This window comes from Manacus candei, unplaced genomic scaffold (assembly GCF_025592945.1).
Source record: "Manacus candei isolate 608988 ecotype Guabito, Panama unplaced genomic scaffold, ASM2559294v1 h1tg000017l, whole genome shotgun sequence".
Classification (NCBI taxonomy): domain Eukaryota; kingdom Metazoa; phylum Chordata; class Aves; order Passeriformes; family Pipridae; genus Manacus; species Manacus candei.
In genome coordinates, this window is record NW_026138065.1 from 31,865,295 (window position 1) to 31,990,529 (window position 125,235).

A 125,235-nucleotide genomic window follows, 5' to 3' on the forward strand; every position below is an offset into this window, starting at 1 on the left:
TGCTGTTCTAAACAAGTCAGGCTAAATAAACAAACAGCAAGTCCTAGTAAGACTAACTCAAGGTAAAAGGGCAAGGCTTGTTAACAATCACTTAACCAGACTGTGAAGACTAAATTTGAGTGGGCTCGTTTGGATTTACACCAGTTCAGGCAGTGACCACACGTACAGCTCAGGCAGCAAATGGGAAGGAAAGGAAAGGAGTTAGACCCCTATCATTGAGCCCACAGGTGTCAAACTGATGGAAGCTGAGAGGGGAGACTCCTTCAGGAATCATAACTACCTACCTTGCAAAGGGACACCTGGGATAGCACGTTTCTTAACTGAGAGCAGCAGTGGCTCTACCTGGAATCTCCATAGGTCACACTCCTGACTCCACAACTCTTGCAGCCACCTGCCTGCAGTGTTTAGAGGCCAGGTATGGGGAGCTGACTCCTGGTTGTGCTACTTCAGCTGCTGACACTGTTCTTCCTCGCACACCTCTTCTGCCCCAGCAGTGTCAGCCCAGAACTTGATTCAGAAAGTCTGAACCCAGAAAAAAAATAAGCCTGTGCCTAAGAGAGATGACATCTCTCTCACTTTGCTCACTGATTAGTAATTTTTAACTGCTTCTACTCCCCCTTAAAACTTGCAGTTCAAGAACTGGAGAAAATAACTCTTCTCATTAGCAATAACAGTCATGTGGAAAAAAAACCCCAACTAGTCTCACTAATTACAGGCATTGTGTTCGCAGTCCATTTTCTCTTGATCACCACTTCTGTTTGGTTACTCCTTGTACTGCTGCTTCATCTTGCTCAGTGAGCAGGACAGCAGCACAAGGGGGTGCAGTAACCTCTTACTGCTCAACTACTTCTTTTTTTGCATAACCTTAGTGAAGCCTTTTCAGCTCTCTCACAGAGGATAATTAAGTATAATGAAGGATAATACTTGAAGTCCAGTGAGAGCAAGTCTTGTGTAATACTGCTCTTTACAGACATAGCATATCCTAAAAAAGGTGAACCAGCAGTACTTTTCCTATTAATACAGTCCTAAGGTAAATCAACTTTCCATGGAGCTCTCTCTGTCCCAAAATAAAAGCAAAGAAACAAATAAGCTGAATCTAACAAGCCCCTTAAACTGGTATTATTTCCCTGGTCATCTAAAGGAGTGAAGGAAGAAAAGATACCTCTGTGCTTAAGAAATGAAGTTAGAATAAGAGATGAGCTCAGCATCCCAAACCAGGGGGAAAAAAAAAAAAAAAAAAGAAAAAAAGACAATTTCAAACTGCTTTCTGTTCATCTTGTTTGCAACCAGACAAACCTCATTAGAGCTGAATTTCTGCAGAGCATCACAGTGACATTCAATGGACCACTTGCAAAGTATGCATTTCCTTCAAGTGCCCAGAACAAACTATCTGGACCAGGAGCTGGGGCCAGCTGTTTGTTAGAAAGCCAAGCTCCAGGCTAAACAAGCTTCCAAGCTTCCACACTTGCTCCAATTTGCCAATTAAACATACAAAACAAATAATGGGGAAGGGGAAGAAGGAGGGGGGGAACACACTGCTGCTTTGCCAGAAAATGTCAAAATAAGCCAGAGATAGGAGCCAGTAGAGCTACTTACACCACATTAGAACATGCAGAGCATTGCCTGCCTCCTGATCCTGAGAGTAATTTGTCATTGTACTGAAGCCCCATTGTGTTTGTTTCCTTTAAGGGAGCCAGAAGTCTCCCATGCCATCCCCCATCTTCGAGGAAATGTGGCCAGGCTGCCTATCAAGACATTTCAAGGGAAGGCCAATATCTGCACCTTGGGAAGCCAACGGTTTGTCTGTGTGGAAACCTAATGGACACAGTGTAATGTGGAACAGTCTGTCCCAGCAAAGGGCTGAACTACTAATCCTCTCTGGTATCGACTCCAAGCAGCAAATGCTCCTGCTCTGGAAGCACAGCAAGGTACAGCTCTCAACCAACCGAGCAAGCAGCAAGCACTGCAAAGGATGCCCTGGGATGTATCTCCAATTTTTAGTATCTGCCTTCCTCCTGCACCCAGAGGCAGGTACCTACACCCCAGGCAGACTGAAGATAGGCTTGTGTAAGACTTTCTATGTTAGACTCATCCTGACCTCCAGCTTTTTTTGTGCACCAAGAACACAGCAACTGGACACCACTTAAAAAAGAACAATACTGAAATCCTCACATTTTGTCCATCTCTCTGGCACTCTGGGGGATGTTTCTGGCTGGGAACTGTGACTAACACACATTGGGCATTCAAGAATCCCCACAATGATAGCTCAGGTCTCTGTGCAAGCTAATGTAACCTTAAGGAGAACTGACCAGTTCAGTATCTCAGCCAGAGCCAGCCTGAAACAAGGTTGCCCTCACAAACCCTCAGTCCCTGCTCCAGCTTCTAAAATATAACCTGTCTATCTTGACACAAGACTCCAGCAATGTGTGGGTTGTGTCTCTGCAGTATGACTTAAATTCCCCATGCTTTTACATGCAGATCTCAACTCTGTCTGCAACCTTGTCCTTCCTTTTCTAAATTCTCTCCCTTCTCAAGCATCCAAGCCTGAGGGGAAGGTTCCACTGTAGCTTGAGTTCAAGACTGTTTTGATCCCATCTTCATCTCTGTAATACAAGTCACATAATCCAGCCTCCTTTGCACTGTGATTAATGGTGGTACATGTGGACCAGTTTAAAGAGCCAGCACAGATGAAAATAACCCCCAACAAAGAGAGAAAATAGAAGTGATTAAGTTGCAGACAGATCAGTCTCCTGCATAGATTCACTGCACACAAATGGAAAAGGAGGGAAACATCATTGTGCCTGTGGAACCAGATGGGATGCATCGCAGAGTCCTGAGGGACTTGACGGATGGAGTTGTCAAGCCACTCTCCATGATATTTGAAAAGTTGTGACGAAGTCCCAAGTGACTGGAAAAGGGGAAACATTGTACTCATCTTTAAAAATGATAGAAAAAAGGACCCTGCCAGCCTCACCTCTGTGCCTGAGAAGATTATGGAACAGATCCACCTAAAAGCTATGCTAAGGCACAGGGAGGGAAGGGAGGTGATTTCGAACAGCTGGCAGAGCTTCACCAGGGGCAAGCCCTGCCTGATCAACCTAGTAGCCTTCTATGATGGAGTGACTACATCAGTGGACAAGGGAAGGATTGCAGATATCATTTATCTGGACTTCTGTAAAGCCTTTGACATGATCCCCCACAACATCCTTCTCTGTTAATTGGAGGGAGATGGATTTGATGAATGGACTGTCAGATGGATAAGAAAGTGGTTGGACAGTCTCATCCGGAGGGTTGTGGTCAACAGCTCAGAGTCCCAGTGAATATCAGTGACAAGAGGTATCTCTCAGGGGTCTGTATTGGGACCGGTGTTGTTTAATATCTTCATTAATGATGTAGATAAGGGATCAAGTGCCCTCTCAGCAAATTTGCAGATGACACCAAGCTGAGTGGTGTGGTTGACACACCTGAAGGATGGGATGCCATCCAGAAGGGCCTGGACAACTTTGAGAAGTGGATTCATGGGAATCTCACAAGGTTTAACAAGACCGAGTGCAAGATGCTGCACCTGGGTTAGGGCAACCTGGGATCAACAAAGGCTGGGCGACAAACAGATTGAGATCAGCCCTGCTGGGAAGGACTTGGGGGTGCTGGTGGATGACAGGGTGGACATGATCCCTCCATGTGCGCTGACAGCCCAGAAAGCCAAGTGTGTCCTGAGCTGCATCCAAAGCAGCATGGGCAGTAGGTGAGGGACATGATTCTGCCCCTCTGCTCCATTCTGGTGAGACCCCGCTTGCAGTGCTGCATCTAGGTCTGGGGTCCCCAACACAGGAAGGACATCAACCTGTTGGAGAGAGTCCAGAGTAAGCCACCAAGATGATTAGAGGGATGGAGCACCTCTGCTGTGAGAAAAGGCTGAGAGAATTGGATTGGTTCAGCCTGGAAAAGAGAAGGCTTAGGAGTGACCTAATTGCAGCCTTCCAGTGCCGAAAGGGAGCCTACAAGAAAGATAAAGAGGGACTTTCTAGAAGAGAATGGAGTGACAGGACAAAGGGGAATACCTTCAAACTGAGAATGGGTTTAGATTAGATATAAGGAAAAAATTCTTTACTTTGAGCATAGTGAGGCACTGGAACAGGTTGCCCCAGAGAAGTTATGGCTGCCCCATCCCTAGATGTGTTCAAGGACAGGCTGGATGGAGCTCTGAGCAACCTGGTCTAGTGGGAGGTGTCCCTGTACATGGCAGAGGGGTTGGAACAAGATGATCTTTAAGGTCCCTTCCAACCCAGGCCATTCTATGATTCTGTGATTCTATAACTCTATGATTCTATGACTCTATGATTCTATGATTCTATGAATCATTCCATGGGAAAGATGTAACAAAACAGTAGAACAGTCCCTGCAAGCAGTGGCCAGGTAAGAAGTGAACCTGATACTTGCTAAGCCCAGGAAGTATAACTCTACCAGATGATGGGTCATAGCTTAACAAGATGAGGAGATGGACAGAAGGAAAGGAGGAGAGTCCAAGGGTGAATCCACAAGCTGTGTGTACCTAAGGCCAGCTCTGGGCTCTGCACTACGCTGTAGCTCTGCAGTACAGACATACATATTCATTGATCTCAGAGATGACAAGAAAAACCATCATCAGTGACTCTGATTCATCTGTAATTTCCCTCTTTATCTCCAAATGTGCCCTGTGAAACTGCTTGGGAATCTTTCTTTGTATGAATTAGGAATTGTACATGCTTTGCTTCATTCATCTATTTCTTTAATTATCAGGTGCCCATCTTGTTCTTAGAAAGCTTCTGATTGTCCTTAAAATATAGTTCATATCCATTCTTTACTAAAAGAAAAGCAGCAATTCTTACAAAAGACAGGTTATTCCAACCCACCATCCTGTACTAGACTACAGCAATGAAAAAAATGTCATTGGCAATTTGGATTGTTGTTGAATATGCCAATAAGTGTGTTTTGTGCTCTAAAAGGGAAATCAGATAATTCCTTTGGCAAGACTGTACATTGCTTATTGTACATGGTCATTGCAAAACCTTCAGGTAAGATACACATAAAAAACAAATGTTTCCAGAGACTCTTGAGCCTTTCCTCTTGCCACCAGCATCCTCTTTTTTCCCACCCCAAAATCTCACAGCTTTACTTTATCCTTGACTGCAGAATCATCATAAAAAGTGAAAATTTGACATGAATTGTGGGAACAGTTCTTAAGTTAAGATTAAACAAATCTTAAATATATTTTGGTCATTTTTTAATATTTAAAGACTGCAACTACAAAATCAAAGTTTTGTGTTTCAGATACTTTTATGTATTGGTCTAACCAAAACCAGCTATGTATAAAAATACAGTTTTTCAAGTTAGGCCACTTCCATAAAGAGAACTATCCCCTTAAGCTACTGCTAAAAGGTCATTTGGCCTGCAGGGTCTTGCCCCCTTCCCTAGTACACTCCCACTGGCAGAATGGGAATGACCCAACAGCCCATAAACCTCTAAGCCCTTGAAATACCAAAGGCGCCCAAGTCAAAGAGTAAGAAAAGTCATTAATTTGGCATTCATTTCCCTTTTTAGATGTTTGGTGTTAGCTGTTTCTGGACCTGGATCCTGCAAAAACTCAAACACAGATTTAGCTTTGCACACTGCATGGGGTTCCATTTACTCCAACAACTGCAAACACTGGGAGGCCCAAGGACTTACAAACTGGAAATCAGGCTCCACTATCTCTTTTAAAAAGATCTAATCTATCTGGAAAGCCCCTTTGCATCAGGGGAATGGGGGGGCAAGAGTGGGGTGTTGGGGTTGTTAACTTATTACAGTTACATTACACCATGATTAGTCCACTGAAAGAAAACAACAGGAAGGAAAAAAAAGTAGCTCCTACTTCCTCTCCACTCCCAAGTTAGTTTATTATGTGTATTTGATGGCCCTTGATGAAGAGGCAGTAAGACCCTGAACCTGCAATGACCCCTGTTTCCACACAGAACATATGGACTTCAGTGCAGGGGTTTGCCTAAACAGGGCTCATTGTCAACTGAGACTCAAACATCCCTGAGCAAGCAGAAAAACTAAAGCGTATTTTAATATTCCCCTTTAAAAAAAAATAAAAAAATAAAAAGTCCAGCAGGTTTTCCCTATTCTGCTTCTATGAGACACTTCCTATCCTGTTGTTTTACAACCGAACACATCCCTGTAGGTGTCGGATGTTCGGCAGGGTCTGCACTATTCATGTGTAAGGCACCATTCTGAGGCACCTTGAGCTGTGTTATTCAGCACCTTCAACTCTTTCTGAACTCTGCTTGAGCTGAGGGCACTCAGCCCCTCTCTGGATGGGACATAAAACTAGTTTACTTTGATCTTAAGTGCTGGAATTGTTTGTGATTAAACCTAATTTCATTAAATCCTCGAATTTATCCATTTCCCTAATATTTGCAACTTCACTGAAAACAATACATGTTCAAATCACTAGCATCAAACATAGTGAAGATGAAGTTAATTTACAGAATCTAGCCTTTAAAATACAAGGATTTCACAACAAATCTGTTGCTATAGCAACAGAGTAAGCTTATGTGAACTTCAGGCATTCATATTCATAGAAACTCCTGAAGCAAGACTGACTGTTGGCCATAACATCCCTACTCTTGCCAAGTTTCAAATAGTGCATGAATTATGCCAAAAATAAATGGGTGTGACTAATACAAGCACACAGAACACCAAGGGAAAAAGAAACACCCAAGCTTTTGCCTCTGAGGGAACATTTGTTGATAGAAAAGATGGGCATTTGAGAGCATGCCTTTTCCTTCTCTCTATCTTCTTACTTTACTTGCACATCATAAAAGCTCCACATGCACATTTGCCTCCCACAAATTGTAGAACTGCTAATAATCACACATCTCTGCAGTCTACAGAACAAATCTTTTTTTAAAGACTTGCTCCCTTTGTACTCCCCTGGTATTTAAGGAGCACGTGTGCGCTGGGGGAGGAAAGTCAATCCGTTTTAACTCGTACCTTTCTCTGTCACAGAGCTGCAAGCAATTCTTTTTGCAGCCTCTGAAAAAAGCGTGTCCAGCGTCAGCCTGTGACAAGCTCTGTGACATTAAATCCATCTCTCTCACGTCCTCTCCTGCCCATCTCATCTCTGCACCCCAGCCCAGCCTGCCCACTCTCATTTACCGAGGTCAGATTTCTCCAAGGGCCAGACTGCGTTTAATGTGCTGTATCCAGATCCAGAAACTTCCTGCTAATTACTGTGGTCACACTTCCTAATCCAACAAGCATCAAACTGCACAGCAGTCTCTCAAGTGGAATAGGTCACCTGGCTATCTGCTGCAGGTCATTCAGTTGGCAAGTTTTTCTTGATGAAAGATGGTTGTGCAAGGTAGCTGTCCCAACACGAACAGCAATCTAGACTAATTACATGTGATACACCCACTCTGACTCATGAGATAGCACAGGAGCGAGGGAGGGAGGAAGGGGAAGAAGATGAAGAGAAAAAGGAAGAGTAAGCATACTAAGTTCTTTACTTATGTAAGGAACAGATGAAAGTTTCACACTTTCCACTCTTCCCTATGGAATAGAAAGGTTCTGCAAATTTTGGATTTCAAGAATTTATTCAAATCAAGATAAATTCTCTCTTCTTCTCTCTCTCTTCTTCTGCCTGCCTCAGTTCCTCTTCCTGGGCTGTACAGCAGCTCCATTTCCCATTGTAATTCAACCAAAATCAACACTTCCTTCTCAGTAACTTCTTTTGGGCCTGATGGACTCTATAAAGGCTGAATAACACATTCAAAGCAAACATGAAGGCCGTAGAAGCATCTCTCTGGCTGTCATTTCACCTCGTGTTCCCAGAGATGCCTTCACAGTTTTTCACTCTGCCCAAACCCTGATTTTTTTCTTAGTAATGGAATTAGCCCAAACACACATTGAGAGAAGAATGCAAAGACATGGGAGGACTCAGGAGACCAAGGCAGACCACCATTGAGCAGAGGTTGTGTAGTAGGAGAACACAAAGCCCTGTAAAACCGATCTTGAAATTCAGTGTAGGGATATAGAATAAGGATTTTTTTGAATGCTTCGCCTCAACATTCGGTCCACCTTTTCAGATCAAGAGTTAGGTCCTGAACCCATGATCTTTCCCAGTGTGTTTTTGACAGAATGGTGGCCTCCAACTAAGTGTGAACAGGATTTTAGCCAGGCCTCAAGATGATCACCTCAATTTCCCCATGAGTTTATTAGCATAGTTATTTTCATTTATCTTGAGAGTTAATTGAGTTCAAGTTATTTGAATAGTTTTCATTACAGAATCTGAAGAGAAACTACTTGAAAAAAGTTAGCCAGGTCAACAATTGAAAACAAGAATATACCATCTCCTGAGAACAAAAGAGTTAGGCCAATGGAATAGATTAAGTAAAACACAACCTGTTGCAACAAGGTTGCTTCAGGAATGATGACACTTGGCTGGGTTTCCCCGCATGTGGCCTGTTCTTGATGGAGGTTGTACTGATCTAGATACTAAGTTGTATTTATAGTTATCCCCTCCACCAAAATAAAAAAAATAAAAGGAAGTCACCTAAATGTTGCTTACTAGTTATAGTAGCTTCAATTAGAATGGCTCCAAGTGCTCAAGAATGAAGAGCTGTGAAATATTGTCTGTCCCTGTGATTAAGGATGATGAGAACACAATCTGCTGTTCCATTTTGACAATCCACTTGTGCGTGATAGAGAAGGCTGCTTTCAGTTTGCAGGAGTTAGGCCTGGGATCTGGCAGCTCTTGTAATGAAAACAACAGAAAAACAAGGGGGAGGGGAAGAAGGTGAGAAATCACAGAAGTTACTCATGGTCCACGGATTATTTAAGAACACCTGTGTTACCTGAACACTTGACCTTGCTTTGCCCTGGATTATTCATAATGCTGGCATCGAGTCACCACTTGCCAGGAAAACCGTACTGGGTTACTCACCATCACATGAGGTGGGTTTGCCTCCAAGCAGGGCAGATTCAACCAGCGCTAAAAAATTGCACGTATTCATAAGCCTTTGCCAATTGACTGCCTATTTCCCAGCCATAAGGGGTTTGGTAGTTTGCCCTCCAGCCTTGTTGCTAACAGCACTCAACCGAACAAAACAACATCTGTCCCAAGCGTGCTGGGGCACCAGCAGACACCACAAAGCCGGGAACAACCCTGAGGGCTTGCTCAGAGCTCTCAGAAAGGCTCACCTTGGCTAAAATAGGCCTTGGTTGAACTCCACTGCCTCATATCAGACTACAACAGCCAACAGTGTGGACTCACCCACTAGATTTTACACCACTAGTCACTGCTGGTTTACCCTTAATTTATGTTACAGGTTACTCAAATCTAACTCAACCCTGTCACCTCATTCTGTTGGCTATGGATTTTGTTGTCTTGTTTTACAACTACATTTTGGACTCACTTAATGGCTTCTTGAACTCTCAGGCAGCACTTTCACTCTGATTTGGTCACAGCATAGCACTGTGTCACATGAACATATTTTCCTCTTGGAGTTCTACTAAAGGACTCCTGGAGGATGCAAACGTGCTCTCCCTCAGGCTTTAAACCATCCATTCTTTCAGCACTCTAATGTCAGCACCCTGAGGCAATATGGACAGTCCCTGGAAAGGACTAGCAAGAAGATCTGAAACTTGCTTTCAGCTTTACCCATTTCAAATTTTTTGGTTCCCTCTACCCTTTGGCAGAAACACTAACTACTGGAAAGCAGAAGCAAATCCCTATAGCTTCATTTTAATAGTAGTCAAGGCTCTGTTGGCAGGCCAAGTAGTGGTCATTGCCTTTAAATATATTAATTCATCTTTTTAGAGAAACATGTGAGTCTTGGCAGAACAGGATTTGAGATTTCAGAGTGGCTGTCCTATAACAGTAGCTTACCTTATAGAATTGCAGGCATCACAGATGTGGGTCACCATGTTCAAACTGGTATTCTTAATATCAGTTCCCAGAACTGCCCAGGACCTGGAGCTTCACCTTTCTTCAACAGTTGTAATTAACTGACTTCAGAGGAAACCTTAGTTTTTGTCCCAGTCAATCTCTCTTTTCTTTTTCTGCCCTCTAGAATGGCTAAATTTATTTCTACCTGTTTGAACCTACTGCACTTCTTATTCTTCCAGAAAAACATTGGCTGTTTACAACCTGCAGTTTCTTGAAGGAAAAGAAAAGTTTCAGACCAAAAAAAAAAGCATATAAGTCAGATGGCAGCTGTTATAGCCTTCTATTGTTCTTCTGTGAACAATAGAAGGAGAGTCTCCACAAAAGTGCACAATATTCTGGGCATCCCTACCAAACCATCCACCATCTCCACAGCCGTGTCAGAGACAGCCTGTCTAAGCAAGCCAGGATCACTAGTCCAGCCTAACTGTCTCTAGAAGAGATAGGTTTGCTCTTGAGTGCCTCAAGGCTGAGGCAATATCCAAAGGTCCTTTGATACTTTTCTCCCAGGTAAATGCCCAAATACTTCTGGGAACCGAGGAGTTCTCTGAAAATTTGCAGTGTCAGCAGTATGAGTGACAAAGGCCATGCTATTTCTTAGGGCTTCCCATTTTCCATCTCACAGGATCGAAAAGAACAACTACTAAAATTAAATAAAGGCCACACTGACCTCATGATGAACTATTAAGGGGTCAGTGGAAAAGACTGCCACGACTTACGGATGTGAAACAGAACCTCTGATAAGAGTTTGTAGATGAGTCCTATACTCACCCTAAAGGACCTTAACTACATTTAGAAGACAGGAAAGAAACTACATTCCTGAGCATTATTTTAAATAACTCCAGTGCTTTAAATAAGTGCACTAAATATCTACTGAACTGTCAGATTTGGAATGACTCTGCTCTTGGTAAATGAAGGCTTCGGTTTTCCTGCTAGCAAGATGGAAATCTGGTGCATAGAGATGAAAAACATTTCTCTCATTAATCTCAATGGGTCTGCCTGGAGACCCAAATCTTAAGCACATGCTTATGTAGTTGATTGAACACAGAAAAGACTTAAGCACACATTTAAGTGTTTTGATGAGTGTTGCCATATGAATTTCAACATGGATTTACAGATCTGTAGCTTGACTGACAGACTCAACCCTTTCAAACATATATTATCTAATTAATTGCCTGAAGGGAAAGGCCTAGATATAGAACATTTGTCTTTTAGCACACAACTCACACAGCATTTCATGATGTCTTGACACTTATTAATTGCATTCAGTTTGAATATAAACACTGTCACATGATCCTTAATTGAGAATTGGCTGAAATACCATAAACAAAGGATTACAAGCAGAAAGTGGGGAGGATGTGTCTCAGGGGATGCCACGGGGAATTTTGGTTGTGTCCAGTCTTGTTTTTAAGCAATAACGAAAATAGAATTAAAAACAAGCCAGAGTCTGTAGATGGTAGAAAACAGATATGAGAAGAGCCAGAGAAATAGGATACTTAGAAATGTTTGAAATTTGGTTAACAGAAAGAAAGGAAGAGTTGTAATGGAATGGAACAGAGACAACATTCTCAACAACTCCTGTCTAAATAGTTAAAAAGCCTCCAAGGATTATCCAAAGTATACACAGAACAATAGTAGAGACAGTATCACAGTATCATACAGATAATAAAACTGGGATACTCTCTCCAGGGAGAAATGCAGAGGTAGAAAAGTTCTACTGTGTCTTCTAAAAAAAACTCTGGCAGCAGGAATGGCACCAATATAAATCCCCTTCCTGCCTCCCCTCTGCCTGCCAACATTCTTCCCTGAGGCTGTTCCAGCTTTGCCATCTTCCAAGTCTATGGACTACAGACTTCAGTTATCCCTGCTCCTGTTACAGGCTGGGACTTGTTACACAGGCAACATAAACTTATTTTCCTGGCTAGATCATGACATCTGGGAAATTCCTTCCTTGCTCAAGCAATCGGAGCCTGGGACCAGGATGTGACTGCCACCAAAAGGCAGTGGAAGATGTGGATGGCATGGGAGGACTCCAGGGTTTTAGAGTCTCCTACAAGCATGTATGACTTTGCATGTGTTCACAAGAACATGGAAGATCCTATGGGATTGAAGGACAAGAGCCTAAACTTGCAATAAAAACTAAAGAAGGACTGCAAACTTTGGCAACCGCTTTCTGGATAGAATACACTCTACCCTTCAGCTAAGACAAAGCAAAATGCTGGAGCCTGCATTGTGTGTTAGCAGAGCTGCATGAAGTTAGTCCAGACACATTTTTTCACATTAGTTTGGCACTTGCTAAAAGCCACTACAGTTGCATTTACAGCATATAATTTTTTCAGATGACCAGAAGGTATATTTTCATCTGCCTGTCAATTAATTCATTTATCATTTGGATCTTTCCCTTAAGTAAAAGCGTTCTCTTATAACTTTCATACCATTGTAAATTTTTGCCACATGGGGGAATCAAGTAAAATTCACCAGAGCTTTCAATCACTGTGAGATATATGTAGATAGAGAGAGAGAAAGAGATGAAGAAAGTGCAGCAACAGCATGATATTTCAGAGCAAAATCATTTGTTCTGCCTAACAATGAAGCTGCTATCTAGAAACAAGACTGATTATTCATAATACTACCCACTGCTATTACCAGAATGCTTTACAGCCTCCAATAAGCTTTTATCCAACATGTTTAACGTGTCAAAGTCAATTTGCCTTTCCAAGTGCATCTTTCCTAAGGTTGCTTTAGTATACAACCAGCCACCCAATTATTAAATTGAGTACACATTTGTTTGTATGTATTTAATGTTATCCCAGCTCTTGACAACTCTAAAAGAACACATGTCTTAGAAATAACTGAGCTTTCTTTAGAAAAAATCTGCCATGAAGATTTATGCTTTTTCTAGGCAGCTTAATGGTAAAAGGTTACTATTTAAAGTAGGAAGAAAGATTGTGTAATTGTATATCTTTGTAGTTACATATTGCAGTAAACAGTATAATTCATATAGCAAGACTATGAAAGGACAGGGATATCTCCCCTAATAAACACCCAGCAATGGCAAACTCCAGATAATTTGAGAGATAAGGGATACACCAAGGAGCACACAGCAGGCAAACTGAGCACACAGATTCAGCTCAGATCCATGAGGCCTCCTGACCCCTGCAACAACACCAGTCCCAAGCCAGCAAATGGAATCACTGACAGCTCAAGCAAAGCAACAGTACATAGACATATATCAGTACAGTCACAATCAGAGTTTTCAGCCCCACTGACACAGGGGCAGGCTGTCTCTGCCTGTGGTCCCACTTCTAGAGGCACCAGATCTATCAGCTAACTGCTCAAGGGCTGCTTAACAGCAACGCCACCACTTCTGGCATCAAGCTACTCCTGAAAGATATATAACTATTCTCACTCCTGCATCTGAGCCAACGCCCCTCATATCTCTGAACAGAGCAAGCTCAGTTTGCCCCAAAACCAGACAGCCACTCACAGAACCCTGACAACCTCCTGCAGAGTTTCATCTGCCCAAGAAGCAGCACAGCTTCTCCTGGAGTACCTGAGGGTGTAACATCCACTGCTTCCTCCTCACCCCTGAAACTGCCCACCACCAAGCACATCCTCATCAGCTCCCACACAGCCAGCAGTTAACAACACTTCACTGGTCCTTCAGAGAGCAGCTTCTGCTGCCTGCTAACCCCAGAATCCTGCTGAACATCAAATAAAGGGATAGATCTCCAGAACCCTCTTTCCCACAAGGGCTGTCCTACTCCACTCCAACCGAGTATCTTTTTATAGCCCAGTCTTCTCATGCTGCACAGGACTCCCAGGCTGACTGAGAGCCTCTTAATGCTCCTCTGCCTGTTAGAGGGTGGGAATGTTCCTCCCCACATGGCTTTACAAATATTCAACAACTTCACATAGTCTCTGCAAGACAAATTGTTTGTCCCCAGTCGGGGAAACAGAGGCAGCAGCTTCAGCATCATCCCTGCTGCCTGTCAGCACCAAACCTGTGCCTTCCTTACATTAGCACAGTAAGTCAGGGGGTAGCTGTGTAGGCCATAAGCAGATCAGCTCCTCACACACGAAAAGCTTGTCTGAAGTGCCCAGCACCAATGAGCTCTGAAGCCGATTTCCACACAGTACTAGCAGGGCTCCCTTTGGGATGAATCACCTTCACAGCCAAAAAAATTAAAGCCTGAGGAAAGCTTATTATCCATGAAATGCAGACTTACTGAAGAAAAAAAAATACAAACCCCCTGGCATTTTGAATTTAGCTTACCTTGGAGCATCCCTGCTAATTTAATGGAAAGACATCTAAGCATGCAAACACTGAAGTACAGGTTAAGAAAAGCCAGCTGAAACCTATGGCCCAGTTTTCTTCCTGCTCACATTTCTGAAACAAGCCCATTTGGGGGCTGGATGTTCCTCTGTTTTCATATCACCAAAAGCAGCAAACACTAAACTATTCCTGGAACATTCAGCTTTAAAGCACACGTATCCCTCCTTTACACTGTACATTACATGTACCTGACCCCACAAGAGAATAACAACATGCAATGGTTTTGTGTGCTCACTTGTGTTCTGCTGAATAAATATGGGAAATGCTGAAGATTTTCCCCTAAGTTACTTTGGAAAAGCTCCTGCAGTCATTCTTGTAGTCTACTGAGCATTTCCTCTAATAAATGAAACACCCAGAAAGATTGAGTTAGTGTCACAGAGACACATTGTTACAGTTGAGAATCATTTTCAGGCTTTGAATTCAGCTAAAAAGAGATGAATTAGCAAATGTAGGCTATGCATTATTATTTCCTTTTAAAGGAGGTCACAGCAGCACACTTGATGAATTCTAAATCCCTTACATGATATAAATAAATAGCCATGATAATTTTTAGTTATTATTTGGAGGTCAGTCAAGTCTTTTCAGTTTGAGATTTAAACAAAAGATATCACACTTTTTCCTATTTACAGTGCCTACCTTGGACAGCGCTGACAACAATTAAAATGGGGTAAAAAGGCTTCCCAAATACTTTGGTAGGTATGACCACTGAATTTTCATAACAATTTCAATTAATTAAGACAGGAAAACACCAGAATCATAACAACAGTGCTATTTTATTGGCAGGCTGTTGTGGGAAAGAGTATTCATCTGTTGGCCAGCAATAAAAATCAAAATAACAGCAAGTAGCCTTGGGGCTAGAATCTGCTCTTATTTACACCATCCAGGTAATTCCATCTATTGCAGTGGGACTTCTCCAGGCAGATATTGTGGCTGTGCAGCTGTTTAACACCTCGTGCAGAATAGAGCCCTCCAAGGAAAATTTGGCTCTGTGCATTTACGCTTTCTATCAGGCATGTACTCATATGGGGCTATAATGAAATGTTAAATAAATAAAGTAAAATAAAAATGGGGACTTCTGGATCAGGTTTTAACTCTGCTCTCCTATACAAGGTTCCAACTGAATTACTAAGTTAGTATTGTGCCTGGAAGGAGTAAAGAGCTCATTTCTCCATTACTAATTCCTATTATTCATAGAATCATAGAATCATAGAATCAACTGGGTTGGAAGGGACCTCCGAGATCATCAAGTCCAACCCTTGATCCACTATCACTGCAGTTACTAGACCATGGCACAAAGTGCCACATCTAGTTTCTTCTTATAAACTTCCAGGGATGGAGAATACACTACTTCCCTGGGCAGCCCATTCCAATGTCCGATTACCCTCTCTGTAAAGAAATTCTTTCTAATATCTAACCTAAACCTCCCCTGGCACAACTTGAAACCATGCCCTCTTGTCTTGCTGATAACTGCCTGGGAAAAGAGACCAACCCCTACCTGGCTACAACCTCCTTTCAGGTAGTTGTAGAGAGTGATGATTGTTAGCTGGAGTGAAAAATAAGGTGAATCAGAGTGAAGATGTCAGAAAAAAAAAAGATCAAATAACTTGAACAGGCAATAACAGTACATTGACTAGTTAAAGCAACTGGTAGTTCTTCATCCCAAAGAATGGTTGGCATAGGAAACAATTTTCAAGGCGAAACACAGGACACCACTCAGCAGAGCAAGAGAAGATACAGCCTTTAAGTGAATCCACCACTACAGCAACACTGAAGTAAGATATCCTGCTGGAAGGAGGAAGGTAGACTTTGCATTTTCACATGCCCTTATATTTCCTTATGCTTCTTGTTTCTCAGCAACTGTGGAAGAAGCATCAGTGGAGGATGAATGCAATGCTGGAAGTAAGTGAGTGAAATGGCTGGGGATCTGTCCCCTGCAAAGGGTCTTTCTGTCAGACTGCATGTGAAGATGATGTCTTTGGCTGAGGTCAGTGCACCAGGAAATGTCGGCTTGTTAAGATTTCTCACGTACCTGGAATAATACACCTGCTTAAGTTTGAAAGCAACAGATGCTTTGTACCTACACTACCCACTGAAGGCCAGGCAAACAAATATGTGTTTTGTGGGCACTGAAGTCGCAGAAAAGTCTTGGGTAAACCACTCAACAGAGAGAAAACAGTGTGTTCATTGCACAGTATGGATGACATTTTTCTTTACAAAACGCTGTGGGTTGATGGCAGGGTATTGGCCCAGAGAAGTTATCTATACTTGGTGACTAATTCACCTGTGCAAGATATTGCTCCTGCAGCTGATAACAGACTTAGACAGGAGTCCTGTCCCTGGAATAATTTCCCATCAATCTCAATCATTCTGAAAGGTTCAGCCACTAAAAGTTCCCAATGACTTGGCACACAAATGTACAGGTCTTGCCAATATTTTGTGATCCACTTACTGTAAACACACAGCTAATGAATGTTCATTCCCTTGATGATTCTTTTGGAAAGTGGAGACATGCCTAAGAGTGTTTACAAGGTATGTAGCCCTCCAAAATATTGATAAATATTCTGACACATCTTAAAACAGAGGCACCAATGCCTTCAGCCAAATGAATAATGCTAATCTTGTATAAAGACATGAGTTATCTCAGGAACCTCAATGTATTAATTTCATTATCACTGAACATTGCAGTTGTTAAATATTCTGACTCCATAGCTTGGAGAAGGACGGGAACAAGACTAATGCAGATGAAAATTGTTAGCTATCACAAAAACCTTTGCACAATTGTGATGGCAGTTTTGTGTCAGTCTGTGGATTACACACTTCTACCATCAGCAATGGACATTGCTAACCCATAATGTCCACTTAGAAGGATCTGAGACTGTGCAGCTCTTCCAGCAAACAGGATACAGCAACTCTGGGGGAAATGCTGACCTGCAAGTGAAATTGAGATGTGCTGTCCCCCTTTCCACTGAGCTAAGATAGAATTTGGCAACGCACTATCAACAGCCTACAGGAAAACTTGAATCCTACTTGCCTTCATGCCCAGAGGGACCGCTCTTCTTCTAAATAGCAAGGCACGAGGTAAAAATGGTTGTATAAATGCACTCCTGTGCAGACAGAGATGTGTACACTGAAACAGAAAGTTGAAAGATATGTTTTCACAACACTGTGCTAAGAACCACCAGGGGAAAAAGTATGTGATGAGTTTCGTTTCACTACAAATCCCTAAAGGCAGATGATGGGGCACCTTGAAGACAGTGAGAAATCAGCAATATGAAGTAACTTGCAGATGCTGTATCTGACACAGCACGTCTCCTATAAGGCTGTACTCACTGCCTGCCATCTTAGAAAGCTTTGGGGCATCAAGGAAGTTGAATGCAATCTTCCGGTCCTCGGTCCTTCCACAAGAGAGTGTGTCTTCCAAGGAAGGGAATAGGAAACGTGCCTCTGTGTGTGATCATGTTGCCATCTAGTGACCGCAGCCCAGAGACCGCTCAAGCCCTGACAGTCCTCCACAAGCACAGACAAAGCTGTGTGTGAAGCAACAGGGTCTTGTATAACTGAGACCTCGGGGGAAGTCTAAGCTGTTGCCAAGATATACAGGATTATTTCTCCCAAAGTTGGGCAGAAACAGCAAGTTCCTTGAGTAGGATGATAAGGAACTAAAAGTTCATAGAGGTTGTAGCTCTTTCAACATAATTTTCGTGCCACCCTTCAGCTCTAGGGCCAACAGGGCAGTTCTCTTTCCTGAATTCACACAGAGAGTTGGCAAGACCAGCTACAAGTCAGTCATGGCCAGCTGGCCTCTGCCATTCCTGTGAGGTTTGCTCAACTTTTCCTTTCAAGCACAAAGAAGAACAACACATCCCAGTAAGGCCTCCTCTGCTGCTGGTTGCACCTCGATTCAATGGCCTGATTTTCTGGGAGAGGGAGGAAAAGCAGTTATTTTCTACAGCCCAAAGGACCTAGGTACCCTGCATTCTTTTAAATGACTAAGATAGGAAAGCGAATAACATTTTGATATTCCACACATTGGACTTCTTAAATCCAACTTCCGCTACTCTTTAGGCATCTTTTACCAACCCTGGCCCAAGACATTCGATCTCCATTGAAGTTCTTTGAGTGTTTTTCAAATTTACAATTATGGTGTAAGTTACTTTTATTATTACAGTTCTTTTTTGGCAGTTTGAGAAGGCCAAATGTCTTTCATTAACATGTCCATTCACATGTATATAAGTGTGGGTGTGTATGTGTGTGTGTGAGCATTTGCATGTTTATAAATACATATATGCCCACAAACAGAGCACCTTCTCCGGGGTCCAATATCTTTTTTTTTCCCCTATATACACATTGATAGAAAGTCAATTGTGGAGAACTGGACAAAGATACACTTACATGTGACTTTCTGCAGTATCTCTTTTGAGTTTTTCACCCTGCCTAATCACCACACATTACCATACCAAAGTCTCTGGATCCTGAAAATTTCTTTTCCCAACAATATCAGGTTTTGTGGAATTATCCTTGTTTTTCTCTTTGTTGAAATGCAGCCTTCTGTTTCTGCCTTAACAGAGTCACACATCAATCTGGATTGGTACCATCTTGTTGGTTCTGTCTATAAACACACACACACAAAACCAAAACAAAAACAACTCAAATATTTTCTTATTATTATTCTCTGTATTATCCCTTTCCTTTGCTTTGGGATTTGAAAAGCCACTGATTTGTTTTTACTAAAATAGAAATAAATTTTAGGTCATGTATTTCCTGATCAAATACAGACAATGAAAGGCTACTTTCAGCACACTTTTCTCCTTCAACTGTTATAGAAGTCTCGGTGTGGTTTCCTGAGAGATATGATACACACAAGAATTGCTAGCAGATATTATTTACTGGCTCGAATTTATTAGAGATCAAAGAATGGGGAAAATAGGCCTCATCTTTCTTGTTCTTCTTGGCAGTGGAACTTTTAGATCACTCAGAACACCAAGAGGCAAGAGGAAAAGAAACAACATGAGGATATACAACTGCACTGGGGAGGAAATCCTGATCACACTGAAATATCTAAGGCATCTAAGGATGGCTTCCAAAAGCTGTCATAATAATTAAATGAATAAACCAAGTCAAATGCTGATTACCAAGCACCATGGCCCTTATCCTCAACAGCCAGAAATGAATCTTTATGTAGCAATAGCGTGAGGTAGCTGAAGATCATCCTGCCCTGTGACAACACTAGGATTTTGGGTGGGATAGTTTCTGCAGAAAATGGAGGACAGAATGCAGCCACACACATCCCTGTCTGGGAAGTAAGGGAATCACCTTCCTCAAAATGCACTCTGATGAAGCTGAGCTCTGTCACTCCTGTTAGATTTGCTCAACTTTTCTTGTTAAGCACAAAGAAGAAAAAAAATATGAAGCAGAATGAAGGATCCCAAGTGCAGGATTCCTATTTTTGCTCTATTATGCTGTATATGATTATCCATGTAGCCAATTAAATTTTCCCCATAGTAACTCACCAGTTGAGACTACAGACTGAAATTCTTTTCTATTCTTTCCTGTGGGAACTTACATTCCTCAAGCAATTCCTTACAGTCAGGTTTTCTTTCAGTCTTTAGCAAAGTGCTTCCTCTCCAGAAAGACCACCCATAGGAAAATAGGAAGTCCCACAGTTTCATATCCTTTAAGGAGCAGAATGTTGAGTTCCAGCCGCATACTTATCCAGTCACCAAGGAGTTAACGTGTTGAGCAGCCTACTTCATGTTCTGCAGCTATGTATGTACTGATTAGCAGTGGTTGGAATAAAAGACTACAGCCCAAGGAAGGCGGAGCATTCTCAGAAACAGCAGTCTGGCAAGGAGCTGTCAAGGGAATAGATCCAGAACCCCCAAGAAGAATGAGACGGGCTGACTGGGAACAATTAAGGAAAATCATTTTATTCTCTATAGAGGGGAGAATAGAGCATTTTTCTGGAGTTGTGGGGTCCCTGGAAATCCCTGTGGACACAAGATACAGAAGGGACTAAAAGACCAACAGATTGGTCCATTCATAATCTCTTGGAGAATAAAAGCAAAGCCCATCACAAGGAGAGTGGAAAGGCTTTCCTAGCATTATTCCCTGTCAAACATGCTAATGATGACAACAGTGCTTCTAGAGCAGTTTTCATCCCAGTGCAAACCACACAGCTGCTGGCTGCCTGTTTTGAGGGTCAGTCACATTAGTTGTGTATTATTACTACAAACAGCAAAGCAGAATGATCAAATGCTCACTCCCTCCACTCAAACCCTTGTCTGACCAGAAGCTGCACAATGCTTCTAGACAAAGCTATTCAAAAGTCCATCCCCAAGCCCATTAAGTCTTTGATTATCACAGTGCTTGTGATGAGCAGTGACCACTGAGAGATGTACGACTGAACTGTCTGATTGACTGACATTACCAGCTCCTTTTATGCAGACACCAGAACAACCAACCCTCAGTCCCACCCATCAGTAGCTTTGGAGATTTTTATTACAGTGAGCATCACCTCTGTAGCTCTCTCTGCTTCTCTCTTTCTTCTGTGTGACTTCAGAGGACATGGGCATGTTCCTGGGTGGACCTGTGTCACAGGGTGACAATCACGATACCAAAAAGAGACCCCTTGAAAATCAATTTATTAAAACTAGTAAATGATTAGCAAGGAGCAAGTCTCCTTAAAGATCAGAGACCCACCTGGCCCCACATTTCAAGCTGGGATGAGGGCAGGTTTACAGATGCAGACAATCAGCACTCTCTTTCTCACGAAATAGGAATGAATGGACAACTGAGTCATAAAAGTGTGAGGCAGAGATACATGAAAGGAGGGCACAACGTGCAGGGACTTAAAGATATGAGCACCATTGCTATTGCAACAGATGTGCCAGCGAGTTCTATCCCACGGATGGTGGAACAAGGAGAAAATACCTTCTTTCATCCCTATACTATTCCTTCTTTTGGGAACTTCATCAGATGCCTTTTCCTTGATCCTTGTAAGACAAGTGAATCCCTTCTGCGGCAGTGACTTCCTTTTGATGCACGGGGACTAGAACGTGTTACATGACCCCAGCACTTTTGTCAAGTCCTCTTTGGGGACAAAGAGAGGAGCAAAGTTTGAGACTTGCATCCTGTCAGTTGAAGCTGTTCTCAAATTCCCCTGAGCGTAACATGCCTGGGTAGAGCATAAACAGTCCTGTTTTCCCAGACCGATATTCTCAGTCCCAGCATGGAAAAGGCAGGCAAATCCATGGCCTGACTTTCAGAGGTGTCACAGAACTACTGGTTGGGGTGGCAAGGGACCTATGGAGGTCACCTTGTCCAGCCCCCCTACTCAAGTAGCGTCACCTAGAGAAGGCTCTCCAGGACCACCAGCCTTGTTCTCACTGTTTTTAGTGGGGAGTATTGAGATCTCTTGACTTAGGCATTCATTTTATTGTATAACAATAAATAGATGAGTAAAGCAAGAGATAATATTTCACAAGAGGTAGTACTGTTTGGAATGGGGATGGACTCTGATACAAAAGACTGTAGAGCAGCTATTTCTACATACACAAAAAAAAAAAGAGCAGAAATGTTTAAAATACTTCTGTGCAGGATTAATTCATAGGCTATAAAACTCTGCCTGCAATCTTATATCAGAATGAGCCATCTGCTTATTTATCCATCTTAGTAAACTGAAAATATATAAAGTAGCAAACCACCCCCTCCCCTGAAATAAAATATATGTTGCTATCTCAACACTAAAACAAAAAGAAAAGCAATCATCTTTACAAATTAATTAACTAATTAATTACTTGAAATTCTTAAAGAACCAGTAAGAAACAGTTGTTTTAAAATAAGGCTTCTTAGGCTGTGGAACAATTTAGTAAAGAGAAATCCTATTATTCTCTTTGAAAGGTATTGAAGCGCAGCTATTAACTTTACAGATGGGAAAGCCAAGGCCTTATAAGGTGGTAGGATTTATCCAAGGTCATTTTACAACTAAGTAGTGGAAAGAGGAATATAAACAAAATGTCTTAATCCCCAGACCACTGCCAGTTTCCCTTAACCGTATCTCTATCACACGCATGACTGGAACAGTGGTTGATAACTAATCTGTTTACTTGTGGGCCCTCACATTGTGGTTTCATGAGAATCCATGTGGAAACCTGGTGGGATGTAACAGCACTTAAGGATGCTCTGCCACAAATCACTCTTCCTTATGCAACTAAAGGCACTAAGATGAAACAGGGACCCACCCACTTCTGAAAAGGTAGTGTAATTTCATACTGGACTTGAGCAAAACAAATCCCAGGGCTCAGTATTGCTGTTTCCCAGGGCTCAGTATTGCAGCAAGTCCTGTTTAACGTCTTTGTTGATGGTTTGGACAAGGGGATGGAGTGCATCCTCAGTCAGTTTGCAGACAGCACCAAGTTAGGTGGGAGTGTTGATCTGCTTGAGGGTGGGAAGGCTCTGCAGAGGGATCTGGTCAGGCTCGATCAATGGGCTGAGGACAACGGTAGGAGATCCAATAAGGCAAAGTGCCGGGTCCTGCACTTCAGTCACAACAACCCCATGCAGGCTGAGGGAAGAGTGGCTTGAGAGCTGTTCAGCTGAAAGGGACTTGGGGGTGCTGGTTGACAGACGGCTGGATATGAGCCAGAAGTGTGTTTGGTTGGCCAAGAAAGCCAATGGCATCTTCGTCTGTGTCAGAAATAGCATAGCCAGCAGGACAAGGGCAGCGATCGTCCCTTTGTACTCAGTACTGGGGAGGCCACAACTCGAATGTTGTGTCCAGGTCTGGGCCACTCACTTCAAAGCGGACACTGAGGTGCTGGAGCATGTCCAGAGAAGGGCAACAAAGCTAGTGAAGTGTCTAGGAAACACGTCCTTTGTGAAGCAGCTGAGGGAGCTGCGAGTGTTTAGTCCGGAGAAAAGGAGGCTCAGGTGTGACCTTATCACTGTCTCCGAGTCCCTGAAAGGAGGTTGTAGTGAGGTGGGGGTAGATCTTTTCTGCCATGTCTCAAATCAAAGGATGAGAAGAAATGGCCTTAAGTTGTGCATGGGAGGCTCAGACTAGATATTAAAATATTTATTTTCACTGAGGGAGAGGTTAGGCTTTGGAATGGAATAGGTTGCCCAGGGAGGTGGTAGAGTCACCATCTCTGGAAGTGTTCGAGAGAGCACCTGGAAGCAGTACTTGGGGACATGTTTCAGGGGTGATCATGGTGGTGCTGCGTTTGACAGTTGGACTGGATGACCTTGAAGGCCTCCTCCAACCTTGCTACGACTCCGTGATTTCCACCAGCAGCTCAGCGTTTCCCCCGCGGAGCCAACACAACGAAGCCCTCAGGCAGAGGAGGCGGGCGCCACGACGGCGACCCCGAGGGCCGCCCCCTCCGCCCTCGGCCCGACCCAGGGGCCGCCCCGACGGCCGCGCCAGGCGCCACAAGATGTCGCCCTCCCCTCAGGCAGGGCCGGGCCCGGGGCCGCCGGGGACCCCCGCGGGGCCGGGCCCGCCATCGCGCCGGCGGGGACAGCGGGGAGGGCGGCGGGCCGCGGCTCTGCGGGGCCGCCCGGGAGCTGCCGGGTCCCGCCCGCCGGAGGCTGGAGCGGGAAGGCGCCGCTCGGGCAGCGGCCGCCATGTCGCGGGGCCGCTCGAGGGCCGCCCGGCCACGGCCGAGGGGGAGGAGGGGGTCGGGGCCGCTTGTCCTCCTCCCCTCAGGGCTCCCTATGTCCTGGAGTCCCCGCGCAGATTCACGACCTAGATTGGGAAAAAAACCCTCTAAGGTCATCGAGTCCAACCATTAACCCAGCAATGCCAATCCAGCGCTAAACCGTGTCCCCAGGTGTCACATCTACACGTCTTTCAGTTCCGCCCCCCCCCCCCCCCCCCGGGATGGTCACTCTGCTGCTTCCCTGGGCAGCTTGTTCCACTGCTTGACAACCCTTTTGGTGAAGAAATTTTTCCTAATACCCAACCTAAATCTCCCCTGGCACAACTCGAAGCCATTTCCTGTTGTACTATAGTTGTTACCTGGGAGAAGAGACCCCACCTTGCTACAACCTCAGTTCAGGTTGTTGATAAAGGTATTAAACAGGACTGGCCCCAAAACTGAGCCCTGAGCAACACCAGGCTTCCTTTCCATGGCCAGTTCCTTCTGCTGTGTTCCTGTGACACCAAAGTCCTTTAGCCCAATCTATTCACTGTGTCTTCTGAGCAGTGAAAAACTCCCAAATCCAGCAGTCTAACAGGATTCCTGCTATTTCCTGTTGCTAGGAGAGTGCAGCAGCATCTTATGGTGACTCTAGGTAAAGCCACTGTCATTACTTAATCCCCCATACGGACCAAGCATCCCTCCAAACCTAACTAAATGTGACCATTTGATCCTAAAATGGGTCTCTTGCAAGGCTCCTTTTCAGTTGAGCCCTGGATGGCAGTCACAAGTTAAGACTAAAAGACCCAGCTGGAATGGCAACAACTAGTCTGCTGGGAGATGTGTCCACCTCCCACTTAGTTGTCAGCTCCCATCTGCTAGAGGGTTATCACCTTCCTGACTCTGTAGGTAGGATCACCTTATCTAAGTGCTGCCTAATCCCCTTCATGCACAATCAAGACAGCCTGGCTCAAGCAGTCTGAATTGGTGGGCTGAGCTCAGTGGATTTTCCTTGAAGCCTGTGGCAGACACTGGATGGACAACTCCATTAAAATAACAGTGGTGTTATCTTTCTGTAGGTCCAATAAGATGGAGAAGAGAATGAGTGTCCTAGGCTCTCAGTCTCTGGTGGCTTCCCAGGCTGAACAACCCTTTTCAAATGTACCACTCACCTTTCACTGTTTTTTGGAGATGTTTTGGAGATTCCAGAGCAGGTCTCTTGTCCCTTTCACACATACTATCTAGACCCAGCCCAGACCACACGCATTGGTAATTGGGTTCTGAGACAGAGAGCTTACACATATGTGACTGTAAGTGTGGGAGAGATGGGAAGAAAGAGGTCACCCACAGCAGCTTCTGAGCAATCCTGTAACGATGGCGTGTATGTAAATGACGTAGGAGGGTTCAGAACAGGAATCTGCTCCCAGAAAATATTTGCCCTCTGTGACATGAGGAGTCTTGCTGATGTCAATGAAACAGGAGTGGCAAGCCCTGGTCCTCAGTAAGGAGTCAGATTTCCCTATCTTTTATACTCACAGGATTATTATGAACATCTGGTAAACAAATTCTTTCCTAACGATTGACAAGATTCTGACCATTTCCTTTCAGACAGCTGGCTTAGAGTAGTAAGACTCAGACTCTAGGGTATAGATGCACTCTTTTTTTCATGCGTAGCTTCTTCCACACAAGAACCAAGCAAAGTTTCTATTTACACATAATTGTATTAATCAGCAAACCATAACTGTTGAGGGAAAGTTTTCCCTAAGATTCTGTTTAAATCTAAGTATCCCCCTTCCTTTGCAAGGCAGTCAGAATGGTACTAACTTTTTTCAAAGGTTTGATACCTTTGGAAAAGAAGATTTAACAATCCTAAACTCTGTGCAGGAAGTTAAAGAGAAGAGTTACATAGTGATTCAATGCACAACAAGGAGATAATTAAACCTGGCACACAGGAGAATTCTTTCTAATTGACTTTCTGGATCAGATTTTGCTGGCAACCATTGGAAGTGAAGATTAAAAGAGTTTAACAGCTTCCATCTTCTAAAAGTGATTTTTAAGGGGAAAATATCATACTGCATTAAGAATTTCATTGGAGCTGCAATGAATTATGTCCTAAATAAGACATACTTCATCACTCTCTTTGTTTACATTGGTCCTGTAGGTTCAAGTGCCTTCTAGGGGAGGTTATTTTTTGTTACCATGGTGAAAATTATTCTAATTGTATATGATCACCATTGCCCCTTCTGTCTGCTCATAATCTCTTCTACTCCTCCACTTTCCCCTTCCAAATATGTAAGCCTCAGGATTTTTTCCTTCTTCCTTTCATTCACACAGGTAACAGAAAAACCATCTCTCAAACTTAAGTGGTGATGGTACCTGTTTATTTACTGGTCTGGACCAAAAAACAGCTCTCTTTGTATTCAAGTATTTAAAACAAATCAAAAAAAATTAATAGCTAGATGATAAACTCTCTTTTTTTTTTCAGCCTGGCTTCCTAATGAAATGAGGCTTATGCGATCCTTCTGTCTGTTTTCCTCTCCTTTCCCACCCTCCTCCTCTGTTCAAATGCTTTTAAACCTGTTGGCCAATTCCATCTAAATTTGGCAGAGAGGTAGCAAAATAATATCTCTGCAACCTCACCAAGCTTAATGAAAATCAGCACCAAGCTGAGAAGAGATACCCAGATGAACGCCCTTGTTTTAGGACAGACCCTATAGTTCCGGAGTCACTCGTTTGGCTGATGGGGTGACCCAGCAGGGTGCACATACCAGCCAGTCTATACACCAGTTACTGGAGCTCTCCCAGTTCACTGCCAATGTCTGCTGCTTGGCCAGCTGGCACTGTGGTGTAGGAAAGCAGGTGGGACTTTTGTGACGGTGGTGGTGTGGGGCTGTGCAAGTCACTGGGTGAAGCTGTATATAAATGGTTGTGTGAACAGAGGAATGGAATAAAGATTCATAGGAAGCAGCTTTCACTGCATCATCTGCTCCCAGAACAACTACTTGCTGTGACTGATACAACCCACTGGGTAATAGCCACCTTCAAATAGCACAGTAATCCAAACAGGCACGACTCTTTCCCCATGATACATTTTGCTGTTCTACGTGAGCAATTTGGGTAGGATACGTACAAGAGAGCTTCCTGTACAAAATACTGAACAGAAATATTCCTTATCTTCCATGGCCACTGCCTCCAGACAACCTATATTATGCACTTTGCATCCTGGGTGGGAGCCAGGGCTGCTAGAGTGATGAATCAATAACATCCATAAGGAAAATGAAATGGAGGAAGCTCTTATCCAGTAGATTTTGCTTTCGTTAATTGTTGCTATATTTCATTCCAGCCCCACATTCTTTCAAATGCCTGGGACTGTGACTCAGCTTCAGCAGCTTACATCCTCAGAGTCACCCTCCCAGGGCTGACTTCACTATGGCTCCATTGCTTGGCAAGTTTGTCCATCACACAGATCCTTTTGCAGGTCTCACCCATCCCATATCCCAGATCCCTGTCTTGTCCCAGGCAGCTGACCACAAGGGGCAAGGATAAGGACAGCTACAGCATCAGGAGCCAGCAAGATACTCCTGCTAGCATAGGGAAACACTGGCTTTGCTCACCTGGTACCATTGTCCTATCCTCATCAGACACATAATCTAAATGACAGAGTTTGAACCAGGCCTAAAGACAGAGAGAAGCAAGGCCAACTCTCCAACCCTGCTGCAGAAATGCCAGCACCTGATGGACAGGCAATCCAAACTAAGAAGGGCAATTATTTCTTTGGCTGTGGCACTTAAATCCAGTAGATTTGGTTTGTCAGTCATGAGTCAGCTCTGAAGCAAGGCTTGTGCCTTCAAGGTATGGTATAGATGCTTCAGAGTTGACACCTCATAAGTCTCTCTGGATGTATGGAAAGCTTAACATAGTTGTTCCTAGGCAGCAATTACACTAGACAGCAGGTTGGAAGGAGGGGTTCACATAACTGGCAACCAGAAAGAAGGAGTCAAAATAAAGTTAATTAGATTTCTTTTTAGGATAACTACTGTGTCCTCCTCAAAATAGATCAAGGCCCCTTAGGTGGAAACTGAGGGAAAAGCATAATGAAAGCAAAACAAAAAAGCAATGAATGGCAACAGGAAAGTAAACTAGAAACATCTATAAAACAGGACAGAGGCAAAACCGACAGGCCTTTCCAAGCCTCACCCTTTAAGCTCCAGCTCCTAGAGCCAGGAGGTTACATATGGTCCCCAATGTCATTAAAGGAAGTTATTTTCTCCTTCTTGCTATCCTCTGCAAAGAAGGCTTCAAAAACCTGACGTAGATGTGCCTTAAAGAAAACCCAGAAAAGGCACCCAGATTTGGCCAGCAAACATTGGGTTTTTAAAACCAGATCAAAACCTGGTAATTCTTTGAGATTTGCCCCACAACTTTCGAATATCAAGAAAGCGTTCAAAATGCTGGTAATACTGCATGGGTTGGATGAATTAATAGTTTTGGGCCCTGGAAACACTATACAGATGTGCTGCTTTCTAGACATAATGGGACTATTTTAAATTTTAAAAAAGTGTTTATAGAAGATGGTTCTGTGCAGGTTGCTCTCAGGTCAAAGAGAAACTTAGGAGGTAAACCATGTCAAGAGACACACTTGCCTGTAAGCTCTGTATTGTAAGGATAATGTTTCCCAGTGCTTCTGGAGACTGAAAAGACTCACACCACAATGACAATGGGACACTATAATGAGATTGGTGGGACACTATAATGATATTGGCAGCTGCCTCCAAGTCTTCTACTGCTAATGTTTTTAGAATAGGTCAGACACCACAAGCCATATTTAGAGCATGCTTTTCAGAGACATTGGCCACCCACAATTCCTACAGGGCTGGGCCCAGACACCAAGCCAACAGCTGTAAAGCTCTTATTTCAAATGCTGTGTTTCCAGTCAACACACAAAGCTTAGGTAGAGAACACATTGTCAGGAATGCCTTCTGGGTCTGTCTATTTTTTAATTTTTTTTTCCCAGCCTGTCTCCCAGATAGTTTTACTGAGGAACAAGAAAATCAAATGACTTGCATGGAGGTCACAGAGTGAGTCATCAGCTCAGCCCAGTGACGGTCAAATAATGCTTATTTGTAAAACTATAATTTTATAGTGCTCTACTGCATAGCTTTAAAAATGAATGTATGGGAAAAATACACCCACATATGACAAACGTACTTATACTCTCCCCACTTTGGGTGGACGTTCTGTTAGTCACAGGGAAGCATCTGTGTAAAGCTTTTTTTGTTGCTGCTTTTTGCTTCTCTAGACATTTCATCAAATGGTCCCTGAGTCAGAAGAAGTGGGTTTTGCTATTAAAGGCTGTGTGGAGGCTGCATTCCAAAGCTGTTGGAGGATTCTAAGTTAAATATTCCTACTTTGGGGAAAAAGGAAAAAAAAATCTAACGTCTTTGGTTTAAAAAACAACAACAACAACAATCCAAACTGAATGTAATGTTTACAAGACAGCAAAAAACCTGCCTGATAGTCTCTTTGGAACTGAAACCCAAGAGGAGTTTCATTTAAGAGCAAGTTCCTTTAAAATTGGTTTCAATTGTATAGCGTCTGCACCTACTGCACAAAAAAACGGTATTGATTCATATTGAAACTAATTCCAACAGCAACAAAATATAAGCCAGCAACCTCATACAGCCACTGTGTGATGAACAAAGCTCTTTGGAGCAGGAACCATCTCTGTTATGTGATTTGTATTTTGTGTGGTAAGGGTGGAATGCAAGCCTGTATTAATCTGTCTCCAGGGAATATTTGGGGATGAGCATGTAGGCTATGGCTCCTTTGGCTCACTACTTTGGAAGCCTCATGTATCCTTGTAGATACACAGCTTGCATCAAGAAAATGAGGGAGAGCTGTGCAGTGGAAGATGGTGAGATCATCCCATCCTGTTGAAAGCATTTCCCATACACATTAAAACCAGCAGCTGCAGAACACACTGTGGAGGTGTAGCACAAGGAGGTCACACAAATCTAGGTACATTGCTCAAAGTAGCATCACTGCCTTAGCTGAGTACCCTCAAACCCACAGTTCTCCCTGCTGTAATCTCTGATAAACAGCAGAATTGACAAGGAAAGTCTGTGCTCTCCCTACATAGTATCTGTCATCATCCCTTCCATGGGGACACCTAAGCCTAGATGTGCTTGGAAAGATTTTGCCCTCCCACCTGAGGCAGAAAATGTTTTCTCTTTTGCCCTGGATGTGCTGATGTGCAGGATGGAGGGACTGACTTGTTCAAGGACAGAGAAGCCCATAGCAAAGCTGGGCACAAAGGTTGAATTCTTACCCCATCCCACTTTGCCCATGTCCAGCAATATCCCAAGGCTGAGATAATCTGAATCATAGTAAAAGACTGTTCTGGATGAGGGGATGGAGTTTAAGGAATTCATCTAGCCTTCCTCACTCCTGTACCTTTAACTCTTTCTTGCTTGGCTTAACAGTGAACAGATGAACAGCTCTGCCCCACCAACCACTCAAGGTGGAGTTGGACACAAGAGGAGGTAGAGTGTTCCAAAATGGAGTTCTGTGGAAGGAAAGGTGCTGAGCTGCACAGAAAAAGGGGACAATTTTGTCTGAGTTGGTCTGGTCCCAGCCTCACATTCCCATTGTGATCACAACCTAGAGAAAAACAGTCCTAAAGCCACATTGATCAGAGAATCACAGAATATCCTGAGTTGGAAGGGACCGACAAGGATCATCAAAGTCCTACTCCTTGCCCTGGATAGGTCAGCTCCAAAAATCACACCATGTGCCTGAGAGAATTTTCAAATGCTTCTTGAACTCTGTCAGGCCTAGTACAGTGACCGCTTCTCTGAGGAGCCTGTTCCAGTGCCAATCTCTGAAGAACTTTCTTCTAATATCTAACCTAAACCTCCCTGGACAAAACTTCAGGCCTTCAAGATAGTCAATAGCTCAGCGCAATTTTTTATCATCTGCACACTTAGTATCCCTTTGAGTCCTACATCCAAGTCATTTATGAAGATGTCAAAGAGTACAGGGCCCAAGATCAAGCCCTGTGAAACCCCACTACTGACAGGTCACCGGTCTGATGTTCCCCCATTCACTATCACCCTTTTTGTCCAAACCATGAGCCAATTGCTCACCCACCACATAATGAGTTTGTCCAACTGTGCTGGACATTTTGTTCAGAATGATCCTGTGAGAGACAATATCAAAAGCCTTACTGGAATCCAGAAAGATTATTGGTTTCCCTTGATCACCTAGATGGGTTACCTTGTCATAAAAGGAAATCAGGTTTGACAAGCAGGACTTTCCTCTCGTGAAGCTGTTCTGGCTGTGACCAATGACTGTGTTGTCTTTCTTTCAGGTGCTTTTCAATACCTCCCAGAATAATCTTCTCCATAACCTTGCCAGGCACTGAAGTGAGACTGACAGGCCTGTAGTTTCCAGGGTCATCCTTCTTGCACTTTTTGAAAACATTAGCCAGCTTCCAGTCAACTGGGACCTCTCCAGGTGATGAGCCTGGTGCATCTCATCCCCAATAGCCAGACCACCAAGGCAATTATAGCTCATATCCAAGAAAAACTAAGAAGATGAATAAATAAAAATGTTGAAATATTAGATCATCAGCTACAAACAGCTACAAACAATGTTATTGCCTTTTTTTCTTTTCTTTTTTTTTTTTTTTAAGCTGTAAACCTGTTTGGGCCAGAATTTTTTGGAATCATGCTACTGAATGTGCCTATAGTTAGGAGATAAAAAAAGAGGCGTTAAAGCTATTCGGAGATGTGATCATCACAATGAGGGACTGGTTGCAGCCTGCAGGAGCCTGAAAAGAAACTGGTGAGTGCAGGAGTTAGAAGGCATTGCTATGACAACAAAGCAAACCACCCCTGAAGAGAATAGAAAATATGTACAGCCATGCCAAGATCATAAGCAAAGAAAAGTATATTCTAAGAGGAGGCAAATGAAACACTGACTTGGAAAACAAAATTATGCCTTTAGCATGATTTCTTCTTTATGCATGGCACCTCTTCAGGAAAAGCATGCACTTAGCAGAAGGAAAGAAACTTTCATTAAAGCACCTTTTTGCCAGGTCCTTACGCTTTGAGGAGGTAGCAGAAAGATCTGTGCTCTACGTTTGCACTCTCAGATTTTGGTTAGCTGTGGTTGTTTAAGTTATCCATAAGGTGGTCTCTATGCTTTTTTCCAACCAACATTTACCGTACTTGTGAATAAATTTAATGCTAACTTTCTTACATTTTCCCTCCTGCTAAAAGTAATCTCATTTACCAGAAGACGCCTTTTTATTCACATTCAAAATCCTAGGATACTCCATGGAGGGTTAAACCTAGAAACTCCTCTAGCATTCTGGCAGAGAAGGTTTCCATGTTCTTCTACAGCTGCACATAAGTCATTAGCAAGATCAGTCCAAGGAGTTGTCTGGACCATACCTAGCAGAATGCTCCCTGGTGGCACTGATGCTTGATGACAGTCAGCTCTTGAAATCAGAGCCAGCATGGATGTTGACATAATGGTCCACACTTTGTGTGCTCAGCCAGGAGGGGGAAAATCCTCTGGTTCCCAAAGTGAAGGAGCAAATGAGCAAGCTGGACGAACACACTATAACAAGAGCGTGCTGACAAGGTGGTCAGCAGCACCCAGGGTTTGTGTCAGGGAGCAGAGCTGGGCAGCTTTGTGCACAGGATTGTTCTGCTGAGGAGATGTCCTATACTGCTGGGAGAACTGAACAGATGCTGCTTGAGACAGAGAAGTATCAGGCCCTACCTGGGCAGTCTCATGGTGACTTTTGAGACTTGTCTTCTAATTTAGCTGTGGAATGATAGGAGAGATGGTGTCATATACACAGGCTCTAGTGGGTTGTCCTCTATCTCTACAAAATCCTCATGATGCAGCCCCCTGCCCCCCTCCAAGAGACCTGAGCAGTTCTGCATCACTTTCTGGCATAAATACTTTCCTGCTTCAGCCTCAGAGACTTCATTCCACTGTGGCTCTCCCTAGCCAGAGCCTGAAACACAGAGCTCTACTGTTACAAACATGTGCTTGCACCCCGTAATATGTCTGGAACATCAGCAAACTGACACATGAAAAACATAGGCTAGGAGGTATCTCGCAGTAACAACAACAAGTGAAACTGTCCTTGCCTGTACTACTGCCATGGAGGGGCGTGGGTTGAATCCCCTCGCAGAGACACGGCCTGTGCCACCAAAGGGAATTTCAGCCTCCAGCAACGCCACCGACGTACCCAGACATGCTAAACTGTCAGAAACACTCATCTGTCAGCACAGCTCTGTCTACACCAGCACCTTGCCAGCAGTGGGGGAGTTGATTTCTTTCCACACCCTAGAATTACACTGGCAAACTCTGTAGGTTACACTAAGCCACAGAGTGCAGGCCACGTGTGCATACACTTTATTGGCCTTCATTTGATCCTGTGCATTAAAGGCAGCTGGGCTTCCTCTGTTTCCAACTAAATAATAATTACACCTATTGTTCCCAGTGGGCAAAGAGACCCTGTTCACACATATCCAGAAAGACAAGGCATATAATTAACACCTTGCTGGGATAGAGAGCTTTTGTTCAGGTTAGTCATTACATGTCTTGCAGCCTGAAAACAGTGCTTCTTACATTCATTTCAGCTCATTTCCTCCCTGCCTCAGAGCTTAACTCCCTGCTTCTTTCCAGGTTGTTGTATATGAATGTGTCCAGCAGCAGTGCTCAGTAAGCTGAGGCCAACAGCCTCATCCCAGTGCCCAGAGCAGGGAGTCCTGATTCATCATATCTATCCCATGTTCCTGTAGGCCCATGGGTGCTGTGGCTGTTGCTGCTGCTGCCAGACCCATTTGCAAAAAAATGGCAAAGGTTTCTGCCAAAGATGCAAGGCAGAGGACAGGTCTCTCACCTTGAGACTTGGGTTACACAAAGAAAGTGAAGTTCAATCCAGTGGATGGGCTTAAATAACAGCTCATTGCTCTCCTCTTCCTCCTCCCTATCTTCTTTTTTTTTCCTTATCCCACTTCCATTCTCACTGCACGTCTCATTTTCACTCTGCGTTCTGTCCCATCCCATGTGCTGGTCTCTACCCTCTGTTTACCAGTGTCAAAAAATCTCCTTTTTTTTTTTTTTGTATGTGCGGATTTAGGTTTTTTACTTTTTCACTTTAGGTTTCACTTTTATCAAGCCCCTGATTCAGTGCTTTCAACTGAAAGATCCCAAACTGGCTGAAGACTGGCACAAAGGAGGAAGCAGGCTAATCACAGTTATGGGCAGAAAGGGGATGGACAGAGAAACAGGGGATATGCTCCCCTCTCCTAGCAGTAATCTGCCATTAGACCAGCTCAAGCTCTCTTCTGAAACTTTGCCATTTGTTTTACCAACACAGCGATTTGGGTGGCAGTGCTATGAGGAGGTAGGGAAGACCGAACCACGTCATTTTGTCAGTAACAATGTTGCATACGTACTATCAGGGCAGCAAAGAATCACTTCAGGGCCAGAATTGCATAGGTAAAAGCATGGTATTGCCAGAGTAGGGTCTTTACGACATGAGCTTCCCAGGAAGAGAGTGGGAGCTGAAGAGCAGAAGCTGCACTCGAGACCTGAGGAACCAGAGCAAGAGTAGAAGCCAAAAAGTTTGGCACAATCAATACAGGTTTGGGCCATTGACTGTCAAAGGAGCAGCTGTGGCTACTGCCTTCCAGCAGTAGGTCCTGGCAAGCAGCAGGGCTACCAACACCCAACCCACAGGCATCTGCGTGTAGCCAACATTTCATCATTTCACTTCAAGCTCGGTCCAGCTGGTACTACCTGATTTGGCAAGGTCTCTGCAAGCCCAGGGTGATGTTTTGCCCAATGACAGCTTTAACTATAAATACCCAAGGCATCATACCAGTACAACCTGAGTGAGAAGGAGCACTTACATCAGCTTACAGACACCTAAGTACCAAGTTCCTTTGATGGTGCTACTCGCTGCTGCCTGTCATCAACAAAAAGCTAGAGGTCAGCTCCATATCAGAGCGTTCCCAAATCGGCTGGATTAACTTAAAACCCCTTTGTCAGCTCCATAAACTAGTGTGGTGCACAGCTGGGTTGGTAGAATGTAACATTTTCACTGCCTCAACACAGATAAAGCAACGCTGCTGCTTTGAGGAGAAAAGGTCTAAAAGAGACCATTTCACACCTGTACTGACTTAATAAAAACAAAAATAGCTCTGTTTTGTAAAATGGAAAGTGCAGTCACACTCATGCAAGCCTGGCAGACTAAAAACTCCCGCAGCACACAGTTCTGTCTTCTTTTGTAGCCTCTAAAAGCGAAGGCATCTGGTGCCTTGGGGCTTCAGCCCTTCCAATTAACTAACAAACCTTATCTCCCACTAGTGCAACTGAAAGGTGATTCTGTGATCGAAGGAAACACTAATTGCTTTTTTCCTCCCCCCTCCTAATTTAAATAATATGCAGTCCCACCCTACCAAATAGCCCCTGCAAGGAGCTTTAGAGAGGTCTGTACTTAGCACAAGGAGATTGCAACAGACAGATAAGAAATCAGGCAAAATAAGCGGCAAGTTCTCCGAATACAAGAGCCATGCAAAGGTACCATTCATTTTCTGTGACAACTACTGTATCCAGGTGATGTAGGATGTTTAAACGGATTTGACACATGCACTTTGTTAATGATCCCTGGTTTCAGACCTCAGCGTTATGGATTATTGTGAAGCTCCTTTATGTACATAACCCCACCAAAATTTGTAGGACCTAGACAGCATCTAAAACCACCATGACATCAATATCCCTAAAACACTTGGTGGTATTATTGGACTATAATTTGGAATGTTATTGTTAGAACTAACAGTTTAAAGCCTGATGTAGCAAAAAAACCATACCATAACAAACCAAAACAAAAAAACCCAGCTTCAGTTCTCCTCATTTTCCAATATTATGCTCAACAATATTTCAGCAGCTGCCTCTGAAGTGGCTAAAATATCCCTGCAAGAGTCAGGCACTGCCCTGCCAGGAGAAGGACACAGAGTGCTGGAGGTGCACACTATTTCCCCCATTCCATGAAGGTAGCCCAGGGCAGCAGCCAACGGAGAGTTATTTTGGATCCTTTTGTAGCAGTGAGTTCAGCAGTGCCCAACAGGACAGGCAGAGGCAGAAAGGATTTGTCCCAGCTGCTTGGGACACTCCTCTACTACTTTCCATGGAAAGCATGGGAGGTCCCTAATCTGCTTTAGCTGCTAATGTCTGGAGATAACAGTAGCTGTACTGCTTTAGGCTCTTTTCTCCCAGGATCTTATCTAGTCCCTTGAATGAGGATAGCAGATATGTTTCCCTAGGTTCCCTGCCCATTCCCTGGCTGAAAAGTTACCTACCCTCCATCCTGGTTATCTCAAAAGGACAGCTCTGGGAAGTGTGGCTTAGCCCTGGAAAAGGCCCTGCTGTGAGGAGACAGGGGAAGCAAGATTAAAGAGAAAAGCAGCAGCAAAGCTGGACCACATCATCTGATTGAAATCTCAGGTTTTACTCACAGTTTACTGAAACTTCCCCCCCACTTCCAAATTTTCTCCTGACAGAATGAATTGCTCTATCAACAAGTGTAAAAGGAAATGATTAATTTACCCCTCCCATCTAAAATGATTAGCAAGACTTCCACATCTTCAGGACCTGCGTAATGAATGAGCTTCCTGTGATTATAGCCAGGCACAGCGAGAGAGAACTCCGGTGTTGGCATTCACGCCTCTGGGTCAAAAGCTGTGAGGACCACACAGTGTATCTGTGCTCATCAGAGACAGCAGCAACCTTTTTTAGCATGGCAAATGGTGACTCCTGTAGTCTTTGACCTTGTGCACATCAGTAATCTTGACTAAAAAAAATTAGAAATAAAAAATCTCTGTTTCACGCCACATGATGTGGCACAGGGAGTGCTAGGCTAATGGGAAAATGCTGGAGTCCTGGATTCCCTGCCATGCAGACCAGAGCAAGGGGAGCATGCCAGCTTGGACTTTCTTTACAAAATGCGAGGCCCAGCTTGCTGGGAGAAACACAAGAGGAGTCGGAAGCTTCTGTCTCACAGAAAGACAAAATGCTGCCAGCAATTAATAGATGGTATCTTGCTTCCTTACACAACAAGCCTCACTCCCGGTGAGACGGGAATTCAGCCTGAGCTGGAAGCTGCAATTTCTGACAGCTCCTTCTCTTGTGGTGGCATGGTTCCCAGTTGCTGATCTTACCATGTGCCAGGCAAAAATCTGTCCTCCTGCTATCTTTGGCCTCCATGCTATCAAAAGCTGACCTTGATTCAGAGCTGCTCTGGTCTGAGTTAAGTGGCATCACAGTGAGACAGCGGAACTTCTCTGCACTCCCCGTTGCTAACAGCGAATGGGAAAACCAGGCTGGGGTGGGATGGTTACCCTCCTCTGCCCTGTCCTTCAGATCAGATGTTAAGCCAAAGCCTCTTCTCCAGCTGCTTTCAAGGTAGAAATTAAAAACTGTCACCATCATTCTCAAAAGAATAAAAAACTAAGTTCAGCCTTAGCGCGCAGGCCAGCATCCCCCCTTCATCCTGGAGGAAAATGGTTTCTGTGTTAAACTTTCACAACTAAACCCGAAACCCAGAGATGTTTGTTTTAGGTTTTGTTACAAAGCTAGAACACAGGCCAAGTTTGGAAAAGAAAAAAAAAAAGAAAAAGAAAAAAAATCTGGGCAAAGTTTCAAGCAAACCAAGACCGATTTATGGTTTTGAGTGGAAACCCTACTCAATTCACTGCTTTCACAGGGGTTTGATCTGAAACCAGGCACAATCTGGCAGCCTCAAGCTGACTTTTGCTTCAGGTTACACTGAAAACCAAACCCAGCACATCTCCCCAAGTATCCAAGCCTATGAGTCCTTGTAAGAAGAAAGGACTCACAATCATGAGTGCTCTAGAGATCCCATAATTGCACAGCAGTACCTACACACTGGTGTGTCACTCCAGTCTCACATGGGCAACAGATCTGCCTTCAAAACAATACTGGAATATATGTTGAGAGTTTTTAGCATAAAAGATTCTAGTCTGTAATTTTTCATTTGTTGGAGGTGTTTTTCCCCCCTCCATTTTCATTAATTATTTGTTTTGCTTTTAATCTCTTTGCTGCTCTGGTACAGTTGGCTTTTTATCAGATTGCAGACCAAAATTCTGGTGGTCTTGTATCAAAGTCCTAAAGTTGTTGCAGTAATTTGGAACAGTGTTGTGGCACTGATAGTAATTCACCAATTTTGCTGAGGGATAAGGTGCATGCCTTACTATGTGCATGTACCCTATTATCTCTGAGCTTTCTGTCCCTCTGCCTGACACTGATACCTGTGGATATTCCAGGCCTGCTTTTGAAATATTAAACAAAAATGTCCCTTTGGAAAAAGTGGTGGCAACTGTGCCATTACTAGATGGAGGGTGCAGGAGTCAGCATTTCACAGTGGCAGAAGGAAGACTGAAGTAAATAATTGCTAGCCAAAGCCACTACTTCATAATTCTGTGCCTGGCTTCTACCATTATTTCACATCGTTAAATGTAACTTCTTGCCTCTCCATTCCAGCCCTCCATTTTCCAACTCCTATTAACATCTTGCAGATCCAGACAGTGAGGATTTAGGCACCCCTGAGTCTGAGGATACGCTCCAGACATGAGAACATTCACAACCAACAGCCCTAAGTCAGCATATCAGTATTAGGGCCGTGCAGTCCATGCCTTATACAGATGTGTGCTTGACTATATTCTGGGAGTAGACTTTCATGGGATTAGCCACTGGGAACATTAAGTGCATGTTTAAGTTTCTGTGGGACTGGCAGGCCTATCTATTAACAAAAGAAATGGATACATAAATACCACTATGCACGTACCCAGTCCCCCATCCCAATTCTCTGTGTTTTAATCAGATTAAACTTCGCAGAAACATATTATTTCATTACAAATGAGGAGCAAGTCTTTGTACAGGATATCAAAGAACTATCCTGAGACATGGCTCCAGTCGAGTTGGCACGGAAGAGGTAAAGCATCCCCAGTCACGAATCCTCCCCAAGCCGGCGGGAAGCCACAGGGAAGTTTCATTGCTGGAGTGAGGCTCCTGGAAAAGTGCTGCTCTCTGTAGTGGTTTCAACAAGAAAAACAACAAAAAATACGACAGCAAATATGACAGGCTTAGCAGATAAGTTGTTCTCCACGAAGCCCACTTGATTTGCTTCAATAGATGCAGGTGAATCATCTGCAGCCCCCTTTTTCCCAGTCCCCTGCTGCAGTGGGCTTTACCTGCCAGCCAGTCTTTTCCAAGCAGGAAAATACAGGTGGAGCTGCCCATTCTCCTCAGGCTGCAGCTGTGCTGGTCGAGTTGCTCCCCCTGCCAGGCCCCACAGGTCCCTTGACCTGCTCCCTTCAAAATCTGCTCTTTAAGCCACTTACTGGGTTCATTTTCACCTTGCTGTGACGCACAACTGGAGACAGGCTGTGAGCAGCAAACATCCGCCTGCACCTTCACAGGCGCATCTCCCACAGGCCAGGGGGACCTGACAGATGCTTTGGCTTCCTTCTCTGTGACACCTCGAGCCGTGACAGCCACCTCTGGGCACTGCTCTGAGGTGCAGGACCAGCCAGCGGGATTAGCCTGCAATTCTCCACCTCTACATGGACTTTGAAGGGGGTTAAACTGAAGCAGTGAATAGCCCAGCACTGCCAAGAAACCTGAGTAACCACAGCCCTTACTAGCCAGAAGGCAGTTTGGTGTTGCTATTCCTTTATTTATCCTTCCCAAATTTACCAGGCTATGTGATCTTTTCAAGTGCAAATCACCTGAGGTGAGTAAGGTTAGGAATGAATTTCTGGATGTTAAAAACAACAGCCAGCTTGAGCACGGAGCTGCCCAAGTAGCAGACCAAATCCCCCCGTAATATAATCCCAACAAAAGGAAGGTTATTCCAGCAGGACTAATTCTTACTTCTTCATGCTAGACACACTTCACTTCTTAAAACCAGTTTTCTATTTACATTTCAAGTATCCTCCTCAGAAGACAAGTGAGTTAAGCAGCCGTACTGTCTACTAAGGCTGACTGAAAAAAATTAAAAGAGAAAACTAGTCCAGATGAAGCACAGCTGGACAACTTTTCTTGTTCTTATTATTTGGTGCCCTTCAGGATATAAAGAAAGTCCATGCTCCATTGTTCCAGCAACAGAATAAGGCCTGCTGAGACCCCACCACTTCATTACAAAACATCTCATGATGGAGCAACCACAGAAGGCCACAGCTGGCCAGCTCTGGGAAAATCGGAAAAGAATTTGCTCACTTAAAACAGCTTGAATTTCGAATGTCTGTCCCCTGCTAGTCAAAGCACACAGCATTATTTGTTGGTTGGGAAGGGAAGGCCTCTCACCTAGGTTGCCAGTTACCATATATCTGGTTTTAAAGGGCTACTGCCTTCGCAGTAGATGTTATGGCTGGAAAGAAAAGCTCTAGGACTGGACATCGTCGTGCAGCACAGTCCCCCTGGACCAGCTCCCGTCTGCCCCTGCCCGAGAGTGCCAACAAGTCAGGCAAACACTTGAGCTGCAAACCACATTCCTGCTTCAGTCAGTTGCTTGGGATGTTTCCCTCATGCCTATCAGCATCACCTCTCTTATCTGGAGTGAGCACAAGGCATTTTGCTCCTCCATATATCCCTGGCCTGCCTGCTGGCAAGCAAGCAGGCCCACAGCGGGAGTAGAGGAGTAGCTCCAAGTGCACCTACACATCCATAGACCTAATAGGGCAAACCAGCTGAAGGAGAGAGCCCTGCAGATCGCCACAGGGCATGGGGTGCATAGTGATAAAACTAGACCCCAACATCTCTTGCACAACCCTACACATCTACCTCCCTAGGACCTGCCAGCAAACTGAGAAAGCCTGGGGTGAAAGGTTTGTGCTGGTGATCTGGGTGTTAGAAAACCAACCCTCCAGTGGCACAGCCATTTAAAACCGAGCAACATGAAGCCACACACATCCATCCCCTGTGGCCTCTGTTCTTTCCTCACTGCTGCTACTTTGGTAGCTTTGCTGGGAAATAAGAGGGCACTGGTAAGGCTTTTGCCTTCAGCTATAGACTGGCCTCTGACCCAAGTGCTCTTGTGAGCCTTGTCCTGTGCCCTGAAATCTTATGACCCCCCATTCCTCAGGTCACACACCTCCCTTTTGTTGTTTCTGCAGGGCCAATTGCTTCAGCAGGAATTGAATGACACAAAAAAAAAAAAAACCAACCAAAAAAACCCAACACTAAAATATCTTGGGGAAAAAAAAAAGACAAACCCAAACCATGCAATTTTGGAACTTCCAAGATTAATGAGGCATGGCAAACATTTACAACTGTATCCAAAATTTATGGGGGAAAGACATACATATCTACATTTCTTGAAATAAATGGTTTGTTTTGAAAATGCCACAGCATTTTATTTCACTGCCTCTTAAACACAACCCTTTGATTTGCTATTTTGAAGTAGCATTTTCCACTCAAAAGAGACCTGAAATAAAAGAAAGTGTGAGAAACAAGAGGGGCAACTAACCTCAAAACAAAACATTACATTCAAAATGTGATTTGGGTTGACCCAAAATAACACATTGGGGTTTTTCTCATTTCCACCAAACAAAAACAGGGAAAAAAAAAAAAGGGAAAAATTACCTTGCCTTTTGGTTTGACCCAATCCAGTTCTTTTTCTCTCCATTTTCCAGCTCAGCCCCTGAACCGAGGCAGCTCTTATTTCCCCAGATCTCTCAGAGGGCATATTCTCTGCTTTGAGCCTCCCTGACATACAGTGCATGGGCTAACATGGAGCGAGCAACAAATTTCTGCTGCTGTTGGGGCAAACTGAACACTCGAGTGGCTCATTTTTACTCCATCTGTAACTTCTACATAAGAAGCGAGTCAATATTATTCAGGCCACCTGACTTCAGAATTTCAGGAGCATCGGAAACGCTCAGTGCAGGCACTGTCTTTGCATGCGTGCATGAAGCAGGAAGGGCAAGGGCAATCTGTTCATATTTAATCTTTCTAACTCTGTCACACTCGCTGTATGGTTTTGGCAAGTCGATTTGCTCCCATGGCTCAGTTTCCCCTATTCCAGACCAGAAACAAGCTTTATCAGCATGGCAAGCTGCTGTGCCTGCTCATGGGTGCACTCTCCTGAAAACATCATGTTACCACCGCACTCATGCACGGTGAAATTTCTCTCCCTCTGTTTCACCATCTACAGAACACTGAAAGGATTTAATAGTCTAAACCTGCCTAACATGTGTCTCTTTTGTGATGTTATTCTGCTTGCAAGGGCAGCCAAGCTTTGAGAAAAACAGCTTCTTCCCTCCCCGCCTTTTTCCCCTTTTCTTTTTTTTTTTTTTTTTTTTGCATCTTCCTCCCTGGGTTTCCGGCGGTTCCTTACAGCCCCACTACAGACAGCTGTGCTCACTGTACCTGTGTGTGTGTCTGACTTTTCCTCCCCAGGAGATTTGTCTATAAGATAAGCACAAGCTTGCGGAAATCCTGTGTCACCGACCTTAGGGCAGCTTTTCCTAGTGGCCTTTTGTCCTTCTGGAGGTCCCGCTGACGGACACATCTGTGTATTTTGCACCCCTTGAAAATCTGAAGAAAAGGCTTGGGTGCTTTACACCATCTCCACAAACACATGAGGCTCTGCCACGGCTCTGTGGTTTCGCTGTGGCCAAGCTGACTTTCATTTTCACGTGGTGGAGGGGAACATGGTGTTTGGGTTTTGGCCAGGGACTCCCGGATTGAGGTGCTGCATGGTGCAGCCTAAAGTCACTACACACAAAAGAATGATCCCTCTGGGTGGGATCAACAGGGAATTCATCCCTCAAGATCTGGGAGAACAAGGGTATAAATGCACCAAAGTTATAAGGAACTTAGTTGGGTGATGACTCTGAAGGGAGAAAGGAGCAGTGAAGGGAGGAAGAGCTGGGGAGGGTAGTGAGGTGGGTCAGGCACAAGTCTCCTGCATGGAAGACTCCTGTCTTCTTGGCATGGAATAACATCAGATCACTGAAAAGTAAGAATGGTTTGCTGGGAGAAAAACTATATCCAGCCCCAAAAAACCCCAACCAACCAACCAAAAAACCAAACCAAACCAAAACAAAACAAAAACCAAAGCAAACAAAACAAAACAAAAACAAAAAAACACACACCAAAAAAAAAACCAGGACAAAACAATATCCCAAAGATTCTTCTTAGGATTCCAGAATGGACACAGAGCTTGGACATCTGGTTGCCCTCTGTCAGAGAGAAGTGGGGGGCAGAGCCCCTGAGGTTTGACTGAGGTTTTAGAGGAGTTCACAGTACCTGGAACAGCCACCTTCTCCTTAACATCATGGCAAAACTTGACAAGAGTGACTTTACAATATTGATAACAAAGATACACAAATACACATAAAAAGACAAAGTCAGGCTCTCCTTTTCCTGAAGCTGGCACTGCATACCACACAAGACTTCCAATTCCACTAAAAGTGAATTGCTTTTCTTTTCCTAGTTTAGAAAAGAAAAAAAGTATTTCTAGGGCTTTTGTTTCAAAAATCACTGTGGTGTGGCATTTTTCAGCAAAATATTTCAATTAGGGTTTTATTGTTCTTTTCTTTTTTTTCAGTAAAATGGATTTAGTATCTGGTTCCACAGACTCAGCAAGAGAGTAAAACAGAATTTATAGGAAACTGGGAAGTCCCAAGTGGAAATACCAGGGTACAGAGCAAAGATTATGACTTATTTGAGGACATGGAAGTAAAAAGAACAACAACATTTCCTTTGGGAGGAGCAGCTCTTGTATTCATGGCTTTCAGTTTAAACAGAAATGTCTTCCCTCAGCAATTTCGCATTGCAGGCAACTTGGGAGATGTAGCTGGCACAACTGGAAGAGGAGAGGGAGGGAAATCCCTAGGACTCAATGACAACATTAAGGAATTCAGAGGGTCTCCTACAGGAAACAAAAATCAAAAAATTAAAAAGAAAACAGTCAACAACACCTTCCAGTTTAAAACTCTCTATAAGTCATTGTTTTGCAGACAAAAATGTCAAGGGAGGCAGTGTCTTCTGGTGGCAAATATTCCCATATTTCCTCTTCCTTGTGAGCTTGACTAGGACATTTGTGTAGAGCCCAGTAACATCACAGGAGGCTAAATAACAACATTTACTGCAATATCTAGAAACAGGAGAGTCTAGAGCCTCCAAAGTTAGCCCAGGATACTCTCCAACCATGGCACTTTAGGAGAGGGATTGCCAATATCCAACACTTGGAATGGATTTCAAAATTTGTCCCTGCAACAGTTATGAGTAAAAATTGACATTGAACAGAGGCAGGAAGGCTCACTCTGGTTGGAGTTTGGGAGTTCCCTCTGTATACCCACAGGCTCATGGAGCTGATGGCTCTTGGAAGCTACAGTTTGGCCCCTGGGAGACATGGATGTGGAGAATGAACTTTGCATTAATGCCATATGAACCCAGAAAGAAGGTCTCTAGATCTGCAGGGGTGCACAGCCTGCAGCAAGGTGCACCCATAGCTGCATACCTTCACGGTATGTTCAAGGCCAGCTGCTGGTCTCACCATGGTATATATATCCAAAATAAGGGTGCCAGTGGTCTTACTCCTCGTCTATACCACCATACCAGAGGGGAAACATTTTCTTTGTCAGGCTTAATTAAGAGAAAGGCACTTACAGCTAAACAAATAATTCTTTACACAGGGCATGACCAGCCCTTCTCAGCCTGCAAGCCACTAAGCAAAATTTTCACACCGTGGTGAGCAACCAGATCCTGACCCCGGAGCCTTAAAACCACGTGGAGGAGGAGCTGGGAGGCAGAAAGTGAGAGCTACCCCATCCATGAGCTCTGCAGCTCCCTGGGTCATGCTGGGTGCCAGGTCACAGGGGTTCCTGCACAGGCTCACATCCACCCCCGACCCAGCACTGGGCTTAATTTTCACAGTCCCACACATCTTCAAACCAGTGGGAATTAGAGGCTTTATGATCCGACTTCCATGATTCAGAAGCTTACAATTTTGCGGGATGTGGGTGCTTCCCTCGCGTGGGACATCTGAAAGGCCAAGCCTTGCTCATCTTCAAAATTACATGCAGTGCTTGGATATCTTTCATGTCACAGTGCAATTTCCAGAATGAATGCATATGCTGCACCCCTTTATGGTAAGCATGTTTTAATTTAGGCCTCTGTGATGTAAGACCCTGAAAAGTGCATTTAATATTGAAAAGGCAAGCTCGTCCTCAACACTAAAGGCACAAATACGATACCACAAAACATTTTCTGAAGGGTGTGCCTTCTTCAAACACACCTTCACTAGAAAGATTAAAATTCAGAAAGAAGAAGGCACAGGTCTTACAGTCATTATTTAAAAAAAAAAAAAAAGTCAGGGGAAGTATTATAACTAAGAATCTAAGTTTAATTCTTTATCCAAGTTACATGTTGGCACAAGTGTAAAGGAAAGGGTTCTTGTTTAGGCAGCAAGGAGTATTTGTAGGTGAAAACACTTCTTTGAAGGGTGAAAAATGTGTTTCATCTGTAGAGAGTTATTTTCGAACTTGGAAATCAGGGCATAAAGAATTTTTCTAAAGTAGAAATGCACAGTAGAGCACTTTTACTCAGGCCACACCAGGCAAACAGCTACAACCACGTTCAGTTTGATGGGGCAGTTTTCACAGCAGCATTTCATTTTTATCCATGATGATTTAAACTAATAAGAATATAATGAGCAGTGTGATATTTAGGCTTTGAAGCATTTAAGTTTACTCCAAAATTCTCCTAAGTTTGAAGTAATTCTGATATGTCTCACAAACATGTTAGAATTTATTTCTGTCCTTTCTGATAGTAAATTACAAGGGAACGGAGGGGCTCAGGGGATTTAAATACCACTAACAGCCAAGCAACTAGACACACATAAAAAAGCACAGGGAATTAAACTTGAGTAGATGTTGCTTTCCTGGCCTAGATGACTCCCAAATGCTCATGAGTTCAAGTCCTCTCCCTGACACCTGGGTATCTCCTCAGGCTGTGATTTCTTCTGCTGTAATGGAAGAGCAACACTCTTCACCCCTACAAATGATTGTGAAGGACACGAATGAAGACTAGTCATACCAGACGTTATTACATGGATGTACTAACTATATCAAAAGTCACAATATATGATTTATTACATTTTTAAATTTTTTTTTCAAGATCTCCTGTTTCTCAGTGATCCTCTTCCCCTCAATACTTGGAAAACTAACATAAGAAAATTCTATATAACAAAGTGCCATTGTGTAAAGGTCAAAGCCCCTTTTGGGGCAGTTGTGTGCAGCAAAGTCACTGCAGAGCTTCCACTGCTTCCTGCTGTAGCAGATTTTATGATCAAATAAACCTCTGGCTGTGATTTTGGTGACAGCTGTATGGTAGTGACATGAAGCCCTTTCCACTGCCAGCATTCTTCAGAAAGCACAAAGCAACAGGCTCTGGTGACCCTTCTCAAAAGGTGCCTTGCTCATCCTGTTACTTGGGGAGGTTGAGTCCATCTGCAGAGGGGATAGAGTTGACCTTTCTACAGGAAAGTGAAAATAACCTCTGCTTTCCATCCTCACAGGATTTTAAAGAAGACAGTTATCCATGTTTCTTTCAAGAAGACAAAGACTTGTCCTGGTTTGCTTTCCTCCAAGAGAGGAAGGGCCAAAATTCAGACTGCCATCTCACAGGACTTTGATCAAGTCTTGTAGGAGAGCTTTCACTTTCTTAGACCGAGAAACATCAAAGAAAAGACCCAAATCTCTTCAGAGCTGAGCAGGAACCAATTTATGAAAAGTTTTTTAATGTCACAGCTATCCAGAGCATTTTGTGCAATAATAAATTAAATACTGGTAATGTGGCAATGGCTTCGGCACAAGCAGAACCAGTTATATGCAAGGTAATGCATCTGGACATGTGGTTAGGGCAATTTTTTCCCCCCTTGATGAATCTTGGACTATAGCTCCTGTTGTATAGAAGGAACAGATCAGGTGGGAGAGAAGAAGCAGAAAGCAAAAAATAAAGGAAGAGCACAGACTCTGTGATATGTTTGATGAAGATAAAACCAATGGTATCAGTCACCAAAACATCATCTTCATAAGCTCTCTGGCTCCCTGGTTTGTTTTTTTTTTTAAAAAAAAAAAAGGTTATAAAATGCAGAGATTCCTGTCCACATTGAACACGTGACCCTGAAGACATTCATCACTCCAGCACACACGTGTTCTCCAACGCGTGAAATCAGGAGGCAGGAATTTACCATAAGCCACTGAAGGTACATAATTGACATTTAAAATAAAATATCTCTTCTGGATGGCCTGATCCTGCTGCCACTGCCTTCAGTGGGGCTGAGTCAGGCAGTTATCAGTGCCATGTAACTCCTCCCTTACAAACCATCCCTCCAGCCATACTTTGTAAAGCTGCAGTCAAATAATTATCATGTGTTAAAAGTACGTGCAGGAGGGGATGAAATTCTCTTCCTAAACATAGCTTACAGCACATCCATTTAAGTGTAAATGCTGGGGTTTCTACACTTGAAGAGAAAAACAGAATCAAAAGCAAATGTTTACCTGCCATGGATCCAGGAGGCTTCCTTCACAGTCCCTGCAACTTAAGTCAAGTACTCCTGACTATGGAAATCAAGCTTATTTTTCAGAATGTCGTCCATTTGTTGTTTTTTAAATAATTCTTTTTGGTCACACTAAATCTTAAATTAACCCCCACTCCTCCCTGTGCAATTTTAGCACGATGGTATTAACTGTAGAACGAACAAAAAAAGCCCTTCAGCTGCCACTTCAGCACACCCCATATCTGGAAGAGTTTTTACTTTCAGCTTTTAAGGTCAGAACACACACCCAGCAATAACCAGCCTTTCTTCTTTTTTTTTTTTTTTCCTCTAAGAAACTGGAGAGCCTGCTATCTAAAACAAGGGAGTTTTGTGAGCAGGAGTCCAGCCTGTGCTTTTGGCATTACAGGTGTGAAGCTCTCATAACCTGGGCTTCCATTTCTGGGCTTTGTTAAGCCTGGCAGCCAATGCTGCTGGAGATGCAGCTGGCAGGGAGCACGTGGAAGGCCTTGCACCCAGTTCCTGCGAATGGCAGCTTCTGTTAATAACCACACACAGAGCAGAGTTGTGCATTTTTATTCCCTTCTAGACAGAGCTGTATTCCATACTGGAGTATATGCATAGTCCCAAAAGGTTTGTGTGGAGTGACTAATTACCTTTCTCCTTAGAACTGGGCAGGGAAGCATAATATTTGTGTGATTACAAGGACATAAAAGGAGCGTAGGATTATTTTCCATGAGAATCCTTGGGAATATCTTGAGGGATGGCTGTCTAAGGTGGTGCTCTCTGCAGGACCATTAAACTCTCCTCCCAGCTTCTTCATCATGTGCTGTGATTTATCCCTGGAAAAGCTATTCAGTGGTGCATGGGGTTAACCATGAACCTTCTTTAGCTCTAACTCTCCACCTCTGAGTCCTTCCAGGACACTCATAAGCCATGTGCTATATTTGCCTAGCTGGAGTTGTTATGAGGATGTTGACACAAGGAAAAATATCTGCCTGGAGAAGAGGGTGGACTGGCACCCTTTGAAATCAAACATTGTCAAGCATCTTTAAAGTTCTGCATGGGTCATGTCACCGAGCAGCCCTGAAGCTGAGGGCTGGGTTCAGAGGGACACAAATAGGGTGCATATAACTCATTTCCCCTGTGTATCATATGCCACTGAACGCCTGACTAAGCCATGTCCTCATTTCCATATTTCAAAAGCTTAATTTAACTCCAGAAGCCTTTCCTGATCAATGCCTATGGGGGGGTTTCTACCACGTCTGGGCCTGGACTGGGTAATCCTGCAATTACAACTGCTCAGACACTGAATAGGACCCTCTACTCACAGCAAGACACTGGGTCAGAAAAGGAGGTCAAGCCATGAAAACTGGTTTTGCTAAAGTAAGTAGTCAACTGTTCGTTGTGTCACCTGCTGAGGCCAATCAAAGAGTTTTGCAATAAAAGGGGACATGAGTCTTCAGAATGGTTGGTCTCCCAATAGCTGTGCAAGACAGGGAGGAACACCCAAGTGAATTTTGGCCATCAGAAGGCAACTTTTTGAAATACACTTAAGGGTTCAAGCCTAATTCAAATAATCCCCGAGGAGGGCAGGAAAAGGTGTGCACAGCTCCAGTGTTTATCCCAGACCCATCCACTTTTGTGTTCCCTGAAGTAAGAACAGAGTATTTGACATCTGTTTGTTCAGCTCCCATGAGGCTCTGGAAGCAGCTGTATCAAAAATGCAGAAACCTCTCAAGGGTGGAAAGGCATCTCGAGAGAAGAGCAGCCCTTCCCTCATGCCAAAAGCAACCCAGCTTTAGGACTAATCCTGAGGTTGCTGTGACAGTTGCAGAGTTCGTGCACATTATTTTTTTGATTTGATGGGCCAGGGCACGCTGAGTTGGGAATGCACAGAAGGAAAGCTCTGCTGGGGGACTGACAGTGGTAAGTGAAGGTTTTGTAGCAGTTTTTCCTTCTAGTCATTCAGCACAAAAAGGTAAGAAGAAGATAAAGAAGCAGCTGTGCACCCATCTCTTGCTGAGTCCATACCAGGGACTCAACTCCAGTGGGACTCCCAAAAACATCATCCTGCATCACTGCATCTGAAGGAATCGCCCCCACCAACACTGCTGTCTCACTAAACTTGCTAATGACCACCCTGTTACCAGGGTGGAATTTGGGGTGGGGGTGGGAAGGCTGAAGTGCTGAACTCAAGATCAGAGCATTTTCCTGCCATCTGCACCACAAAGACAACGTGTCATGTGCTAGTGAGATTACAGTTTAGGTTTGTTATCATCCCTTTATATCAAAAGGAAGTTATGCACACAAAGGAAACACCAAACCATCGTGTCAGGGGAGCTATAAATCACATACTGCTGAATATTACGAGGGCAACAGAGTGCCCAGTTAGAAAGCAAGGGTTTTGAAAAGACCCCTTTTCCTCACAGTCTCCTCATTTCAATAAACCTTGTTTGTATTTTGGGAGAGGGTGAAGGAGAGCGCATGGTTTCGTGAAATCAGCTACAAATGACAGCAGATTTGTCCCACACAAGTGACTCATGGCTGACTGCATGCACTGGTCAATGCCTTCCCAGACACCAGCACAGTCATTGCTGTTGCCCAGGTTGATCCCTTGGTGTCCTGAAAAATCACACAGGCAACAGCACAAGAGATCTCCTAAGATTTGTTGCCACTTTCAGCGCTAGTAAAACACAGAGTTACAAAGAAATAAAAACTAGAAAACAGTGGCATAGTCAGTTCTTGAGCAAATCAGTTCATCTGGCAGTGAGGGTCCTTTCTGCTTTCCTGCTCTGATCTTACCACCCTCCAAAACGACATCCTGGGAAGACTGCAAGGAGTTCTCCACCTTCTCTTCCCCTGGCAGGTGCCTGAAATGATCCTGACAATTCTCCAAACCAATTCTCCAAAGGCATGCTGAAATCCCACTCCTGCTGAAAAGAACCCTTAGTATTTTCACAGTCTCTGACCTCCCAAAAAGTGTCAACTGAAAGATTTCAAGCTGACTGCAAATGTTGCAGATTGTTTCTGTGGCTCTTAAATTCTGAGTGATTATAATGGGGGAAAACACAGATGTAATCATTGCTTTTAAAATATGATTGCTGCTCGAAAGAATTATCGGTGAGGGGGGTAATTGTCTGGAGGATGGCATGATTCAGGACTGCTGACTTCCACTCCTCACTCATTCAAAGTCACCGAGTGAGTCAGTGGAAAAATCATTGAATTCAGCACAGTCAACAGGGTACCAACATTCATATTTAGGTTCCTAAATCAACAGTGTGGAAGACTTCAGCTCAAAGGTTTCACAAGCAAGAGTAAGTGAAGGTAGGAGGTTACGTTGCAAGCCTGCAGCAAATGCCATCCTGAAGTTTGCCACTTCAAATTCCAGTTACTTCTCACCCTAAATAAGTGGTAGCTAAAGGTGTAACAGCACTCAGGGAAGTCCATTCCAATCCAAGCAGAAACGAGGTCCATATGCCAGATTCTCTGCAACAGCTAAAGCATTACTTTGCAAAATAAATGTTTCTTTTGAATACAAAACACAGGACAGTCACAGCATGCAAATCGTTAGTATGCAGGAGCTGCTGCCTTGAAGCTCTGCCACCCATAGCTAATTAATTCTAGGTACTGTAATGAACACATCACAGGGAAGCACTATTCTGTGTCTGAGCAGAAACTCTGTATACAAACAACACAAGGCACAAACAGAAATCACACCTCTGAGAGGGAGCCTTTTCATTCAGAAAAGTCAGTCATCTCGAATGCACCACCCGCAAGAACCGGCACAGTAACCTGAATATCAGAGAAATAAAATTGAGTATCTATCGGCATGAAAGTAATACCAGGAGGGAGAGAAATCATTCAGAGAATACATCGCTCAGCAGCTTCTAAATTAGTAGGACAGTGAAAGCAGAGATCAAATATGAGATCTTGCAAATCCACAGGAAATGACTCAAGAAGCCAGATCAAGTGAAACTTCAGCTTCCAAGCCTCAGACACATTTGCTTCTCACCACTGGGCCAAATACGTGCATGCACAACGCGAGCACATAAAAATACATCCAGATCACACAGACAAGCTCTCAAGTATTAATCAGACAGTGATTAATACCCAGTCCTCCTCAGTGGTACATGCATTATGATGGCCTTTTAATTACAAGACTGTGCCCTGGGTTTTTCATATGGCCATAACTCTGCCCTTATTCTGCTTCTGTAGTAACCAATTGCTAAATGCCACGTTCCCCACTTCAGGTGCATTGATGTTCCTGCTGACCACGGAAATTTTTGGCATGAAAGGTTTTGAGGATGTTAGAGGTCTGTGTGATCACAACATCATTTGGAAAAAAAAAAAAAAAGACACAGGATGGGTAGAAATGTGTCAAATCATTACTTCTGGTCTTTTATTGTACAGCAGCTGAAGACGTTCCTGCCATTTCCTTGCCCCTAACCATTTACTCCTGCCCTGACACTTCTTTTTGCTGCCAACTCAGCTTTGCCAAGATGTTTATCATGCCATTCTGCAAGTTGGATCCTTGAATAACTTTCCAAAATAAAGAGGTATTGGGGGGTATTATTAGCTGGGACCATTCAGCAGATCCAGCAGTGTCACTCCTCAGCTTGGGGGGTGCATCAGCACAGCCGAGGGGGTGACAAACTATGCTTTGCAGAGGAATGAATGGGTGGGAAGGGGGTGGGGATATAGGCAGCATTTCCACCCAAAAGAGCATGCCATGGGCTGCCAAGGGTTGGAAAGAAGGCTTGCACTCTCATATATTGTCTGGTGTTATGGCCAAACCTCTGGCAGTGGCAGGAGCATCACTATAACATTGTAATGCCCCCAAAGCAGTGGATTCTGGTACCACCTCCAAAGGATATGCTGCTTCTCCCTGGGAGTGACTGCCCAGAAGGAAGACCTCAAAGCTTTCATCAGCTCTTGCCTTCATCGCATTACTAGCAGTCCACAGATTTTTCTCCAAGTGTCCATTTCTGTTCCTGAAAAGAAAATTAGCAGAACTTAGAAACTGAAACCCAATGGAGCAGAAACGCAATTTCCACACCAAAACTTGAAGGTCCCTTGAAGACTAAATCCCACAGACTAGACTCGAAAGACAAATGAGCAAGTGGCTCCCTCAGGAATTGCAGCCACATTGAGACTGAATATCCCTATGCAATGAGAGCAGAGAAGGCACATCTCCCTACCTGCAATGGGAAAGGGATGCTTCAATGGGAGGGGCCTATGGAAGCTGGAAGGTCAAGGTGATGAGCTTGGATGGGACAGACACATTTCTTCTCCCAGGATTGCCTGATCACAGAGCACCTGGTGAAGAAAGCAAAACCAAAACTCACTGCTGGTTACTCAGATTCATGGGCCAAACTTTCTTTTCAATAGTGAGCTCCTGTTACCCCCTCCTCTGTGGACCAAACAAGTCCTGAGGGCAGACGTCAAGGTGTAGCTATAGACACAGTTTGAGAGAGTGTTTACAGTTATGGCACTGTTCACTGCAGCAAAAAAACATTTAAACTGGCCTACAAAACAAGCTGCACGATGCTACCAGAATGCCAGCACAGACCCCATAGCAATGCTGAACATGGCTACATGTCGATTTGAGCTCTCACGAGGGGAAGGTGCAGTGGGAAGAACACAAGGGTGATGAGAAACCAGATGTATGGGCTGAGGAGCCCCATCACCTCAGGACACGCTGCTGTGGGGCCAACACTGGCTCCCCGGGCTCTTCTTTTACCAACTGGCTGCCAGATCCCCCACTGGACACATGGCGTCGTGGTATGGAAATTCTTCCTATGGGTCTCATCAGCCATGACAAGGAGCTGTGCCAGTCCAGGCTCCCCTGGGTCAAACTGAACCAAACCCAGCTGGGCTGGAGAGGTCAGGCTGAGGTGAGCCAAGTTGTCCAGAGAAGGGCAACAAAGCTGGTGAAGGGAATGGAGCACAAGTCCTGTGAGGAGTAGCTGAGGCAGCTGAGGGTGTTTAGCCTGGAGGAAAGGAGGCTCAGTGGTGACCTTATCATTCTTTACAACTACCTGAAAGGAGGTTGTAGCCAGGTGGGGATCAGCCTCTTCTCCCAGGTAATCAGTGACAGGACAAGAGGACATAGTCTTAAGCTGCACCCAGGAGGTTTAGGCTGGACATCAGGGGGAATTTCTTCACAGAAGGGGTGATTAGACACTGGAATGGGCTGCCCAGGGAAGTGGTGTACTAACTGTCCCCGAAGGTGTTTAAGAAAAGACTGGACATGTCACTCAGTGCCATGGTCTAGTTGACATAGCGGTGTTCGGCCAAAGGTTGGACTCGGTGACCTCAGAGGTCTTCTCCAACCTAATTGATTCTGTGATTCCGTGATCCTGAGCGCCGCCTGGGAGTGCTGCGCCAGGACTCGCTGGGTCAGGCTGCGCAGGGCTGAGCGGGGCCGGGGGAGGCTGAACCGGGCGAGCCGAGCGGGGGTCGGACAGACTCGCAGCCGGGTGGGCCGATCCCGTCCCATCCCATCCCACCCCACCCGGGCCTGGCCGCGGGAGGCGCTGGTGGCGGGCGGGGCGCGGGGGCTGCGGCGGGCGCGGGGGGCGGCGCCGGCGGGCGGGGGCGAGCGCGGCGGGACCGCACCCGGGGCGCTGCGCTGCGCCGCGGGGGCTCGGGGGGCCGGGCCGGGGCGGCGCCATCGCCGCCCGCGTCTCCTCCTTCCACCGCCGCCGCCGCTGCGGCTCCGTCCCCTCCCTCCCGGGTCCGGCGCTGCCCTGCCCCGCTCCCGGCGGCCGCGGCAGCGCCGCCGCCGCTTCCTGCCGGGGCTCCCCGCTCCTTTCCTTCCCTCCCTTCCCGGCTCCGCCGCCCCCCGCGGCGCCCCGCCATGGCGTGAGCGCGGCCATGGGGCTGGCCCGGCGCCGCCGCCTGCCCCCGGGCGCTGCGCCGCTCCCCCGGGCCCGGACCCCGCGCCGCCGCCGCCGCCGCCGCGCCCCGCCGCGCCCCCGCGGCGCGCTGACCGCCGCCTCGCCTCCTCCTCCTCCTCCTCCGCCCCCGGCCGCCGCCGCCCGGCGACGAGCGCGGCCGTAGCCCCCCCCTCCCTTTCCCTTCTCCTCCTCCTCCTCCTCCCCCCCCACCCCCCGCCGCCGCCCGCGCTCCCGCGCCGTCGGGCCCGGCGCGGCCGCCAGCCCCGGCCCGCCGCGGCGCGGCCTCCCTCGCCATGTGAAGCGCCGGGGAAGATGCGGAGGCGCAGCCCGGCCGCCCGCGGCGAGGGATGAGCCTAGACGGGGAGAAGATGACCGAGGAAGCCTACCCTGACGAGTGAGCGGGGCCGCGGGCGGGCGGAGGGGGGCCGGGGTGGGGGGGGCACCCTTTGTTGCCCCCGGCGCGAAGCGGTGCGGGGGTCGCTCGCTCCCCTCGGACAGACGGACCGGGAGCGGGCGGACAGAGGGACGGCGGGCACGCGCGTACGTGTGCGCGCCGCCCGCCCGCGCATCCGCCATTTCGCGCTCCCCCCCGGGCCGCGCTCATTTGCATACGGCCCTTTCATTCATAAAAAACCCCCGGGAGGGCGGCGCGGGGTTCCGGGGGCTCCGCGGGGAGGGGGCCCCGCGCCGCCGCTCCCCGCCCCGGCCGAGGGGCTCGGGGCGCCCGGGCGGGGGCGGCGGAAGCGGCGGCGAAAGGAGGAAGGGGGAGCGCTGCGCGCCCCCGCCCCGCGGCCCCCGGGTCTGTGGGGGTGTGTGGGGGGGTTCGGGACGCGGAGCCTGAGGCGGGGAGCGGGGAGGGGGGGACACACACACACGACGTCGCGGGTCCCCGCCCCGGCCGCCGCCGTTTTGTGAATAGGAGGGCGGCCGCCGCCGCCGTCACATGACGCCGCATTCATAAACCCGGTCACCGGCGGCCTCCCCATTCACCGGCACCCCCCCGCCGCACCCCCGGGGGGATGCGGGTACCCACGGCCGCTCCCGCCACCTCCCCGCGGATAAACCCCCCGCACGAATAACACCCCCCTCAGGAGAGGCCGCGCCGAGGCTTTCAAAATGCCTGACGGTGCCCTTTTCCCTTTTTTTTTTTTTTTAATGTTTTCTTCCCCAAAAATAAAACCCAAAGCTATTGCAGGGGGACGGCAGGAAGGGCTTTTTCACGCCGCGCTGGCCCAAGGGCTGTTCCTGGCTATCTCCTTCGGGGTTTTGACAGTCAAGAGGAATGACTCACTGGCGTGCAGGACTGGGTTGGTGCCAAGCGCCATAGGATGTACCGTGCTTTAAAATGACTCCTCGCAGGGCTTATAAAGCAGCGTCAAAATTGTGCAACTTTTTGGCTCGTTTGGAGCCCGAGAAAATATCATAATTGGTGGCATGTGCCACACTCGCACCTTCGTCCTGGTAAACTTATTTTAGGGCGATTTGCTGGAGAAACATGAGTGGGGAAGGAAATGGCTTCTGCCTGCAACGTGCTGAGAGGGATTGTTATTTTGGCAGTTCTTAATGAAGATACTATAAATACGTGTTTATGTGTAGCTTCTGAAATTGTGGTTATTTTGAAGTTGGTAAGGTTCTTGCAACAAAAAAAAGAAAAAGCTGAGTTTCTCTTGCGTGGATTGCCATGACCTAACAGGCTGGAAAAATGTGGCCAACTCATTTCCAATAAAAACCTGCCGGTTCTTTGTTTGGGGTTTATTTTTTTTGTTGTTTAATTTTGCAAATTGGACAAGAGGAGGGGAAGTGGGTCCTTGTCTCTTGGTTTGAGAACACAGGGCCAAACCTAACCCAATTCAGTGGACAAAATCTAATGCTCATCCAGCCTTCATCCTGTGGCAAGATATTGCTCCAAATGTGTTTTCCTGCAGGGCTTGGTGTGGAGGTGAGTGTCGGTGTAAAACAGCGAGCACTTGGCTCTGATGGTTGGTTGGGGTTTTCTTCCCTTAATTGTAGGCTGCAGTTTGTTTTGGAGTAAATTCTTCCTCCACGTGCCACTGCGCTGCCATGCTGGTGGAGGCTTCAGCTGGATGGGTTTCATGTGTGTCCCTACCTGAGCTGGGGAGGGAAGCTCTTGGGTCACACCACCTCTTGTGAGGTCACCAGTCAACCCAACAACGTTGTGCTTCAATCCCTGGGAGATGGGGAGTGCTGGTGGCCACGGGGAGCTGGTATCCAACCCATTCCCAGGCCACCAATAGCCTTTTTATTGGGGTTTGGATGTGGTGGCTTTCAGGATAAATGATGCCTCGTGGTCCTTACCCCCAGTGGCTCTTTTGGAGGCCATGGTTGGGCTTGTCAGAGTTCAGTCCAGGCCTTTGCCTTGCAGGGCACAGCGAGGTGTTTTAGGTAAGCCATGGTTTCCTCTGTAAGCTCCTCGCTTCCAGCCTTGCATTGATTGATAGCGTCGCTGAAGCCGGTGACTCATGGGTTGTTTTTTCATTTCAGTGGTGGGTGAAGTGATTTGATTTTTTTTTTTTCCTCCAATATATATGGTGTTAAAAGAAATAAGGACAGGCTCTCCTGATAAGTTTTCTCGAGCTGTCAGAACAATGGTAGTATAGCGTGCTATTTGCCCTAGATATCTGGCTTTAATTTGCATAGCTATTCTTGTTTCACAGAGTGCACTGTGAGCAAATGTTAACAGCCAGATTACAAAAAAAAAAAAGGACCACTGTCAGGATGCCTTTTAAAATAACCCTCTTCAAGTAAACAACAAAGGAGGTCTCCCTCCATTTTTTTGCCTTTTTTTTTTTTTTGATAATTTCTTGAGAACAGCTAGATAAGATTTTGAGTTTCGAGACAATTTATAAAACCGAGGAGAGGAAAAAAAAATGGGGCTTAGGATGCTGTAAACTCATCGGTCCCTTCACCACTGCACCATTTCGGATCGATACTTAGAGGTCAATTTGTCATTGCAAAGCGAGCGCCTCAGTCTGCATCTCAGCCTTGATTTCTGCTCCCACTCCTTCCCCCCCTCCACACGTCGCAGGGTTGGGGGAGAGCGGGGACGCCTGATAATAAATCGGAGGCATAAAGCTGCGACGGTGGGAGAGTTTTCGGGAAGTGCTGCCTCTGTATCCAGACGATGGGCAGCTGCCCACTGCGAGCGGTGACCCTCTCCAAACCCACCAGCTCCCAGATGGGCTGCCGGTGTCTTTCCGTAGGGAGGATGGAGCTGAACCCTTAAAGTGACTGGGTTATGGCCGGAGGCTGCCGCCTGCTCGTTCCGATGCACGGTTCCAAGAAAGTCACAGGAAGTAATTAAATGGAAAAGGTCAGAGAACGAGGAAGTGTTGGTCCGCAGCCTCTCGCTGCCTGGGATGGAGCCGCGGTGCCCTGCCTGAGCCCGTGTCCCCGAAGTGTCCCCGCAGTGTCCCCGCTCCTCGGAACGCGCGCTTGATTTATTCCGGCGGGCTCAGAGCACGCCTGCCAAGTGTTTGCAAGTGGGACTGGTCCCCCGGAGGTTTTTAACGAGCTGGGTTAAGTGGGATATGTGTAGGGCTGCTGTGGTGTCGTCCAGGACAGCAGAATGTGGTGTGAGATCACACCGATGCGTTTTTCCCAGTCTAGGGAAAGAAAATTAAACTTAAGCCTCATTTGTTCTTTTGCTGGTCCCAAAACCCCACTTCCATCCACCCCTGAGCAGAGATCAGCGATGCTTGTCTAAATACTGAGTCCATCAATGTTACAGTTTGCCCTTTATGCTGAAAAAAATAATTTATTTCCTTTTTTTCCCCCCCCTTTCATTTTTCACTGTGTTTTTGCCTGGTGATTTTTCTGTAGGTATCAAAGGCAGCTCATTCAGCCAAATTATTTTGCTGCAAGCTTCAGCCAGGGAGGAAGGCATGGGACATGCTGCGTGTCATGACATTATTGCTTGCAAATAGGACAGGAAATGAAGGATTGCCAAAATATAACTGTTTATTTCTTGGCCTGAAAACATGCCTGTTTAAAATATGACATGTAAGTAGCTGCTTTGTTCAGTCACTGGGAGAAGTTGCTGTTTATAAGGGAATAATAGCTCTGTTGGATGAAAAGAAAGCGGGGGGGGAGGGAAGAAGGGATTTACCCTTTCTACTCTTTCTCCTTCTGTCTTGGAAATGCTTTAAAAAGAAATTGTAGGTGGAAGATAAATGGAGAGGGTATTTTGTCGGACAACTGGAAAGGAAACCTGTGGGAAGAGGGGTTGCCACAAGCAGGAGGGAGATGGATTTTGAATTTATCAGCACATTATTAGTCCACACCGTGGCCCTGGGCAGCCCTTGGATAACCCCGATTCTGCATTGAAGAGAAGAAACCTAAACAACCCACCTTTGGGCCAAAACATGAGGTTTTTCGGTGCGACTCCCCTCATCCAGAAGTGCTTTGGGATGCTGGTGGTGGGATAGTGCTGGAGTGCAGCGCAGATGCCGCACCAGCAGTGGGATCCTCTTTGACCTGTTTTTGCAGCCTGTTTTTTATCTCACCGGGGCACACCCTGGAGCGTGGGTTAAAAGGTAGGTTTTATCTGCCTGTTTAATTAAATCCCGAGGCTGCAAACAAAAGTACGCTGTGTGGCAAGGCTCGCTCTCAACATGGGCTTGGTTTGCTGTTAGCTGGTTTCAAACCACAAAATCGTTTCCTGTCGGCCACCAAATTGCAGGGAGATGATGGTAGTTGTCCTCCTTCTTCCTGGACCAGGCTGGAAAATAGGAGCTCAGGAATGAGACACAACTATTTGTTTCAGTCCCTCCTGTTTCTTTCTTACACACTCTGGCATGCTTGAGGAATCGATAAATTCAATTTTCTGCCCTCCAGCAGAATGGCCATAGGAACTGCTTCCTACAACAAATTCATTGAAAAATGTGAGGGTTTTGTTGTTCTTTCTTTTCCGCCCCCTTTTTTTTAACAGAAGAAGGTGATCTTTTTTGCAAGAGCTGTGCAGGGGTGGAGAGGGCACAGAGATCAGTGAAACTAAAAGTACAGCTCTGTAGACTGTTTTTGATACATGCCCTGTTTGCATTGTGGAGCGTTTGATTTTTGGAGGACTTACACTTCTAAAGCAGTGCAGAAATTTAAAAAGAAGAAAACTAAAAAAGGTCAGTTGACTAAAAAAAAAGGCACAAATAGACTACAGAGTTGATTGACAGCAGATGCAAGCCGCAGCAGTCCCCATTTCTGTGGGCTACCAAAGGCAAGCAAGAAGCTGTTGTCACATAAATCCCAGCACTGGAAAGAGAGGTCTGCTCCAAGCCTGGCAGCAAGCAGAGCAGGGCAGCATCTCCCAGCCTTGCTTGCACTGACCATTGCTTTGCACCTTAGCCATGGGTATACTCAGCTGATGGTTTCTAATGCTTTCTTTTTTCTTTTTTTTTTTTTTGTTTCTTTTCTTACCTATTGGTTTTCTGCCAAGATCTTGTGAGCTTTCCTTCCTTCCCGTTTCTCTACCCACGTCCACCCCCTTTCCTTGTCAAATTTCCTTTAATCATTTATTTTTCTGGTGCTTGCTCAGTACTGAAAACCTGACCCTCTCAAGCTGCAGAGAAATGCAGCAGACTGCCTTATTGATGCCTTCCCACTGCATCTAACCCTCACCTTTGGTTTTGCATCAGCTTTTCAGAGCAAAGTTGGGTTTGCCCAGGTAGTTTCTCGTGCTTTAGTTCCTCACAAGGCAAACCATCTGCTTGGCCCCCTCTACTTGGTGAGCCGAGGGTGCCGGCTGGCAGGATGGAATTCGGATGAAGGGCAAGCCCTGCTGAGGCAGCAAGAACAGCAAAGCAGTGCCCAAATACTGCACTTCTGCCTGCTGGTTTTGGGGGGGTTTATCATATTGGTGTGACCGTCAGTGTTGGTACCCAAAAATATAGCAGCGTTCCCTACCTTGTTTTTCTACTCCAGCTGAATGCCAAACAAGCGTTGGGTGGGCAGGTGGACATCATCTCAAAGTCCAGAGGATGTCTTTGCTGCATTTCATTTTCTGTCTCCATTTCTTTTCCCTAAGCTCTTGGGGGGGTGTTTTTTGCCTCTTGCCTATTTTATTTCTATTTCCTCCTGTATCACTCTTGTCTGGAAGCAGGACTTCTCTTGCTGCAGCGAAACCCTCCTGGCAGTATTTTCTCCTCACATCAGGAGAAGGTGATCACGATAACATGCACCTGATGTAGCCATTGGAGTGAAATACTGTCTGCCCCATGCAGTAAAAGTAGATGCTTCACCTTAAAATAAGGTGTGTTTTACCAAAAGCAGCATTACAAGGTCTACTTTCAAGGCTGTTGGAGACCTTTCTGCCAACAGCCAGCAGGTTCTACCTGTTGCAGTAGGTCTAAGTGAGATTTAACCCAAATTACTGTTTTTGTCTCTGGCCTGCTCTTTGAATAACTTTATTCTTTGACTTTCTCTGCTTGCAACTCACACTTCAAGGACTATGTTTTGGGTTTTTGTTGTGTTTCTACTCCCCGCCTCCTTTGTTCTCAACTCCTACGTGTGCCGTAATCGGAGGAGAGATCTTGAGTCTATCAGCTGAGTATTGCTGATGGCTATTCCAGCTAGGAAGGAAACTTCTTACTGGCAGGCGTTGGGAGGAGGGGTTACAGGGCTTTCTAACAACATAAGTTGATTTCCCCATCTGCAGGTGTGTTCAAAAACAGTGGAATTGCAGAGTTGCCCAAAATGTTTGGGCTTTGACAGAGATGCCTGGCAAGGAGAGAAGCATTTCATGACCTGAAGACTGATGTGATGATGGAACTTACTCCTTGCTAGCTAGTTCTTTTTGTCCAAGGTACTACAGAAATCAGGCAAAAGGCAAGCCAGAAGTAGTCTTCAGTGAACTACCTAAACAATAAATAGATGGTTTTTATTTGCATGTGTATTAAATGGGCTTTTAAAAGTAACGTTAGAACTTATTACCTGCATACATCTCTTCCTAGGAACAAAAAGTGTGTGTGTCTTGTTGAGAGCAACCACTTCCCCCCACCTTTTTTAATAGGAAAGTTGAGTTGGTGGCTGTTCCACCTCTGCTGCTGCTCTCTGCCAGACCGGTGCTGATGGCGCTGGGAGATGTGTTGTAAAACCTGATAGCGTCTTTTGATCCTGCGTATGGGAAACACATCTCTCTGCTTGTAAGGACCTGCGCTGCCGTGCAAGGACAGGAGCGTGTTCTGCACATGCACTCCAGTCCCAAGGAGATCTGGAAACACTTAGATTGGGGGGTTTTTAACTGCATTATACATACATCCTGTTTGGATAGTCCCATTACTCCTTTTCTTGCCGGTTAAAAGTGAGTCTGAGGACTAGGCAGCTTCTCCCCCTGTGCTGTACATTGAAGTGTTGAGCATTGCTTGCCTGTTTGTTGAATAGTTGGGAGCAAGATTAGTTTCCATCGCAGTATCTGAAATACACTGAAGGCATTTGCACAGCAGTCAGAGTTTCAAAACGCTGTGGGAAATCGCAAAGCTCCTTCCCTAAACACCAGAGCCTGTTGCAGCACCACAGTCTCGCCTACCAGCTCCTTCCTGGTCCTCCCCTCGCCTGCGGAAAGACAAGATTTCTTAAATGATGTGGTTTTATAGGAGTTAAGTCCATGCTTAGGATTAGTTGATGCCACTAGCAGCAATTAGCATCTGAGCTAGAACATATCTGCGTGGGTTTTTTTTTTTTCTTCTTTTCTGTTTGAGTCTCTAGACCATTTATGCTTTTTATTTATTTCTTAATTCAGATGCTGGTGGTGGAAAGCGCTTTTTGGGGGCAGGGACATGAGCTGACATACACATAGCCTTGTGTATATCTGTTTTTAGGGGGGGTGTTCCTCCCTTTAGATATTGGCAGCACTCATTTTTCTGCCGCTGTAGAGACTCCTCAGCTGTAGCACCTTGAGCAGGTCCCCATGGTGAGTTGGATGCTGCCCAAAAACATACCCATCGTGTTCACCCCCCAGGCTGAAGGCAGAGAGCTCAACTCACCTCCGCTCACTGCATTTCTTCCGCTGACATGTCCAAACACTCCCGCCCGGGTTTCCAAGTGCTTGGAAGGCATGCTGGCTGTTTACCTGGTTTTATGAGTGGAAAGGTATGCCCCCGAGCTGATGGAAGGTTGCTAACTAATGCTTCAAGTTGCAGCATATAGGGAAGCGTGTGCTTTGCCTCAAATTGGGACAAAACGAGGCAAGGGGCGGGTGAATTGCTGGGATCGTACCTTGGAAGCGAGCGGCGTTCTGGGCTGGAATGCCAGGAAGGTCCCACTGGGACAGTTGTCCTTGGGGCCTTTGTAAAACCTTGAGGACTGAGAAGAGAAAAAGTATCCAGGTGTTAATACCGGAGAGCTCCTTCTTTTGTCTTGCAGTAATCCAAGGGATGCCATAAAGAGCTGCTGGAAGGCATCAGCAGAGCTGGCGAGTGCGTTCAGCCGCTGCTGCGGGGATCTGGCTCTGGGGTTGTGATTATTTACAAACTGTCTGGTTCTTAAAAGTTGTGTGGAGATCTGAAAGTATCACCTGAGCTAATTTAAAGTAGGTTTGGAGTTTCTCAGCTGTGTAGCTTAGTTTTTGTGCAGTTGCTTACTTTTGTTCGATTTATTTGAGTGATTGCTGTAATGCTTGGGTCTTTGCATCTCTCCGTGAGTCGTCTGGACCTTGTGGGTGAGGGTGTGAGATCAGAAGTCCAGCGGCTCAGTGGGGTGATGAATGCCCAGTTTTGCCTTAGATGCCCCATGCAGTCTGTCCTGATCATGCCAAGCTGAGAAATTCACCCTCCTCTGCTTCCAGGTTGGCTACTGAAGAGCTGCATGGGAGAGCACGTTGCTGAAAGTGGGGGCTAGACCTGCCTTCTGCCGTCTTCTCTGTGATTTCAGCAATGCTGCTGCCTTATGTGATCACATTTGTTAAAACCCAAGGTGCCTGGTTCCTTAGTGTTGATTTTTTTTTAATGTTTTTATTTTAATTTTTTAACTTTTATTAAAACCCGTGCTTGCCTCAATGGCAAGGGAGAGCCAGGATAGGCACCCCTGCTAGACCTCAGCGTAAATCCCTGTATTTCAGGAGCTTGTTATGCTCCATGTATTTAAAGTCTGTATGTCTAAATTACACTGATACTTCAGCAGTGTGCTGCCTTTTGTTTTTTTTAAATACTAGTGAAATTACAGCAAAAAGTTTATCGCTGGAAATTTATAGTGCTGCCAACATAATTCATCCTTGACTGAAACTTGACATGGGAGCTGTTAAGCTGGTTGCAGCTCGTCATTGCTTTACATGTTGTTACTGGATGTATGCAGTTTGGTGACTGTAAAGATAAAAAGGTTAGGAAATGGTACAGAGTTTTATAAAATAGTAATTGTGATATTTGCATTGCTTGAGTGAGCTCGGGTTTTTAAAAAAGGCACCTGGTGTTTGGTTGACCTAGAGAAAGAACTTAGTGAAGAGCTTTTCTCTGTTTAATTGCAATTAAACCACTAGAGCTGCTTAAGAGAAAAAAATTCCTTTTTTTTTTTTTTTTTTTTCCGTGAAAGTATTTGGCATTTTGGTATAGTAATGCTTCATGAGAGTGTGTTGAATGGCTGGAAAGTTATTAAGCAGTGCTGGAGATGAGCTTCTGCTTGTTGTCTGAAGGAAGTGAAATGTAGAGAGTTAGCTAGGTTGGTTAAAAACAATAAATAAAATAAAATAATTAAAGGGGGAGTGATAGGAGAGGGGCAGGCTGGTGCAGAGTTGAGCTGGAGACTTAGGGAGAGCACGATCTCACAAATGCAATGAGGAAGTTCTAGAAATACCCTTTATAAACACTGCATCCTGCAGGAAGAACCTTAAAGCCCAAATAAACCATTTCCCCTTGTGCCTATGTATACATAAACTCCACTGGTTTGAAAGATCTTATCAAGTCAGTGATGTGCCTTTTTACAGTAGTTCCTAAAACAAGTTATATGATAAATGTCAGCCTTTTTTGTTTGTTTGTTTTTTGAGCTGTTCATCAGGTTTGTTTATTAGTCCTTAAAGTCTATGTCTCCCTTGCCCTTCCCCAGAAGTCTTAAATCTTCCCAGGTCAGTCTGTCTGGATAAGTGACCATTTTTGGTTAGAATCCTTCCAAACACAGAGCTGTGTGGATGGGCAGAGTCAGGAGGAAGGTGGGGGATTTTATCCGTTCAACTTGATGTGTACATGGGGGAGGATGATCTTCCCCCACCTAAAAGTTTGGATTTTAAGTATGTGGCATGTGCAGAAATGATAAAGAGACAGCACATAAAGAGGAGCCAGAAATATACTTATTTTGATGCCTTGGATTGAACTCCAAAAGAGTCTGTTGGTCCTGGGATTGCTGTGGCTGTCTTTGCATGATACCGGGCTGGATGATGTTAAATATGTGTGATGTTTTTACCCAAGTCATCTCCTGTGCTTGAACACTAAAAATCTTCTTGCTTTCGTCCAAGATTTATTATTAGATCCCAAAAATGCTCATGTGCACAGAGGCCAAGATCTAGCCAGGGTCTCCCAGTTTTTGGGTGTGGAGATAGTGGTTGGTGTTCCTGTTCACCTCAGCTATGCTGATCCTCCCCCAGCGAGCGGTCGAGGAGCCCTTTAAAATCACAGCCTGTGAATGAAAAAAATTATGGCTTAACAAAGTCTGCCACCAACCATTCATTTGGTTTGGTTCTGCATGCACGCCTTTAAACAAGATTCCTGAAATAAATTTCCAGGGCATGCAAAAAGGCAACCCCCCTTCCCCTTCATTCCAAACCTCCATAAGCAACAAAAAAGACTCTTCCCTAGAGTTGGCAGCTGAATGGACTGTTTTAGAAATGGTGGTCCTAAGGATCTATAAATTCAAACACAGAAAACCCCATCTGAGGTGTTTTTATCTTGAGTACGAGGGTTTGGCTGTGGACCACTGAGATTCTACAGTGCTTAGTGCCTCTCCATTCATGTACTCTATATTTTCTTGTTCAGGAAGACTCTAAGTGAACTGTGAACTGGGATAATTTGTTGATAAAATTTGCTGTTCTATGCAAAAGTCATGAAAAAATACATTTAGCAGCTTTGTGGCTGGTGGGGGTGTTTCGGTGGTTGGGGTTTTTTTTTTCCTCCTTCCCTTTGCTGTATCTCTAAGGAAGCGTGGGCTACCTTTATCAGAGTATTGGTGGAATAGCTTCCCTAGCCTTTCATAAGGTCAAATAAAAAAACAAACAGCCCTCCTTATGGGAAGGAAGGGATGGGGAAAGAAGGGTGTTTGTGTACACTTTCCCATTCATGTTTTAAAAAGAAAATATATAAACTTCTGGAGTCGGTGCCATGTATCTCATGTGATTATAGGAGCTGAGAGTTGGAAACTTAATTTGCTTTTTCAGTGCTGACTTAAAAGAAAACCAAAGGGGAATAGCAGTGGACAGGACAGCAACTTAGTGCTTTGGGTTTGCTTCTGTTGGCCAAATGCTCTCCACGTTCTGCAGTGATTAAAGCAATAAAATCACAAGGTGCTTTTCTGAATCAGTTCTCGTTGGATTACAGATATATCTAAGGTTTCTGTGTTGATTTTGGGTACGATGATACAGGGGAAAATGTGTCCTTTTTGTTCCAGCACTTAAATTTTGAGATTTCAGTAAAACACATACCTTTTGTGCAAACTTGATATGAAGGAAAAAAAAGGGCAGTTAAATATTACTAGACTGTTTCCCTCTTCTGCTTATTCTCTGCTGCAGGAATGGGAAGAATAATTTTTCACAAGACCATTTACTGGATTGTGGTTCTACATGAATCTGGTACCTTCCTGAAGATACTCAACTGCAAGTAGCACTTGCCTGTACATGTTTTAAGAAGGAAAAGGTTGCTCTGATTTCTTGAGATATAAATGGTAGAGGTGGGACTAAAAATGAGCATCCCTGGTTGGACCTTCTCCCGGTGATCATCTACCTTGGATCACAGGTAGTGAGCCCTGGCTATACCTACTCATGGTATGGATATTTAAAGCAGCCAGGTGCTGCCTTTGTCCAGTATTAAAGCAACCCCTGCCTTGTAAGCAAGGGTGGAAAAACCCAGCTGCTTTGGGAGAGGCATCTGGATCTGTTGTCTCTGACCAGTTGTCTGAGGAACAGTTGTAGTCAATATATAACATATGCTGTTTGTTGTGATTAATGCTATAAAGGACTCATTAATGGACTTCAGGGATCTAGCTGAAAGCTGATGATGATGGTTGTAGGGAACATGCCTGTGACTGGAAGAGTTTGTCTCTTCAGATGGTCAACATTAACTGGCTTTCAGCTGAGAACTGAGCATCGAAGACAGATCCTTCACATCCTCTCATCTTTTTATGAAAGGGACTGTCCAAACTTTAGCATGCATTAAAAAATACTTGGTAAATAGCTACCAATGTTACTTTTGAGTGTGCTTAGCACTAGATTTTTTTTTTTTGCAGTGTATATTGATGTAAACATCCCTGCATGTAGTGAGAGCAGTGGGGAGAGAAGGCAAGGATAGGATGGCAGAGAAATTTGTCTAAATTGGTGATAGGTCAGCAGAAAAAACACTTAGTTTTTTGTACTGATTCATTCCAGTTTATGGTTTTATTAACTGCCATGGTGTGAATTGGGGCCAGTTGGGTCACTCCTTGCTACAGGGGGCACAGGAAGGTCGTGACTGTATTTTTCTTAGACCAGGAGAAGTGAATCATCTTCTGTCTGCAGACGGTACCTTCCAGTGTCAGATGTGATGGGTCTTCCTTGGCTTATCATTCAGAGGTGCATGCCTTACCAGATACAGAACACCTGGCTTTTTTCTTGCCTGTTAAGCCCTGTCATGTCTTCCTTTCTGGATTCTGCAGGGTGCAGATGCCCAGCAGTGTGGCAGTTGGCTTCTACCTCAGCTGCGGGTTCAAGCCTGCATGCCTGGGGTTCATCCTCATCACCTTGCCTGCGTGATGTCACCCAGATGCATGATAACAGGTGTATCTTCAGATGACTTCAGAGGTACAACACCACCAGTTTTGTGCATTTCCTTGGCAGTACTGAGTTGCTATGATGTTTCCAAAGGAAAAGCAACTCTGCTTTCTTCCATGAAGTGGTGGGGAGCAGAAGGTCGCACCGAACCCCTGTTTACAGAATGGTTCAAGAGAGGGGGTGCTTTGGGTTTTTGCAAGTTCTTTAATTGAAAAAGGCTCTCAACAATACCCAACCACTCTTTTAAGCTCTCGTTTCCTTAGGTGGATGGAATAAATGTTCAACCCCTTTCCTCCACTTCTGCATGTGACTTTTGTCAGCAAGAAGCTTCTGCTGGTCCCTGAGCTTCTGAGTAAAACCGACTCCTCAGGGAAGAAAAGGGAAACTCCTTGAGAGAGCACTCTCCAGCGTCGAAATGCCCGGTATAAAAGCACGTTTGTACACTTTGTTACACGAAGGAATTCCTGGCTGTACCCAGCCTTAAGTAAATAGCCAGGGAGAGGCAAGTGAAGCATGACGGATGGCTGTGGTTGGCAAGGAGGGACGTGCAGCGTGGAAGTCCACAGTGCAGAGCAAACAATGAAGGGAGCCATGCTGTGTTTCACAGAAGTGCTGTTGTGTTAAGAAAAAACTGTCTAGTGCCTAAAGCTCTGCCCAAGAACTCTTGCAAAAAGTACAGAAAATGCAGAAAACTTTGTTGGGTTTTTGTTTTGTCTTTTTGAATCCAGAGGGGAATTTTCCTGTTATGTCGTGCATTTCAAGACACTTGGAAGTTATAAGTCTTCATCAGTGAAAGGAAATAGCCCACTAGGGTGTTTCGCTGATTTGATGTTTAGCTTCAAATTCTGGACAGCAGAACACTTGGAAAGTTTATGATCTTTTGCTTGAGGATGTATTATATAAGGTCCAGGAAAGTCCTACCTGTAGATTGCCAGATGTCCTTACAGCTCCCTGAGTAGGGTTTTCCTTGCATGGCTTCAATGGAATTGTCCCTGGTTGAGCATCTGTTTCAGGCATCTCTGGCTGCATCATTCACAGAGGGTATTTAGAAACTCCTCTGACAGCAAAGGTAAAGTTTTAAAACCCAGAGAAAATGTACAACTGGAGAGAGGGGAAAGTGTGGCTTGTTGGAAGGTGCTGTGTTGCAGGGAACATGAATGAGTTTCTTCACTTAATTGAATAGAGAAAAACTGAAAGGATTGTGCTTGTTCACAGCTTGTACATGTTCTTACTGTTTTATATTTAACTTATTCTGAAAACTAGACCTTAAATATGGGGAAGGAAATACCTGAAAGGCTAAAATCCAGTCCTTCTATTCATTTTATTTTGGAACGTTTTAAATACAGGAACTTTCTTCTGCGACATTGTAGCTTTGTCGTTCATGGTCTAATTAAATGTTAAATACACAAACCTCTTCTGTGCTTCAGAAAAATACTTGCTTTTCTATGTGCTAACTTCCCTCTACTGGATGGCCTTAGTTTTGTCAAGAGTGTGTTGTTGGTAGCTCCAAGGCTTATGCAGGCTGTCTCCCCGTCTTGTGTAGCACAGCAGTCTTGGCTTGTGTTGTCCATTATTGTACCTCTAGTTTTGTCAACACTTTTTGGGATTTAGCTCTCCTCTGCATTATGGATCGTGCGTATATTAGTCTGCTCGTGTCATGGAGCAGGACTGTGGCAGAGTGGATTTTCATTTTATTTTTATTTCTTTAGCTAGGCACTGCCGAACGTGTTATTCCCTTTTGGCTCAAATTAAACCTTCTTCCCACCTCTCAATGCACTCCCACCCTTGGACTTCCACCACACGAGGCATGAGAGACATGCAGAGAAGACCATAGGTTGGCACAAAGTTTCAATTAACTGTTAAGTGTTTTAGCCAGGGATATGATCTAATTAAGCTTGAAGAGCGTGCTTGCCCCAGGTGAATAGAAAGCCTGCCCGAACAAGCATTGTGGCACCGAGCAAGAATTACTCCCTATCAAAGGAAAAACTTAATTTTATCCCTACAAATCTCAATGGGATGTAGCACTTTCAGCAGCCCGTGGATGCAGGTTATTGCCTTGCCAGCTGTTAGCAGGTTGAAGTTAATAAAACCTGCTGTTTGGAAATGGTGTGAGCACCGCTGGGCTCAGCAGAGCCATCCTTGCCCATTTCACAGCAGGGTTTCAGGAAAGCAAGTGAGGAGCCACGTGGAGCTTGCAATGCCACGTGCTTGGCAGAGGGTCACACGGAAGTCCCAAGCGCTATCCAGGAGTGGGATTTTTGAAATAGTCCCTGTACCATCCTCCATACCAGCAACAGGTGGTCGTTATAGGCATGCTGGGCATCTGGGGTCCCTGGCACCAGAGCCCAGCCTTCCCCTTGCTACCTTGGTTGGCAGGAGAGTCCACAGTCTGTAAGTGCCACCAAGATTTTTGAAGCTGCTTGACTTTTTTTTTTTTTTTTTTTCCTGGTGTCATTGGCATGCAAGTACCCATGGATCTCCAAAACTGGTGGATTTACTGGATAAGGCAAAAACATGCCAGCCAGGGCTATGCAAAGCCAAGAAACCATGAGATGTCCCAGAAGAAGAAATGTCCAATACTTTCAGCATCAGCTGGCTTACAACTGTCCTGGACCCCATGTCTTCTGTCACCAGGGCTGCCAAAGCTTGAAAACCTGCTTTGGACAAGGCACCCAGCGTTTTAATTTGTTTTTGTCTTACTTCATGCTATTTTTATGTGCTTTGAAGGCAGGGACTTGAAGAGCCAGTCTGTGACTTGTGAAAGTATCTCTTGGGTATTGGCAGATGACAGATGTATCTCTTGGGGATTGGCTCTCACCTGATGATCTGCCTGAATGGCAGAAGTCAAAGTTTGGTATTTTTGTGGAAGTACTGTCCAGGTTTTTTTGGTAGCTCATTCCTTCATCTTCATCTAGAGCAAAGAAGGGGTGAAGCCAGATTGTCTGGGCGTCGTTTCAAGGTTGAATTGACATTTCTGCGTGGCATTTCAGAGTGCAAAGCTTAGGGAACCTTGGTGAGCACTGTATACAGGTCCACCTCAAATACTTAATTAGCAAGAGAGCATAAACTTGAACAGTCTTGATAGTAATTTCCTAGAAGCTGGTGCTCAAGGGCTCTGTCTCTGTGTTATTATTATTCCAATTTCTGCTTGTAATTGATGTGAGATGTTTAATTACCAACACTGGTAGTTAACACGAGGAGCTACAAGGTGATGTAGAACATTTGGTCTCATAAAACCCTGGTACATTAGGACACATGAGAGACAAAACCAAAAGATAGCAAAGGTAACAGCTGGTCTGTTGAATGAGCAGCAGTTCATTAAAGGATTTTAATGTAATGTATCACGTGAAAAGGGAATGTGAATTGGCAAAAGGCGGGTACCCACTGTTGACCATACCATCATAGTCCTACTTGACACAAAACCAGAAGACATGTGGCTTGGTATATTCTGTGTCAAACAAAAAGCAAATGCTTAATATTTGATCCAATATATAGATACTTATATATTTGTACAAATGGTCCGTGCAGTAAGCATACAAATAGCATCTACATCTTCATTCCAGTTGTGGTAGAGGTCAAATCCAAGTGGAAAGCTGATTGTACTTGTCTTTTTTTAAGGTAGATCATTTCCCCACGATAGTTAACTAACATCCTCTAACTAACGTGGAAATTTAATTATATTTCCTAAACTAGGAATGCCCTGGTTCAAAGGGATCGCTTTCAGTGGACAAAAATAATTCAGCTGTAAGTGGCAGTAAAGAGTGAAGTGATGAGGACATATTAGGAGAATAAATACTTAAACCTTTCTTTTGGGTTAGGTTAAACTTATTTTCTGCATTGATGGCTTTCCGTGCCCTGGGAGTTCTGCAGGCAGATGTGAGCATCATTCTGCTCCTAGGTTGGCACTCAGCACATGTGCATAGCATTGGCTGCGGTGGGAATTATCTACATTTCTGTTAGGCTTTTGCAGGGAAAGGGTGGAGAAGTTGCTTCAAAAAGATCCTGGGTGAAGATAAATTGATGTGGTGTCCCTGTCTCCTGCACTCTCCACCTCCTTTAACAGCAGAAGACCCCTGGGCAGTGCTGTGCCTCAGACTGACTCACTGGAGATAACTTAGGTATAAGACGTGACGCTAGTGGCAAAACCCTTCATTTCCAACAAGTACTACCTTAATGTTATTACGGTAAATATACCAAAATACGTATCTGGAGGGAGCACCCAGTCCTGTGGCTGTGGGGGGAAATGCAGCAGCAAAATAACATGATTTATTGGCGTCACGGACAGAGCACTGTCCGTGCAACAACTTGTAATGACTTCAGATGAGGTGAAAACTGAATAGCAATGTCGATTAAGGAGGCAGCAGATCTGTAATGTGCAGGATGGCCTCCTCATCCAACAGCTCTGGGGACCTGGGTGAGGAAAATCTGTGCAACTGCTTTTGTATAGAGAATAGTGTGACCTGCAGATGGAGGCTTTTGCTGGTATCTTAAGCTTCAGAAAAACAAATATTCCCTCAAAATAACATAAAAAAATAAACTTCCACTTCTTCCTGTTTTTATAGTTCGTTATTTCCTCAGTGTCATGGTTTTGTCTCCAGTACTGTAGATTGTTAATCTTCAGAGGATCAGGACCTTCATAGAAGTATTTCCTGTACATGTTTATCTGTCTTTTTAACAAATTAGTATCTACTTGTTCTCTTCTGAGTTTTCCTACAAATAATAGGAAACCCTCCCCTCAGTAATAAGGCTTTTTTGCTAGAAAAAATATCTTGATGAATCACTGCCAGGGGTTAAAGTACCTTCTTTATGACTTAGTTGATGGCATCCTTTAGGACATCTGCAAGTAGCACCAAATTCCAGAGGTCACTGTCTCTGTGTTGGTTTTGGCGAAGCATTGTTTCAGCTAGACTTCATTTACTTGGTTGTGAGTGCATCTGGAGGTCTCCTGTCCAAGTGTGAGCTGGACTCCTGGAAGAGGGATGCTACTACATCTGGGCTTTCTCTTGAGACCACAGATTTCCACCTAATTTATTAGCAAGGTTGAGTGTTAGTCAACAGAGAAGTGCCCGTTTTCTACATCCAACTCTTGTGTCGCCTTGTTATAATGGGATGGAGGCAATCTTTTCAGCCACTACACTGCTAATTTTTGTTACTGTTAGCTTATCTCAGCACAGTTTTAAAATACATGCATTAAATGTGGACATGTAAATGTATTCCTCCTAAAACATGCATGCGCTTGTGTGTTGGATGAGGACTGAACTCCCAAATCCTCCATGGACTCATTACAGCCCAGGCACATCTGGACGGGGTGAAGACGGGAGAAATGTGATTTCTCCCATCTCAGAATTGACAGTATGCATCATCCATGCATTTCCAAGGGAGAGCACTGGATTTGGATGAGTAACTGGCTTTCCCCCTCAGCTTTCTATTTCGAATGGAGCTGTCATCATCCGACTCTGTCACTGAATCCTTTGGAGCTGGGCCTGTAACTCGGTGCTCGTTCTGGCACTGCCTCGGATTTCTGTGGTGGGATGCACTGGATTGCATTGATATCCCAGAGCATCTTCACAGTGTTGGCCTGGTAGCTCCCAGGGCTGTCCCTGCAGTGGAGGAAGCACAGTTTGGGCACCGGCCTCCTCATGGTGCTAACATTAATAAAAAGGCATCCCTAGATGAAGAAACAACTTGCAGGTCCTTGCCCCACCTTGCAGATTAATACTGAAAATAGCACTTCATCTGCCTCAGAGAGTCTTGGATGAGGGGGTTTATTTTATGGGTTTTTTTCAGACATCTTGTCAACTTGTGATTTCCCATCATGGTGAGAACTGTTAGCAAAGCTTGCATTCATCTTGCTTTTGGGCAGTGTGTGCATATGTCTCTCCCTTAGGAGGCCGAAAAGCTGCAAAGCCATTGCTCTTTCCTCTGAACATTAATTTCTAGTGCAAAAGAAGGCCTTGCAGGGCAGTCTTGACATGTCAGTCTTTCACTACTGTCTTGTCTGGGAGCCAAAACATCACAGTGGAGTGCTGGGCATGGAGCTGCCCTCCCTTTGCACGAGTGCAGCAGAGACCTATCTAAAGACCAAGGCTCTTCCTTGCTGTAATTTCTCTTTCTGCAAGATATTAGTGGACGTAGTGGCAGAGGCAGGCAGATCCTAAGCAAGGAAGTCAGACTTATAACTGGATCAAACTGCCTTGAGGAAAAAGAAAACCAAGTTTGTAGATGGGGCATCAAAGGATAAGTGTGCATCTCCTGTCGATTTTGTGACCTTGATAAACAGGAATTAAAACCCTAGTTAAATCTGAGTTTAAGGGGAGAAGGAAAAAAAAAAGAAGCCATTTTGGATTGAGATAAACACTTGTGGTTTCATTATCATCTGCTGAGCATGCGTAGAGTGGTGGTAACAGAGCTTGAGACAGCAAAAAACCAATGGGAAGTTAGGGAAAAAAATCAGGGTCTATCTTCTCTTGTAGATATTACTGTAATAATTTACTGGAATTGGGCAATGCGTGGTATAGATGGGGCTTTACACAAAGAGAAAAGGTAAATGCTTTCCTCTCACAGATCTTCCACAAGAAGATAATGTTGCTTTTCTTCAGTATTCATTTTTTGATGTTTTTGAACAGTGTTGTTGCCCATTAAATGGGACTTGCATAAGCTCTTGCCCCCTTATGTGGGGCATTGATGTTATGGTATTCCAGGAGATTTGAGATGGCAGCTCTCAGCTGATATTGAGTGCACCAAAAACTCTGATGGGTACAGGATGAGAAGCTCCTTCACCGTCTTTGGTGCTAAAAGGAAAGACCATGGGAGGCTTCAACCTCCTTCAGGTGCCAGAGGACTCCAGCTGTCACTATACTGAACCTTTTTGGAAGGAATTGGTGTGAGAACGTGAATGTGCAGCATGTTGAATAACTCATCTGATATATAACTTACCTGCCAGAATGAGAATACAGAATGACCCCAAGATGATCCCCTGACTGACTTCTCTGCAAGCAAAATGCCTCTTGCCAGTGGTACGTTCAGCAGGCACTTTGCACCACCACGTCTTTTAGCATTTAAAAGATCTGCCTGTTAAAGCAGATCTCAGGAAACACAAGCTGTTAAATGCATGTGACACTGTTGTGACCGGGCGAAGGACGGTGGTAGGAGGAGAGGCGCAGGCACGCAACTGCCAGCATTTTGAGGAAGCGCTTGTTTGTTTGTCCTTTTTTTCCATAGCCCTCCGGCTTTCCAAGGGAAACGACGGCAGAGATGTAAACAGGAAAGCTGGCTGCAGGGAGAACAAAGTAGAGGTTAGGAGATGCACACAGTTGGCCAGAGGAAACCAAAGGTATTGGTGCTGCCTGCTAGAGGACTTAATAAAATCAGAGAGCTAGGAAATAGAATCGTAGAACGGTTTGGGTTGCAAGGAACCTTGAAGTTTACCCAGTTCCAAAGCCCCTCCCATGGGCAGGGACACCTTCCACTAGACCAGGTTGCTCAATGTTCCCTCCAACCTGACCTTGGACACTTCCAGGGATGGGGCATGGGGCATCCACATCTTCTCTTGGCAACCTGTGCCAGTGCCTCACCACCCTCTGAGTAAGAATTTATTCCTAATGTCTAATCTAAACCTGCCCTCATTCATCTTTAAAGCTGTTCCCCCCTTGTCTTATCACTGCACGCCCTTGTAAAAATAGTTAATGCTGGATGTCCTGATCCAGGGCAGGCATGGTGAAGCTTGCAGTGCTCCATACAGGAGGGAAAGCCTGCCCGGTGTTGCCTTCTGTGCTCTGACAAAAGCAGACTGTGAGGATCACTGTCATAAATGAGCAATAATTCCCACACTACTAAAAATGAAAGTAGACTCGTAAGTGGTAACCATCTTCCTTTAAGTCTGTAAAGTAGCAGATTGTTCCCAAGAGCGCTGGAAAGAGCTGGACAAGGTACATTTTAAGGGCAGGATAATGTTTTACTAACACTGACAGGAGAAGCAGAGTGATCCTGGAAATTTAAGCTGGTTAACTGAAGTCAGGCCCCAGCAAAACAGGGAACTGGCTGACAGGAGGTGCAGTCAACATCAGATTGAGAGTATGAACTTGGAACTGGTCAACATGGTTTTATGGGAGTTCTCAGTGATTTTAGAAATGTAGGTGGATAAAGGTTATCGTATTGTGGTGCTTGCTTCTTCGTCTGCTTTTGCAGGTGCTTCTGGCATGGAGTGTGGAGTCCTGGCATGAGGGCTTTGCAAAAGAAATAACCAACCCTCAAAGAGCAGTAAAGATGATTGGAAATCTAGAAGGAAGAAACTGGAGAAGACAAGAAACTGGATATATGTTGTCTAGGATGTGCATAATTAGTCTGAGAACGCTTGTATGGGAAAAAAAGAGAAAGCAAAGATGCAGTGGTTAAAAGATTCCCACTGAAGTACTTCGACTTTGAGCTAAGTATTAAAGTGCAAAAAAGGGGAGGAGGAAGGCCTTGCTTTTTCAGTTTGTTGTTGGTTTTTTTTTTAATCAGTTTTCTCTCAGGGAAATGAAAGTTTACAGTGTGCCCTGTGATGATCGAGTCCATGTCACACAAGTAAAGCAAAGTACAGGGTTAGATTTCCTGGAGTATATTACAGCTGTTTGTCCAGGTATCAATTAGGAGCCATGGAGGAAGGGTTTAATTAGAAGAAAAGCACATGAGGCTTTTCCGGCACAGAGGAGCTCGATGCATGTCATTTGTGTAACCTCTTTTCTGGTCGTGGATGTTTATTTGGAGTCAAGTAAGACGCTCTGAGCGCTCTCCTTTGATCTCTGTGCAGGAAAATTAAATCCATATGGCCTCCACCAGGAGCCTTTCTGCGTCCTGGCTGGAAATACCATCTATGCTGGGGTCATTTTTTTGTTGTCATCCATATGTACAAAGGTCCATTCATCCCTGAGAACGATGTGGAAAATAAGGAAAACATGGATAATGATATGTAGGGAGGAGCATTTCAGTGCTCCCAGAATGTTCAGAAGCCCCAAACACATCATAAAATGTTTGAGTCCTTCCTAAGGATCTACTTTTGTGCCCTTTTTCCTATTTTTGCCATACTTCCTGCTCTTCCCTACAACACAATTCTTAATGAACGCTGTATTCAAGACAACTTTGTGGGCAACAAGGACAACATGAGTGCAGTGGGTGTCTCTGAAGTGCTAGGCATAAAGCTACACTGGCCATGTCTATAAAATCTTTTGTTTGGGTTTGTTGTTTGTTTGGGGGGAGGGGGGTTTGGTTGTTGTTTTGTTTTGTTGGGTTTTTTTTTTAGTTAAAACAAAAATGGAGAAAAGCGACCTTCTTTACCTCTCACAAGGTACGGTAAGCAATGTTTAGGCAGTATTCTGTAGATAATCTTGAATGCTACACCCAAGATAGGTTGCCTGGTGTTCCCAGATGATGAATCATGACAAGTTTATGTCCCCCATATGGACCTGGGACTGCAGATACTCGGAAACCCTACACTGCACTGAAATTACGTGCTGAAACATCTTTTTTCCTGGTTCACAAGCTGTCAGGCTTGGTCCCATGCACCGTGTTAATGTTGTGCTGCAGAAGTTCAGCCCATTAATATGACTGGTATTAGCAAGGTGACTGGATTTCTTTCTCCTCACCACAAGTAATCCAGCAGCCTCAGTGAAAACGGGCTCCTCTCGCTCCGACCACAGTCTCAGCTCTTTGAACCATGCTTGCAGTTGGCAGGTGGGCAGCAAAAGGCAGATCCACCACCTTGTTGGCTCTCCAGTTGCAATGTTTGCTTTGGATTTCTAACAGCAAAACCCCGTAGCAGTGTGCACCTCTCTGGGAAGTGGGGGAAGTGTTTGCGTGTTGGCACAGCCACTCACCAGTCCAGGGTAGGAATCGCAGGAAAGCTTTAGAGGATATTTCACTGTGGCACTGAACTAGTAGGGATGGGTGTGCAATCTGCTGGACGGGGTAGTATTTGAAGGGGAAAATAATGTTTACTGTTATAATAATAATTAAAGAAAAAAGTGCAGCAGCACTGCCAACACTGGAGCTGAGGTTTGCTAGCTTAGGCTTTAAGTTAAAGAACACGTGCAAAGGTGAGAACCCAACCAGTGATTCAGCTGATGCTGATCCAGTGACTTGATACTTGCTTCCCTTCAGAGAAAACCCTTGGGAGCAGGGCTTGAAGCCACCTGAATGAAGTGGTGGTTCTTCTCCTTCTTGACTGATGCAACAGCTTCTCAGTGTAGACAGGAGACATCACTATGGATTGAGCACGCTGTAACATTTGTAACAGAGAGCTTTTCTCTGTCTTGCATTTTCACATGCAGAGTGTTTCTCCCTACCTGCTCCTGACCCTGGGCAGACCAGCAAACAGGCAGCTTTGCAGAGAATACCCAGGTCATGGATGAACCCAGCCCTGTGAGCTGAGAGCTGCCCCGCAGCAGCTGTGAGACCGTGTTCCCTGTACAGTGGGATGGCTTTTCCATGTAATGTGGTAATGCTGGAATCGTGTTTGTTACACCGCTTCTCCATAAAAACCCTCTCATAGTCCCGAGTCTCTCCGTGTGCTGAGCCTTGAGTTTCTAGGAGGACCGGTGGCAGGATGGTCTGCAGAGCAGTAAAAAGGCGAGAAAACAGGGAAGCTTTGGGGAGATGCAACCACTCAAGATTATTGTTTCAAAAACATGATTACAACACAACTTATTCAAAGATAGTTTTGTCTTAACACAGGGAGGTTAATTTCATCTTCTGTCCCTTGGGAGAAAAGCTTTAGAAACTGGACTTGCAGCAAAAAGTGCCAGGCAGCTTTATTTAATTTTTTTTTTTGGCAGATGTTGCCTTGGACTTTTGTGCTGAGTTCTTGCTGGAGACAGCTGAGAACAGAGCTGATGGCTGCTGCTTTAAGCATTTGATGGTAGGAAACAGGGCTGCTGCAGAGCTTGAAGAAGAAAGCGAGGCAGCAAATTTTAGTAGAACTGAATAGGATGAGAAGTGGACTGGGGATGTGCAATTAAAACTTAAAAAAAAAAACAACAAACACATATTTTTTTAATTGCTAGCATACCGTGGTACTCTGACTAAAGAGCTACCCATCAGCTGAAAATGCACCACTACCAACACAGTACTCCTTGCCCATTAAATTAAAGACCCTTTTATGTTCTATATTGAAATACAGTACACGCAACTGTCACCTGATACCACTATAACAAACTTAACATGCTGCCTGTTGCCTTCAGCATGGCTTTGGAGTGTAGTTTGATTCCACTGTCATGACACAATCCAGCCAAGCTGCAAATAGGTGCCTGTAGCTACACCTGCACAGGTGCTTGCTGGGTGCTGGAGAGAAGCAGTGAATAAATGCTGGTGACTCTGAATGTCATAGAATCATAAAATAGTTTGGAATGGAAGGGACCTTTAAAGGCCATCTAGTCCAGCCCCCTCAGATGTCCTCAACGTCCTCTGTGCAGCCCGGTGTCTATGCACTGAAGCTGGGTTCAAGCCTTCTTGATCTCAGGCTCAGCATTTCTGTGGTCCAAGCTTGAAGTTTTCAAGAGTGTATGTGGTTTTAGGTTACTATGTCTCCAAGGTGGGGATGCACCTTTCCTAGAGGATGTTTTCAGGTGTTCACCATTCTCCATCTTGGAGAAAAAAGTAATTTTTGCTCCAAATCAGGGTTAAAACAGATTGGATTTAAGGAAGGCAGAAGCAGCTGAGCCTGGAAACACTTCAGTTAGCTTTCTTCTCCCCTCCTACCTAATCATCAGCGTAGATTAGTTCAGAAACTGGACAAGTATTTTTAGAAACTGCTTTCAGAGCCCCAGTGTCACAATTTTTATTCTTGTCATTGGTGCCGAAGCAGCTCCTGAGCAACATTTCTGCTTTAATGAGAGGGTGTTTAGGGATGATCATATAACTTGGGGGGACATACACAACACACTGGCTGAGCTCTGAGGAGATCCAGTGGTTGGGAAAGTTTCTGAGCTGCAATGGAGCACTTTGAGACCAGCTGTCCAAAATTAAGCTCCTGTGTAGGGGATGTCGCTGTGTTGGTGCTTCAGTAGCATGGGCTGCCTGCAAAGGTACGGTACACAAGGATCTGTAGCTGATACTTAGAAATACCAACCTGCTGCAAGCTGGAAATATTTAAAATCCCATTAAAACTTGCGATGGAGACAGACACCTTGGGAGGCTGAGTGCTTCCTCTGGGCCTGTTGAGTTGTTTGGACCCTTGGTCCCTGCGCTGTGTTAGCAGCTTTGGGGGAATCAAAGTGCTGACGGGTTTACCAGAGGATGTGACACCTGCGTTCAACTTTGGACCTGTTTGTAGTCCTGGGTGAGCGAGTGCCGCGCCTGCCGGGCTGGTGCAACCTCCGGGGCAGCACGTTCGCCCCGTCAGCTGCTGCTGAACACCCCCCTTATGGATTTATGGGGGTTGTATCGTAATCATTTTATTTTTTTTCCAGCCTATAACCGGGGTGGGGAAGCGAGGATCTTTGGTCGATGCGTGCGCCTGTGCTCTTCGAGCCGGGAGGATATTGCGAATGAGTAATGGTCCGGCTGGGGCTGTAATGTGCAGAATACCTCTGGGATGACTCACCCGGTACAATGCAGCACATCCCTCAAGGAGACTGAATCACGCATGGGGGGAAGCCGCTTCCTCGCCCAGCAGCAGCCAGCTGGGACACTGGGACGTGGGGTAGCCAGTGCCACGGGAGGCTGGCGGTGGCAATGATGGTAAAACGGAGCAAAGAGGGTGTAAAATGTAGAGGAAATGGCATCCCCCAGCAGGTAAGTGTGTGTTCTGCCTGGATATAGTTTCATATTTTTTTTTCTCTTGGGTTGGTGTTTTTTTTTTTTCTCCGCCTTCCCCCATCTGCCCCCACAGCCCTTCTGAATGTTGTCTAAATCAGCATATGATTTATCAGTGAATATGTAAGACTACTTCTGTGAAACACTGCCTTTCATTTCTGGTTTCATATCTTTTTCTTTCTTTTTTTTTTTTTTCAGAAGTAATGGTTTAGCATGCACCCTCTCTTAAATACAGAGAGGAAAATAGATGCTCCCTGGGAAGCTGCTTCCCTTGATGTCCCTCTCCATGGACACTTGATGAAGTAGGAGATTTAAAGAGAGGTGGAAGGCAAAATCAATGTGCATGCTGGTTTTGATGTAGCTAAGAATGTATTCTTTTTTTTTTAAAGTTCATTTATCTGGCAAAAGATAAAAACCCTTTAGCTTTAAACCACAGTTATCCTACTTACTCCCTCACCCCTCCTCTGATACAGATTCAGCTGGAATTGAGTCACAGAATTTATTTTTTTTATATTTGCAAAATATTGTCTACCCTTTGTAGTTGTAACATACATGTCATGGAGGATGTTTACAGAGGGATAAATAAAGTAGTCTCCACTGATGAAAATGGAGGATAGTGGGGGGAAATTCAATTGCTTTGGGTGAGCAATTTCTGGATTTTTTTCTTTCCTTTGTAAACTTTGAGTTTTCAGAAAGACTGTGTCTATGTTGGCGTGGATACATAATTATTTTTATGGAATACAGTTGCTGTGCTTGTTAGGTAGCATAGGATTGCTCTAACAGTGTTTAAGGTCAGTGTATGTTAGAAAAAAAATTAGGGTAGAACTTGGTTGTGGCGCTTTTTTTGAGATGGGGGGGAATCAATTCAGGATGCAGATCTTATGGATCTACCTGTTTGCCTGGCTAAACTTTCATGTGATTTTTGCTTATCTTACATGTGATATAAAACAAATACCATCTGTCATGCAACAACAACTTCCGTTCTCATTACAGTAAATGATAGTACTAATTAGTTTCCTTGTAATCTGTTAATATTTCATACTCTTGCACAAAAATAGGAGGACTTGAGTGTGCAACTCTTGCCAGTACTGCACAAGCTGCAGGCCAAATTATTCAAATGTATTGTGTTATTTAACTGATTTTTTTGTTTGTTTTCTGCCGTCCCTTATAATTTTTCAAGACATGCCACCATATGCAGCTATAGCCATTTATTGCAAAATTGACCCATTCAACAAATTCAAAGAAAACTTTTTTTTACAGATTTCATTAAATGATTCTGTTTTCATTAAAATTTCGTTAACATTTTCATTAAAATAAATGAAATAAGTTTTCATTAAAAGTTCTGTTGTGAGTGTGTGTATGCCACTGATGTCATATCTGTCTTATAGGAAAAAAACCCAACTTTTTGGGTCTTTTTATGGCAAGATTTGCTGTGGATTTTGATAACTCTAACACAATTTCAACATGTTACATAGATGCTTCTATACAGACACAACTCATAAATTAACCTGCCCTGATGCTGTTAAGACTTTCTTTTTAATTCAATATTGTTTGCATAATAAGCTGATTTCCGGGAGACCGCTTAAATTCCATGCACTTGAGCTGCATCAATGGATCTTTGCTTGCCCATCAGCATTCTTGCAAGTCAGCTTTTTTCCCTTAAAAGCTGCTTGCCAGTTTGTTTGAGGTTTTGCCCATGTGTACAGCACTTTGTGGGGATCATCAGGCAAGTCTGGCACAGGGGAGGCTGAAAGATGGATGTAGTCCATGCAGGACTGCATTGTATGTATTTATATGTATGTATGTATGTATTTTAAAAATGAGTTTTCATGTACTTCCTGGAAGCATCTGAAATAATTATGGCATTATGAAATCCCATTTGAGCTGGTTAGAATAGAGCTGCTTCTCGTAAACTCAATAAAATCAGCCTTAAATGTTGAACACACGTTTTGGTGAAAGGATTCCTTTGTTCCTCTCTGCCTCGGTATTTAAGGGAGATGTGGAGGCGGGTGGCTGGGTTGTTGCAGGTGTCTTGGTTTTTTGAGAAGTCCTTTTTCTTCGTGAAAAAAAACCCCCAAACAAAACCGCTATTAATTTTTCCTATGAAGGATTTTTGGATGCGCTGAAGTGCTTGAAGCAAACCCAGGCTTGCTGAGCACTGGCTGTGGAGGACCTGACCCCTCTTTGGGGCTGCTCTTGACCAGCATCTCTGGAGCAAGGAATGTGGAGACTGACCTGTCTTGTATTTACTTTGACTGTGTGGAAATTAAAATTTCCCAGATGCCTTTTTATTCTGATGGTATTAGATTTGAAAGACAGAAAAATACAGATTGCAAATTTGTGATACTGAAGCTGGGTTACAAATAGAGTGGTTCTGTGTTCCTGGTATGGTGCAGAAGTGAGGGCAAGGAAAACTTTTGGGAGGTTTTCCATGGTTTTCTTCAGGCTGCATTCTAACATTTGATCTGACCAGAGAGGCACAGGTGGGTTTTTTTTTCATGGTGAAACTTACTGAAAGAGTTTCAAACCTGCTGAAAATTCAGCTGGTATGGAAATATCAACTTTATTTTGCTGTAGCTGCATGCACTCAGAAGTTTGCTTTCCAACAAATTGGTAAATTTGGTTTTGAAGGAGAAAATACTGGTTGTAATCTTCAGATATTTCACCCTTGCTGGAAGGTTCACAAACCAAACGTCAAATCAAGAACGTGTGACTCCAAAAATAGCAGTTTTTCACGTCTTCCACCAAAATGTCACTGCTTTCTGGCTGTGGGATGAACTGCAAAGAGGAATGCTCACAGCATAATTTGCAGCAGTCACCTGGGCGGAATGGGATGGCTTTAACTCCAGCTGCCAGAGCTGCTGGGGCAGGGAAAATACCTGGCACTGCGAAATACATCCAGCTCAGCCAAGAACAGGTTATGCCCCAGTGATCGTAAAGTTATGTTTGCATGGATCCAAATAGTTTGAATTGTGTTTATGTGTCCAGTTCAGCTGAACAGCTTGACCTCTGCTGCTGTTGAATTAGCAGCCTCCTGCTGTCCTTTTGGCTCTTCCCTGAAACCTGGGATCTGGGAATGTCAATGCATTTGTTGAAAGACAGCAGACCATAATTTTGAAACGCATTGAATGCAATTACCTTTCTATTTGAGACCTGAATCTCTCCTGATCTTGTAGGCTACAGAGTTGGGAAGGGAGGAAAATACTGAAGTGCCTTATGGCTACATTAGCAAGGAAGTTTATAAGCTTATATTTTGGTCAAGTAGCTTGACTGGAGGAAAAAACATCATTGCATTATGGAATGTGTCTGGGAAGTGTTTTAGATGCTAAGTGTGACTCAACAAAGAATAGTAAATGTGGTGGGTTGGTCTACTTTTTTTTTCCCTTGGGATTTTTAGACATCTCACATGGTATTTGCAGTTGCTGCGTTGGAAGCAAAGTGGAGAAGAAGAGCAGCAGGTGGAAGGGAGCTGTCTACTTTGACCTTCCTTTTTCAAAGGCACTGGTGAGATTAAAGCCTTAACTAGCAAGTGAATTATTTGGTGTTTAGTCCTGGATGCAGGATAGCAGTCATAAGCCCACATTGAGCATACAAGGCAGCTCAGGGCTTTGTCCCCCATTGGTGTTGCTGGAAGTGATGTGGCTCATGTTGGAAAGCGCTGGATGGTGTCAGCCACGTTTGTACATGCTGGGGGAAAGCACTTCTATCAGCCTTAAATGTCACCACTTAGACACACAAATGCTTTGTAAGTTGGGCTGTAGGTAAAACTGGCATTCGGTGATGGCAAAGGTAATCCTTCAGTTATTTCTTGTTTAGGAAAATGCTCAGTGTCCTCCAGAATAGCAATTATACACACAGACACACACATACAGTTTTTTAAATACTTTTATATATATACCCACACCCACAAGCTATAATTTTTAAAGGGTTTTCTTTTCCTTCCAATAAAAACAGAACGTGCTTTTCAGCACTACCTTTACTCCCCAAGTTCATTCTGGTTTGTTTTGTTGTTTTTGTTGTTTTTTTTTACTCAGGATGGGACGGGCAGACAACCTGGAGCAGCCCTGGAACATGCTGGCCAGCTGCCATGCAGCTGGGTAATCCCTTCAGATACTTTCTTCCCAAGCTTTTAAGGCTGTTGAAGACACATCTGTAGGGTTAAGATAGCAAAGTATTCCATTTAAGAGCATAATTAAGAATAGTTTGCATGAAATGCATAACACGTAGGCCATAAACCCGACAGTTAGAGTAGTCTTAAAAGTTTTAAGAAGCCAATAAAACAAGGGGAACTAAGGCTGCTGTGGGGTTTTTCTTTAACTGTTTCATTTTTAGCTGTTGGTATCTCATTAATTGTAACAGACCAAATATTTTCACGTACCTCATTAACCGTTTTTCCTGAAAGAGTCAAATTGCAGGTACCACGTTAAAAATGCAGGTGTTTCACTGCCTCGGTGCATCATGGTTTCAGCAGTGACATGCACTTGGGATTTGCAGATTGCTCCTTTGCTCCTCAGGATTTTGAATGCCTGGAACCAGCGAGAGCCTTGATGCAGTCGCGTAAAATTAAATAGCAAAGAAAATAAACAGCTTTTACACTAAGGAAGCGAGGTCCTTATATGGACCTGAAATATTTGAGTACCTCCCAAGTATTTATCAACACTGGCATGAGGGAAAGAAGCATTGCCTATTCTAGGCTTGTGGATGGAAGCAGCAGGCAGGATTTAGACAGAAGACTGAAGGAAGCTGTGCATAGCCTTGAAACTTCAACGTGCAGCTTCTGAGTCCTAATCCAGTGATTAAATCAAGATGTCAAGCCCTAAGAACCCTTAACCACCTCCTTTCCTTCAGTCTTTTCTTCCTTTTTCCCCGAGTGCCTGGGCGTAGATTGCACTCTGGGAAGCATGTGCCTGTGGCTGGAGCACAGTGGGAGTGGGGACGGGGCTCTGCAGGGAGCCCAGCGTCACTGATGACTTTTGATCCTGCAGGAAAGCGTGCCAAGGGATTACGTTAACAGAGCCAGAACTCTGCTTGCCCTGCCAAAGGTGAACCCTTCTGCTGGACAGGGCTCTAATAGGGGAACAGAGGGCATCTTGCCATGGTAGGGGGATGGAAACTAGGTTTTCTGACTTGATATATTTAAGGAGTTAGCTCTCCAGGATGGGAAGAATGCAGTTTATATGGTATTCTCTTGGCATGTGGTGGCAGAGTTTGTAAGAGCTACAGGTCCCAGTATCAGTGTGGATATGAAGATGAAAACCATATGGCTTTGTGCTTCACCAGGTCATCATTATAATGGGCAGGGATAGTAGTCAGGGCACCTAAATTTAATGTGTAGGCATCCACTAGTATTCAAACATAACTACAAACTTAGAGAATTTACTGAGAGCTGATGGAAACACAAATAATTGGTAGGAATCACAAAGTACTGAGTAACTGCTACTTGGTTAATTTTCCTTTAAGTGGACTGTTTTTGCAGCAGAGTAACTGAAGGCAGACATTACTTTTGGGACAGCCCAAGGCTCCAACTGCTGCCATAAAAGTGAATGGTAAATCCTGCAGGAAGCTATAATGCCAGTGGCAATTTTCGAGTGTGGAAGTAGAAGCAGCAGTTTGTGTGTGGATGACTTTTGTGGGAGGATGGGAGAGAAGGTCGTATTGAGCGGCTCCGACTTCAGAAGAGAGCTAAAAATAAGTCTAGAAAGGATCCTTGGGGAACTGTAGAACGATATAGAAATGTATAGTTGGTTTGCTTTTTTTCTTCATCTGCTAATTGCTAATCCTTGTAGACCATATGGGAAAGGTACAGAGAAGAAAACAAAAACTGTCTTGTGTGGAAGCAGCTCAGTTTTTGCACAGTAGGAAATGAGCTGAGGTATTTTGCTTAATTCTGAGTATCAGGAAGTCAAAGATTAAAGTTGCTATTGTAAAATCTAGAAATGGGTTTTCATTAAAAAAATAAAAAGGTAACTGGATCTCTTTATAGACACACTTGCCTTGTTTTCTGTACCAGGATGCTGCTTTAAGGACTGGAGCAAAAATATTCTTAAGAACAAAGTTTCTCTGATTGCCTTGTGTGTGTCAGCTGTGGTACCCCATGGGCCACGTATCTGAGTGTGCTGAAAAGCTTTTTTTCAGCCAGTGCAAAGTCCTCTGAGCAACAGGGGATGAACTTCAAGCATCTGTGCACTGCCCTCGTTGTGTAGGTGCAGTGAGAAAGTTGGCATATCCATAAAATAAAGGTGGTGAAGGGAAAATTGCAGCGTGTGCTTGGTGAGGTCTCTCTGGCTGCAGAAGGGATGAGCTGGTCCCAAAAGATGCTCACTGCTTCCCTTGGTTTGTCCTCAAAACTGCCTTCAGGTAGGCTCCATGAGACTGCTTGCTTAGATGTTAGGTCTGGTCTAGGGAAGCTCGGACTTTAAGTATTAGCACCTGAATTACAAAAGTGTTGCAGAAATTATGTCGGAAAACAAGAGACAGTTCTACCTGGTGCAGAATGAAGAAAGCTACTGCTGCTTGTAATGTTGTACAGGATACTGGTTCTGTTGTCATGTTGTACAGGATGCTGGGAAAATGTCCGGATACAGAGCTTCCCTCAGGGAGAAATTTCTTTTCCTAAAGGATAGTGCCTGTCATTTTGAAGGGCTGCCTCCTGGAGCCCTCTTGGAGCAAGTTGATCCTCCTCCTGGTGAGCTCACCTGGTGGCCTGGAGATGGACAATCCTTGGGCAGTTTTCTTTGTGCGTCCTTTTTTTTGATGTTCTCAGGTTTGAGTGCCCTGCAGCACTTTTGTGGGCACCAGTGGGTGCCTCGGCAGCTCTGCAGCCAGCGGTGCCTTGGTTGTGCCTGGTTGACACTGTGGTGACCTCCCTGCGAGGCCATCACAGCTACCAGTGCTGTCCTGAGCATCACTGTGTTAATCCATGTCCAACATGTGATAGGCTGCACTGATTCAGTGGCAGCATCAAGGACCCAAAATCTGATTTGGGTATTGCCCAGCAGTTCTGTGCTGGGGACAACCCGTTTTAGCTCGAGGTCTGTTGTGTATTCTGTGCAAGGTGCTTTCTTTTTCTTTTGCTTGCGTTCTGTGGTGGCCTTTCTGCTTCTGAGTGACCCTGGTCATGTCCCCAGCAGATGATGGAGTCACTGCTCTGTGGAAAGGGTGGAGCAGGAGGCCTGGGGGAGCAGAGCCACCCACTGTGGGGGCTCTTTTGAGCTCTTGCGGTGGGCATCTGGATTATCCCCCAATCTTAGGTGCTTCCAGAATAGTTTCTTGTGAGGTTGTGATGCTCTGCCTTTCAAAGCTCCTTGAAATGCTGGTGAAACTGTTTTAGGGGCATGGTGTAGTCCTGATGACCTGAGCTGAGATGATTCCCAAGGCTGTCCCAGATGCAAAGGAATTTGAGTGTCATCTTCCAAAACCCACTTCAAGAATTTGATCACAAAAAACTTGAAACACTTTGTGCATGGGTTATTTGAGCTCCACGTGTCCTTCCAGCACTTTGGAGACCTGATGCCCCAATGCATGCCCTGTAGAAGGTGGCCTTGGGGTGCTGCCTTGTTCACCCCACTCTCTTGGTCCCTGTCCCCAGCTGCATGAGGGAAAGAGCGTCAGGAACCACGGGTTGTTCAATCTGTATGTTAATATCTGGAAACCCAATGGGTTCTTCCCTTACTGTTTGATGGGTCTCTTTCCTATGGTGGCTTGAGTGGTCCAGGCCATCCGTCACGGAGGTGGACTTCCATCCTGGGCAGGAACTCTCTGCTGGGGTCAGCCCAGCGCCATCTAAATGCCGCCCTCGAGAAAAACACTGCGATGAGACTGTGTGATGCTCACAAAAGGTTCTGTTTTTGTTTTGTTACCATTGCAGTGACAGCTATATTGTGCGAGTCAAAGCTGTGGTTATGACCCGAGATGACTCCAGTGGGGGATGGTTGCCGCAAGAAGGAGGCGGTCTCAGTAGAGTTGGCGTCTGCAAGGTCACGTACCCGGAGGGCAATGGAAGAAGTGGATTTCTAATCCATGGTGAAAGGCAGAAAGACAAACTGGTAATAGACCCTAATTCAACTTTTGTCTGTTCTTATAATGAGAATTATCCCAAATCTATTGCTATTGTATTCTTGTGCAAGTTTTTTGTTTGTTTGTTTGTTTGTTTGTTTTTTAAAAACATAAAAAACAGCCATGTGCAAATAATATCAGATTGGACGAAACAAACCTATCCTCATCTGGAATTGCCACCTTTTGCTATCTAGGCTGGCAAGCTGCCACCTGGAAGGAGCAAGTAAATTTTTGACATCCATGCAAAGATCCCCTTTGAATGAAAGAGGGCCTGTGTTGTTTTGGGGGCTTTTTTTTCTTTTTTTTTTCCTAAGACCTAGCGGGGGTAAGTGAGAAGTGAATTGAAGTGTAAAGAACCCATGAAGCCAGTCACATTGCATTGAGTAATGCAGCGCAAGCCTTTTAAAATGGGCCATGAATTATTTATGCTGCGTGCCGTTCAAGGTTTGAACAAGCTGAGTGAGAATATGAAGACAAGTTGTCTCTTATGAATTGACACACTCGGTTTCTCCTGGTAGCTGTTTATCTAAAAAGGAGCTCTCTTCTATCCCTGCACAAATCAAATTAATAAAGCCTTTTCCTGATTTCCAGGGGCAGTTTTAGATGTTACAGTTTGTTATCTCGTTTTTATATGTTTGATTCTTCTGAAATAGACTCCTGTGAAGATATGGGCCGGCTTAAAAATAGCACTCCCTGCACAGGCTCCAAAACTGCATTATTGGAGTCAGAAATGATCTTGCTTTCAAAAAGACTGGTGTTTTAAAGCTGTTTCAGTTGTAGTTTGTCTTTTGCAATTCTGTTTTGCTTAGGATGCTTTTTTTGATATTATTTGGGAGTCATGCTTATGGTTTTGGGGGATGGAGTAAGACATGACAAACCATTCCTGTTCTCCCAGAGCATCACCCTAGAGATGGTTTTTGGCACAGCAAATGTTGAGATGAGTGTCTGGCTGGGGGTGAACAATTTAAAAATGGTGAGGGGAATGTGGCAGCTCCTCCCAAATCTGCTGCTGGTGGTGGATAAAGTTTCTGCTGAGCAAAATTATGGAGGGAAGAGGTTCTCCCTCCACCTGAGCCCCCAGTAGCTTAACCTGTGCCAATGCTGAGCCTGGGTCTAAAATAGGCTCCTGCGCTATGGAATGAACGCCTACTCAAAGCACAAGCAGAAGATGAATGTGCAGTGGTTATGAGAACAATTACAGAGTCTGGTGTTTGTTAGTCATCGTTTGGTGGGGAAGGATGTTCCCCTACGCGAGGCATGACTTGGCTTGCTTTTGGGTCCGGCCTGAGATGGTGCCGGCCGTGTCCTTGGGGTGGGAAAAGTGACTTTGCTCCTCTTTTGGGGCTCATGCCCTCCTAGGTGGTTCTGGAGTGCTTTGTGAAGAAGGACCTGGTGTATACGAAGGCAAACCCCACCTTCCACCACTGGAAAGTTGACAACAGAAAGTTCGGGCTCACTTTTCAAAGCCCCGCCGATGCTCGAGCCTTCGACAGAGGAGTGAGGAAAGCCATCGAGGACCTCATTGAAGGTAGCATGGAGGTGGATGCTTCCAGCCTTGGAAGAGTGGGGAAGGGGTTTTGAGTCAGGGAGCTGGGAAGGGGGATGGATTTAAAATCAGCTTTTAAGAACTGAGTTTTCTCTTCCCTTAAGGAGATAAGGTGTTTCAGTCCAAGTATTTTTCAATCCTATCTGCCCACACTTCTCACCCTTAATTATCATCAAGTTTGTTGTTATTGCTTTCTTTGATAGGCTTGGGTTTCACGCTAGTGATGGCAACTCAAACAGCCCAGGCTCTTCTTTATGTGCAGTCAAAGGTCGTCTTGCTGAAGTCTTTGTTAAATCATAGGATTAATTCTTGCCTGGAGTTGAATAAAACTTTGGTTTGTCTTTGGTTTTATTTTGAAGTAATTAGTTTTGTCTGCATCCTCTTAGTTGAATGGTAGTTCTTGAAGACTTTGTTGTGTTTTGGGGTGTTGTTTTTTTAATTCTGCAAAAAATGCGTTTGAATTGCCCGTGCTTTGAAGTTGTCATAAATTTTTCCTTTTCCCATTTCATTGCCATCAGGCAATCATAATACAGCTATAATTCTATTGTACTTTATTTTAATGACATTTGATTCTTCATGGGGGTTTTTTCTTGATTTTTTTTTTTTAACCATGCCACTTTATGTAGGGACTTAGTGGTTCAAAACCTTTTGCCTTCTCCCTCTGTGTGACTGGGACACTTTTATGTACAGATGGTATCATTTTTTGAGGATACTCACTCAAATATACGTCCAGATGTGTATTATTTTTTGAGGACACCAGCTCCATAAGACAACTTAATGTTCTAGATACCCTGTCCTTGCTTTAACATGAAAATGGTAGATACTGGGAGACAATTAATCATGGTAGATAGTGGGAGACAATTAATCCTCCAGTGCTCCTTGCTGGCAAATACCTCATCAGTTAGAGGAAGGATGCTCTCAAATAGTTACTCATTTGCTTTTTTCTGTGCAATTAACATGAAGAAGCTACAGCCAGACTTTCCGCTTTCTTCTTCTTGCTAAAACTGTGAAGCATTTTGAGTCATAAAAGTGATGTTTTATGTAAGTGGCACGGGGCTGTGCAAAGTTTCAAGGAGGTGATAACTCATCTGTATTGAGTGGTCTTTTGGAGATGCCGATACTTGGCAACTCCTGTTTTGCTCTTTTTGATCCATTTTGCAGTGGAGGTATTTAAAATCAAGTTCTGCTGCATCTCAGATGCTTCAAAATCAGCAAATCTATATTTATCCCATTAACAGTACAGGCTGATCCTCATGAATGTGTTCCTCCTTAACTTCCAAATAAGGCTTTCTGAATGAACAACAATAACTGGCTCATGCACACACAGCGTCGGGCAGCCGACTTCATTTGTCATTCATTTTTTGTTCACATACTTGATCGAATTTAGCAGGTAATATTAAGCACAGCTGACTGTGCATTCGGAACTTCATGAAATCACTGCTTTATTGTTAATATTTAACCTGCAGTTCATTCCCTGTAGCATCAGAAGTTTGGTGCACAAGTACAGGAATCCTATGCAGCTCCATAGAGCATTGGGGTATTTTAATTTTAAAGCTAATGTAGCAAATGGCACAAATGTTTCCACATTACTCAGTGTTTTAAGTGGGCTTTCGCACTTAGCTCTGCACATCTTCATGATGATGCAACTGAGAGCAGCCAAGGCTGGTGCTGATAGCATTATATAAAGCACGTTATTTTAACAAATTTCCAGAATGAAGGCGGTACAAACCGTTCAACTATTTTGGTCAGAGATGTGATGTGGCTGTAATTCAGTCTAACAGTGGGCTTACAGCAGAAAAATAGACCTTTGACTTGGGGTTTCTCCCCCAAGACCATCTTGCTGCACCCAACTTCCTTGGAGGCCTCATGGAGGGTGAAGCCAGACAGGAAGAGGGGCTAGTATAAGGAGAGGGGTCACCCCCTTTTAGCTACAGCATAAATTTACTGTCAAGTCCAACAGTGGTGTGTGCCACCCTCTGTGATGCCCTTCTGGAATGTGGGTGCTGACTGGGCTTTCCAGCGGCTCCGGAGGGGAACACCCACAGGGTGAGGAAAGACACTGGAAGAAGATTTTTTTAATACACTTTTCCAGAAGATTGCTATGTAACTAGTGAAAATGGCACCCCAATATTTTACTCTTTTCTATGGTTTTACACATATCAGCTTCTTTCAAACGCTTTGCTTACGTGGGGCAGGGTGATTTTCTGAGAAGCAACTGATGACAGAGAAGACCTTTAGAGTATATAACAACTTCCAGATTTGGAAGGAGAAAAAAACTCAGTCCAACTCTTCATTTTCGAAGTCAGGTTTGTTTTTTTTTTAAACAAAAGGCTATTTTGCCCCCAGATTTAGGGAATATGTGAAGAAAAACTCTTATATGGTTTCTTGACAGCTGCAGATATAGCCTCAAGCACTGATTAGTGCATAGCTTTACCATTCTACAGAAATTAAAGTCTTCTGTAATTGGAAATGGTAACTGCTATTTTTAACATTCTTAATTAGCATTGCCAGCCACACAGTTGCTTTTACAGACACTTTCAGATTTTACCTTCACAAACCTAGCCTGGATTTTACCTTTCCAAAACCCAGAAGATGGGTTTTTCTTCCTTAGTTTGAACCACTCTTTCACATATCTGCAACACACAAACTTGTGAGAATCCAAACCTTTACCGGGCCGATTAAAAAAAAAAAAACCAAAAAAACAAAGTTTACATGAAAATGTCGTCGTGTTTAAAAAGTTGTTGGTTTTTTTTTTTCCTAGGATCTACGACTTCCTCGTCCACCCTTCACAACGAGGCTGAGGTCGGCGATGATGATGTCTTCACTGTAAGTACATGTCACCCGAGGTCATTCTCTTTCATGCTCAGGTTTACATGGTCAAGTTTGAAAGGGTTTTTTGTTTTTGTGCCTCAGGGTTGGCTTTCAGCCACCATCGTGTTTGGCCATTGGGTGTGTTTTATTTGATGGAAGTATATCCTCTACAGAATGTTGGGTTTCTTCTGGCCTCCCACTGCCACGTGAAAAGCATGTCGGAGCAGATGATGTCAGGGGCTAGAAGTGAAGAAATAGTCACCCTCAAATTTCCTGTGGCTTAGTCTGAGTGGTGCACACACACCTCTCAATACTTCTCTCTGTCCATGAGAAGCTTCCTACAAACTCAAGGAGGTGGCTGCTACTCAGGTACATACTCATGGAAATAAGATTTTGAATCACAGTTCTTAACAGAAGCCAACTTTAAAGATGTTTCACCTGTACATAAAATGTAGAAAGTTCAAACAAGTGGCTTTTTAGGTGGAGGAAGGCACAGTAATGTACCATCTGCCTAACCAGCAGTGACTTAAATAAGAGTTAGTTGTTTGCAGTTAATTTGTGGTGTTGTCTAAAATGTATTTTGGAGCTTTGCTGAAACAGAAGTGGCTACACTTGCACACTTTAAAAGGAAAGTTAAAAAATAAAAAAACCTGTCAGGTGAAATTCTGGATCTGGTCAGGGCTGTTTCACAGGCTGAAAATGAGTTACTCAGTGTATACTTTGTCTTACTGAATTTATTTCCTCACCTTAGATTGCAGCCCCCCATGCACACATATATATATGCATTAGTATATTATAAATGTCATTGTTCTGTGGGGCCTGAGTGCCAGGAGGGTGGAAGGCGGGACATCCCCTGTGCAGCAACAGTATCACAAAATTGTCTTTGTGATACTTCCCTGGATCGTTAAGGTGAATGGGGAAAGAAATGAGTACAAGCATCAAGCTGTTTGAAAAGGGGTACCAGGAAGCACCAGAAGCCAAAAGGTGTTTTTGAGGGTGGTGTTTCACCAAGTGTGGGACCGGGTCAGGTTCCCTGCCGCGTTTTGACCAGATCCTCCCGACGGCTGGCACGTTGTCCGCATCTGTCCTTTTGTCAAGGCTCAGGGAGACAAACAACAGCAGGCAGGGTTAAAAGGTGACTTCCTGCACTCTGCAGCAAAACTATCATTAGCAGCTGCTTCCCAACTACCTGCCAGAAGTGATTTATAGGCTCTGGGATGGGACAGACCGGGGGGGAGGCACCGGTGGAGCCAGAGCCGTTTACCGATATGTGCTGTTTTGCTCCCAGATTCACCGGACGAGCTGTGCTCTGCTGGGGATGGACAGTCACTCTTGATGTGTGTGTGGCTATTCTGTGCTCATCAGAAAGGGAATGACTGTCAAAATGTACCTTGGGTGGGTGTGTGCCAGCTCTCACTGGGTTACACATGGGAATACTCAGTGTTTAAGCAGTGAAAAGTAGCCTGTGGAAATAAGAAGGGATATTTTTTACTAAAATCCTACTGGCTGATGTTTAGGGACCTGGGAGTGCTCCCGAATTTCTCCACACACTCAATCTTGAGGTTGAGTGTTGATTATTAAACTCGTAGGATGCTTTTTACCAGGAGGAAGAACTTGTTGCCTTTAAGTAGGTGTTGTTTCGCATTGGAAAAGTTGGATGAATGGTGCTCCAGCTTCATCAAAATCACTCAAACTCCTGCAATCAAAGTGAAGGGCCAAAACTATGAGAGATTTTTCCCACTGTCTTGACCCCAGGGAGGTGACAGGTAGCTCCCTGCCGTGCAGATATTTATGGGTAGGATTCCTGATGGAGAAGGAGCAAGAAGATCCTCAATAAGCAGGGAAACCTCAGCAGCAGTCAGGATTTTTTTGGGATCTGGGGGATGAGTTGTGCCCTGGATGGCAGCGCTCTCTGCATGTTTTTGTGTTCTCCAGAGAGCAAGAGGGTCTTCACTGGTGGTGCTTCCTCTCATGGTGCTGTTAAGTCGAGCTGTTGCATCAGGGCAGATGTGTTGTTATACTGCAGAAATAAGGCTTTAGGGGCATCTTCTTCCCTAATATTTTTTCTTTGTTTTCCTGAGATTAAGTCTTTCCTTTTCCTACAGCTCTTCAAAGCTCTCAGCTCCTATTTATCTGGTAGATTTTGGTGGAGTATGAAGTCTGCATAAGCCAGAAATAACATACTGAAGCATGGAGCAGTTTAAAACTGGAAGAAATTGATAGGGCTGTGAAATGTTTTATTTTTACCCTTCTGTTTCATTCTTTCTTTGCACATATTTTTGACTAGTGTATCATAGTTCACTTGGTCATCCTTCCACACAAAACTTCCCTGCAACTTTCTGTAAACTCTTTCACAGCCACAGCAGTGTATTTTTTGGGTTTGGGGTTTTTTTTCCCCCACCCTGTGTTTTAAAGAGAAAGTACATTTGTTCTTTTTTATTTCCTAGGGTAGTTATTAAAATCTTCACAGTCCTCCCCCTCTCCCACTCATGCATGAATAAACTTAACTGCGTGCGGCAGAATTTTCAAAAGCATCTGCATGATTGAGTCATTTAATCAGTCATTTACCCATCTCTGAAAATCCCAGCCGTTCCTGCTGCACTGCTGCCTCAAGTATTTGGCCCGAGGTCCTGCTCTCCTTGAAGATGTTTCAATCTGTTCAAGCACAGCAGTCCAAAACCTCACATTTCCTAGGATGCTTTGTGACCGGCCACCCTGAATTCATCGTACACTGACGTTTGCACCAATCAGTTTTAAAACAACCACCCTCATTGCACAGAAGCCGTGACTCCAACGTGGCTGTTGGATATTGACTGACCTTATAATGTCAATCAATTGGCTTTTATAATGTTAGCTCCAGTCCTGCTCCGTGGGATGTGCATATTTTTGTGTGTGCAACTTGTGCATCATCCACTTCGTTTATTCATTATGCAGCCCTTCCAGGCATCCAGCCTTCCATGGGAAAGAGAAGTTTTGCCCTAGAGGTAGAGCTCCCCTTCAGGCTATGCTCTTGTGTGGCTTAGTGGAAAATAATTTTCTTGTACCAGAAGGTGGATTTATTTTTTTTGTTTCTGAGGGGGTGAATTATCTACAGTTGTGGCAGTGTGAACATTTGCTTGGTGTCAGGAGCCTTATCTCCTCCCATCGCAGTAACTTGCAGTGCCAGGATGATAACATGGGCAGCAGTACCCAGTCCCATCCCTGTGGTGTATGCTCCCCATCCATCTTCCTGAAGCATGGGTTACATCTTTAAAAACAGGACTTTGCCAACTAAGGCTTTTCCTGTGGCTCAGACCTACAGCGGACCCCTGTTCTGAAGCTCGTACCTGATAGGGCAGAAAACAAAAGTATATAGAAGTAAATGTCACTGACTCGAGTTGAAAAATGCTTATTTCTTAAATGAAATCTCCATTTAGAAGTTTTAACAATATGTAGTTGTGTTTCTTTAATTTCAGATCCTCAGAAGAACCCATAAATGTTTTCCATATGTTAGCAAATAAATTTCTCCTGTCTTGTACATTATAAATCGTCCTCTCAAGAGATGCAATCTGAGTAAGACTGGCCATCCGTTCTGTCTCCATTGGGGAAAACACTGTCATTGCAACGGGCTGAGATTGTTCTGTTTGTCTTCATCCATCCAGCCTGCATCTTCAGCCTTCTTTAATTAACATTCATTTCAGAAGTAACATTTAATGCAGGCTGAATATATTCTATAGTTCCTCGGCCACGGAATTTGTCATATAATTGGGTTCTTGTGTAAAATTTTTTCCTTAATCTACACTTTTACTTTCAATTACAGATAATAATCCCACATGACCACAAAGTGAAAAATGTGAATTGAGTCCAAGGAAAAAAGGTCAATGTCTTCCAGAGTCTTCAGAGTGCCTGAAATGGTCTCTTTTAGCATCCCATCTGAAAAAGCAGAGGTGTTTTGTTCTGAAACCTTATGACCAGTTCAGCTGAAACACCACTCATGTGTTTTTCAGATAAATCTGCAGCCTTGTGCCTGCTTTAGTGCTAAAGAAAAGACACCCACTGGCAGGAGGAGCAGCGGCTCCCATGTTTATTCTGGTTTGTGACTCTAAAAAAATGACTGCAGTCTCCTTCTGGGTTAGGGGGAACATAAGAGAGAAAACAGCAAAACTCAGCCTTACTAAGTTTGACATGCACTGTACAATCACAGCTGTTTCATGTAATCAATAATAATGTTTTTTAAAACCTAGTTTTTGTTCAAAGTGAGACCTGCAAAATTTTGGAAGTAGAGCAGGCATGATCTAGAGGCCCATGGCTGAGCCACAGAGTTGTGTTTCGAGGCGCCTACATTTGATTCATTGCTTCCCTTGTTGACTCCTGGCTAAAAGCTTGCTTACCTTGGTTCCCCAACTACAAGACAGGGAAAACATTCTCCTGCTTCACTAAGGTGAAGATCTTGCTGCCACTGCTTTTCTTCCAGTAGGAGTCTTCATACTTGTGTTTTTACCACCAAATCGTGTGTTTGGAGTGATCCTGTGCCCCTTGTGCCTTTTGAACGTGGACTCCTGTGCTTGAGGATGTTTGAGTTAGGAAGTTTGTTATGTGGCATGGATGGTGCTGGTAGTCATTTTAGAGACAGGCACAATTACCCATTCCCCACCAGAGTGGTGCACATTGGGGCAGATGTTGCCATTACAGTCCTCCTTGCATCTCTTCTGCTTTCCTAAATAAAAAAACAGATTTCTCCCTGCTGCCTTTCCATGTAACCTTTTGTCTACTTTCATCTCCCATGTGGGCCTCAAGCGTGTTAGAGCCTCACTATTAAAATTTATAAGATTTATGTTAGTTAGATTAGATAAACAGTAAATGTAATTTTTTCTTGCTGGCTCGGGCGTTTCACATTCAGATGGTTCTTTTAAAGAACCGCTGTAACTTTTTTTCTGTAAAGTAGACATGCAGAAACCCGGTCCAAATACTTTGGAATATATTTGTAAGTTTTGTGGGATGCTGGAGCATCTCATCCCACCCCTCTGTGGAAAAAGATGTTGCCGAGAGTAGAGAAGCACTGATGTGTTTCTGTCAGAAGTTGTGCTCAGGGATTGAGGAGCCACAAGAGCCTGCAATTTCCTTTTTCTTGATGCTGTGCTAGAGTAGCAGACAGGAAAAATGCTTTTTGGAGGAGCAGAGCTCTCTGTGGGGATGGTGGGGCTGTCACCTTCAGCAAATCCACCTTGTTTGCTCTGTGAGGCTGAGCAAAGTGACGAGGGGATTGTCACAGTGACAGGACTCGATGGCCTCACTTCTGTTCTTCTTCCTGCCCAGCAGCCAGCTACGCTGCGCCTGGACAGCCAGAGGGTTCATTGCTGCTAGCCACATCCTCTGATGTCTGGATTTTGGGCTCACATTGTAAACCACAGCTATTCTAATTCAGATTTTAAAAGGAAAAAAAGAAAAAAAAGTACTTGCTAAGGAGAGAGAAGTTCACACACAGAAACCAGCAGGCTCAAACCCCTCCCTCAAAAAAAACCAACAACAAAAAACCCCAAACAAACAAACAAACAAACCAACAAAAAGAAGCCTTAGCTGGCTTTCACCAATGAACTCTTTTATACTCTTTTATAGCTGAGTCTCTCACGGTGCTCTGGGCATCCTTGCCCGGCACCCGACCAGTCAGTGCAGCACCAGTTCAGCGAGCGCTCGTCGTGTCTGAACACGGCTTTCACTCCTCGCACTTCAGCACTGGGAGCTCTGCCTTGATCTCTTCCAGCAGGCTCACTACCAAGGTAGTCCTGGAGGCTGAAGTCATTGGTTTATCTGTAGTTTGTTTTTTTTTTCCTTCTTCCCATTAACCCCAGGGTGTATCGGCTTTTCAGTGGAATTCTTCCTGCTTGTATGCCGGGGGTCAGAAGGCAGGAGAGATGCCACTAAAACAGTGAAAAGGTCCTGAATACCCAGCTGTTTTAAGGCTAGCTGCTTTTTATCCCTTCCTTTGTTGTTTGTTTGGGGGTTTTTTGATGCCTTCAGGTTAACTTTGCCCACACAAATTCATGACACTCAATGGCAGTGGATACTGATGTTCAAAGAGATTTTTCAGTAGGGAAGGTCAAGTGGAAAGTTTTTTCTCTGGCTGTCAGGTTTATTTTCTAGTGTTAGGTTTCTCCCTTTCTTTCAGGACCTCCTGTTTCTTTCCAGTGATGCTGGAAATTAACCTTTTTTTTTTTTGTCTTTTTACCAATACAAGCAAGGTTTACTCACTGATAATTTAATACTATTGCCAGTGAAACAGAGGTATTGTCTGGGATGGCAGCTGCTCTTTTACCTAAGTCCTTCAAAACTGTGGGGGCAATTACTATCTACTTCAGCCTATAGATTGTCCTTGCTTTCTCATAGCCTGTCATCTGGGCAGAAGGAAATGTGAAAATTACTGTGGCGTTGGAGGTACACAGAACATAAAATCCATTTATTCTTGTGTATATAACAGATACATGAGATGTATTGTGGAGCTCAGGGGAGCTGGTAGGAGAGAGATTCATGGGGTAAATTTGAAGCTTTATTTGCTTCCTTTAAAAGAAAGGAGGGGGAATAGGGGTCTTGCAAAATTTATGTATTGCTTTATTGTATTTATCATGTTGGATTTTTTGCTTTTGTGTCACTCTCTGATAGGCAAAGCATACTTTTCTTGCTGCAGGTCAGGAATAAGCAGTTCAACACAATTCCCAAATGCATTGAACTTCAGTTACTTTGGCACTGTTTCACTCTTAAGTGAATTACGAATAAGAAGAACAAAATATTAAGCAGAAAATATCTGTATTGCTATCAGGTATTCTAAGTCTTGCTGTCGTGTAATTTTTATGTAGCTAATTATAGCTGCAACTGGGATGTGTTGAGCTACCTTGCTGAGGGTAAGCAATTTCTCTTGTCACAATATTTCCTCTCAAGACCATGTTTGTAGTGTGTTTTCTGGCTCTGTACCATTCCCACATGCAAACACAGTTGGTTGTGCACTGGGATTGGGATATATCCTGCAGGAAATGGAAATCTGATCTTCTGCTGTGGTGGAAGTTTCCTTATAGCTGCATCTTGCCAGAGCTTGTGTTGTTGTAATTTGTGCACCAGTTAGGTGTTGGTTTTGTTTGGTCTGCCCCAGCAGTTCAAAGGATATCTATCCTTCTTTCCTTCTTTCCCCCTCCCTTCCTTATCTTTTTAACACCCAGTTTGGCCTTTCCCTGTACTTAGATGATGATATGATGGCATGCTTTAGCGTGCCAGCTCTTCACCTTTTATACTCTATTAATTATTTTTGTTACGTTTAACCAAACTTGCACTCAAATATTTAAGTAACCTTCAGGTTACTGAAACCCTTGTTTTCTTGCAGTATGAGGCTTTAGGATGAGAAGGGTCACCAGCAAACCTGCCTGTAAGATTTCCACATCCAAAGGTGACTTGACTGGTGCCTCTCTCTGTTCGTAGTTTCTGGCTGGTGAGTTTGTGATCAGAGTGTGTTGTGGCACCATTTCACACTTGCAATCAACCAGCTGCATGTTTGTCTCCTGAAAAAAATAAATTGGCTGTGTAGTAATGTACTTAAACTGTGTGATGAGTTAAAGTGTGAAGCTGTTTATGAGCGTGTTCCCTTTTAATTCATCTGGAGCTAAATGCTTTAGTGTATTTGTGTGCTTAAGGCACAAATGTGTCAGAAATAAAATACAGCCAAGATGAAATTGCCATTTCTTAACATACAGTAAAACGGGGTGGGAAAGGATTTTTTTTGTTATTTTATTTTTTTTTTACCTTTGCTTTTGTTCAGCCATGGTTCCCAGGGCATTTCTTCACCATTATGTAAGGGGGGGGGGACCTGATTTGAGTCAAGAAGCCTGTGAAAAGCAAGTTGTTTTCCAGCCAACTCAGTTCCCCCACCTTGCTTTCGCAGCACAGCCATACCAAGAGTGGAGCTGGTGTGGGGGAGCAGGATTTGGGGTGGCAGGAGATATTTTAGCACCTATGTGAAACCACGGCCGAGGGATTCAACTTGACTGTTGCATCTTTAGCATGACCAGAGCAGAGAGGGGGCTCCTCCATGCCCCTTTTCCTAGCACGGCTGACCCAGCGCTGAGCCGGCCTGGGGAAGTGAACCAAAAACCAGCCCTATAAAAGAAAGCGAATACTTTTCCGGTGGTTTGGCTCCTGGAGCCAGCTCGCTGTAGGGCTGGAAAAGCAGAAGTGCTGGCTCAAGGGAAACTGTAAGAGTCGAGGGACTGAGCGGGCGGCAAAAAACCTCTTCCACCCCACTAATATTCATCGTGACACCTGAAATTCATCGTGTGCCCCCTGGCCCTGGATACATCGCCTTCTGCAAGACCCGGTGGTACAAGTAAGATGGTTCTTGCACTCGTGTCTGAGTCTGGCTTCGGATTTAAGGCATTTTCCTCCTTCATGTTGCTACTGTGAAATTCATCCTTCGATCGAGACAAGAAGGAGATGACAGAATAGCTGAGGTGGTGTCAGTGTGGGTGTGCTGTGGCCAAATGTGGCTTTTACCTTGAAAATACATGGTATGACTATAGTTTTCCATTAGATTCCTTCTTTGATCTGGGCTATGCAGTCAGCCTTTGAAGTTTACAATCCTTTCTTTCAGCTGTGGGGTGCTTGACAGAAAGACAGAGAATGACCTTTTCCATTATTTTAATATTCAACCTGAGGAAGTGACTTTCAGCAAACAGCTGGCTGCTGTGTTGGAACAAAACTCTTTGTCCCAGGGCACTCTGAGGAGGAGGCACCAGCTGGATTTGGGGTGTCTTTCCTGGCCCCAGGCACTGGCTCTGAAGGTGACAGGCAGAGTGGACCCTGCACAGGGTGTAAATACTGTTGGAAGGAGACAGCCTTGGCCGGGGGGGCAGAGCTGTGACTGACAACTTCCTGTGCTGCAGCAGAAGGGATTAGGGAATGGCTGCCTGGCACATAACCTGGTGGGACCAGAGAGATGCAGGTCTGGAGCAAGTGGGCAAAAGCTGTGCTCAACCCCAGCCTCTGCCTAATTTAGAGGGGGTTGCTGAGCTGGAGGGAGCATCCATCTTGGCAGTGATATGGAGGGAGCCGAGCTGGAACTGTGGAGCAAATGACTGTATTGCTCTTCTCTTCCTGTAATTTCCATATGCTGTTTAAACACTGGCAAATCTGATTTGAATCTGTTGTCTTGTGTAACAAGTAGAAAATAAAAAAAAAAAACAACACACAGAGTTGAGACTTCCTGGAGTGTGCACCTGAATTTTGCTCATCTGACTGGGATTTAGTTGCATCCTTTCAAATGGTTTTTGTTTGTTTGTTTACAGTTTCTTTTTTTTTTTTTTTGTAGAATTTGGAAAGGAAAAGAAGGACTTTGGTAAAGCTTAACAATGAAATGTGCTTTTGCATGAGGCTTCAAGATTTTCCTTTAAATTGGCAGGCTTCCCCTTCCACCCCTTTAAAGAAAGGAAAAAAAAAATCCCACAGCACAAAAAAACTCACAACCTTCTGACTGACAAAATACTGCAGGTTGGTGTCCCCTCTGTCCCAGGTATGTTTTTGGTGGTAACTGAAGATGTACAACAAAATACAAGAGTCTGGGGGACTCAAAACGGACCTTTGCCCAGTACAGAAATGCATTATAAAGAACTGCATCTAAATAGCCCTGTTTCCTTCCCTCACCTACCTAATGTGTTTTGCCAAGGGTCTGCTTGCCCTGTATCTTGTAAATATTTTATGAAAATTAAATCAGAAGTCATTATAGGAAGCAGTTCATCTGTCTCTGGCTCTGTCTGCAAAAGGAGAAGGAAAGGCAGAAGTAAATAAGTACCATTACATTTTTAAGCAGAGCTTGACATATTTGCAGTGCATGTGAAGAGGGTATTTTAAAAGTTTGCATCAGCTGTTGGATTCTATTTTGGTGATAAATACCAGCTAAAATAACATCAATGCTCATAACTGTGTGAATAAATGACCCCTAACTGACTTCCTAAAATATCATATCAGTCTGCTGTGGGAAGTTTGCATTTAACTGAGTTTTTTCCCCTCTGTTTGTAAGCTGATGTTATTATATAGGAGCAGCACTGCTGAATTTAGAGGCTGCAGTTTGGAATTTTTACATAGCAAAGACATTCATGATGGATTAGGTGCATCAGTTCTTTTAGCTTGGCTAATTTAATTTTCATTAGCATTTTTCTTTCCCTCCTAATATTATTTCCTTCCCCCTCCTTGAAAGTTTCTGTGTAGAAGAGCTGAGATTCAGTGGTGGGTTCTGTGGAGCCATCTGTTCCCAGCTGTGCTCTGCAGCAGTGCAGGCTCCTGCCATCCCCTGTGCGTGTCCATTGTTTAACACCCCCCTCTGAACTTTCCTCCTTTATTTCCTGGCATCGTTACCCATCTTGCAAAAGGCTTTTTGGCAGTGTTGGATGTGCTATGCTCTCTGTTAGCACCTGAAAATTAGGAGCTCCCCCTCCAGCCTCCCTTACCTCTGCCCTCTGTGTCACCTGGAGACCCTCCTGTGCCACCACACGGATGGTCAGCTGAGGTCAGGGAGCTCATGCAGAAATTATTTTGGCCTGGATTTCTGTGGTCCTCCACCCACCTATGCCCACAGAGCAGGTGATGGGACTCGTGGGAGGGAGAAGCAGTGGCCATCACCTCCCCACAGCAGTACAGACCTTGGTGGCCATTCTCATGGCCTTAGGAGAGGACATGTGGTAACATGGCTAATATTACTTTTTAGAGGAGGGAGGCTTTGCTGATCCTCGTGGAGCTGTACAAACACAAATACTGCATGCTGATCATCCCACCAGTGCTGTAATCTGCACCAAGATGTCACTTCCAAGGCATAAAGGGATTAACAGAGCCTTTTTGCGAAAAGGAAAAGCCTGCCTCTACCCCTAGATGGTTTTAAGCAATTGGTTAGTTTAAACAGTTCCCAGGTTTAGGTAAAAAGATCCTGTTGAAGCAGTATAGCTCATCTCAGCATGGAGAAATCCAATCAGGCCACCACATGGAGGAGTCACAGGAATGAAGAAGGAAACGTGGGAGTCCTGGTAAGGACTCTCCAGATTGATGAGGACATGGGTACAGAGCCACCCTGCTCTCACCACTGTACTGTGGGATTGCTGTGCTGCCTGGGGGAGCAGCCTTAGTCGCTGGGGCTTGTGGTTTGGGGTTTTTTCCCCTTACGACGTTCTGGTTTTCCCTTATAAGTACCTGATGCAAAGACTTTTCCTTTCACTGAAGTGATGCTCTAGCCCAGTGGCACAGTAAGGGCAAGGGAAGAGGGTATCATATGGGAAGGAAATGTTGTGTGGACCCACTCACAGCCTCTGGTCCTGGACTGAGTTTGAGTAAAATGGGTGGTACTGTCTTAGCTCAGTCCTCCTCTGACTTTTGCAGACGTTTGTCTTTGTATCTGTCCAAATGCCTTCTTTTGCAGAGATGTCTGGTGCCTTGTATGTGGCAAATAGTGAAACAGGAAAATCTCACTGAGGTTTCCCCCTTACCACATCTGAGTTTGCCGTGTCATTTAACCGTGTCTGATTCTCATATATTCTTTTTACTCCTCAAAGCGAACTGTTAAACCACATCTGTGGTCCACGCAGAACTGACCAGTGTTACCAGAATCGGGTTTAGCAGGAGTTTAATGGAGATGATCTTGTGCACCAAATTCTTGTAAATGTTCCCTGAGTTTTGCTGACTTCAGCCAGCACAGCCACCAGCATCTTTCTGGCACTGAAAGCTGTAACCACAAAAACTTAAAATAAAAAAAAAAAAACATAGCAGTAAAACCAGCTAGCTTTCTGCACTTTATATTGGTATTTTTGTAAGGGATGACTACACTCCAAACATTTGAGAAATTCTAGTCCTGTTCTGGTATTAGAAAAGTCTGAATCCATGCTTATTGTAGTGGTTGTGTACAGCCAATTTGTCTTCAAACTGTACTGGAATATGATCTAACACAAAGCTTTTTCAGACTCTTTGCTAAGGAGTAGAACTAGATTCAGCTCCAACCATCCTCAGTGGATGAGAGTGGCAAAATGTTTCAAAAACGTATAGAAGCAATTTTCTACAAGACAATTTCTGTCTTCGGTGATAGGAAACAAACAGAAATTTGACAAAACATTTTCTTCCGTGCCTTTATCTTACCATGACAAATTAAAAGCTTATGCTCAGGAGACAGGACACTCAAATCTTAAAAGATTTTTCATGCTGAACCTTTTTCTTAATACTTGAAATAGGCTGTCATGAGTATATAGGGCACAGTCAGAGGTGGATGGAAAATATCAGCTGTTTCCTTTTCTAAATTTCTTGAATAGAGAGAGAAAGGTGTTTTGAGACAAAAATTAGGATTTGTGCCGTTCCACTCTCTGTGAAACTCGAAAGTGCTGTATCTCTTTAGGCTTTAAAAAATAAAAAAAACTGGAGGGGAAAGGAAGCATTTGTTCTGGTCTGGCAAGATTAAGCTGAGGGAGTTCTGGGAGACTATATTTTATCTTAATTTCTTTGGAAAGGTGGAAGTCTCTTTGCCATGCATCTGAAATAACTCTCAGACTTCCTCTTTGTGAAGTTCCTAAACAGCGGAGGCTCTGCAGATAAGCTCCAGGCCGGCGCTGAGCTCGGAATCACTCCCTTACTACGTTGTTTCACCAGCTTTATCATTTTTCCTTTCTGTATTGATAACACAGCTGTGCCTCCCCCTCTACCAGTGAATGGAACGGGTCAAGTGAGGAAGGTCTGGCTTGTACTCGGGCTCCCAAGGGAATGCACCTGGGCGGAGCACTCCAAGGGCTCTGACTGCCTTTGGGGAGCTCTTTGCGGGAGTTTCGGCTGGAGGAGGTCGGGCTGTGGCACAGGAGGATGCAGCCTGCTGGCTGTCATTTTTCCAGGCTCATCCTCAAGCCATGAATTGGTGCAGAGCTGTTTTTCTTGTCCTGGGAATGGTGGGGATGCCTTCTCAGATGGCCATGTGGCAATGGGCTCCTCTTTAACATGTCCCGAAGCTGCTGTGAGGAGTAGAGAGCAGGTTGGTTTGCAGAGGGCTTGTGCTTTGCAAAGGCCAAGCAGGCGTTGGTTTTTGATTCCTTTAGAACTATTACTTGCAAAACTAATTGTTCAACATCATGATACTTCTGTTCCCCCCCTGCCTCATGTAACAGTTAAAATCCTAGAGAGAATAAAAAACCCCCATCTTGTCTTGCTTGACCCACAATTGTTTTTGACAGCAAACTTGCAGATCCTTTAACTGGCTGAGAGCACTTCTGGAAGTTTTAAGGGACAGAGCTCCATAATTTCCCTTTGGCAACCGATTTCTGACAAGCTGCTACGGATTGTATTGCTTCGTAATTCTGAGAGGAATCTTTCTTCTTTTTCGTAGTCACCCTTGGGTATTGCATCACGTGGGATGAACCTATTCTGTTGAAGCCATTAGAGGCAAGTTGATCAGTCCAGTTCAGGAGCAGGAGAAGGCTTCTTTTTCTCAAAGTTTTCTGATAGATTCTTATCTATGCCTATTACTTGGGTATCTGATTTGCCTTCTTGTGTAACAAATCCATTTCAATGAGAAGTAAACTGCAGCAAATGATTAACATAATCTTCTTTACTAATGACTAGGGCTTTTTAATTTAATGAGTCACTTCTAGAAGTCTGAGGGGGAAACAAGGACACAGTTTTTCCTTTTTTAAAATTACCACAGTGCCATCACTTGCCTGTAGAAGCACGGTGTTGTTTCTTATAGCAGCCATACCACACATATGGTACGTCTGCTCGCTCAGATACGTACGGCTCCCTTGCAACAGGAAATGTGTTGCACAGGTTTTATAAAATGACTCTTATGGTCATGATTAACGATTTTGTTATCCAGGCAGTGAAACCACAAGACTTTGGGGCCGCCATAGCAATCACAAAGCTCTGGTACGTGCAGCACAAATGTCTCATAATTGAGCATTTGAGGGCATGTTGAAACAGAGTTTCTTATCAGACTCCCTGTTCCAACTTTAGTTTTGGGTTCATTTCTCTTTTGTGACTACTGGGCATGTTTTCAATAGCTTCCCCTCAAAACCAAATGCTGGAGCTGGATTGGTTTCAACAGGTTTTAGAAGACAGTGTTTCTCTGACAGGCCAGTGGCTCAGTGTTTTGGGACCTGATTTCCCGTTGGTGAAATAGCTTGGCTCTGGACAGCATGTCCTTTCTAGGTGTATTCCTGTAGGCGAGTGTGTTGTAGTTGGATGACCTGCAGCAAACCTCTCATGTTTCCACTCTTGACCATCCTCCCCAAAAGTTTCCCTGCTACGCTGATGGTAGAAAATCCCAGCCAAGACCCAATCTTGTCATGAGGGACAGGAATTGTTCACTGCTTCCCTCACTAACAAAGTCTTGCCATCATTTGTTCATAGTGACACTTGGCTGAAGATGAGTGTTGCCTTTTCTTTGAGAACATACCTGACTTTATCTGGTCACCAAGTCCAGTTTTGGTCCCAGTGGAGTGGTACTGAGAGAACAGTACACTTTTGAAGGCCTGAAGCATCATCATGTCTGATCCTTGGATACTTATTTTCTTCTGAGGGTTTCCCTATGGCTTCTTGAACCACATTTTAACTGTAGGCACCATCAGAGGTACCTCGTTCTGCCTGAACCTTATCTGAGCCAGTTCCAGTGAATGCCTCAGAATCTTCCCTTCTGAAGGATACTAAAAGAATAATCTCTTCCTGCTCCCACGTCCATGGGACTCACAGTCCAGTAGACTTCTCTTCCCATCTTCTCCCCCGTGATCTCTTTCCCAGGCTGGAGGGACCCAGGGTATTTAGTTAGCTGTTGTTGAGAAGCCATCCCATATCCTCTGTTGTCCTGGCCATGCTTCTGTCACCTTGCCATGGTGGAAATAACCTCTATTGATGCAGGGTGGAGGGGAACCAGGACTGCAGACAGATTGGGGAAGCACAGCAGATAGATACAATGCCTTGGTGATTGTTGCTTCTACTTGTTTTTTTTTTTAATCTGTCACAGAGCTGCCTGTTTTAATCCCAAAACCTCTTTCCTGAGCAGCAATAACTGGCTCAGAGTGCATAATTGCACATGTCAGATCAAGGTGTCTACGTCACATTGCACTTCAGGGGTTTTTTTTTAACATCCAATCTCTCAGCATTATGAGATTCTTAAGCAAGTTTTCAGGGTCAGCTTTCATTCTGAATAACTTAAGTTTCATCAGAAAATTGTGTCATCTTGTTCATCTCTCTCAGGTCATTGATGAGTATTCTCACCAGCACAGGTGAGGAGCCCATGGGGTTCAGTGGTGACCTTCTGCTTGGGAGGTGGGTATTTTCTACCTTTTTTTTTTCTTTTTCCTCAATCTTCAAACCATTTATATGTGTCAAGACCTCTCTTCTCCTATGGAAGTTTGAAGCTCCCATGAGGGACCTTGTTGGAAAGTAACAGTGCTTATCCCAGCTGATGGTCAGCAAGATAACCCTGCCTTTGTTAACCAGCTGCTGCCTTTAACGTCGCCAACCAGGAGTCAGCATGAACTTTGTCATGGACCAGTGAGCAGAGCCCTGGTCTTGGATAGCTTTATTTCCCCTTTCTGGGCTCTCAAGAGTAAGTATTTGTGTTGGCAAACTGCCCCTCTAATCTGAGGACATTGAATGTGGAAATGCAGCAATTTTTAATAAGGTGAAAGCGGAGAGCAGAGCCACGGCCTCTGTGGTGTGCTGCAAACAGGTTTTGTAGCCGTGTCAACACATGTGGAGGAGAGGCTCAGTTGCCCTGACGGGTCTAAAGGTGTGGAGGAAAGCAAAGGTAGATACGAATCGGGCAAGATAAAAATCACTACAACCTCCTTTCCAGTTGCCTGTTGCAGAAATGCTGCCTTCCCCCAGAGGCAGTGAATAGCCCTGCTCGGAGGGCTGGTTATAGCTCCCAGCTGCCCTGCTGAGATTATCTAGGAGTTATATCCAGTTTGGGTGGGATTTTTATTTTCATGTAGGACAGCGAGGGAGTGCAGGACAGTATGTGCAACCACCTCCAGTTGGGTAATTTTCCCAGGCTTCGTTGTTCCACCCATGAGCACCCATGATGTTTTCAGAGCGAGTCCACAAAAGGCTTGTCCCAGCAGGGCTCAGTCACGGATACAGTGAAGGCGAAGGATTCTACTGGCTGCCATGGCACGGTTTTAAGGCCTGCCTCCTTTTTGGTTCATGTCAGTCAAAATTTAACTTTGAGAGCAAGCTGAGGCTGCCCGGACTATGGGGTGTGCACCATGTACAGCTCTGAAAAAAAAAAGGTACTCGTATGAGTACCAACATGGTTGTTGTAACTAAATCCTAGCTCTCCTCGGGTTTTTCAAACAGATTGTAAGCTTAATTCTATCATGAAGTATTTGTAAAAGCTGCTCGTTTTCTTTTGAAATGTCCCCAAAATGTGCTGTTTATTGTAGGATCTGAAGTTACGGGTGCAAGACTTGGCTTTGAAGGGTTTAAACCCCAGATGTGAAGTGCCGTTGTATAATAAGATATGAAGACTGGGCTGATAAAACCACTTTTTTAGAAGAGCCTGAATATTGGTGCAGTTCCATTTTAGAGGTGTTAGCTGTGTTAAGAGTTGATCTGCTTGTACATACTTGTTTAAAAAAAAAGGCAAAAAAACAACCAAAGCAAACACATGCCTTAAAAGTCTGTTCCTAGTGGGTGGGTCAGCCATTCAAAACTCATCCTGCTTGTTGTACCTCTCAGATAACCCTGACTGGCTTTACATCACACTGCAAACATCTGTGTATTTGCTTTAAACAAAGTAAGTTGGGAGTTCAGTGCTTTTTAAGTGCTATACCAGTAAAAGAGAACCAACATCTATTTCTGTGTTGTGACACTTCAAGGTATTCTCATCTTTGGACAGAGTCTTGCAGAGCATTGTTTTATTTACCAAATACCCACAATGAGGGTGCTTGTATTCTTGGAGTAAAAAAAGTGTCTAGGACGATTCATTGGAAAACAGTGTTTAGAGAGTGCATTCTTGACAAGGAGAGAAGGTTTTTCAGGTAAAACCAGTCTTCTACTACTGATACAATTCTCTGCTCCCAAGGTTGTGTCTCTAGCTAACTGTGGAGGCAAATGGAAACCTTTCTCTTGGACTTGTAGCTGCAACACATCTTGTTAGTTGAGGGGGGGGATGGGGTTAATTTTTTTCTTATTTCAAAGCAGCAATGTTTTAGGCACGTTCCATGCTACAGCTGTTCTGATCGTTGTGCATGGAGGCTCTTTTTTTCCTGCTTCCGGTTTGCTGGTGCATTTCACAGCTGTCCATTGATATTCATGGTAATATGAAAGAGCCCAAAAGCTATAAATAGAATTAACAGGCAAAATCCTGAATTTCTAGATATCGTATGGCAACTATACTAACCTAGGAAGGGCCGTGGAGAGAGGATGGCTAAAACTGTTATCCCACTGTGTATTTCTGCAGGAGGAAAAATACATATGTTAAGAAGATGCAGGTATTGGCAACAGCATGTTATTATGTGATATTTCACCCTTTCATGATCATTGTTGCATAATGTTGTAACTAATTAACCTAAAGAAAGTGCTCACCCTGAGCCAGGAACGTATAAAAACTCAACCAGCGTTCATTGCACGTTAGAGAGCAGTGACAAAACGAGAAGGAAAATAAACCCTGAACTTTTTAAAGGAAAGCTGATTTTTTCAAGTAACCTGTGATGAACTGGAATTTGGTGAGTGTTTAGAGAACGTGTAAAGGTTAACAAAATTGCCAGTGTTTTTGTAGCCTGGGTAGATGCTCTGTCTGAGCCCGCAGAACTTAACACGATTGCATCATTTGATGGAGTTTAACTTTCCTCCTCAGAGGGAGCTTCTAGTGACGACTCATCGTCCTGCCATGCCCAGGATAACAAATAACATGCCAAGCAAATACAAGTGGTGTTGGTGAATATGTCACGGGCAGGCTATGGCATATTATTTTTCCATGTGTGTGGCGACAGCTTTTATGGCCTGGCAACAGATCTGCCTCTTTCAAGTATTTTATGTGAAACTTTATGAAGCCTCCAGCCGTCAGGTGTTGCCAATATTGCAGGTGTGCACAAAGTCAGTGAGTGGCAAAACATCTCCTAATACCGTGTGTGGTAACAGCTGAATGTGTGACCATTTCCCCCCTCCCCTTTCCATTTAAAACAGAATGCTACAGATAGCTCCTCCAACTCCTCTCAGAAAAGGGAACAGCCTGTGCGAACTCTGGCTTCTCCTGCATCCTGCGAACATCGAAGAATTTGCACTCGTGGACACCTTCACGACCATTATAGCTCTGACCACTACCATCTAGAACAAGTAAGGTTTCTTCCCGGTGTTGCTACCTCGAGGTCTGTGTCTCTGCCAGAGCTAAGACTGGTGGTTTTCCCCCACATCCCTGAAAGACACCCCCCCGCTTCCACTCTCCCTGTTTCCCTCTCGGTTAACTTTAAATGGCTTCCAGTTATTAAAAACTAAGCGGGGGGGAGAGGAGGGATTACACTGTGGTTTAATGTGTGACACTGTACCAGGTGCACACAGGCCACTGTAGGACTGTGACAGTTGTACTCACTCCTGAGCCAAAGGCTGAAACTCTTGTGATGGATCACGGAGAAGGGCGTACAAAAAAGGAAAGACAAAATTGTTAAATATTGGTTCTTCATGAAGCAAGGAGACAGCTGTTGCCAGTAGCTAAGAGAGCTTATTTATCTTTTCTCTCTCTTCCTCTCCATTCCTACTTCCACAGTCAGTACCACGGTCCTACCGGCACGTCAACTTTCCAGACGATGATGAGGAGATAGTGCGCATCAATCCTCGGGAAAAGATCTGGATGACTGGATATGAGGATTATCGCCATGCCCCAGCACGAGGAAAGAACTTTGATCCTGATGACATGGACTCCTACGTACGTTTTGCCAAAAGCGAGGCCTCAAAACACGAATACACTTATCCTTACGTAGACAACTCGGACTTTGACCTGGGCGAAGATATCAAGGGTGCTGTGATAAAGACTCAACCTGTCAAATTCAAGCCCAGGCGGAAGGAAGACGGTGAGAGGTCGCGGTGCGTGTACTGCAGGGACATGTTCAACCACGAGGAGAACAAACGGGGTCAGTGCCAGGATGCTCCAGACCGCGTCAAGACTTGCATCCATCGAGTGAGCTGTATGTGGTGCGCAGACACTATGCTCTATCACTGTATGTCCGACCCAGAAGGAGACTATACGGATCCTTGCTCGTGCGACACCAGTGATGAAATGTTTTGCCTCCGGTGGATGGCCCTTATCGCCTTGTCTTTCATTGCTCCATGTATGTGCTGTTACTTGCCGCTTCGGGCTTGTTACCACTGTGGGGTCATGTGCAGGTGCTGTGGTGGAAAACACAAAGCTGCTGGATGACTACAGATGCATTCAAAGTGTTACGTTTCTCCTGTAGTTCAAGGAACACGTTGGTTTTGGAGCATTGAGATCACTCATTTTGATGCAGCCACTGTGCCCGACAGCATCTGGGAACCACCAGTTTGGATCACTTTACATTGGGTCGTCTGGGGCTCACACTGCATTGATTTGCTCATCAACTGTTCTAACTAACTAACCTACAGCATAGACTTTTGTATTATTAATCTGTAATCAAAACAGACTGTCTTGTACATGTTTATATTTTATTTTTTTTTTTCATTTAAAATGAGTTTGAGAGAAGAACTGCTTTAAATGGTGGTGGATTGTAGAACATCTCCAGGTTGTGTCTGTCTTGCCTCCGCTTGTGTGGTACCATCAGCGTGTTAGCAAGCTTTGACATTTCTAGAAATGGGGCGGTGTAGTGGATGGAATCTCACTCGGAAGATATTTTAACTTGCCGTCAAGTTATTGTGTGTGTATAGAAGGTGTGCTAGTAACAAACTTGTACCACAACACAGTATTTCTGTCACTGGTTTTCTTTGGGTTTTTTGTTCTGTTTTCCAAAGCTAAAATAGCCATCTAAGCTGCAGTTCCTCTTTTAGAGTCCATCGTCATTTCCTTCAGCAAACATCTTAAATTATTTCTCTGTTCGCAAAGCTCTGTGAGCAGAAAGCTCATAGTCACATAACCATTGAGAATCTGGAAGTCCTCCTTACCTGTAATCATTTCAGACCACTACTTGAAAGGGAAACTTAAAATTTTAGTGTTTTCTTTTTTCCCTAAATAACATTGGAAAAATAAAACTGTGTTTTCAGAGCTCTGCCCAAAAAGAAAGGGAACTTCTTCATTAGCCAGCAGTGTAATGATCTGTGAATAAAACACTAAGGTTCCAGATGAGGAAAATTGTTGATATGCAAAGAATTACTAACAATGCAATGTCAAAAGCACTATTATGGCAATTCTGGGGAAATGCTGCATTACGTGGTGGATTATATGGAAAATCGTGTTTGCTTGTTTTCTGTATACATGAGCATGAGAACATACGCGTCCACTGTAGAAACAACATTTAGCAATCTAAACAGGTATTTAAAAATCCAAAGCCAGGATCTTAACTACCACTTCCAGCTTGTGACCTGTGGTCCCAATCCTCCAGATACTTACACGTCTCAACGTACTGCGCGCGCAGCCGGCGTCTCTGTGAGTCTGTGTGTAGGATGAAGCATGTGAGTCTTTGCAGGAGCCAGACCAAAGCGTCTGCCTGGCTTTCCCCCTCCCCAGTTCACCACCCAGGTTTATCAAGTGGATGCATAAGGTGCATACAGCAGGATGCTATTACTTTAATTTTTTTTTTATTTTTTTTTTTTTTAATGTCATGTTGTCTTGTGTACAAGGCTTGTAATTAGCTTGGAAAAAGAGTATTTTTCTAATATATTACAAGGAATAGCCAAATAATTTTTATTAAAAAATAAAAAAACTGATTTAGCGCAGTGAGCTCTAACTAGCATAGTACAATCCGAATACTTTGAGGCAGCTAGGGATTGGCTTGTCAAAGCTGGCACTGCTGTTCCTGCCATAATTTCTTTCTGCAGTAAATTGCCAGTGGGCGCATGTCCTTTCCCTCCCTCTATTGCACATTGACATCAGTCTTAAAAGAGAGGAATTTTTTTTTTAATAATTAATTTGCCAAATAAATGTAAAAGGAACGCTTGCCATTCTTTCTTGGTGGAATGTCCCGACGGTTCCTCTGAGAGTTAATCACAGCTTTCTAGTCAACCATGAATTAAGTATGCAATGTGCTTATTATACACTATAGAGTTGGGTAGGTTTAATTCATAGCAGTTACTGGGGATTTTTTCAGTTGGAGAAAAAAATTGAATGATAGTGGAAAAGGGATGGAGTGTTACACTCTGGGTGATGTGTCTGGGTTTGCTGAGTGAAATATAAATATTTTGTGCCTAATAGCAGTTGACAAATCTCTCAATGGTGTCTAGTAAACATCAAGCCAGCCTCGTAAAAAAAATAATTAATGAAACAACCTTTTCCTTTTATTTCTGTTCTCAAAAGTTGTTTCATGTAAACAAACATCTGTAAGATCTTCTCTCTATAAAGCACAACACTACAAAAAGATCTTACAGTTTTTTGTCCGGTCTTGAAGTGCCCCTATTTATTTAAATAAAGTAGACATACTCCATGCCTTTCTGTATGTCTGAAAATAAAAGTTTAAAAAAAAAGTCCCTCTTTTTTTATTTTATTTTTCCTCCCCCTCCTCCTTCCTCCCTCTTCTCTTGGGTTTTTGTAATACTTGTAGATTTTGCTGCGTGCGTTATTTGGTTTGTGATGGCAGTGGTGTAAGGGCACAAGGATAGAAATGGGTGGTTTTTTGTAAATATTTCTCCTTAATTTCCACACTGCTGCTGAACAGTGTGTAGCGTTCTCCCAGTCAGCTTTGCAATACTGACATCAATCATTTGAGAGAAATTATTCAGATTTTATTTTTGTATCTGTGGTAACAAAAACATTAACCAGTTTTTTTTTTCCTGTTGTGGAAAGGTTTTGGTTTTTTGTTTCTTTATTTTTTTTTCCAAGCTATTGCTCACATTAACAAATTAAAGTGCCTGAAGCCTCATCATTATGTATCTATATACTAAAAGTTAAAACCCTGTTGTATTGATTTTTATAAGCCTTTTTACCTCTGTGTAAAAAAAAATATATATACAAGTGTATGATGTACATTTTAGTTCTTAACTTCTTTTTTTATTGTTTCTAATATGTATGATCAGTGTAGCTATTGCTTTAAAATGTACCATGTAAATATAAATACATCATATCAAAATGATGCCGTTTATTGTCAAAATGATGCTGTTCATTGTTATTCGGATGCCCGGGAAATGAGGGGAAAATGGAATGGGGGCATCTCTGAAGCTACCTGGGGGTTTCTGAGGAAAAATATTGATTTATTTCACATTTTTGGGTGGTAAAGGCTGCTAGCCTTGGGCACGGGCTGTTCTCGCCGAGACACAGTGGGGAGGACGAGGACAGGTGTTTTTCCAAGTGGTTTTTGGGTGGTTTTCAGGTGTTTCACACATTCAGTGGGAGGATGTGGCCTGGTGACACCGCGCCTCAGTAGGCCCTGGCAGCAACCGGGACTTCCTCCTGCTCTCCCTGCTCTTCTTTTCCAGGTCCTCATCCCACAGGCTGCTTGGGGCTGAGGTAAAAACGCTGTGGAGCTGTTTTTGTTTTGTTTTGTTTCACCCGAGCAGAGTGGCTCCAAGGAGGAGGGGAGAGCAGAGAAGGGTGACAGACATGGCTGCTGGGCGAGGGCCGCCTCGGTTCCTCAGGGCACGCAGAGCGGGTTTGCAGCGGCTGGTAAGGAGGGGTTCCTGAGGTTCCTGGCACTGCCATCCCTGCTCAGAGAGACTTAATGCGGGAGATGTCAGGAGAAAAACCCGGTTAAAATGGACACCAGGCTGCCCCCAATCAACTGAGGAAACTGGGGGGAAACTAGTGAGTATATCCAAATTTTTATAATTATTTCCAACAGGAGTTGGTCAGGCCACCACCAACCACATCTGCTGAGCTCAGGGTTTTTTTTCCATAGGTAAGTGGTAACACAGCCAAGCTGTTGCTCCTTTTTATGTGCTCCTGCTTGTTTCGCCGCTGAACAGCAGAGCTGCCTGGAGCGGTGTCAGAGAGGAGGCAAAAAGCACCCTTTTTGTTGGTTTATATTTGTATTTACATGTTCCTGGAAATGTTATATGCTCATATAAACAAATATTTCTGTGTAGGTTTATTATACAACTGTACGGATGTTACATATTTTTAAAAAAAGACTTGCAGTCCTCATGACAAGCACAGACACTGTGAGTCAGGTGCTGTGTTCGGGACTTGCTGCTCACAAAATCATTCAGTCTGTGTTGGTGTTTGGCTCCATCCACAGCAAAGCTGCACAGTGACTCCAACAGCCTGTTGCTCATAGTCCATGCTCTCTTGACTAATTATGTCAGGGCTCCTCCAACCCTGTTCCTGGCCACTTGGATTTAGCTTGTCCCACAAATGCCCAGCTATGCCATATTTCTTACAGCCTGCAATGTCCTCTTGCTTCCATCTGTGAATCAAAGGTGTTGCTTATGCCTGGAGATTTCTAAACTGAACCAGAAAACAGTGCATTTGGACCCCGAACCTGTGGAAAATTAAAGTGTCGCCAAGATACAAGACAGCATGAATGGCAACCAACCTTCTGCAACCTAATTTACTCCTGATCATCTGGGACAGGTACTGTCCTCTTAGTAGGATGGAGTCACAGAGACTGAGTTTGGAAAGGACACAGATACTGTAGGCTTGCAACCATATGAAACAAGATTGAATATTTTCTGGTTTAAAAAAAAATCTGTTTCACTAGTAAACATGATACAAATTACATTTTAGAATACTCTTAGGAGTGTAGCTGCCTACCGTTGCTTTTAGGGGCAGAATGTTTGCATGAGGAGAGTTCACCTGGCCTGCTTTATTCACTCAGTAATCTAAGCTTTTCTCACTCTGGTTGGAGAACTTGTAATTTAAATAGGCAAAATGGACTTATCCCTGTTGTGAAAACAAGTAAGTCCAAGAGTTTGAATGACTTACATAAAGTCATATGGGGATTTTGTGGCACAGTCTGGCCTGGAGTATCCTGAGCACAAGTTCACCACCATCTTCATCCAAAGGTCATTTCTCCTGTCATTCTGAAGATTAATTGGGAAGTTTGGGCTTCAGCAGGAGCTTTGCTGCATGGAGCACAAACCAAACCACCAGCCAGGGGTGTGTAAATCTCCTTTCTCTACTAATTCCACTCGGAAATGCAAATTAGAAGTAGCTCTCAGGATGCCTGGAAGCAAGAGGTATCGCTGCATGTGTTCTCAGTGCTTACCACAGACAGAACTTGGCTTCTTGTACAAAAGAAATGCAGCCTTTTTCTTTGAGAGCAACAAGGAGATGCTTTCCTGTCTTCAGCACACCATGCTAGGTGAGTTAACATCCTCCTCGTGCCTTACCCTTTTCCAAGATGGTCAGCCTACTGGTATTTTCTTAACATTTTGAATTAGGCAATTAAATTCCTTTGAATCTTGGTGACATATGTGGAAATAAATAGAAAAATGTTTGGCTTCCACCCAGAGACAAGATATTTAAATGGTGGAAAGTATGTGTGTATTTTTGGGTGGTATACTTAGACCCCCACAAATATTTTTAGTTGCTTCCCTGCACTCATGCACAACCGTGCCATGCCATTCATCTCATTCCCCCATTCCCCACTTGTAAATTCATTTAGGAAGAATCGACAGACTTTGGTTTGGCTCCTGCTTGATTCCAGCACTGCTGCCTAATGTCGTGTGAGACGGGATCTCACGGCAGCACTCTGGGTGGTTGTAAAGAGAAAGGTTTGGGAGGACTGTAACACATCTGATCTCTCTGCATGAGCAATCACAGCTCCATGCTCAAAGGTGACAGGGAGAGTACAAAGTCGTTTTCAGGCTTAATATAATCCCTGTAATCACTTAAAGAGTCACAGATGGTAGGTAGGAGCAAGTATTGTTGCATGGGGGAGCTAGAATTAATGCATACTTTGGGATGGCTAAGACATTGGCAAGTCACATACAGCCTTAAACTTAATTCTTATCTAGATTACTTAATTATTATTAATTATATAGAAAATGTCATACGAACTGGCATTTCTTTTTTTTGCATTTTCTAAGGTTATGTCACAGTGAGCTGCAGAATTGGCCAACATCTGCTTTAAGGCAACTGACAGGATTACTATCAGGCTTATTGCTTTGAGCCAGCACTATGCTGATTTTCACACTCTGAATTTCTCCAATTCAGTGCTGTGCCAGTGTTTTCTTATCAACTGATAGAGCTCTTGATATGACATTTCAATCTCAGGAAAGAATATGGGAAGGGAACTTGTCAATACAGTGAGATCCTTGAAGTATCAAGTCTGCTATGTTCCCAGATTCAAAAATATCTTCAAATCTGAGATTTCCAGTATGCAGATTGTATTTTCCTCCAACCCAATTCAGAAACTAAAAGCTCAGACACTTCTAAAATTCGAAGCATTAACATCCTTGTGCCCCGGAGAGTCATTTCCTATCTTAAAAGCCCAATTCCAGAACTACTGAACTCAAGTGATTTCACTTTAAAAGTGCTTACTCTTTACAACTTCCTGAGAACAATGATAAAAGCCAGGTTACAAAGTATAACTTTCAACCGCATTTTTGCAAAAGTGCTGGCCACAACTTAAAGCAGAGAGTATTTTGGTGTGGGCAGTCAAAAGAAGCAGTTTTGCTGCTGGTTTTGTGCAGGAGTCTGAACACTGCAAAGTTCAAATTCCAGTAAATTTATTTCAGAAAACTCTGAGCAGCTAAAAAAAAAAGAGATTAGAAGCTAGGACTGAATGCAGATGCAAGATATATGGTTCATCCTAGATATGAAACATAAGTAGAAATACAGTAATTTTTTTTCTTTTGTTTTTTTTTTGTTGTTGTTGTTGTTGTTGTTGGTTTTTTTGTTGTGTTTTTTTTTTTTTTTTTTTGAGGGGTACCTAAAATGAAGCTCCCAGTGTCACAGTAATGTATGGCTGTGGGGCCCTGATGTTCCAGCTAAAGTACCCCCAGCAGTTTCCATGTATTTCTGCAAGGAAGGGCAGATGCTCTGTGCCTCAAAGAGGAGTGCTCAGACCAACACTGAGGCACAGGCTGCCAAAATGGAAATGTATATACACATATAGATGCACGTGTGTGTGCATATCCTTTTGGAGCAGAAATATGGAATTACCAACATGAGCTAAAAACCCAAGTGACAGTTACCCTTTAAATAACTAAACAAACAGGTAAAACTCCAGCTGTGTGGCTGCCCCTGGTGGCTTGGCAACAATGAATAGGGTTTTCTGTGCAGTGACCCCAAGTCTTGGGGATTGCTGCAGGATTTCTCTGTTCATTTGGTGAATAGTTCTCAGTGAACATCCTCATCTTGAGGAAAACCCCAGAACCCTATTAAGTGGTTGAGCCAGCCACAGAAATGAGAAAGCTTCCGAAGTAGAAAGCAAAATAGCTGTAGGATGAAGCAGAGAGATATATTCTGCTCAGAGGAGTTTTCTGCTTTGCTGTGGCTTGAGGGTCATGTGCTGGGTGGTCAGTGCTGCTGTTTCTCTGGGGCCAGTGACTGGGCTGTGGGGAAACCATGGGCATTTTGGCAAACAAGAAAGCCTGTGCATTCATTCATCTGTCTGAAATGGAGGGGTTTGTGGCAAACCATTTGGCCAGAGCAACACAGCCTTTGCAGTGATGCCAGTTCCACAGTTTAAGTACAGTTTCTGCCACAGGGCTGAGACATAGTTGTACTTCCACATGTGACCAGATGTGCCACAGGCCTGGATTAGTCTGTAGGGTGAGCAAAGTCCTCACACTTACCCGTGTCTTTGCAGGGAGATTTAAAGGGCTGCAATGTGGCAGAGAGGTGACAAGAATTACATTTAATTTCAAAACTCTAGCAGCCATCACCAGTGCAATGCTATTTGCTGCCTTTCTTATTCCCTAGGTTTTGAACAAATGGACTTCTTCCAGCAAAAAGTAGGAGATGACTGGAGACTGTTCTCCAGTTCCCTGAGGTAAAATCCTGACTCCACTTTAGTCAGTGGCAAAAATCCCATACACCAAAGTGAAGCCAGGATTTGTCTCCTGGGATCTGCTGGACTTGGATGCCAGTATCTCAAGGTTTGGCACATTCTCCACAGGCAACTCTGAGGTGAACTTTCCATGGTCTTCTTGTTCAGCCTGGAGGAGACTGAGGGGAGACCTCACACAGTCTGCAGCTTCCTCATGAGGAGAAGCAGAGGAGCAGGCACTGATCTCTTCTCTCTGGTGATCCCAGGGAATGGCCCGAAGCTTTGTTAGGGATTTGGGTTAGATATTAGGAAAAGGTTCTTCACCCAAAGGGTGGTTGGGCACTGGAACAGGCTCCCCAGGGAAGTGGTCACAGCACCAAGCCTGTCTGAGTTCAAGAAGTGTCTGGACAATGCTCTCAGGCACCCAGTGTGATTCTTGGTATGTTCCATGCAAGGCCAGGAATTGGACTCAATGATCCTTGTGGGTCCCTTTCTAACTTAGGGTATTCTATGATTCTTTGATTCTCCCTCCCCCATTCTCCTCAGGGACACTGGGTACAATGTCCAAGTCCATAAAAAGGGATTTCTTATCCTACACAGTGCTCCAGCTCCCCGATTCTGTCTTTAAAGGGCTGTTTGAAATGGGAACCACTTTCTGCTCCTGCAAAGGAGCGAGAGTATCCTGCTGACAGATGAGGAAGGCCTTTTGGGACCCTAGGATCCCCAGTTTTAAACTTAGTGCCTTAGCTTGTCCTCTCTTTTTTTTCCTGTGCCCAATTACTAAGACATTTCATTTACTTGGACCTTCCCAAACCAGCTTGGAAAAAACTGTATCTTTGGAGGAGTAAGCAGTTTTGACTGAAAAAGTGACAAATTGGCAGGGAGGTTCCCTCAGCCACCTCTCACTCATTTTTGACGGGGTTTCAAGCTGGCAGCAATCCTTTTTCATATTAGGTCAAAATTCCAATTGAAGATTAAAAAAAAAAAAAGTTGAAAGGGTGCCTGTGTACTAACATTCATGACAGAAAGGTCCTGAAACAAAGAAGCACCTCTGAAAGGGCTGTGTTTTCAAACCCACTCACATACATAACATTTTAAGAGCTGTCACCATCAGAGCACGTTTTATGGCCAGTTCCTGAAGGAAGTGGTTGTAAAGATGTGGCACGAAGAGCAGCAAATCCAGGTGCTGAGCAGAGAGCTTTTGAACTTAGAGCAAATGCGTGATGCTTTTTTCTAACCAGAACAACTGCTGTTTGTGACCAGCTGAACTTTGAGCTACAAGAAAATGTCTTTGGGGTTCATCAGGCTGATATCCTGTCTCTAACCACAGCCTATACCAGATACTTCAAAGGGAGAGAATACAAGAAACTCTGTATTGGAATCATCTGCTAGCAGAGGAGATTTCTTCCCAACATCAGACAATTTGTCATTGATTTATCTCCTCAAGCAAGAAAGTTTATGTGCCTCTTAAAAAAAAAAAATCCAATTGAGCATAACAGTGATGAAAGTTTATTCATTAAACCTAACAAATTTTTATTTGAAATGTATTTGATTCCTCTAAAATACCATAACAACCCTTCTACCATTTTCTCTGGTGGTTTTTCTAGTGCTAAAGTGATAGTTTGAGGGGGTTTTCCAGCCATTTTTTTATACAGATAGCCCTGCAGATGTGACAGTGTTCAGGAGCTGTGGCCCTATAGCAGCCACTTTGCAAATGCCAATGTCTCCTCCTCCAAATCTCTCTCCTGGCAAGAGTTTTGAATACCCTTTTATGAATCCTTTAACCATAATTTTCTTATTGTTGGGATGATGTTGTGTCCTTGTTGTTGCACAGTTTCTCTGGTGCCTCCTGTGTATCAAAAGACCCAAAACAGATTGAAGGTATGAGACGGGTAGTGAAAAGACAGCAAACCTATTGGTTTGTTTATCTGTCAGATTGCTGACACTGAGCTGGATTTACAATACTTGTTTTCTGGAACTCAGATACTTTCCAAAGCATCCGTGCTCTAGCTGTGAATGTAAACTAGGATGAAGTGTCTGAGAGGAAGGTGTAAAGTTGGTATTCAGGCTTGTGGGTACAATGGGCTTTGCTCTGAGAGGTGTTGAATGTCTTAGTTTTTTCCTGAAACCCATAAGCTTGGTAGATGTAAAACATTGGCCCCACTGAGGTCAATGGCACACTTCCCACTGGCTTCAGTAAAGTATAATCAACTCCAAAATACAGAGTTAGGACACTAATTAGTGGCAGCTATTTTTCTAAGAGCCTGAGCTAATACACAGAACAATTCCAGAATGCCTCTGTGTGTTTTATTTCTTTGTGCAAAGGTCTTCTATGCATTTTCCCATACCCTATAATGAAATACAGGAAAATTCTTCAGCCTAAGTTGCCATCACAGTCAATTTAAGAGTCATTTATTCAGTCTTAGTCACAAGCAACACAAGTGAAAGACCTGCTTTGTTTAAAACAAGGCCTGGCCAGGTGAGCAGTTCAGCCAAATCGTAGAAACTTTGGGGTTCTGATGCAGAAACTCAGTGGTTGATGTTTGGATCCTAATTTGAGACTTCTAATGTGATTGTTTTTAATTGCTTCAACATGAACTACAGATGAGCAGCATCTCTGGAAATCAGGCCACAGATCACTGAAAATAGCAGGTATGGGGTTTTCTAAGATGTGGATCCTAAGGCTCTGCACCTCATTGAATTTAATCACAGCTTGGAATAAAAAGACAAATTCATCTTTGGCTTGGTTTCTGACAGACTTGTATTTGCACCATTAATCTTCTGCGTATAATAGTCTTCTCCAGTAATGGTTCTTGAGCCACATGTCCAGGGAAAACCAAACTGAGGCCTCAAAGACATTAATTTCCTACAGGCCTCATAAAAATAGGCAGCTGGGTAAAACAGAGAGCTATTAATGCTCTTGCTGAGCTCATCCCTGATTAAACACTGAGAAAAGTGTGGGAAAAACCTTGTGATGAATGCCTTACCTGTGAATAAACTCAGCTGGCAGTCATGCCCTGCTGGACACTGAACAGCCACCCCACCAGAGCAGCTTTGCTTTCACACCATACCTCTCACTTAAACAGCCAGTCATGCTCAGACACATCCTCTGGAAACCAAGCCCTGTTTATTTCATTGCTTGTGGAATACTTGTTTTAACATATACCAGTGATATCTAGGAGGGAAGTGACATGTTTTCCCAATCAGGGCAAAGAAATGTGTTAAGTAATGCCCCGGTGTTTTTCAGTCTGACTTTAGCTGCTAAAGGGTCTGCTTCACAATTTGTTAGTTCAGCTGAGAGTGTTGGCTGCGTCTTTGAAGGGCTGTAGGTGGATGGTTTTCTTTTTTGTTGTTGTCAGATTGAAGTCTGCTTTCACCTTTTTTTAAATCACTTTCTTGTGCATCAGTATAAGCATCTTTCCATCTATGAAATTAAATTATTGTAACTGGAAAGTCAGTGATACCAAGAGATTTCTGTGGGCTTCTACCTGCATGATGAAAGAGATTCCTGGGCTCCAAAAGGCTTAAAATGTCTGTCTTGCTGATAATAACAACCCAAAAGGGAATAGTCCAGGTGACTGTATGTAGGCCAGACTTAATCAATTAACACAGAGATAATGACATACCAGCTTGTGGAGCCTCCTAAATATAATCACTTGTGAGGAACCCCACCAGCTACAGGAGGTTATGATGGCTTTGCAAGTTAAATAGCAAAGATGTGCCAACATTCAGATCTGGGATTTCCAGAAAGCCACACTGAGATAGAGAACAACAGCGATTTCTGAAGAGATCTTTCCATGCATCTTTCCATGCTAATATCTCTACAAAAACCACAGCTCAGGGGGCACTAAGACCAGAAATTTACTTACACTGCCATCCTTTATGGCTGGTGGGTGCAAACTGATACCTGTTGGAGTTGTTCAGCCAATGGCACTGTTCCCACATCCATCTTTGCAGAGCGTAAGGAAACGTTGCGCACTTTGAAAGTTTCAGAACTATGTGCCTCCGTATTGTTCGAGCTCATGTGAGCTGAAGTTTGCATAACAGCTCTTAAAAAAGTGGGCCTCAAAATGTCAAAGGGAGCCCCCTTTCATGTAAAAGATGAAAGCCACATTGTCTTGGCTGGATTCCAGCATCTATCCTTGTGTGTTCGAGTGGATGATGGAGGATTTCTGGTGGTGGCTCCTGAACCGGGTGCCCTTTTACAGCCAATAAAGCTAAGTCGATTTGCCTTGATTTTGCTGTGGGCTAAACTGTGTACAAAGGGGTTACAGTAAACTCCTAATTGGTGGCTGCTTGAGTGTGTGTGTGTGAGCCCTTAGTTCACCCATCTGTACAATGAGGGCAAAAGAGGGGTCTCTTCCTTTTTGACCCTTTAGTCTAGTCTGGTTTGACTGTAAGTTCTTCCAGGCAGAGATTGTTACCACATGGTTGCACATGGTCCGCTGGGATGGGGACCCTGGTTCCAGTGGTAAATAGCAGCCTTCAAGAGTTATTCTCACGTGAATAAAATACGACCGGCAGAGCGATCTGAGTCGTCTATCAAATAACCCACAGCTCCACCCGCGTGCAGCTCCTCCATATGAGTCCTGAGGTTAATTAAAAGAATCTAAAGAATGACGGGGTTAGGGCGATTTTGGTTGAGCGCTGAAGATTGATGTAACCTCACAAGCTCCCCGTGCTGTTCCTCCAGGCTTAGGGTTTTGCATCGCTGCTGGCTAGTCCCCAAAAGGCCAGGACTAGGGTTTCTGGCTGCCCTGTGGAGGCTATGCCAAACTACAGGTTTAAATATTCATTGCATTCTTCGCATGCCAAATCATCTAAGTTGGAAAGCAGGAGTCTAAGGTTTTGCAAAGCTGCTCTCACACAGAAAGACCATTAAAAATTCATTGTGACAGGATAAAAACAACAACATTGCCAAAAGTAGGGAACTTTCTGTTAACTTGGCTAATTCTGTGTGGAGCTAAGTTAGAGCTAACCCACATTAATCCACTTAAGGGTGGAAGGGTGAGCCTGATCCAGTAAAAGCAATAAATCCTCTTTAGAGCTGACCAGACTCCAGTTGCACTATAGGAGAACCAGGCTGAATGGCAAACAGTTGGCAGGAGGTAACTGGATGGGGCCTGAATTTCCAATGCACCAGGTAATTTAACCCACAGTATCCCTTTTCCCCTATATGCGCAAACCAGTTGTGGGTAGGACCACATCCCAAAGTTCTTGGCACCAGAGGTGGAATGATAGACTGGGGGATGGGGAAACTCCCTGCCAATACAGAACTGGAAAGGTTGAAGCAGCTCTCTGTCATCACAGGGAGTGGGTACCTGAAGTGCCTGTGTTGGCAGAGTTATTATCCCAGGCAGCTCAAGCAAAAAGGGTGGGATGCAGAGAAGTGAGATGGACAGACAAGTGCCTGACCCAAAGCAGCCTCCAGATGTTAGCAGAGAAGGGCCAGCTGCTGCTGCTTGCTGTGGGTGAGGGACTAACTGGGTTGCTGTTAAACTCCACAGAATTACATCTGAAGCTGAACTGGCTCGGGAGCAAGTGGACCAGGAAGTGGCTGTTACTGTCAGAGAGCAATTTTCTCAAGGCTGACCCAAGACATGGAACT

General features: G+C 44.3%; 1 protein-coding gene and 1 long non-coding RNA gene across 3 annotated transcripts; one reads left to right on the forward strand and one right to left on the reverse strand.

Moving 5' to 3' along the window:
• Positions 1 to 45,465: 45,465 nt before the first annotated feature.
• Positions 45,466 to 54,045, reverse strand: LOC127469341 (uncharacterized). Its single transcript, XR_007903955.1, has 5 exons — positions 53,597 to 54,045; positions 52,757 to 52,874; positions 51,276 to 52,549; positions 47,560 to 50,488; positions 45,466 to 46,051 (listed from the first exon to the last, which is right to left on the reverse strand). It is a non-coding gene; the product is annotated as an uncharacterized LOC127469341 (long non-coding RNA).
• Positions 54,046 to 54,675: 630 nt separating this feature from the next.
• SPRED2 (sprouty related EVH1 domain containing 2) lies at positions 54,676 to 114,824 on the forward strand. 2 transcript variants are annotated; one of them, XM_051783495.1, is made up of 6 exons: positions 54,676 to 54,851; positions 88,063 to 88,240; positions 89,610 to 89,778; positions 92,558 to 92,622; positions 110,764 to 110,913; positions 111,341 to 114,824. In XM_051783495.1, the coding sequence occupies exons 1-6, from the start codon at positions 54,805 to 54,807 to the stop codon at positions 111,989 to 111,991; spliced, it is 1,260 nt and encodes a 419-aa protein (XP_051639455.1). In that variant the 5' UTR covers positions 54,676 to 54,804; the 3' UTR covers positions 111,992 to 114,824. The 2 variants fall into 2 exon arrangements, with proteins under 2 accessions (XP_051639455.1, XP_051639456.1); XM_051783496.1 differs by lacking the exon at positions 54,676 to 54,851 and adding an exon at positions 78,802 to 80,174.
• Positions 114,825 to 125,235: the final 10,411 nt, after the last annotated feature.

Bases quoted from the DNA above. Each gene is read 5' to 3' on its own strand.
- SPRED2 (XM_051783495.1), top strand. From the start codon at position 54,805: ATGAGCCTAGACGGGGAGAAGATGACCGAGGAAGCCTACCCTGACGA. The intron at 89,779-92,557 runs GTAGCATGGAGG...TTTTTTTCCTAG, and splicing joins CATCGAGGACCTCATTGAAG to GATCTACGACTTCCTCGTCC. The intron at 110,914-111,340 runs GTAAGGTTTCTT...CTACTTCCACAG, and splicing joins ACCACTACCATCTAGAACAA to TCAGTACCACGGTCCTACCG.